At 40.9% G+C, this 113,083-nt stretch overlaps 4 protein-coding genes across 7 annotated transcripts; all 4 read left to right on the top strand.

The window, feature by feature from the left end:
* The first annotated feature begins 6,757 nt into the window (after window positions 1-6,757).
* On the top strand, window positions 6,758-8,135 carry LOC118111354 (transcription factor HES-2). The gene is made up of 3 exons (XM_035159866.2): window positions 6,758-6,924; window positions 7,028-7,211; window positions 7,322-8,135. The coding sequence occupies exons 1-3, from the start codon at window positions 6,835-6,837 to the stop codon at window positions 7,660-7,662; spliced, it is 615 nt and encodes a 204-aa protein (XP_035015757.1). The 5' UTR covers window positions 6,758-6,834; the 3' UTR covers window positions 7,663-8,135.
* An 8,898-nt stretch (window positions 8,136-17,033) lies between these two features.
* LOC118111339 (transcription factor HES-2-like) lies at window positions 17,034-18,135 on the top strand. Its single transcript, XM_035159830.2, has 4 exons — window positions 17,034-17,166; window positions 17,270-17,365; window positions 17,480-17,567; window positions 17,668-18,135. Exons 1-4 carry the CDS (start codon window positions 17,077-17,079, stop codon window positions 17,997-17,999), a joined length of 606 nt encoding a protein of 201 aa, XP_035015721.2. The 5' UTR covers window positions 17,034-17,076; the 3' UTR covers window positions 18,000-18,135.
* Window positions 18,136-19,006: 871 nt separating this feature from the next.
* On the top strand, window positions 19,007-70,321 carry acot7 (acyl-CoA thioesterase 7). Of its 4 annotated transcripts, none has more exons than XM_035158021.2 (10): window positions 19,007-19,390; window positions 25,795-25,912; window positions 26,793-26,949; window positions 36,658-36,749; window positions 37,006-37,120; window positions 37,504-37,518; window positions 37,673-37,759; window positions 51,669-51,785; window positions 58,291-58,475; window positions 69,797-70,321. In XM_035158021.2, exons 1-10 carry the CDS (start codon window positions 19,341-19,343, stop codon window positions 69,893-69,895), a joined length of 1,035 nt encoding a protein of 344 aa, XP_035013912.1. In that variant the 5' UTR covers window positions 19,007-19,340; the 3' UTR covers window positions 69,896-70,321. The 4 variants fall into 4 exon arrangements, with proteins under 4 accessions (XP_035013912.1, XP_035013913.1, XP_035013909.1 ...); XM_035158018.2 differs by lacking the exon at window positions 19,007-19,390 and adding an exon at window positions 23,582-23,811; XM_035158022.2 differs by lacking the exon at window positions 37,504-37,518 and having other exon boundaries at window positions 19,008-19,390.
* Window positions 70,322-75,138: 4,817 nt separating this feature from the next.
* On the top strand, window positions 75,139-110,077 carry LOC118111493 (probable G-protein coupled receptor 153). The gene is made up of 6 exons (XM_035160147.2): window positions 75,139-75,651; window positions 90,825-91,447; window positions 94,605-95,034; window positions 102,046-102,235; window positions 104,813-104,997; window positions 107,179-110,077. The coding sequence occupies exons 2-6, from the start codon at window positions 91,074-91,076 to the stop codon at window positions 108,016-108,018; spliced, it is 2,019 nt and encodes a 672-aa protein (XP_035016038.1). The 5' UTR covers window positions 75,139-75,651; window positions 90,825-91,073; the 3' UTR covers window positions 108,019-110,077.
* Window positions 110,078-113,083: the final 3,006 nt, after the last annotated feature.

The following is a 113,083-nucleotide window of genomic DNA, read 5'->3' as shown; positions in this document are numbered from 1 at the left end:
AGTAATAGAAACACTTTGAATAAAAACACTCTAAATATTATTAGTTAATTTATTATGTTATAACTGTTTCAGGACTGTATCAGATTGTATTAGCTGTACCAAATAAGTATATGATGTAAAATGGCAACAAAATTGGTTATTGAATGAGGGGAGAAAAAAGCATCTGTACACTCAAATCCGGGCAAATATCATTTGAATTTTGTGAGCTTTTGGTCCGAGACCTATTTTAACCCGTAAACAGGTTTAAAATGCCTTGACGAAGGTCTCTGCCCTAAAGCTCTCCAATTAAAAAGATATCAGCTATGACCAAAGTCAGATTCGGAAAGTGAGAATGTGTCTTTTTATTGAAACATGGACCAGTCTCCTCATCTGTCATGGTGGTGGTGGATTCAGTCATTCTAGCTGGGTGTTAGTTTGTTCCTCTTAAAGTGAAATCCAATTGAAATTCATATGAGCTTAGGTTAAGTAAAATGTCACATCGGGCATCTGAACAAACAAAAAACAAAGTCAGGCATCCCTTCCTCACATCTTTTTTTTATTTTGAGCCTTGGCCAGTGTTAGAGAAACACAGACCAACATAACCTGTAGTCTTCAGTCAGAATATAGCACCACAGCTTTCTCCTTTCACCTCTCACACTTCTCTCTCATTCTTCAGCACTAAATGAACAGAGGTCTCCTCCCAAAGCAAATGCACATGGAGCTGAGGTGTCGACCCACTCATGACTCCTCTTGATGTGAGAGGAAAATGACGCAAGAGAAAGGAGTGCATGCACCTACAGTATAATATCTGAAATTCCATCCTTTTTTTTCCTTTGGTTTTTGACAGAAGCTGCTCTTGAACATTCCTTTGCTCATGGTCCGACCAGGAAGTTTTACAGCTTTGGGACCTGCTCTTCACCTCAAAGATGACGTCACTGAAAAAACAACAGCGTGTGTTATTTTCAGACCTGTCGTTTTATTCGTCAGTCTGAGTAGAGCCCAAAATTGTGAGAACAATAACTGACTTGAAAAAACAATCTTAACTCAATGTCCACCTACTTACTTTTTTGGAGCTTTCAACAAAATCTAACGGCCTTAGTCATGCTGACCAAACTAGAACTCACTCATTCATCAGGAAGGTCAATCCACTAAGTGATAAAACATCAGAGTTGGATATAGAAATCAAAGGGAAATGAAGATAATAGATTTTCTCCATTTTCTCTGTTGTTGCTTGTGTCAAAAACCAACACAACTGCTACACAACCACGGTGCAACTGGTTTTAAAGTAGCATTACTCTGTACTCTGTACTTGAAATGAGCCATAGAAAAGGCTGTTGTCAAAATCACACAGCCTGTGCGATAGCCTTTCAGAAAACCATCAGTCCTGCAAACAGACAGACATCAGTGCAGAATTCACATCAACAATGAGAGTAATCAGGTGAAAAGGGTGCTGCTGAACCTTTCCATGATAATACATTGAGCTGAATCAGGTACTTCACAGTGGACAAAGCTTTGAACAAAGCTCAATCTTCAGAGTGGAATGTGTTATAAGATTAAACTGGTGTCAACATGGAAACAATAGTCCATCAATCAATCAATCAAATTTGAATTGTATAGCCCATAGTCACAAATCACAATTTGTCTAATAGGGCTTAACAAGGTGCGACATTCTCTGTCCTTAACCCTCAACAAGAGTCAGGAAAAACTTCAGGGGGGAAACAGTCTCAGAGAGAGCCACATGTGAGGGATCCCTCTCCCAGGACGGACAGATGTGCATAGATGCTGTGTCTAACTGAGAACATCAACGAAATAACAGTATTTATACCATTGATTAAAAGAAACAGTTGTCTGATAGAGATGAAGGGTTATCGTCAGTAATGGTAGAATATTTGAGTAGGCATATTGTATATCAAGCAGTCTTGTTGTTATCATAGTCCATGATCAGCTGCAACCACAATCAGGATTCGTGTGTTTGAAAGGCTACAAAACTCTGTGTTCCAGTCTTTTTACTTTTATAAACTTACTACAGTCAGTTACCTCATACACACAGAGATTATTTGGATCAATACAATATGTCAGTGCATGTAGGAGTCAGGAACTGCTGAATAAAGCCTCTCTCACTTTGGTTGATAAACTCTAATAAGGACCATGACCCCGAACATGTTGGTATAACTGTGTTTCTGTCTTCTCAGTGTTGTGTTGCTGGCTATAGCTTAATTTCCATTGGCTGCTTGTTCTACCTATGACTCTTACGTGTGTATGTAATCCCATGTTCACCATGAGTTTCTCCTCTGGCTCCGGAGGTATAGTGAGTTGTCCACTAACCAGGGGGTCAGCGGTTTCTCGATATACGGGTACAGCCCACTTCAGGCAATGATGCTTCACTTAAATGGATATGAACCTAGTGGCCAACTTTATCATAGCAAATATGGCCCACATATCCCAAAACAAATGTGTGCCTTTTTTTGGCAAAACACGTGGTGCTCTAGACAAGGTGTAATCTGGATGTAAACCTGAGTGGCCCATGTGGTAAATGGTGAATATGGCCCAAATATCACAGAACCAATTTGCCCCACCTTTAGCACCTTTGGTGAATGTGCGGTATTGCTATGGTTTACTTGTGTTAACAGGAGCTGACCACCTAGGTGCTATCATTCCACATGGCATGTGGGCCCAATGACATTGTGGCAGTGAAGGCCAAGTGGGTTCGATCCCAATTTCACCTATTCCACGTGCTTGGTCTTTGGACAATATACTGACCCCAGATTTGCCCCTGATGGCTGTGCTGCTAGTGTGTGATCGATGTGCGATAAAGAAAGTGCTGCAGAGAGATGCACTGTATGAAAGTGTTTGTGGCAAAACCTGTATTGTAAAGAAAAGCACTGTGAGTGGTCATCAAGACTAGAGAAGCACAATATAAATACAGACCATCTATAGATGCATTTAGTTTATCTGCAGACTTGAGACTTGTGTTGGTTCTTCTCCTTGATTCATTCAGTAGCTCTGCATTCCTACGAAATACCTCAGTGTATTAAAGGGATAGTTCACAGAAAAAATTTAATTCACTCACTATCTACTCACCACTATGCCGATGGAGGGGTGGGTGAGGGGTTTGAGTCCACAAAACACTTTTGGAGTTTCAGGGTTAAACAGCATTGCAGCCAAACCCAATACAATTGCAGTAACTGGTGACTACTTTTTCAAACATAAAAAAACAACAGAGATTTTTCAAAATGCCTCTATAAAGCTCTTGTGGTGTCCTCTGAGTGTCCGTAAGCCCTGACATTCAAATTCGACTCAAAACTGTTTAATCTACTCCATGTTTTAAGCCTAAATGTCCACTGCCAGAAGTAGCAATGCTACCGGAAGTAGCAATACTACCGCCAACCCCATGCGTACCACTGGGCGAGAGCTTTTGTGCAGTGTGTGTGTGAGAACGTGGCTCCAGAGGAGAATATCAGAGGACACTTTGATTTGGCTGCAACAGTGTTTACCTCTGAAACTCCAAAAGTGTTTTGTGGACTTAAACAGTTCACCCATTTTTTGGTGAACCATCCCTTTGTCTTGCACATGCGTTTCTACTGTGCAAATTGTTTTTTGTTTGCATTTTCAAGTGAAACTGGCTTTCAAACAGCAATTTCAATATGAATATTTCTAGAAAATAAAATGTTGTACTCTTTTCTGAAATCAATCATCAGTACCAATCACTGAGGACTCTGACTATTAGTTAGAATCAAGTATTTGACTGTGTTGCAGTTTTTTCCACTAGAAAAAAGCATTCACATCAAGCTTCTCTAAGAATTCTCACCATTTGAAATTGAAAAATCTCAATTGCAAAAGTAATAACACATTGAGCTTCATCCAGAATTTACTATGCATATACTGTACTGTTATAGATTTATAACACATTTCCAATGTTTATAGGGTCTTCCCACTCATAGACCCAAATGAGAAATATGAAGGATATTTTTATATGTAAAACTTGGTTCAAGGGGAACAGAAGGATGCTACCCTTTACAAGATTTGTGATTAAAAACATGGCAGTTTAATGCTTATTAATGTTACAACACTATGATAATAATAATAAAAAGGTTAAACCAGTTACATTTAAGATGAATTTGATCACAAAGTGGGAAGATAAAGAGTTGCAATCATGTTCAGTCTGAACCACGTGCAGCATCGGGACAAACACCAGCCTGCAGTGCATTGTACAGATGCTTCAGAGTCATTCTTATAATGTTGGCGTAGATTTTGGCTTGGGATGCCAGACATCCTTTGAGCTGCAGTCGCGATTTGGAGTCTGGAAAAACACAGAGGTCTGACATCCTCCGTGTAGCTGTGGTGGCGACGATCATCTTCAGCGAGGAAGACTCCGGTGACGCTTTTGGTTTCACGGCTCAATAAACCCGCGCAGCCCCCATCTGCCTGGTCATGTTGGCTCGTGTCAGTCTCATGCCGGTTATACGCACAAATTATCTCTCCCCCATTGTAATTTCACTCCAAACTCATTCAAATGTAAAACGTTTTTTGGGAATATACTAAAGATGTTCTTCACCTTTTCACAGTTTGATCCAGATTATAAAATGCCCTTGCACAAAATAGATTGTGTTTGTTTATTGTTCTTAATAATCAGCAACATTAATGATATACAAATATCCTTACGAGTTTTCTTTCTCAGACTTGAATCTTATTGTCAGATTCCGAGTTCAACAACCTGTGGTTTAACCATAAGAAACAAAGAAACTCATCATATCTCTTTCCCCGTTCAGTCGCTGTAAAATTCTTGGTGATTCCACTTTTTCTGTACGTCCTTCAACAAAGGATCCCTGTGCTCTCAGCTTGCACAGATGGATACCCACGCTGAAACCAGGACAAAAAGGCTCCTAACCGAAGCCTCTCTTCAACTTTTTTTTTTTTTGGTCTCATATCACAGGGTCCTTTCCCAGACTGGACTTGATGGCAGTTATGTGGAGGGGCCCCATGGGGCAGGACGCGTGCGAAACCGCGCATCTATAATGCCTGGAAAAAAATAAGGGTGGAAAACCCCTCAAATTACCGCGGGGCAGCTTGCAGCCGAAGAGCAGCGTCTTTTCTTTTAAACCAAAATGATACGAGCTTGTTGAGCCGCACATCTGTTTATGAATGTAAATAAAAGTGGCATTCAAAAAGAAGTTAAATTTAAGCACTTCAACGAACAGTTCCTTGCGTAAAATTGCTGCGTAAAGCCAGTATTTCGCATAGATGTATTGTTCATGATATTGAGCACAAAAGATCTATCAATGGATGTGATTGAAATATATTAAAGTATCTATAACATTTAGCTGCAACATCAGTTTACATATAAACGATATTTAAATAGATTTGGTTCTAATAGTCTGCTTTTTTCCTTGTGAACCTCATAGGGTTTCCTTATATTGTTGTAGGCCTAGTGCTGTGTTTTTTTCTTTTACAACAGTGCCATTGTGTTAATGCACCGTGACCCAAGCCAAACTCCCTCCAAAAAAAAAAAGCATTGTAAAACAGTGATGGTGAGGAGCAGGAGCCGGGATGCTGATGGGACCAGCAGCGGAGTGGTGCAGCGCTGACAGACAGGGGCTGGGAGTGGGGGAGGGTAGTGTTTGTGGTGTGTCGACATGGAAGAGGAAAAAGGGGAGGGGGTGTTCACCCATCTGTTGCGCTGCTGTGGCGCGTGCCGAACGCGTGAATCCCACTGGCAGCCCACAGCGCTGTTTGGTGTCATGGCCAACAGCAGAGATTCACTGAAACTCCTCAACGGGTTTGAAATAAAAAAAAAAACTACAACATTGAAATTAAGTTTGAAATATATGCGATGTTATAAGTTGGTTTATACAAACAAGGGATAGCTTTATTCCATAAAGGCCCAGTCTTCTCCTATGTCATTGGCCTGTCCCTCATCGTGTTATCCATGCAGTGTGGGTGCAGACTTGTGTGTTGCGTGGCTCTTTGTGCACACATATGTTCATACTTCAGATATACGCGGTCCTGTGCCTGTGTTGCAGGTTGTCACTCAGTCTCCTCCCCCACATGCACGCCAGGTAAACACCGTGTTGTTGGTATTGGAAACAAGCTGCTGGGGGTTCCATAAGCAGATGTTAATCCATACATAGCGTGGCTTGGGTGGCTGATTTATTAATTTGAGGAATAGATTATTCCTGTCCCCACAGTAACGCTCGTCTGGTTCTGTGTTTTGGGGCAAGTTGAGCCCATGAGCATTAATACACGGACTGATGTGGTTTGTATTTTCATATTATAAGTATATATAAAACGTTTTCAGTGCTCGTTTATAGCAATATAACCGTCTGACTTGTCATCACACAACAGCACATCTTTGACCAATTAACCCAATCATTTGTGGAGAATTGAAACATAAACCGATTTATATATCGTACAAAAAGATAATAAACTTAACAAAGGCAGACGAAACATTAAGCAGTGCTTGGAAAATCGGAACAGCAAGTTAGACGTATATGCTGTTGTACATGTGCTGTATCAGAAGACAACAACATTGGCTCGTGTGCGTAATCGGATCTTGGATGAAAATTAAAGTTAAATCTTCAAATTTTAAACGCAATAAATCGCATCACCATCATGAAATTCCGCATACCAGCGGTAGACGGATGCAGGGTCCCACCAGAGGCCAGATGGTCCAGATAGAAGCACCGCTCCTCTCCCAGGGGCATCGCCCCCACCCCTTCCTCCCCTTGTGTCCCCCCCGCCCTGACGCGCCGGGCCCACATAAATAGGAGGCTCGCCAGCTCTGCCTCACACTTCAGCTCAGCCGCTCACAGAGCAAGTATCTCTCATCCAAAAGCACAACACCAAGAAGCGAACAAAATGAGTCCCAGCATCACCACTGAGGCCAACCAGCCTCTCCCCGCCAGGTCCACCGTGGCCCAGAGAAAACAAGCCAACGAACTGAGAAAGGTAAGGAAGGCTTAGAGACTAGACAACTGTTTATTTCATCTGGAAATGTTTCATGGTCCTGATTCTTTAAAAGAGCAACATAATAACTGTTCATTTCTTCCAGACTCTGAAACCCTTGCTAGAGAAGAAAAGACGTGCTCGTATCAACGACAGTCTCACTCATCTGAAGGGCCTCATTCTGCCTCTTGTTGGAAAAGACAACGCACGCTACTCCAAACTGGAGAAAGCTGATATTCTGGAAATGACAGTTCGGTTCCTCAGAGATCTTCCTGCCTCTCCTGTCAAAGGTGAGCGTCTCCGCTTGAACTATGATATTCTTATTTTAAAATGCTTTACCTCACACATCCTTCTCTTGGATTTCCAGTTTCTAATCAAACCTTTTCTTCGCTTCCTCCAGATTCCGCAGACAGTTACAGAGAAGGCTACAAAGCCTGCCTCCAGCGCGTCTCCGCTCTGCTTCCCAAAACGAGCCTGGATCAAGACGCGTGCCAGCGGGTGAACGACTTCGTTCAGCAGTCCATGTCCGCCACCGTCACCCCAACCTGCCTGAACTGTTGCGCCCAGAGCTCCAGGAGCCTCCCTCAGATCCAACAGAGACTCCTGAGCCTCAAATCCAGCTTCAGCTCCAGACTGGAGACTCAGTCCCGCAGCAGCAGCAGCAGCAGCAGCGCAGTGGCTCCCAGCCGCGCACAGCCAGTTCCGCTGCCTGTCAGCGCTGCCATGTGGAGACCTTGGTAGACTAGATGGACATTTCATTTCTCATGTGTGTTATTTATTTTGTGATGTACTAGATGTATTACAATAGCCTCACTCTAGTCTTGGTGATATAAGAAGAAGAATTATTGGAGTTGCTGTATAATGATTGAATTCAGCATTTGGCTCATTTTGCGTTTAATGCCAGCGGGCACACGAGCACAGATCTTAAAGAAACGGTAAAGTTTATGAACTTTTTAAGACGCAATCCTCTTTGGGGTGTCAAAGATACGGGTTGTAGACAACACTTTTGTAAAACCCCAAGGGTTATTTTATTTGAGGTTTGCACGATGGACTTAAAAGTATTTTGGTCTGTGCAACATAATAGTCTGTAAACACTATGTGTTAAATAGGTTTATTTGTTATACATTGATGGCATAGAAGAGAAAACAAACTGTTTTGTGAAACAAATGTTCTGTCATTGACACATGATTTTCAATAAACGTTCACTCATTGAATATGTTTGTGTGGTTTGATCTTTATACCTCGTGGTGTTATAAGTGTCTCAAGTTTATTATGAATCCCAGTTGCCCTGAAGAGACTCTCAGGGTTATGAAAGGAATAAAATGGCGGGTAAACGCATAAAGCCACAGGTCAGCCGGAGCCCATTGATGCTGCAGAGCAGCTGCTCTATTGTTGCTGATGTGTGGCGCCTCTCTAGTTGCCGCCAAATTGGTGGGAAGAGGTTGGTGACTGGTTGGTGACTGGTTGTGTGACGGGACACACACAGAGATGATCACTGCTGTGAATTACAATGACAGATCTGACACAACGCGCAACACACGCGGGTTTTCCAGAACCACAATCAGATTGATTATGAAGTTGGTTTAAGTTTGCTTTGGTGTTTGGTCCATAACGAACATAGAGCAAAGTAAGAAGCAGGAACAAAACTATGGTCTACAATAAAACTAGATTCATACAAATAAAAGAAAAATGAACAAATATAAAATATGTGTTACAGATTCTGCTGAAGTTGTGCAAGTTAAATGCAAGTGGTCCATGTTTTAACATTTATAAAACACAGGATGTCCTTGTGAGGATCAGTATTAGTTTCTCAGTGGTTTTACATTATGGTGCAATATCTAATTAATTATGAGTTCACATCTCATCACAAAAAATGAGAAAGCAAAAGACCAACTGCTTTTCACACTACATGTATGTGAGATTTCACAGTATAATAACCCAATAATGTTACAGGGCTTTGGAGTTTTGCTGTCATGCCTGTAGTTGTCTATAATGTTTTTTTTCCTTCCTGTGTTTGTTCTTTTTCCCAACACATTGTACAGTCTCTTTTTGTAGATGTTTCTTGTTACAGCTTCTTTCACAGAAGTCATATTTCAAAGAAGAATCCACCTTATCTCCCTCAATATTTGTCTTTGACTTCTATAGACTAAGTCATATTCAGCAGTTCCACAGTTTGTAGCCTATGTGCATTTATGTTAGTAGGAACTTGTGGATATATTGTCAATTTAACAACAAAATAATTTACAATTAAGCAGAAAATAAGCTGTCCACTCTTCAAACAAACAAAGCTATCCCCAGCAATTATACATATAACATTAATATATAATATTATGTACTGTATATTAGTAATATTTTCCTTAAATTCTGGTTGGTGTTATTATTACTGTATAGATAATACTATGTTTTATGTTTAATTGAATAAAGACTCATAATGCCACAGTCCAATACTCCATTTTATTATTTACTTAAAAAATATTATGACTTTGATATATGAAACCACAATGCATTATGAAGGCTTATATTGTGCAGGTATCTATAATATATCAAGATATGAGCATTTGTTAATATTGTTTTTGGCTGACAACTCTTCTGGTGAACTGCCAAGCTGCATTGGGATGATCTGAAACATCGGTTCTGTAGGATAAAAAATTGATCGAGAATACCATACAAAGGTAATGCAAACCTAACTGCAAAATTGCACTAATGGTATCTTAAAAGGCAGGTTCACATTTTTATCTTAAAACAATTATCAAATCCTATGTGGATTGAAATGGTAACTGGCTGCTTGTAAAAGTTGGAGGATCTGATATGAGGCTTCAGCGTCTGAGTTATGAAGCTGCACGGTTTACAGACTTTTTGTATAAAATGGAACCTGCACACAAGTAGAGTTTTTTGATTAATTATTTATATTTCATTCAGGCACAAATGCCAAGTATTCACTAATTCCAGTTTTTCAGTTAGGAGAGCTTGCTTTGTTTATTATTTATGGCAGAAAACTGAACATGTCTGGGTCTGGGGGCAGTTGGTTGGACCAGTAACGTTGCACAAGGCTCTTCCACAGATGTTCTGAGACATGTACTCGAAACATCACCATGAAAATGTTTTTTTATTTTTCAGTTGATTGGATAAGTTAACTTGTTTTTAAATTGTTACAATTCTTGGCTGGCTCTTACTGGACTTTGCATATTCCTTGTTTGTAGACTGAATGTCTAGAAATGAACAAATGATTATAATGTGACGTGGCATTGTTCATCACTAACAGACAAAAGACCATTTACATTTTACAGCGGTAAAGAGGAAGTGATTTCTGGTAGTGTAGCATTAGCCAGTGCTAGCTAATGTCAGCAATTTCACCATATTCGATGCTAGAAAGTCCCACAAGTATAACGGATATGTGTGCAGTATGAAAGACTGCAGTTTCAAATATTGGCATCAATGTTGCCCATAACAACACTACCAATTTCATAAAGCATTTAAAAAACCAGCATACTGAAGAGTTACCCGAGTTCACCAAGGTGAAGGGAAAAAACAACAAACTGCAGCTGCAAACTTTGGAAACCGCATTCAAACGACATGATCAATTCAACATAGACATCCCCAAAGCAAGGAATTAGGAGGTCATTGTTGTGTATTCCAAGATTTATTTATTTGTTTTCTTTTTCAGTTGTGACTGTCAAACTAGATAATATAAAATGTTCTATGGCATCATTCTCTGTATGTATTAGTTTTTCAAAGGGTTTATCTGCGCCAGACCACTCCACACCACAATGATAGAAAGCATCACTTCCATACAGGGTTAGTAGCTTTTCATGGCATCAGATAACTGACTTGTCTCTGTACTTGTCCTGCTGGATCTTAATGCCGCATTTGACACCATAGATAATAAGATTCTGTTACAGAGACTGGAATTTAGAGATTAAAAGAACGGATAGATTTCAATTTGTTAACATTAACAATGACTCTTCCATGCACACACAAGTTAGTCATGGATTACTTACTAAATTCAGACAAAGTGAGGTCATTGTAATTGGCCCAAAACATCTCAGAGAAACACTGTCAGACCAGATACTCACCTTGGATGGTATTAACCCCGCCTCTACTGTGAGGAACTTGGAGTTATGTTTGACCAGGACATGTCGTTTGACCCACATATAAAACAAGTCTCTAGGATAGATTTCTTCCACCTGAGCAATATTATGAAAATTAGGAACATCCTGTCTCAGAAGGATGCTGAGAAACTAGTTAATGCATTTGTTACCTCTAGACTGGATTACTGTGATTCTTTATCATCAGGATGTCCCAGTAAGTCTGTGAAAAGCCTCCAGCTTGTCCAAAATTCTGCAGCATGAGTGCTGACAGGAACTAGAAAGAGAGATCATATTAGTCCTGTCTAAGCTTCTCTGCAGTGGCTCCCTGTATAATTCAGAATAGTATTCAAGATCCTGCTCCTCACATATAAAGCCCTTAAAGGGATAGTTCAAAGAAAAATGAAAACTCACCCAATATCTACTCACCACTATGCCGATGGAGGAGTGGATGAAGTGTTTGAGTCCACTTTACACTTGAGGAGTCTCAGGGGTAAACAGTGTTTCAGCCAAAGGGACCCCTTCTTCAGAGGTTATAAAACAGAAAAAAATCCCAACATGCCTCCATACTGCTCGTGTGGTGTCATGCAAGTGTCCGCAAGCCCAGACATTCATATTTGACACCAAACTGCGTCATTTACACGAAGTTCAAAGCCTAAAAGTCCACTACCGGAAGTGGCAATGCTAGCGGACATAGCCACATTCACGCACCCCTTGGGCGAAAGTGTGTGCGGTGTTCCGTGTGCCCAAGGGTACGTGAACGTGCCTCTGAGGAGGCTATCAGAGGACTTTTAGGCTGTAAACATGGTGTAAATGACACTGTTTTGAGTCCAATATGAATGTCGGGGCTTGTGGAAACATGGATGACACGACACAAGCAGTATGGAGGCATGTTATATTTTTTCTGTTGTTTTATTACGTCTGAAGAAGAGGACACAATTGACTCCAATATTGGAATCAGCTGCAACACTGTTTACCCCTGAGACTCCAGAAGGGTTTTGTGTACTCAAACACTTCCCCCACCCCTCCATCGGCTTAGTGGTGAGTAGATAATCTGTAAACTATCCCTTTAACAATCAAGCCCCTTCATATATCAAGGAGCTCATAACACTGTATTGTCCCAATCGATCACTTCGCTCCAAAATACAGGCTCTGTTGTGGTTCCTAGAGTCTGTAAGAGTAGAATGGGAAGTAGAGCCTTCAGCTACCAGGCTCCTCTCCTGTGGAACCAGCTCCCACTCTGGGTTCAGGAGGCAGACACCATCCCTACATTTAAGGTTGGACTTAAAATGTTCCTTTTTGATAAAGCCTATAGTTAGGGCTGGATCAAGTGAGTCCTGAACCATCCCTTATGCTGCTACAGCTCTAGACTGCTGGGGGAACTCCCATCAAGCACTGAGCACTTCTCCCCTTCAGTCTCTGCCTTTGTGTTTTTTCCCTCCAATACCTCCTATCTCCCTTTCTCTCTGTCTCTCTGTCTCTCTGTCTCTCTGTCTCTCTGTCTCTGCAGGTATCTCTGACTCCAGAGCTGCAGGATTCAGACAACAGCTAATATTACTACAATTATTACATGAATTGTTGCTGCTGTCATTAATAACATCTTTACATCCATAATTATTACTCGTATTGTTTTCATTATAACAACTAGTCTGTCAGAGCTGAAACCTGATGGTGCACAACTGTTCCTGCATGGTCTCTCTCTCCTCTTTCCCCCCCTCTCCTCCACCTACCCTCCCCCTCTCTCTGCTCTCCCCTCGTTTCCATCATCTACCCTCTCCTCCCCATTTTTCTCTGCTCACCCCAACCAGTCGAGGCAGATGGCCGCCCACACTGAGTCTGACTTTTTTCTCTCCGCAGTTGCCAAATTGCTGCTCATTGTGGGAACTGTTGGGTTTCTCTCTCTCATTTTTAATGTCTTGACCTTCTATGTAAAGTGCCTTGAGATAATGTATATTATGAAGACGCTACTAAAATTGAATTGAATTGAATTGAATCTGGACTTTGACTGTGTGGCTTCATGCTCAGGCTCACTATCATGTTGGACAACACATCTCCAAATCTCCAGGTCGCAGGTCTCTTGCAGACGTCACCATCTTTGCTCTATAGCTGCATCCATCCCCTACTCTCAAGCCTTCAGGGTCCTGCTGCATAGAAGCATTCTCCACAGCACCATGGTTTATTTTAGACCTTTGTAACAAACACTTACACCACTTAACATGGAGGGAAGGTGTGCCTCCTGACATACTGTAGCTGAGATGGCATACGCTTTTTCAAAGTGGTCTCTCCCACTCTTCCATAAAGCTGCTGATGTGTTATCATGAGCTAGGCACTGACTTTCCAGTCTGAAGCTCGAAACAGTGTCACGGTTTTCAGAGTCCTCTTGGTGTCTTGTGCGGTCACTCACTCGTGGTTGTCAGTCATTTTTGGCTGAGTTGTTGAGTTTGTCTTCACAGGTTTCATGACACTGACTCTCCAGCTCTTTGACCTTGAGATACTGATGCATTTATGCTCTAAAAGTCTTTGACTTCACACTCTCTAACCAGCTTTGATTTCTACAACCAAGTGACTGCACCATGATTTATCTGTGGGTCAATACTTACAAAGACATGTATTTTATATCTTAGCCCATATCATCTACTAGAAACTCTTCTCAAGCAAGGGGTTTCTATGATTTGCTTAAGATAAGATAAGATAATATGTATATAATATACAACTTTCACTACAGACTTTCATATTTGTAGAGAAACATACTTGAGTGAAGTGTAGTGGCACAGGATGATTACAATCGGATGTTTACTGTATTTATGTGAGGCGATATTAATATATATTTATATATACATATGCATATATAGACTGTTGCAAGACTGAGTGTAGGAAGGCATGGTATACAATATGAATATGACTTTAAAATGGTATGTACTATATGTGTATAAATCCACAGTGTTATACAATATGATCTGAATATAGAAAGGGTATGTAAATACAGGTGAATTTTTACAATAAAAGGCATACATACGGAATTATATTCTGAAATTGGTATACGTTTTACAAATTCAAGTAATGTGCAAAGGACACTAATGTACAAAAGATTTCAAATTGATATTATTAACAAGTTTTTACTGATTTTGTTGAATTACAAGAAAGGGATTAAATCTCACAAAAGCAACGAAAATGACCAAATTAGCCACTGGCTAAATATATGAATATAAATGAAGACTGTCCACAAATGTAAAGTCAAAATGTTACGACTTGCACTTGGTGTTCTGAGAAACTGACATTAAATGATGATAAAGTCTCATTTCACTATGTTTTATTGCAGAGAGACGTGTTGTGTTCAAGTTTGCTTTCACTGCTGAACAGAATAATGGATAAACACTGCGGTCAACACATTTCAGCAACATTTTATATTTCTTTTAACTGCTCCTGTGCATGTGTAGGGATCAGACATTGTCCGTAGCTGGCAACGATGCTTGGCGTTGTGTGTGACACCGGAGCCACATCACAGCAGCGGCAGGAGTCAGGTGGAGTCCCGCTTGTTGCGTCTCCACCATGTGACTCTTAATTCCCATGAAGTGTCGGAACATTGTCAGACAAAGGCTCCCTGTTATCCGGCCTGCACAGATGGGTCACCGACGCCGAATTTGCCTGTAGAGACAAAGGAGGACTCTAACCGTAAGAGCAAAAACTCAGGAGAAGTGGTTGCCCCCACCCAGCGACCTCCGCCCAACCCCCATCGTCATCATCACCATCATCCCATCCATCCCAGCGGGGCGGAGAGGGGCGCGTGCAGCAAGTGTGCCTCTCAATTTCAGGCCAGCAACGCTTGTCTCTTTTCATATTTATTTTTAAAGCAGAACATGATGGCGACTCCACATTTGGATTCTGCACTTTATTTTGTCCATTTCAAGTTGTAGAAGTAAAAATAAAATATATCCTGCATGTGCATATAGCGGAACCACATACAAGTCAATGTAAACTGCAGTAAACATTAATATTGCGTCATAAAAAGGAAAGAAATCCAACAACATAAGTAAGTCATAGTTAGGTAGAAAACAATATAAAGGTTATAAACTACAAAAATGTGAGTACAACGTTGGCTGCAGACTTTAGAGTAATGTCAGTGAAATTCAAATCCCTTGGATAGCAGTTTTCCTTTGTTTCCTATACCTGACACATTTATATTTTAAATGCTATATGGGTTGTATACTTTTATTTTTGTCAAGTTGTCACCATGCATGTCAGAATAAAACGTTCTTTTATAGATGTTAACATTCTCACTGTGCGATTTGCAGTGTGATGTTATAATCGACGGGGCTGTATGAGGCAGCGTGCTCCTCCAGACAAGCATCTTTCATCTCCATGCGTCATGCGGACTGAGCTTTGTGTTTCGTCATCACCATCTATAGCATTGGTAAACAAGTACTTTGTGATGGCGTGGACGCTGAAATATCCACGCATTCAAGCTATAGAAAACAATTGCAGCACGGAGTTAGTGAACGGGAAGGGGGGGGTTGGTTTGTTTCAGTTGGACACTAACATGGACCCCTAACAACTCGCATGCAGATGGGATACCCACGCTAAAACTGCGTGGAGATCATGTGTCTTGGCTTGTAAAGTGTACAATGTATGTGTGTGTGTGTGTGTGTGTGTGTGTGTGTGTGTGTGTGTGTGTGTGTGTGTGTGTGTGTGTGTGTGAGAGAGAGGGTCTGTGTCTGTTTGTGGGTCGGTGCGTGTGTATGTGTGTGTGCATGTGCTTATGGATGAGGATGGATCTACGATTGGACATGGGGATTGGCTCCTCGGGATGCTGGTGTGGTGAGCAGGAGGAGTGCATGTGTGTTGGGGGGCTCCTAGATGGAGGTGGGTGGGGTGGAAGGGTCGGTAACAGACAGCCATCTGGTCCCCGTGGCGCGTGCTGCACGCGTGGTTCCCCTGAGTGCAGTGGCATTTGATGGGTCGTCATGTCTCTCTGCAGTTTTTATTTAAAAACCTCAAAGATTGTAAGTTTGATTCATACCTCACAGGGCACGAGGCTTTTGATTATTAACTACATTGAGTATTGTACCAAAGTATTGTGTGTACTAAATGTCCCATGAGTTTAAAACCAGGGTAATTTTACTGTATATGTGCGATGGCTATTGGGATTGAAGAACATGCAGCCTCTGGTTTTCAGCCCCCACCGCCCTGCATGCATGCGTGAGTGGCTGGCAGCAGGGGGATACTCCCTACAGGTAGAGACTCCCCCGGGCTGAAACTGCACAAAACGTCATATGCAAAACTATTGTTGTCAAAATCTAGGAGCAGATGTTATATGAAAGTAGCGTGGCTTGGGTATGTGATTTAAGAGTCTGTATCTCCATAGACACTTTACACGCACGCAAGCGTGACCCCTATGCCAGCAATGTATGTACTGCACCCTGTTCTCAGTGTGCTGGATTATTCTTTAAATATTTCAAATATTCAACATTAAATGACATAATATTTGGTTTATTCTGTTATGTTTCATCAGTAGCTCAGCGAATATTTACATGCTATTAACCCTACGCCTTTTCCCAACCATATACAGCCCACGTATTGGTGCGTAATTACGCGCCAGTTATTTGTATTCAATAAATAAACATTATTTTCCATCTATATATGATAATTAATTACTAATATTGACCTAAATTGTTTACTTTTTAACAGTATGTTAATTTGGAGGGAGCAGATTTGTATTTGGTGAATGGGTATTTGGTGCGTCCAAGCTTCAGGCTTCTTTACGCACAGCTTTTGGAGGCACATTTTGTTTGATTAGATCGATGGATCTTACCGCAGACACGCACTGCAGTTGTCACGCTTGGATTAGAGTAGAAGACAGATGGTTATCATTCCCAAATGTGAGGCGCTGGCGTTGTTTTCATCGTATACGTAGTCATTTCAAATCGTTTTGTGTCGGCTTGGGGGCGTACCCGTGACGCACGAAGACCGAAGCCACGGACCTGGATAAATACCGCAGCTCTCGGCCGTTAGAGTCACTCTTCCCCCAGATTTGTACTCCGGACACTTCTCTGGCACAAAGACGACGCTGAAAATGTCTCCAAACATGACTTGTGAAGCTCTCCAAGCTTTTTCTCCACGAGTAACTGTGGCCAAAAGAAAACAGGCCCTTGAGCTCAGAAAGGTATGTGAAGTCACTGAATTTTGTTTCGTTATTTAAAATGTTTTCCCCCATTTATTCCTCTTGATGCAACGAATGAATACTAAACATCATTTGTACTTTTCAGACTATGAAACCTCTGATGGAAAAAAGAAGGCGCGCTCGTATCAACGACAGCCTGAACCACCTGAAAAGCCTCATCCTTCCCCTCACAGGCAGAGATGTAAGTTATAATGTCAATTCAGTATATGCAATATATATGCTTTTCACATATACTAACATCAAGGTTACGTTAAAAATGATGTATTAAACATGTTCTTCTGATAATTTTCTCCAGAAGACTCGCTATTCCAAGCTTGAGAAAGCCGACATCCTTGAAATGACCGCGAGGTTCCTCAGCGACATCCCCCCTGTTAACACCAAAGGTGGGTTATAGTTCTGCTTGTTTGCAGATAAACAGTTGATTCGTAATTGATTTGAACATTGTTTTTGAACAACGAAACTAACATTTCATTGTCTTTTCAGATTCCGCAGACAGTTACAGAGAAGGCTACAAAGCCTGCCTCCAGCGCGTCTCAACTCTGCTTCCCAAAACGAGCCTGGATCAAGACGCGTGCCAGCGGGTGAACTGCTTCGTTCAGCAGTCCATGTCCGCCACCGTCTCCCCAACCTGCCTGAACTGTTGCGCCCAGAGCTCCAGGAGCCTCCCTCAGATCCAACAGAGACTCCTGAGCCTCAAATCCAGCTTCAGCTCCAGACTGGAGACTCAGTCCCGCAGCAGCAGCAGCGCAGTGGCTCCGAGCCGCGCACAGCCAGTTCCGCTGCCTGTCAGCGCTGCCATGTGGAGACCTTGGTAGATCTCTCGACTTCAAGAAGCCGAGTCTCACCAAAGCCTGCAGAAAGACTAAAATGATTCATATGAAGGCAACGTGTACAGAAGGTATCACTTGTAAATATACACAGTGAATTAATGCGTCGTTTCCGATGATGAAAAGCCAGAATTCATCGTTAAATCGTAATGATTGAGTATTATATACTTACGTTTTGCGCACAAGTCTTTTGTCCTGTATAAGTTGACAAGTTTAGACAGTCGTATTTTTTAAATCTGCATGTATGTATACGTTAAATATTTAGTCCTGTTCGTGGACTAAATGATTAAGGGCTGTTGAAACAGCCCTGTAAGACCCAAAGGGTCAAAGTATGTATGAATTTGCACCATATTCAGTGTCCTGAGTCTGTGCAGATGAACATTGTAGACACATTATGTGTCTCTGTTGTATCTCTGTTGGGATGTGTTCTATTTTTGCTATTGTCAGCAAATGTTGTATATATGCTATATTAACAAAAATAAACTGCGATGTCGTGGTTAGATGCTGTGTTGTCTATTTGTTTTCACTTTATTGTGAGAATACTGGTCTTTACGCGTGCGTAATTACGCATTGTTGACTCACTAAAGGCTACAAGAGGGCCATAAAAAAGAGGAAAACACTAATATAGCTGGATAGACTCAATGTAATTTGTATGGAAAAATAGGTGACACACAAAAAAACAAGTCCAAAAAAATATCACACAAACTAAAAACACGTTTTATGCAGCCTCCACCTAACAATAGGTGAACGGAGACTCACGTCAGGTCCACTAGACTCTAAATTAAACTTTGGTGCAACAACAATGACGCGTAATGTCTCCCTATATGATGGGCAGAAGCAGGGGCCCACACATATGTCAAGCACATCTCAACACAATAAAAACCGTTGGACTCCCTGGTGGATGTTGAGGTCAGAGGCGCCCACAGCAGGCAGCTTGAAACACTGCCCCGGCTTTGATTACAGTATTATATTGTTAAATGTGGTCTCTGCTGCCCCCATTTGGCAGATGTAGACACTGACACCGGCAGTGGTTCCTACTTCTCTTGCTTCTCTTCCCCGTTTACTTCCTCGAAAGGTTCCGCTCACTGTGGAACATCTCATTTGTTTTGGCCTATTCTAAGATATTTTAGCTCCTGGGCGCAAACCATTATTCTAGCGCTTCTGTGAAGTGTGTACTTTTCTCCGGGATGAGTCATTTCTCAGAGAGACCGTGAACAGGGCGGCTGCTGAACACCGGATGAGTCCGATTCCCCCCTCACATCGCATAGGAACAAAGAGACCCGAGAGCTCATCATCACCACCACCACCATCATCAGCAGCAGCAGCAGCATGACGGCACCGGAGCCGCGCGAGGCAGCATCCTCCCTCCAGTTGTGCAGGTAGGACGTTTAACACGACTCGATCCCGGACGTGTGAGCAGCCTTCACATGCTTATAACTTGCGACCGACGAGAACACCGGCGTCATCGCGTGAGCGCTCCTCCTCACAGCACGAGGCAATCCGCTCCATGTCCTGTGGTAACGCACAGACACCTTCATGTCCACACCGTGGTCCCCACAGACACTGCGGCTCTGTCCCACCCGGCTCCACAGAGTCTGATCATGTGAATCAGTGACAGGGGGGGGAGTTCAGCCCGAGCCGCGGTGCACACGGTCCGACTCATGTCGCCCGCATGATGACCTCAAGCACCGGTATGACGCGCTACAAATACCAAGGACACGTCGAGGTCGCCATTAAAAGTTTTATTTCATGGCTTTTAAGCTTGAATAATATGGTTCCGGTTAATGGTTTGTCTGGGACGTGTGGTTAATGACACCACTTGTAGCTGATCTATTGTTATTATTCTGAAAAGACAATAAAAAGGAAGAACATTGTAGTTAAAGATGTCAGCTCTGAGCGACACAGTGGAAGTGACTGGTACCTATTAAAATACCTCTGCAATGAATGGGCTTCATTTCCCAGCAGCACTCAGGGGTGTTGTCCTTGTGCTCGCCTGTAGGTGGAGGTATACACCTCTGTCACACTACAACATCTCTATCTACACCATTGACTGTATGTCTGTCTACACATCATATTGTTAATCATTGTGATAAGGTATTAGGATTTTAGATAGCTTTCACTTCTCCTGAAAAAGTAACATATGTTCTATCACTCAATAATTGGCTGTTGGATTTACAGTAAATAGCCTTTTTAAAAATTTCAATAGCTTGTTTATTACCGTAAAATATATTAATATTATATTACAGTATTCAGTTTTACAGCCTTTTTTGTGTCTACATTATTTTACATAAAACAACAAGAATCTATAATCTAGTTTAGAACATTATCTTGTATTCTCATATTCGAATTACAGAGTTGTTTGTGATTAGCTGTAAGAATTTAGAATATAATTCTTTGCCGTACAATATCTTCACAGTCAGTTTTAGTTTTCAGGTTAGAAAGTCTTTGTGAAGTGTTGTGAATGAGACCAGGTTGGCTGTTAACCAATGCTGCTCATCCAAAATTCATCAACATTTAAAGTTGCTCAAAGCAAGTTCATTAATCACCTGAGGAGAGAAGAGACGTGTTTTTTTTCTTCTCGTGCACCGTCCCTCGTCTTTGGGCCGATCGCCTTGTGCAGTCTTGGTGCCACTGGTTGTATCGCTGCCCACAAAACATCATGAAATAATCTTCATGATAAAAACTGTACCCATAGCTGCTCTGCATGAGAGAGCAGAATCCACAAGGAGGTTCATGAAAAACTACAAAACATGAAAACAAAAAGATTGTTATCAATCTTTGATTATCAGTTGGACTGTATGAACAAGCTGAACCAGGAGGTGGCTCTGCAGTGCAATGACTAATACAAAGATAATGTAGATGTGATAACAGTTGAAGGGATAGTTTGGATTTCATTTCACAAGACCGTGTCATATTGTCAACTACTAGTATTGACTTAGTTGCATCATCATAACCTCAGGCAGGAGGACCACTGGTTGTGTATTTTGATGTATATGATTACCAATAAATATTTTGATTGATTAACACCATCAGTTAAACAGTTGATTTTTCTTTCAAATCAGTTGTGGTTCTTAAGGCTGGACTTTCAAGTGAGGCCCTATCACTGCCTTCCTACTACAGATCTCAGCAGACTGAACACAAGACTAATCCTCCAGCAGGTGGACATGCTGCTGTTACTCAATGAAAACCAGTAGATAAAGCTGTCGTCTCAGCTGAGGACTGACCTGGCCTCTTTATGAATCTTGATTATTGTGATGGCCGGTGTCCTAATATGTCCAGTTTGGTCTCGTCCATTGCATTCATTGAAGGTTTGGTGTATTCAGCTGCTGTGGAGCCATATTTTGTCACACATCGCTGGCCCCACTTTCTGTCTTTGTGTGTATATGTTAACACAACACAGTTCCTATAAACACGTCAGGGTCTTTTGTGGTTTTAAAGCTGCATTATAGTAAACAATGTCATTTCTACTTTTCAACTCTGGTAAAACAACCAGTCAAAGCAACACTTTGTAACTTGAGCAACAGCGCCCTCTGCAGCCAAATGTGGTGGTTGATTCTGTTGGGCTCCAGCCCTGTCAGAGCTATTAAGTGGTTTTCGTGTGGAGAAAAAACAAAGCATATCAGTCTGTTGACCAGAAGAGCTGCAGCTGTAAGACACGTGTCCATCTCTGTTTAGAATTCTTCAAATCTTAAAAGTTTCCACACTGAATATTGAGATAAAAACTGCTTTTTAACTGCCAGCCTATACAGTTCGGTATTAATCTTGAGCTCACTGGGCCTAATCCTGGTCATTTAAGCTGCGACTGTCAGTCACACACTTCTCAAAGGAGATCTTACTCGCTCACCAAGTTACATAGAGCAAGAACAAACACAATTACATTTCAACTTGTTCTCCTATTGATCGCAGGATGTCTAAAGTGTCTAAAATGCAAATAAAATAGCAAATAGACACTGTTGTTGATAATGTTTTTTAATAATTAAACTAAGGGTAATCAGCTAAGTGTGTGTCCGTCTGTTCAAACACACAGTAATGCATTTGTGGGACTGATGTGTGTGTTTGACATTGGTGTATACACAGTTGTGTTTGTTTGTTAAAATACCTTTCTTACCTGGTATTGTAAGATTGTGTGGTTAAAATACAGTTCAAGCCCAGTGTTTGATATAAAATCCCTCCCAGCACCATTAGATCTTTGTTCTTTGCTGTGTTCTCATTGCTGGAGCCCGGGACAGAAATGTCACCAAGATGTGTTTTTCTGAAGCTGCTTCACAGTTTTCACCACTGCTCTTCTCTACACAGGTAAAACACGGGGGAGGAACAGGGGTTTCTGTGGGTCTTAAAAAGTTTAAAATAGTCTAAAATTGAATAATCTGAATTGTAGGCCTGAAAAAGACTTAAATATGTTGAAATATTACATCCTGGGTCTTAAATACATTTAGGTATATAGGTCTTAATTGTGTTAGTGTTCACTTAAGGCTACTTCTGCATACTTTACAATTTGGTGTCAAATCTGTCGTACTTAACAAAGGTCTTTAAAAGTCTTAAATTTAACATGTTGAAACCAGCAGAAACCATAGAGGGAATTTTGATGATGGATTTAAGTGTTTGTTCATGGTAGAACTCGGCCTTTTCAGCCAGTTGTGATCTTTATTTTACTGGTTTCGTTGCTGCAGATCTCACTAACTATAACTAATGACAACTTTGAGGTGTAATGTGTGGGTGCTTCGACAGCCAATCATTGGAAACTGAAAGTCATGACCTGTACAGAAAATCAGTTTTTATTTTATATTTTACTAATTTGACATATGACTCAACTAATTTTAAGCAGTCTACATGTTACTGGGTTGTTTACACCTGTCGGACATGACCTCATAACTCAGTGATGAATTCCTTTCGGTTGTATTTCATTTAATTGGAAACCAACTCATACAGTATGAGGAAGTTTAGACTTTCATTGGCACTGAAAGGGGATTATTATGCTGCACTGTAACATTGTTTTGAAAGATTATATGTTTGAAGGGCCGATGGACTTTCAGACTATTGGGTATTTAACCCTGGCATAGACTTTCACCTCTAAATCAATTCTTTACCCAGATTTAGGTGTGGGTGACTTTGCTTTTGTCCACACTAGCTTTATTTGTCTGTGGCAATCTTTGTGGAATATGGTCAACAGACAGGTCCTGGGATTTGTAATAGCAGTTTATTTTGTGATCTTGGTCTGGCATTCCCACTGCTGATCTGGGTTTCTTGGCTGCTGTTGAAGAACAATCCCATGTGTGGAGATATGTTTTCATGACGTGTGATTGTGTGACATATCTCTCTCTGTGTGTGTGCGTGTGTGTGTGTGTGTGTGTGTGTGTGTGTGTGTGTGTGTGTGTGTGTGTGTGTGTGTGTGTGTGTGTGTGTGTGTGTGTGTGTGTGTGTGTGTGTGTTTGTGAGGTGATGACGGGTTTGCTCGGTCCCCTGCTGCATCAGTGGGTGTGTTGTAGTTGTGATCCAGATTGACGAGTCATCATTGAGTCAGTAAGGCGGGGTCAACAATCAGCCATGCATGACACCCTGCCAGGTATTAGCCGCTGTCGGGACCTGAATCCCCGTAGAGTCCGTGGATGTAGAGGCAGGAGAGGAGCTGGAGGTCAGAGGTGAGAGTCAGTCAGTCAGGTGCAGAGATGCGGTGTTTCAGACCTGCTCAGAGGCTGGCGGGTGAAGTGGATAAGACAGCGGCGATGGTGAAACGTCTAAGTCAGCCAGTCAGCGGAGGTGTCAGGGAAGGATGGGAGAGCTCCACATGTCAACTCAGCAGGTAGATCATCACACTGGGCTGGAATCACAACCACAGGCAACGTAGACAACACCACACGTGTGTAGTCAACATGACACTAGCTGCAACTGATATGTGTAAAACTAAACGGTGGCAAAAGTGTCTGTGTTTCACGAGGAGGGATTCAGACACCGGGACGATTCCACCTTTCACGACAAAATGAGGCACACGACAAACTTCATGATCACCATGGTGACACACAGGGCACATATTAACACAGAGGGAGGCTCTGTTTTTAAATTTGATTCGTTTTTTATTATTTGTCTCACAACAGTGACATTTGCTGCATTACAGCAGCGAAGAGGACAGTTAAATAATAGACATCAGTAATAATAATAAGTAAACATCCAATATAAATGCAAGGAAATATATATTAATAGAAATAATATATATAGTGTATAGAATATATATACAGTAAAAGCAGCATATATAGAGTGAAAGGGAATTATATAATTATATACTAATATATTATACTTAACCCCAACCTTTCATCATGAACAATTCATACCTAACCTAACCTCAATTTACATCTTACCACTAACCTTAACCATGACCTCAGAAATGATGTTTTGCCTCATTAGGACCGACTATTTTGTTTTTATATAATTGTACCTCTCCATTGGAATCTATTGTGAATTGTAAGCAATTCTTTGGAACTGCCACTATGACTCAGACGGGAGTGTCTCGTAGGACACAACTTTGACATTCATCTACACAAGGAACATTCATCACATTCCTGCAACTCTCTGATTAGTCAGATGTTAGTGCAATGGTGCATACTTGTGTGTTTGTAACCTCTGAGTATGTGAGCAGATCAGATTGTAGTGGTAAGACTAGTTTGTGGCACGCACAGGAGAACAGGAACCAGCTGATGTAACAGCGCACTACACTCTGTCCTAGATGATGATACTGTATGTTGACTGTATCTACAAGCACATCACTGGTCCCTTTGTCTGCCTTTTGTTAACAAACGTGGTTTCATCAAACAGCATTTCTTATATTAAAGCTTAAATATTAAATATTGGCCTCATGATTCAATTAAATCAACTAAACTAACTAGAATGGCCCTCACATACCTCCACCAAGTCAAGAACCACCTAACTAACTGACTGACTGACTGACTGACTGACTGATTGACTGACTGACTAACAAAGGCCCATGAAAGAAGTAATTAACCCATCTGCAGCCCTCCGTCTCAAGGTTCTGACTCAATCCTGTTTTTTTTTAACTTACGCCCTGTCAGATGTTGTAAGAAGAGCTTCATATCTGTGAAGGCTCAGTCCTTCAGGTCATGTTATCTGCAGGGTTTGTACATCTGTACACAAAGAAGTGGACCTGCTTGTGTTCTTTTGAAGACATTTCACCTCATCCAAGAGGCTTCTTCACTTCTAATGGACGTTGATCTCTGTGAGTCGTGGACCCTTCAAGCTTAGCGTCACAGGAGTTGCGGTGGGCTACCGAGCTGTCTGCGGAGAATCCTCAACAACATTGTAGGCGGTTGATAGTTGGTGCCATAAACCAACTCCTCCTCTGTTGAGTGATGGTTTTCCCAGGTTGTCAAAGATGGCTTCTTTCACCCCTCTTTAAAACCATCTGCCTTCTCTGGCTAAAATTCGATCCATTAGCATCCTCAAAAGAGTGTCCCTTGTCCTTGTTTTTTAAAAATAAACTGCTGAGCCCAGGCCTGATGAACTGGCACACCTATGCTGAGCCATCTGTTTATGTACTGGTTGTTTTATTCCCCAAGTCTAAGCAGTCCTCGTTGCATTACCCTGCACAATCCACATTGCATGTTTGGGTCTGAGGATCTTGTCCTCCATAAGAAGAGCTTCCACCTGAACTGTTTAAATGTGTGAAACAGGATGCCAAGAACAATTTTAACACAAGATGCTAATAGCACATGTTTTAAACCTACCATTCATCAGATCCCACAGTTAATGGTAATCCATCTCCTCTTTACTGCAGGATCATGCGGCCAGATGACGCCAACATCATGGGCAACGTCCACGGCGGCACTATCCTCAAGATGATCGAGGAAGCTGGTTGCATCATCGGCACGCGACACTGCAACACACTGAACGGGGTGAGAGACCAAAATCAGCCCCAAAAAAATCTTGACGTTCTTTTGTTTCTTCCACATTGTCATTAGAGCTGAAAAGCTTTTAGAACTGCTCCTCACTTAACATCATATGTTTATTAACACAGACTTCCCAGCATTAAAAAACGGATTAATTGTCTTTGTTGTCTTACAAAATAAAAAAAAAGAATACAACAAAGTTCCACAGTACATCTATTAAATCTTACCTGTCAAAATGCGGAACTTTACGGATATGCCTTTCATAAAAAACTGTATCATGTTTCATCACAATGTGTTTACTAAGCTACTGCAGTCTCTGGTATGTCATACCAAGAACTGAGTTTCCTCAGTCTTCACATAGTTTGTGCACAAGGGATTTATCTTTTACAGACATCGTGGTTCCTTTATCTTATCTGACAGTATGTTCACATGTTGATGAATAAGATTAAGAGGGTTTTACCTGGCTTTGCCCCAACAACCCCAACAACCTGATTGTTGACAAATTAAAATTGCAGGAACTAAAGAAGAAGAGGAGACGTGCTTCAGTTCACAACTTATTCAAATGAGATGGCTGCTATGGAGCACCTGGGAAAGAAAAAAAACAAAACAACTGAGTTCACTAGGAAGTAATACAAACATTGAAGTATATAGCGAGGACAAATAAGCAGGCAGGGTACTTACTCCAGGGAGATTCTATCATATGCCCCAATAGAAACCCCCACGTGTGCACGCTGTGATCATTGGCAACACTGCAACCGCAGGTCGTAGAGTAGAGGGTGATGAAAGTCACTGTTTACCAAAGGCATCTTTCAAAAAATACATTTTTGCCGTGGATTTGTGCATGACACTTGTTGAAGCTTTGAGGTTTGCTGTTTCTCTTCTCCAGGACCGCTGTATGGCAGCCCTGGCTCGGGTGGAGAAGACAGAGTTCCTGTGCCCTGTGTTCATCGGCGAGGTCGCCCACGTCACGGCTGAGATCACGCACACCTCCCAGCACTCACTGGAGGTGCAGGTCAATGTCATGGCGGAGAACATCCTCACAGGTGACTTATTTGGAAATGTAAAAACAGGCACTTACTGTGTACAACATAGTAAAGTTCAGGCTTTAACTATCTGATAATAAATGAATAATTTCATTCAAAGTAAATTAAAATTGAGTTTCTATACTTATAATAATGTTACACATGTGATGAGTCAATGATTTTGCTGTGTGGAAATCGCATTGAAGGCGCCAAAGGTTTTCGTATCTGAGGATCAGCATCAGGGGAGATTCCTACTAATAAAATATTTAGCTAAATGCAAGATGGAGTGAATATTTAATGTAAGCAAATATATTTATTTCATTCATTTATTACTGCATTATATTCTAATGAAACATAGTTATTATTGTGATAAAGTAAAGATAGTCTAAAATGTTCTACATTTGTATTCAAGTTAAAAGTGTGCATTAGATAACAGTTTGGCTATTAAAACAGTTGACCATAAATCATGTTTTACATATTGTTCTAGTAGTATTTCTATCTCACACAGCAGAAGTAATGTTGCTGAATAACCTTTTTCTGAAAGGAATTTAAAGCAGACACTAAACCACAGATGCTCTAAAAAAACAATAACCATCTGTCTCTGTAAGACCTGACAGTGTGACAAACAGTCTGCACCTACAGAAATTCAACCACTATTATTTTATTATTTATGAAATGACGTGAAAAAATGCCCGTGGCCCTCGCAGGACTGTAATAATTTCATCTGATCATTTCATTCACCGGGGAGACGTACACTCTTGAAGCAGAGACAAAAGCCAGAAGTTAGGGAGCGAGTCACTTTGGAAAATATAATTCAACTACATAACTCCCTCACTTCCTCATTGTGATATTCTGCCATGTGATCAGTGGAGGGCAGCATACGATAAGTAATGCAGCTCGTAGAAGCCTGAACGATTAGAAACACTTTACAGGAGGAGCTGCATTTAGAGCTGAGACAGGGGGAAAGAAACTCAGAGTCATGTTGGTGTCTGGTTTGAGTGATGCTGTCTGTATGTCTTGTTAATCATTAAGATTTGTGCACCTTTAATGTGCACCATGTACATAGAAAAGCATGCACGCACACACAACACACACACACACACACACACACACACACACACACACACACACACACACACACACACACACACACACGCTACCCAGAGTCCCTACAGTAAAGACACAGGGAGGATCAGATTGTGCTGACCTAGCGTTGTCTCTGAACCTTTAAATGCCAGTAGCAACAGAGATTCACAGACTGCCTGAAACAACCAAATGCCACGTGCTGTACTGCAACTTCTTTAGTTCATATCCAGGTTGGATTGATGCTGCATATACCTATTACAGTAATACATGCAAAGATAGACACACACAACATATCATTGAAGTTCTGCAACACCGGTGCAGTTTCTTGAGATGAACAACAGCAAAGCTCACTGGATTGTTTGTTGTTTTAATTTTTTTAAAGGAATTTGAAATGAAGAGGTAGTTTGGCATTAAAGCAACATGTCCCTCTTCCATTTCAGTACATTCAGGAGAGTGACGAATAGAGAAAAAACGAGGGGGATGGGAGTGAGACAGGAAGACAAATGGGAGGAGATAACTAGTCAGACATATCAATGGGCAGAAAGACAGCTGAGAGAATGAAAGAGGAAGCAAGATTGAGAGTACGGAAGAGACGGAAAAAAGGATGAAGGAAAGGAGGTGTGAGAAACAAAAGAAGTATCCCCTAGACAGCCGTTGCCCTAGCAACAGGCTTATACTGGTTGGTTGGCTGGTTGCTGGGCTGGAAGCAGGTTGACGGAGGCGGAGGCAGTGATATGAGATGACAGGTGGAGAGAAGCGGATGTACATACAGGCATCTTCACAGGCAGCCCACTATAGTGCATGGGCCCACCAGGAAGGACCTCAGTCAGGAAGACAGCTGATGGACAGAATACACTCGAGGCTCAAGACTCTCAGAGTGTTGCAAACCGTATTTTGCCAAGGATTTTTGTAAATTACATACATTTTTGGCACATTACAATTAACGTTGGTGGCCGTGGCTCAGGAGGTAGAGTGGTTTGTCCACTAATCTAGTTCTGCATGCCAAAGTGTCCTTGGGAAAGATACTGAACCCCAAAGTTCCCCCGATGGCTGTGCAGACAGTGTTCTATTGATAGAGAAATTGAAATTGCTGCACATAGATGACACTGTATGATTGTGTGTGGATGGTTGAATGGCAAAACTATACTGTAAAGCACATTAAGTGGTCATAATACCAATTCTCAGCTCCATTATTTGATCAGAAAATGACATGTGTGTAGTTTTAGTAATTATTAGATTGAGCAAACTTTTCCAGTTCCATAATTGCACAGCTTTGCATGTGAGAGCTCAAAGAGGAGTAAACAGCTCTGAAGTCTCGGTGCAGGTTCACTGTCGGGGCAGTGTGGGTGTAATGAAGATGAGGAGCTCATGCTCGTGTCGAGAGCAGGCGCAGAGGTGAGTTCCTCCGGGAGGACAAAACTTCCCTTCGAGCTCTCCGGAGGCTGCGTGGGCCAAGCACATCTGGGATGGGATTTGCTCACGTAATAGCCCAAATGATACGTATGAACTCTGCCGTCACCCTGATTCAGATTAAATGGCATAATTTTTTACTCCAACAAAACCAATACATTGCAACACACGTTAACCCCTGTGTCCCACTTTGAGGAAATAGAAATAGAATAGAATTTTAAAAGGATTATTCTCCTGTACTGTGTGGAGCGAGCGGATGACTGTGTGTCCTCAAGTCAGGCACACACAGGCAGCGTTGACATTAAAGGAGAGCCAGAGGAGGCGGCAGCTGGGTGGTCTATTAGTTCATGGCTATGGGATGTAGGTCATATGTGTGAAAATGTATGTTTGTGTGCATTTGAGTTGACACAGCTGTTAATCATTACATACGTATGGAGGTCTCTGTTTCTACGGATGTTTTTTTTATTTATCTAAACCTCAGTTGCATCGTCCATTCTTACGCACAGAATGTAGGTCTGTGTAAATGTTGCAGAGCGCATGTTTTGATTTGTTTTGCGTATTTAGGTTTTAGATCTGTGAATTTGTGCAGGAGCTAATGTCCATAATTGAGAAAAAAGCAGAGGTTAGATGTGTTTTCCACTCTGCACCTAGATGCATGTTTGTGTGTCTGCGTGTGTAACACAGTATGTATATGCACTGTATTGTATACATGAATGTGTGTGCATGGATATATGTGTGTGTTTTTTCGTCAGTGTTTGGCCCTTTAAAAGGTTCCTGCAGGGCCGAGGGGGAAGAGAAGATAACGGGAGCAGACATTATTTGCTTCTGTCATGTCGTCTTAGCGTCAGGCCTCACACACTGTGGCCCAGTCAGATACAAACACCAAGTGGATGTACCTGCACACATGCTCCGACACGACGTACGCACGTACCCGACTCCCTGGCATATGCGGTTGTGTAGGGACGACCTGTGTGCCGACCTGATCTGCGCATACTGACACATTCTGCACAGAAAAAGTCACACACACACGCACACACGCACACACACACACACACACACACACACACACACACACACACACACACACACACACACACACACACACACACACACACACACACACACACACACACACACACACACACACACACACACACATTTCCTTCTAAAGAACAGAAACAGGACTGACTAGTGTCACATGTTCCTTGCTGCACTTTTGCTCAGGAAAGATTGTTATTCTTTGGCTCTACAATATGATATCTAGTGTTTATTTTTAATTTGTATGCATATTTATGTACATTAGCGGTTGAGTGTATGTGCAGCCATGCATGCTTTTACAGCTTTATTCATACGTAAGTGTGCATGCGTCTGTGACAGTATATTACACTCTGAGCATGCGTGTTTGTTTTTATGTATTCATGTTTATTTCACGTGTGTGTGCGTGTGTGTGCGTGTGTTGGGGGAGGAGGCAAGCATCCAGGTTCCACAGTCAGTCAGGCAGCATCTCGTCAGGCAGTCCTCAGTCACGGCCCCCCAGGGGAAGGCTGCCTACTGTGGGCACGAGCCGTGATGATTGTCCCCGCTGGAGGGGATGGACATGCGCACAAATGTCCTACACATGCGCACTCACAAAGAGACCAACACCCAACAGCACACACAGATTTGCATATACAGATATATGTTCAAACATGCATGTAAGTACAGTACACTTACACTCAGTATCTAGAAAACTGCACACAGCCACATAAACGCACACAGATCCAACAGGATACACACAAGATACACTTTACACTTACGCACACACATGCACACACACATTCATCAAGATCTGCAGATATGAAGAGAAAAAAGCCCTGACTACATTAATGTATGAATAGCGCAGTTACACTTCGAACAAACACGCAGAAGCAGAATTCTCACAGAGGTAATAATGCTTGTATCGCATGCACACTCAGGCGCACATTTGCATAAAGACAGCATAGACAGATCGTGCCCCCTCAACACACACAGACACACACACACACACACACACACACACACACACACACACACACACACACACACACACACACACACACACACACACACGCATGCATGCATGCATAGACAGAGCTGAGAGCAATGCATTGTGGGTTAAGGCTTAAAATAAGCATGACAGTTCCTGCCATGATCCTGGTGGGTCACACAACTGCAACGTTGTGGGAATACACGCACACACACACACAAACACACACACACACACATACAACCTTTTAAGATAATAAATAACATATATAATAATTGTTAGGATTTTATTTGAGCTCTAAAGCCTTTTGCACTTAAACAAGATTATTTATGCTTTTTTAAAGATGTAATCATTCATTGTATCAGGAACACCCACACAAACATTTGAGGCTAGGTTGACTTTTGTAGCAGAGCAAATGGCCTGAGGGCAGATCTGAGGTCTATAACTGGACAGACAACACTACTCTCATACTAAGCACAACAGACTACGGTTTGTTTAGAGTCACTGTGCAACATGTCAACTGTGGACTTTTTGTTCTCCCATTTTAAAATCTAGTTTAAAAAGTGAGGAGCTCACTATATCAATATTCAGTGCTGAGTCTCATAAACTTAAATATACAATAATGTTAATATGCTCTGTCAGAAAGCTCTGTCACAAAACTCTACTCCTGGCCTGATTTCATTTCTCCCTATCAGGATGTAGCATCCCACAGAGCAACTGTAATGTAGTTAAAACTAATGGAGCCTTGGCTCAGCACAGTGGAAAATGTGGTTTTGAACACGGGGATCCAGCACTGAGGATGAATCTCTCTGCACTGTCGCTGAGCCTGGAACACGCTGTTCAGGAAGGAGAAAAGGAAACAGGGGGGGGTTCTGTTTGGGAGGAAGAATGAAGGGTATAGTGGGTTGGAGACAAAGGGGAGAGCAGAGGGGTGAACGGGTAAAAGGCAGCAATAAATCAAGTGAAACTGCTTGAGGTGAAAGAAATGGATGAGGGTGGAGTGCACAGAAAGGTTGGAGCAAAAAGAGAGGGGGAGGAAGATTATATATTAAAGATCTTAGAGCAGTTTAGGCCGAGGTTTGGTATTGTTTTGAGCAAGAACAAAAATTGTGCATTTTGGAAATTTCAAGAACAGTATGAAGTCATGATTGATGCCTTAAGCTTAGATTTAAGGGGACAGGATGATGAATAAACAAAGACTCTTTCCTCTTGAGCACCCATAGTCAAATCACCCCCCACAAAATGCTTTAACTTATAATGAAAGCTGCAGCCTGTTTGGAATGGACTGTTCTCTGGGACTGTGTTAATGCTCCAGAACTCCTTCAGAATGATTCCTTGTCATGAGTGAGGCCTCCTTAAACAGTTCTACAATATACTGTCACTTTTTATTGTCTCCACACTGAATGTTGTGTGCAGAGCTTTTCATTTAAAGTGTATGGTGCAGAGTAAAGTTAGTAAACTTTGTTCATCCTGCCTTGGTTTATCTGCCATGACAGTCAATGCTTTTCATAAAATGAAGCTGAAATGGCTTTATTACTGTTCACGTGTTTGGCTTTTATATAAGTTTGAATGATTGACTTAACTGGTGTTATATTTTCATATGTTGAAAGTCGGCTATTTAAGAGGTTTGTCGAAGCAATCAACACAATTTTCATACCCAAGTTCACAACGTTTCAAAATAAAACACCTGTAATTCAGCTCGATATATAAATCATTGCATCAACAAAACAAACAATGTGCTTTAACTTTGAAGACAAGTCACCAAACAGGAAGTGATTCTATAAATGTTGTTGCCATGACGGAGATCAGCACCTGTGACTCAGAGTGTGCTTTGAAAACAATCTGCTGGTTTGGCTCCTGCTTCTGTTTGTGTTGATACCTGATTTACTGTAATCAGCGTTTTTATGTGCCTGTGCTTTCCATTGTTGCTATGTTTAAATCGTTATTTTTCATTACTGCCTATCGTAAAATGTTTTCTGTTTGCTGACAACATATTCCTGTAAAATTAGCGGAGAGACGTCAGCTGGACTGTCTGATGTGTTAAATCCTGCTCACATGCAGGTTTCTTCTCGCAGGTTCATGCCCTCATTGCACTGCTGCAAATCTGTCACACAGTCATGTTCCACAAATACAACATCAATTTTAGGATGGAAAAGTGCCTTCCACTGCCAAGTACCCGTCATCGGAAAGAGCCACAGTTCCCTCTTGCATTCATGGAGCTCCTGGTTTCAAAGCTAGGAGAGACTTGACAAACCATGATGCACAAAGCCACTATGTTTGTGGTGTGTTTCTTCAGCATTCTGCCAGGGTGTGGAAATCTGACTGAGCAGATTTGTGGAGCTTGTGTTCAGTGTGGTTGCAGCCAAATTCTTATTCTTATCCCATTCACACAATTCATTAATGCTAACTAAGTAAGCCAGCTGTCCTTCCTGGTAGTAGAGCCTCCTCCATTGTGGCTTATTTTAGTTCTCCACAATCGCTTGTCACGTAGAAACCAACACACACAATAAACCAGTTTCTCAGTATAGAAAAATTAACAGAACTGAGGCAAATATTCTACATGTTACCGTTTTAAGGTGAATGTAGACACTGTTTGTTTCCCCTTAACAACTTGCATGATACTGTGAAGTCTAAGCACTGTGAAGGTAATAAGGGTGCAGGCGATAACATGATCAAACACTGACATTGTCCTCATTTGCTACAGAGGGATTTCAAATTCAAAGCCAGTGCCCTCGTTACTTTCTGGTCAAAAAAGGTTATCAGCCAGACTGGGAATGGTTCTTAGCTGGCCGGTTGATTCCAGTGCTTCACCCTCCAGTCTTTGTCTCTCTTTCTTTCTCTCTTTCTCACTCCTCCTCTTCCTCCTTCCATCCTAAACACAGTTCCCTTAAAGGGTCCAGCAGGAGCTAATAATAGACCGGAGTCACTCTGTCTTGGTAGAGTCAAGGATATGTAAATATGCCTCCCTTTCTCCTCTGGGCAACTTCCTGGTTGCTGGCAAGGGCGGGAGCCAATGAGAGGAGGAGGAGGAGAGAAGTGCGGTCGGCATGGTAACGCGACTCGGCTGTCTGCATGGTTTTAACTTGGGTGTAAAACGCAGATGTTATTCCCCATAACTAGCCTGCTACTCCCTCGGTCTTCCTTTAACTTCACATTTCCCTTGGCAAAGTCTCTGTCACAGTGACGCCACAATTCTCCTTTTTCATTTCATTATTTTTAATTTATGAGGTGTCCTACCTTTATTTTCTGTCCGTGTTGATGCGCTGCACATGTATATGCAGCTTTAGGTTTGTAAACCATCCATCCCAGTGACACTACCCTCTCAGTTAGTCAGATGGTGCAGCCTCAAGTAAAACGCCTCTAACACATACAGACAGTGAGTTAATTTCAACCTGATGGCCCTGTGCTGTCTTTAATCTGTGCGTCTCCCTTGCATGCCATAACAACACAACCTCGAAATAGCACCCCCCCTCTCTCTCTCTGTTAGGGAATTAAGTGAAAAAGTGTAGGCAGAACAGAGCAGATATCACTATGACAACCTCTGCGCCTGATTGCTATGAGATGTGATTTCCACGAGTTTTGTACTTTGATCTTATGGTTCTTAACTTTCTGTAGGAAGGAAGAGCTCCTGCTGCAGCCTCCAATGTTTTATGATCTATAAGGAGAACGATCTATTTCCAGATGCAGTTTACTTCCCTCATTGATTGTGACGGTTTAGGAGAATCTAATGGATAACATGTTAGTGTCAATATTTTTCCATTAAATTCAATTAAGCTGCATCAAATTACACACTCATGGATGTCAGTCCCCTAACTATGTCTGATTTCTTTCATCGAGATCCGTGAACTATTCTCTGAGAAATAAGGGAGAATGTAAAAAAAAACATCATCTCAATTTTGAAGAAAGTCAAAAATCTGGATCCGCCTCTTTTTCTTACTAAATGTAAGCAGTTCTTATTTGGTCCTTGTCTCATCCTTCCACCAAATTTAGTGTAAATATGTTAAGTCGTTTTTGCGTAATCCTGCTGACAAATAAACAAACCATCTAATAAAAAAACTAGAACTTAGAGAGCTGTAGGTCTGCCAAGGTTAACGCCCTGGCTTGCCATGTTGAAGAAAGTGGGAAAAAAATCACCTGATCTGTATCCAGAATTTTTATTGGTTCTTTCTTGGGTCATGCCCAACCCCTCCTCAAAATTGATTGGAAAAACATTTTTTACATAATCTTGCATCCTGCAATAATAATGATGAAAACATAAGATCCTTGGTTGAGGTAATAATATTACTTAATATCCACAAATGCACAAGAAAATTTAACTTTAAATACCTAATATCTAACCCCTTGAGGTAATTGATATATAAAAAAAGAACTAAGCTCCTAAAACTAAGCTCCTAAAATAAGCTTTGTTAACTGACCTTAGAAATTTCTATCAAATATAACAAGTCACTTTTCCTTAGTTTACATCTGATCTATAATAATATCTCAAACTATCAACAGGTTTATTCAATAATTCTCTCTATCCTTTCTCATTTGGGTTTGAGAAAAGAACAGAACAAGGAAGAAAAATAAAGTTGACACAGCTATCAACCACAATATAAACACATTTATATTTTGCTGGACTGAATGAAAGATGTCTTATTGTGTATTCCCCTCAATTGACAGACTCTTGTGTATTGTTTGTTTTTAAAAGTGCTCATGAAAACCATTTTAATCTTCACAGAAGACAACACCTCTAATAATAATGTGTCAACTGGCAAAACAGTGAATGTCACAACTTCTTTGTTTGTACAGAGAATTTTAATGAGTGAATTCTTATTCTACCCATTTTATATTCAGAGTATACAAATGCAGATAGTTTGGGATTAACAGAGATCAGGCTAAACCTTCTGCAAACCTCCTTATAATGGGTTAAGCGAATGTGAGCTTTGAACAAGAATATAATTATTGCCTTTGAATATTTTCCTCGTTTGTATTCTTTCCCTTTGTTTGCAAGAGAAAGTAAATGTTTGGACAGCACCAGCGGCTTTGTAAAATTTGGATTGTCTTGTGGTGTTGTGTTAATAAGTGTCTGCCTTGAAAACAGCAGTTTCTAAACGGTTTGCTCCATTGTTGTTTTATTCAAAAGAAACATCAAACGCATCAAACGCATGTCAGTTTATTTGGTAGCAGATTCCACGCTGACATTTTCCCGGGGAAAAGAATTCAACCTTTCTTCTCTGTGACCGCAGGTACAAAGAAGCTGGCCAACAAGGCGGCACTGTGGTACGTTCCCTGCTCTCTGAAGAATGTCGACAAGATTATGGAGGTCCCGCCCATCAAGGTACATCCATTCTGACCTTAGCAGACAGATGTTTGGCATTTTACCTGTCAGCAGCACTCTCTCTATCAGACTCTCCCTCCTCCATATGTATAAGAAATTACACGGGAAGTCGAGGAGAGCGGATCCACTGGGTCAAAACAAAAATGACATTTAACATAGCTGTTCTTGTTCATCTTGAAACTCAGTGTATTAAAAGGGTTTTATATATAGCCATGCAGGGACAGGTGTTTGATGGAAGTGCAAATGTGTTCTGTAGTATGCCAGTGCAGAGCAAGCGGAGGAGGGCAGGAAGCGCTACGAGATTCAGAAGACGGAGAGACTGGAGACTAAAACCAGGATTAAAGAGGTGGTGTCACCTCCATCCCACCCAGGTAATATCCTGTACCCTAAAGGCCCCAAATCAAACTCAAACATACAACAGAAATCTGAAGTTATGGATAATGTTTTAACCCCCTCATGGATTGAAAGATGTTGTAGTTGTTATACTGTTAAACCACTGTAATTACAGTGACATATCAATGCAAAATACAATTTTTATATAAGTAACTTCTTAAACAATCCCTCATGCTTTCAGTATTTAATGCACAATGGTCCAGTGTTGCAACGTTGCAACTTCAACATATATTGGAAAAACAAGAAAACACTATCAATTTTATTATTGTCAAATGTGCTTGATTGCTGTGTAAATGTTTTCAGTCATCATGTTAATCAAGTTATTAACTTAAAGTTATTTGTCATGTATGCTCAACCGCAGAGGATCGAACAAAAGGTATGATAAGCCGTAGAGCATGCTGCATGTCAGTCCATCACAGTGGGGCTGTGCACAACATGTGGAAGCATGAAGTGTTTGTCTGTGTTGGCTTGTTTGGGCAAAATACACACTAGCTAAGTTTTTTTTGTGTGTTTGTGTGTTTGCACTGCAGAACGGCACACTGTGGGTTTCAGCCAGTCCAGTCTGATCCATCTGGTGGGCCCCTCTGACTGCACACTGCACGACTGTGTTCATGGAGGTGAGTCCAACTGTTACTTTTTTATTTCCTGACTCAGGTCCAGAGTCCATCCGTTATATGCTGCTGTGAAGAAAGAGTAGTCTCTCTAAGATTGCCCCTGATCGCTGTGCCTGCAGAGCGTGAGTGATGAGTTATAGAGAAAAGGCTGCACCGATGCACTGTGTGAACGGGTGAATGGAAAAGCTGTACTGTAAAGTTCTGTACTACTCTAAAGAGTGGCAATCAAGCCTAGAAACGGGCCATTTTGATGTCCTTTTCGTGATATATTTTCTAAGAATCCAGTGAGGAGTGCAGTACAAGATGCAGTTCCTCTTAACTAATCTGACCAATGTGTTTTTAGTGACCTTTTCATAGTTTTCTATTATTCAGACGGACTTTTTCTCTCTTAGCCTTAAGAATATAACTACATTATTTTCTCTAGAAGCAAGTAGCATTGCTGTAAGCGTGCAGCAAATGAACACACATCTCTCGCTGTAATTATCTCCTGGTATTTAAATAAATGCAAAGTATCATTTTACAACTTGCTTTGATTTTTATTCGAATTTCAAATGTAGAACCACACTGTGTGATTGCTCCAGTGTGTACATCTGCTGTTTCAGTGCTGTCCCCAAGTCGCCCTCTGCCACTTAGTCTCCGGTGTATCTGAGATTACTCCGTTTTATATGAACATCATCAGAATGTTTGGTATTCAAGGCAGGGAGAGGCTTCGGTGCTGTTTGGAAATCCTGCAGAGGGAGAGTATTAAACATAGACACTTACGGCAGAGAACATAAAGTAAAGGGTTAAAAGGTCGAGAGAATGGAGGAAGGCAGAGATTCAAAGAAGAAAAAGAGAGGGATACATAGACGTTGAGTCAAAGTAAAACAGAAGGAGAAGAGTAAAGTAACATTTATGACAAGTGATTACACATTTCAACATCTCACACTGACATATACACACAGAACCTCCTACATACAGGATGTAAAGTGCATATTCTCATATGTTTTCAGTATCTAAATTGTTTTGTTAAGTCCGTCCTCAGCAGTTTTCTCATGAATCACCCATGAATTCCCCCAAGTTTTATATCCTTTGGCATCAACCCCCAGTCTGTACACTGGCACAGTGTGTCCTGTGGTGACACAGTAGAGTCACAGAGGAAGAAATGCTGCTGAATTTAATAGAAAGTGAAGCATCCTTGAGAAAGAATTTTATGGCCATTAGTGCTTATGCTCTCCTAAGTGAGTGGACGAGAGATGAAAGTAAATTGTGTTTTTAGGTTCTGTAATGGGAGTTTCTGGATGTGAGGGTGATCACTGTGTGATGTTCTGGAGTTCTGTGTGTGTGCACTGTTGTCTCGCTGAAATAAGTGCTGGAGTTGTTCTTTGTTAGTTCCTCTGACAGGTTTCTGCTCCTGTTAAGAGCACGGCTGTAATGGGGAAGAAACAGAGTGACAGGGACAAAACAGGAAATGCAGAACTAGAACAATTAAAGGAAACAAGAAGGCTGCTTCACTCACGGCAGCTGAATACACATCAAAATCCGTTTTGCAAGCAAGAAGCTTCCAGTTGTGCTTTTTTTTCTCCTTTAACCAGATATTTTGAATAAAAGTTTTCTGTCAACTTTAAAATCAAAAGCAAGACAAACAATTAATAAAAAAAAAGATTTGATGGTTTAGCCACCCGTAAACAAGAATCACGATTGTCTGATGTCTCATGCGACATAAATAATGCAAATCCTCAGAGGAAACCTTTCTGGCTACATCTGTAACAAATCCTACATTTTTATCAGCACCGAACAGAAGACAGGACGGGGGGGGGTGGAGGAGGAGGGAGCTGGGCGGAACATATAAGCGTCACATGTGTCATGGTTGCTTTTTTAATTTGGAGAGCTCGCTGAAAAATATGTCCAATTAAAAATCAAATGTGAAACAAGCATGCGGGTCACTGCGAAAACAAACACACACACACACACACACACACACACACACACACACACACACACACACACACACACACACACACACACACACACACACACACACACACACACACACACACACACACACACACACACACACACACACACACACACTCTACTGCTCTCTCTATATATGCCATCGCTCATTAGGCAATGTTCCCTGTTGTTCGCTGCTGCTGCTTTCGCTACACTTATTTTGTTTACATAACCGAGTCAGGTCAGGCACCCAGGGCTCTCTCTCTCTCTTTCTCTTTCTCTTTCTCTTTCTCTTTCTCTTTCTCTTTCTCTTTCTCTCTTCCTCTCTTCCTCTCTCTCACCCCGTCCTCTGTCCTCTTGCTATTATCTTTTTGGACAAAAGCAAACTTACTTCTCCATGACAATGACAGGTTATTTACGCACTTGTTTCCCCTTTGAGATGTAGAGAAGCAGCCTACTTAGAGCGTTAAGGAGACACAAAGCTTGTGCACACGAACATGAACATCTGAGGACACAAAGACACACACACATACACACATAAACATTTAGCAAACACACAGTTGGTGAATTTGCACCTTTTTTTCACTCAGGGAATCCTGACTGACAGCAGATGGTGTTAGCAGAGCCACATCTAGACACCATTTGACAATTATGTCGCTAATGCTAATGCAATTACGTTTTTGACATTTTAATACCATCAATTTGGTCAGGATTGATTTGACAGTCACACGGGATCCCATTCTGACCTGTGTGGGTGTCTCAGTCTCTCATTTAGCGATGATGGTTCAAATTATTGAAATTAAATGACAGACACATGCTGTTCATTAAAATAAAACATAGTATTGATATTTTTTTCAATCAGATATTTATGAAATCTTTTCATTGGAACTGCCTTCTACTGATTCTCATATGTAATTTTTCAAAGAGTTTATATTTGTGATTTGAACTGTAGTTGGACCATAGATTGTAAATAAGGATTGAAGACATGGCCGCTCCCAAAAGTGAAGCCAAAGTGTCTCGTGCCACCTGGTGGCTGGCTGCAGTATAGGTCATTAACCCTGCCTTCTCCATGTTAGCGGATGGGACCTGGACCAAACTAAAAAGTCAAAGTACACATCAAAAATTATTTCTCAAAGATGGTTCCTGTCATTTTAGGTACTTCATACCACACTGATGTATATTCAGGTGCTCATTTTTCTGGGAAGTTTAGTAACGAGTTATTTGATGCTATAAAAACTGTGAAACATCATGATTGACAGCTGAGACTGACTCACGATTTGTCGAGCAACTTTTGTCGGCAGGACCTCGCTAGATCAGCTCCACCTGTCAGCTGCTTCTGTGAAGACTCTGGCTCTATATTAACAATATAGCTGCGTTCATGTCTGGGATTTTTTGGCTTCATCTCTGGATAGTGGGAGGATAGACAGTCAATGAGGTGGATCACATTTGTGGAGTCAAGAATTATCTATCTATCTATTATCTTATTATTCAATGAAACATGAATGTGCTGCTTAGCACTAAGGAAAGGAGAATAACCTGTGCATTTTGTCAAAACCCTTACTCATTATTACCCAGAACGTTTACAGCACCAGATGTTGTCAGTCGAGGCCTGCGACTGTACAGCTGCCACTCAAACGGCCGACGCCTGAGCGTGTAATGAAAGTCTCCAGCATGCCTGTTAGAAAAGATCAAAGTATCAGAAACTTTGACTAGAGCCCACCACGAGTCCCTTCAACTCAATGTTCTTTCTTTTCTCTCTCTCTCCTTTTCTTTGTTGCAGCTTCTTTAAAGTCTGTCCACCTCTCCTCATTATCTCATGCTCTCTCTTCCTCTTCTCTCCTTGCTCGCTCTCCTCCCTCCTTCATGTTCTGAACGAAGCGTACCACCTGTTTCCATAGAAACAGCAGTTGATTGCCACAGGTGGACAGAACCACAGTCCCGATTAAATCAAACGGAGTGACGAAAAGACTAAAGCAACAGAACCGTTGTTACAGGTTGGGATTTGTCGGTTATTCCTCTAAATTTGAGGATGAATTATTATTATTTTAGCAAGTTGTTTTTTTTATCTGTGCACAAAAAAGTGCGTGTGTGTGTGTGTGTGTGTGTGTGTGTGTGTGTGTGTGTGTGTGTGTGTGTGTGTGTGTGTGTGTGTGTGTGTGTGTGTGTGTGTGTGTGTGTGACAGAGCAGAGCCAGCTTGCTCGAGCACAGGAACACATCCATCACTGTGGCTCTATATATTATCTGTCCTCTGCTCTGATCTATGCTCAGTGAGTATATAAACATGTCACTGCCTGAGACACAGGAATTCATGGAGACAGGGATATGTCCACTGGAGCTTGTGTGATCGACCTTTATGAGGAGTTTATGTGTGTGTGTATGTGTGTGTGTGCGTGTGTATGTGTGTGTGGATTGCTCCCTCTACTTTGTCAGCCTTTTCCAAACCAACATTTATACAGAAATCAAATACTGAATCAGGTTGGGGCCTAGACTCAGGAGGACAGTCTTTTGAGATCGGGAAATCCAGGTGAAAACAAGCACCTGTTATAAATAAGACACTGATTCCTTCCCTGGTAGACTGAAATACATGGAGCACCTCATTAACCCTAAAGTTTTCTTTAAAGGTTTTCATCTGTTCGATAAAACTAAAGAAATCTCTGTTTCCCTGCCAGTTTATGGAACTCATATCTTGATTTTATTGGCTTCACACTTGGCATGTGTATTGATAAGGGCCCAAGGAAGTGCAGTATCGATATTAGATATGGATATGGACACGTGATACGTTCAACTTTGAATAAACAGGGGACCAGCACTCTGTAGCAGGAATGGCTGGGACTATGCAGTTTATTTATTCTCAAACTTTGCGGTTGTTAAAACCTCTTATGTGCGAGCGCAGAACCATACTAGCGAACAAACATTTCTGCTCCACGTACACAACTGTCGGTCCGCGGGCGCTGGCTGAGACAAGCGCAGATTAGCCCTTCGCTATGCGCTCGCAACTGCTAAACACCGCCCTTGCCGTTTGGTTGTCAAGTTGAATTTTCAGACTTTGGCGGTGAGGGATAGTGGCTGATGCTCGCCTCCTTTGATTGGTCACTTTGAACATTAAAGTCCCAGCCCATCTCTGACCTTCTTACCCCAGCAGTGCTATATATGATCCACAAAGTTTAATATTGCTACAGAAGAGTGATGGGGGAGAGGTTATAAATGCTCTCTTGCCTGTGTACTTCACGCTCACAAATTTTGAGACAAATTAAACATCATAAGGGACTCATTAGCAGTGGTGGCTGGGGCCCATCAACTAAAGTGACGTTGTCGATCACAACAGCGTTTTAATGACAACGGCAACGACAACTGATTCGCCATTTCCAGGTTCTGCGTACTGAGTTGAGCTGCACTGAACTTTGAACAAACATATGAACAGCTGTTTGTGCAGCAGTGGTGGCTTCAGAGCTCTGGCCAGCAGTGGGTCTTTATTTGCCCCGGCTCAATTACTGCAGGTCACTTTTCAGAAAAAAGTGTTTCAGAAAAAAGGCTGCTACCAGCATCACCATAGGCCAAGCCCATTCCAAACAGGCAGGTTTAGAACGAGCACTGCACTAGTATATTACAAATAAATATATATCAAACAAAAGTTGTATAGTCGTAGTTTTCTGTGGCTGCTGAGATGAAAAGTCTATAATTCGGGGCTGGTACAAGTGTGAAATCAGTGAGGAAACTTGAACGTGGTTATTACTGAGTAAAAGGACCTTCACTGAGCTGAACCAAAAACACAACAGAACAGCCTCAGCTTGTTCAAATCAGCCATTAAATGAAAGGAGAGTTTCTTTACTTGTGCTAAATGCCGACATTAAATCAATATGGAATAGAAAAGGCATCAACTATTACCCTGCATCAAATTGATTCAACACAAGAAACACAACAATACATACAATTATGGCCTGTGTTTTTCTCTGTGTGTATAGAAGAAGAGGGAAAGGAAATGGTCATATACTTTTTACAAAAGCACACACTTCAGACCACAACAACCTTGATCAGTGATGCTCAGCCAAAGAAGACAGGAAAACACTGCTTTTCAGCCTGGTGTCAAGTCACTCTTTACCTTTTATTCTCTTCTGAAAGGAGCAGAGGAAGGTGGCAGTCATTTTTGCATTCCTGAATAGTATTTGCAGCTCCTCCCCTCAGGTCACATGCATCTGCAACAACCTCCACCACCAGTCAGAGTGTAGTAGTCGTTCTGGACAAAAAAGAAAAGAAAACACATGCAAACACATAACACGACCAAATACTCACAACATATTGTGGTACACTTGTGAGTACTTGGTTGTGTTGTGAGTATTTGAACGTGTTGTATCTGGTTGTGTTGCAGTTTTTTTGTAGTGTTATGAGTATTTGAATATGTTGTATTTGGTTGTGTTGTGGTAGTGTTGTGAGTATTTGGTTGTGAGTACTCGATATTGTTGTGAGTATTTTGTTTGTTGTTAGTATTTAGTTGTGAGTATGCTACTTGGTAGCGTTGCGAGTATTTGGTTGTGATTCTTTGGTACTGTTGTGAGTATTTGGTTGTGAGTACTTAATAGTGTTGTGTGTATTTGGTTGTGTTGTGAGTATTATTAGAGTTGTGAGTATTTGGTTTTGTTGTGAGTATTCGTTTGTGTGCTATTTGGTTGTGTTGTGAGTATTTTCAGCGTGTTTTCTATTTGCCAGGCATATGTTGACAAATTGATGAAGATGTTTTGTCCATTAAGATGTGCTTTGTACAGTATGGTCATAACTGAAGTTTCCAAAGATGAGGATTATTTTTATCAAGCTTTTCTCCTCTAGATCATTGTGGCTCAAGGGCAAGTCCACAAATTGTAGCGACAGCGTGGTGAGTAAATCAAACTGTGTAAAGATACTGAGCGGCCTAAATCTGAATAAAAATGCAATGGAAACATATTCTCATCCCCAGTGAAAATACACCCATGCTACATGCTGATATCGACCAAAGAGGAGAAATGACCATTACCAGGTTCAAAACAGCACACAAAAGAACTGAAGGCCAAGTTGTACACTTAGAGAACACATCTGCAGAAGCCGAGGACGTTTACCATCACAGCCAGAGGTCTGTTTAATCTGAAAGCCCTTTATCTGACAGAATTTCCATCACAGGAATCGTATCTCATTGATTTTCCCAGGCCTGCGGTGTGCATGGAGCTTACAGTGTAACAGTAATCATCGCTGCACTCACCTCCGTTTTGCAGGACTCAAAGCCGCACATGAATCTGTTGATGCTTCCTGGCGTTTAGTAAAGCGTGCCACAGCTGGAATGGTTATAATATAAAGAAAATATGCAGCTTATGGGACTTTATAAGAGGATGTCAGTGGGTTGCTGCGTGGCAGTAATGTTAACAGGAGCTGTTTCTATAGTAACAGCTCATTAGGAGGCAGTTTGAGCCGTTTGATACTGTCCATGATTAAAGCACATATTGGGGAGGGGATGAGAATGACAAGAAGAGAGAGGGGGATTGTCAGCGGGGAATAGAAGTATAGGCTGAGGGCAAGAACAGGGAGGCGAGGGAAGGAATAGAGATTAAGATGGAGGAAGAAGGTTTCGGATGCGATACGAGGATATGTGAGAGAGGCAGAGGTCACAGATTCTTCGCTGTCGATCTCTTGGTGTCACACTCTCTTCACCCTTACATCACTGGGTGCTTTGCTTAGTGTGCCGTGTCTGAGCCGTTTCTAATTAAACAGGCTTGAAGTTGGGTGACAGAGCTGACGAGTGACACGAGCTGCCCGGAAGACTCTCCCCTTTGTTCTCATGCCTGCTGCCAATGGACGGCACTGTGCAGGCAGATTTTTGGTAAATCGTCACATGGAATCTAATCACAGAGGTATTCTGCCCCGTGGCAAACTGGGCTGCACTAGGGACTTGGTTACTAATTGCCCTTTTTTCCCCATTTGGACTGAGCTGTCTTTCCCCCTTCACACACACCATCTCCAAACCACCCCTCACCCCCACCCCCACCGCACCCCATCCCCACGCTCTGCCTTTCGTGTTCCCACCCTACGGGTAAGGGAGAGTCATAGTGTGCCATGTCACCCTGTGAATGTGTAACGCCAGGCCCAAGGCTGTCTTGGCCTCGCTTGTCCTCATTTCCAGTCTCACATTGAGCGTCGCTTCAACCTTTTACATCCACTGTACAAGGAGAGGGTTGAGTTGCATTAACAGTTCCACTGATGGTTTGTCACTAATAAAGACAAGCAGCTTTGCTTTACTCAAGGGCAGTTCAGCCCTCCCCTCTTTGTCTGGTCAATTCAGTTACAGCAACGGATAAATTCTCGGCTGCCTGCTGCATGAAACGGGGTTAACAAGAGCCACATGAAAATATTATGCTGAAGCTGCTTTCAGACATGCACTGAACTCCGGATAATCTCCTGACATTCTCTGGAGGGGCTGTATGCAAGAACGCAAATGTCCTAGTCACAGGCGACAGACTTTCTCTGGACTTTGCGGCCGCCCCCCGAGTAAAAACTTCAGAGAATGTCAGAATAAGCTCATCTTCTGAGAACACTGCAGAAGATCCTCAGAGATTCACTGCGAGCTAGTGAGTGTGATGATGATGGCGTTTCTAACGCGTGGCACACACCAGAATGAAAAACAAAATAAATCAAAACAAAAAGATGTGGAAGACGTCGACAAAGATGTCAAAACACATGATCTCCACAGCAGAATTAATACGTTAAGTCCTGCCTCTGCCTGCTGCTCCGCCCCTCAGCTGAATGCTGCCGAGATTTGTGTCGTTGTGAACGGTTCTGAGCAGAGAATCTCCTGCTGTGTTGTTCAAGTGTGAAAGGAAAACTCTGCAGAAAGGGCGGCCATTCTCCAGACTTCATGTCTGAAAACGGCTCGTGAGAGGCTAAAAAACTCAAAGAATCACAGACACATGGTGATAATCCTCTTTTAATAGTTTGTTAATGTATTATAGATAATAAGAAATATATAGATTTAAACATTTTAAGTTACGACAGCAAAAAAAACTGTAAAACTGTAGAAAGGTGTGCACTTCATTTACAACTGAAATTTTCTTGCTGTGATCTTGGACTTGAGCCACAGGAAGGTCTGTACACCAATCAAATCAGACCACAATGCACCACATCCACATTTGTCCTTCGTTTCCCCTGAACCGCTCAATGAAGGGTTGATATTTCCGTCCAAATTAAATATGTGCATTTACATCGTCAATGCTGCTGCTGATGACAAGTGTGTGCTGTGCTGTCAAGCCGAATGACAGTAATTTTCAAACATCCAAACTTGTAGGTTTTTAATACTCGTAGCCACTCTTCGGACGTGGCAAGTCTCTCCAATGTGGCAAACTGGTGTAATTATTCCCCCAACACCCGCCGCCTTCTTTCTCGAGTCATCTGGGGAGCTGTTGAACAAGACCATGGCAGCCAACTGTCACCGCTCCACTCAGTCTCACAATCCCTCAGAAATGTTCAATCCAAACCAAAAATAGAAAGTCCTCATTCTATTTCTATTAAAATTCATTTTCCAGAGTCACAGGGGTCATGCGATCGAGTGATGTTCTTAACTGGTCCAGTCTAGTCACTTGCCCATTAGCATTCATTTCATACCACAGCATGCTGAGAGGAGGCTTTTTTCTGTCCCATGTGATTCCTTTATTTACCACGCATGACCTTCCAAAGATAGTTTTATTCTGATAAGAGCCCTCATACCATTACACCACAATCTCATTCTCGCCAGTTAATATTCGTAAATTGAAGATCAAACGACACGAAACCTCAGCAATGCCGTGTCACTTTGTTTCAAGGATTAATATCATCAGAGTTTATCAGCTGATTTGTGCGACCAGAGCTGCTGGTTTATTCCACTGCTATGTGAGACCAAAACAAAAAACACATATAAAGGCAACAGCAAGATATTGTTTATTGTAGTTTAATTCTCTTTTTGAATACTTCTTGACTATTATAGTGTAATAGTATTCCTTTATAACAAATAATACCACAGTTAGGGACCTATTAGGTTCAGTAGATTATCTTATTTTCAAAGCTAGCAGCATAATCACCAGTATATGCCACTGATGCACCATTATGCACCAAGCAAATTGTGTTTTTAGCTCCCAGAAGCTTTGAATGAAACATACACATAAATGAAAGGTTATCTGTAGGATATTGATTGAATGCATATTGCAGCAAACCTTCCTGAAGGGGATTAAAAAGCAGTGACTTCATCTGATGTTCATGGTTTGTTGCTTTCGAGTGGAGCCTCCCTCAGTTTTGGGCCGAAGAAACTTTCAAAGTCTGTACAGCTTCAAGGTTTCAGGGAAGTAAGTGGACCATGTAAGTCTCATAAGAGGGAGACAGTGCAGTAGCAGCGACAGAGAACTACTTCAGTTTGAGTTCATGCCTCAGTCAACATGTACTTTCTGGCTTTAATAAAGGAATGGATAAGATATATATATATATATTCATGTAGGTGTTCATATTCTCGACGTAACCTTTTTCTCAACACAACACTGCCACCCTAAGTCGACATGGAAAACTCGTTGCTTATTCACACATACAGCCAATTCAGAACAACAATATTATTCATTTGGAATCATGTCTCTTTAATTTGGTCTCCACCAACTCCTGAGGGAAATATCTGCGTCATCAGCTGCTAAATGCTCCACTATGTTCACTACTTTGTTACAGAACTTTGTATTTCTGTCATGTGGTGCTGAACAGGTAGTGTACAGTGTTTTTTAATGCTTGTTTGCTGCAATTAAAAACAAAAGTGATGAGATTGGGGAAAGACAAAAGCAGTTTGTTTAATTAGTGGAAAACCAAAATAATCTGCTTCAGAACTGGGGAACTGCAGAGCTGGGGGATGAGTCTCTGAGTTAATCTCTTCTCATACAGTCAAGTGATCCATTATTAATGTGAGAATATTGATTATAGTTATAATAACTTTGCTATGGTCCCATTAGCCCCCATTACATAGTCATAGACAAGTTTTAAATATCAGAAGTGAGGAAAGATGGAGACCACTGTGATAAAACTCAGGCATGGCAACGTGTCTTAGATTTGAAAGGAAACGTTTAGATTCAGTTTATTGTAATACAGCGTTCAATTTCATCATCTCGTCAGGTCATGATCCATCAAGTGTTACAGGCTCAGACACAACCACTCACTCCCAGCCTGGAATAGAGGCAGCCTGCTGTGCTTTGTACTCAGGGAGGAAATTCCAATCTTAGAGTTGAGATCCCATCAATTTTCAGTACATAGCTGAGATGGGAAGAAAAAAAATGTAAAGATTGGTTTTGAAAAATGCTTTGGAACTGGCTTAAGGATGAGAGATTTCTGCTTGTCCTCGGGGCCACTCACACTTAAGGCACAGCATCAGCCTCAGTCAGAGTGTGTTCATAATAACTATAATAATTATAACAATGATAATAAGAATAATCTTTTTTATATATATCACTTTTCGAATCACAAAATGAAAATAAAAATGACAAACTAATGATAAACGACAGAAATAACTTTAAATGGATTTGGGTATGATTATATTAAGTGCAAAGGTGCTATATTAAAATTCAATAACAAAAATAAAATGAGTAAAATAATCAACAAGTTAAGAGCCAGGAGAGCTTGAGAGCTTTATATAAATGTATGTTTTAAGAAGTGACGTATACAATTCAGTATTCAGATTCCAAGCCCTGAGGAAGCTCACTTGACAAAATGTGTCTTTAAAATGTATTTAAAAGAGGATAGTGAGCTCGCTTCTAACAGAAAATGCCCAGTCACCCTTAGTTCACAGCAGAGACTGTGGACTGTAAATATTATCGATCAGAGTTGAAGATGATGGATCAAACAATCTGTCACACTGTCTATCCTTTTAACCACACACTTCAGAGTCACAGCTTGATCCAATTTCTCCTGCATCCAGACTTTTCCTGTATTTGAAATATCCAGTTAGAATTGTAAGTGTGCCAGAAAAAGCAGTCCACGTTTCCAGCTACTTTTGTGCATATCAACACAATTAGCAAAAAAATAAAATGAGAGTGATGTCGCATCCATTTAAGAGGATAACAGGATGTCAAAGTAAAAGCATGTTTCAGTTTTAATCAGCTCAGTCCTTCTTCTTTTACAAGGAGCGTTGCATTTGGGTGCAAGCGGCACAGTCTGTTTGTACTCCCACACTTTTGGCCGACATAAATAGAAATGGTGGTGGGAGCCGTTTTGGGCCAAACTAACTATCGGCGTGCAGACTTATTGATTTTCTGTAGCACGAGAGACACAAAAAAAGCAGCTCAGAGGGAACGACTGGGGCAACTGGAACGTCTAGCAAGGGCCTGAACATCTTTAAATGAGCATACGTTCCCAAAGACGCGCACATTACACATGCACTCACACGTTCTCCGAGATGAGGAACAGATGCCACCCTCTTCCTCGCTTCTCTCATCTACAACCCTCCCACTCCATACAAGATGTCCCACTTTCTGCGAGAAACCCACAAACAACTGTTTTCCTTCACACATGATACAAGCTGCCGAGGGTGGTGCGTGCGTGTGTTTATGTGTGTGTGTGTGTGTGTGTGTGTGTGTATGTGTGGTGCAGTCTGATAAACACAGGTGTTGATTTGCGAATTCCTGTGCCCACACTGTGAGGTCTGCTTTATTGTGATCGTCGGACTTTGATTTCCTGCTCAAAGTGTTTTCTCGTGCTTCAAATCATCTGCAAGCATTCAGTGCTCTGTGTAAACGTTTTGATGACGGATTGTTTGATGGATACGTCCTCAGATCTTAACAGTGATACTTGACCCAACATCTGTATAGTTTTAGCATCAAATAGTTTACATGTCAGCTTGAAAGGTGGCCATGGAATATTGGGTTGTTTCTCACGCAGAGAACTAGATTCATTTTACCCATGTGAGTTTTCATGGGGAGTATAAACTCTCAAACAACCGTGAGATCTAGAGCACAGGGTCACAAATAAAGCCTTTAAAAGATACAGAACATTTCAATTAACAGTATGTCCCACAGATCAAGGCCATGATGCACCAGTTCTAAGCTACAATTTGTCTGATGCTCAAAGATCCCCATCTACTGCACCATAATCCACTTCTCTGTTCTCCATTTGTAGCTCACGGTGTTCTAAAACACATAATACCTCACTATTTCATCAAATTAGTCTAAAAATACTTGTCACAAGTAATAACTAAGCAGCTAACACTGTGTGCTAACTGTATGTTTTGAGCATAGAAGACAGTGAAACAACAAATTAGTTTATTTATCAGTGCCTCCCAAAGATACGTGATGTGATGTGGGATGTGACTGGTCATTATACTTACTTTAAGTTAATGACAGATCGCTTTATTTTGGAAATATCCTGGAGAGCTAAAGGTAGATTGGGGCTTAGCATTTCCCCATTTAGTTAAACATTTATATTACCAGGAATGTGAAATATATTAGGCAACATTTATTTGATGTTCATCAGCTGCAAAAAAAACAATAACTATCAACATACTTCATATTAGGGCACGGTCACACATACTGTACACGAATGCAAACTGAATATTGGGGGTCAAAGTTAAGCCCCGCTGCAGATTTACCACGTCACAGGAAGAAAATGTTTTATTCCCCCCCTCCATCACACAGATTGGAAGCGAATGGGAGGTGAAACTTGCCACTGCTCCATTCGCGAATTTATACACAGGGGACTCATAATACTGAATGAGAAGCTAATGTTGAGGAAATATCAATGAGACCCATTCAACGTTTAGCTTCAGGTGGATATTGGATGAAGAAACCCAATAGAATCTCATCTTTGTGAAACAGTGTCTCAAATAAACCATAAAGATCGATCGAGTCTCAGTTAAAAATAAAAGATCAAATCAAAACAAAGGAGGCACAGTAAGAAGACAATTTAATCCCCCTTCTTGTATTTGCCGTGCCTCTTACTAAAGTCAAACTTTGCTTGTGTCTGGCACAGGCGTGACCATGAAGCTGATGGATGAGGTCGCCGGCATCGTGGCTGCTCGGCACTGCAACACCAACATCGTCACCGCCTCTGTGGACGCCATCAACTTCCACCGCAAGATCAAGAAAGGTGAGGACGACACAGATAATCTATTCAGAGCTTTGGGCCACTGATACATAAAGATTGTCCACAGTTTTGAAGAATACAACCCTCTGCATTACGAGTAGTGTTGATAAAGGAAGCTCTGTCCATTTTCCATGAAGCTGCTTTTTTACACACAAGTGAAGTGTACTCTGTAAAACCACAATTAGAGGATAATGTGGAAAAACCCAGCAGTCCATAAATTCAGCCTTAACACCGGTCACACTGTTTCTAATTGAGACCAGTTGTGTTCTGTAGTTCTGTTGCTACATCTGGAAAGACACAACTTTGTTATGATTGGGGTATTTTCCATTACCAAGCTTTATCGCTGAGGTGTTACTTCGCTTTGAGAGAGTGAACGTTTCAGTAAACAAAAGTTATGATGTGTTATAAATGCCAAACGTTAAATGTCATACTAGGGCCAATATGGTGTCTCAGTATATTTCTCAATATATTTTGTCATTCATTTGTTTTAGGCACTTTACCTTACTCCTGTAATGGAAGGGAAAACTATTATTTTTCTATCCTTAAAGTGAAGCACTGAGATAAAGGTTTTTATTTGCAGCACAGTTTGGTTGTTGCCCAAACAAGGAACAAACAGAACAGCTGCACACCTATAGACAGAAAACACTGTTACTACAAAGTCTTCTTTGGTCCTTTTATGGAACCTAAATATGCTAAAAATGACTGAAAGCAGTTTCTTCAAAGTGGCGGAGAACAGCGGTGTGTTACAGTTACATTACATCAGTGTTTGTGCTATCTGTTCAAGTGCTGGACATGATGTGATCCAGACATCCAGATGTTATGATTATCTCAGGATATGATGTTAACAGGGGACTAGCTTCATCTCTCTCCATTGTTGAATTATGAAGTGGCAAGACCTTTTTTTGTACTGGCTGTCAGCTCAGCTCCGACTGCACTGCATGCACATGCAATTTCAAATACTGCTGACTTTGTTCAAGCTTAACAGGTCACCCAGTCAGAAAGGGTTTTTCCAAAGTAGGTCTGAGTACGTATGGAGCGAGCGGTGTGGGATTGTCTGACTTTTAAAACATTTAAAACACACCTCTCTGTCCCTGCGTTCAGACGTGCACTGAATTCAGGATAATCTCATGACATTCTCCAGAGGGGCTTTATGTGAGAACGCAAATGTCCAAGTCACAGAGTTTCTCCTTTTATTAAATTACACGTTACTACCTGCCTCTGAGATTTTCTGTGTTGTAATGTAATTGTTCATGTGTGAAAGTCCAAACCCACCCGTTCATGTCAGAAAATGGCTTGAGAGTTTCAGTACCAGAAAACTGAAAATGAAAGACTTCAGTTTAGATCTATGTCCACATCTCTCAGACGCTCCCTATCGCTCCAGCTGTTGCCTCCTCCTTTCCTCTGAGTTTAGAAAGTGGTGACAGGATTTTATCTGGCTTCCACTTTGACATAGGTGTCGTGTCACTAGTAGATTTTCCAATTTGGTGAAGGAGTTCAGACAAAAAAACTAAAAGAGGTGTTCATAGGAAAACAATGATCAAGGATTAAAACACAAAGCCAGATGAAAACAGCTACTGCAGCTACTCTGCATGTATTCAGTCACTTTGTTGTGTTTATTTCCTCTGGATACTTTCTCTCGCTCGCTAAGTGCAGATAATATACATCATTTGAGATGTTTCCTCCACAGATCCAACAGAGGTTGAAGTCAAACTGGTAAAAGGATCCAAACTATCAGCGGTTGCTTTCCACAGAGAGTATTCTTATTGCAGGTAGATGAATAATTAAATAAATAGGCGATAAACAAACCATTAGAAGGCAGCAGACAATAGTAGGTTTTTAAGTCTACTCTTGGTCGTTGAGTCACACCATAGATCTTAGGTCATTTGTTGTAGATGTGGCTCACAGTCACTAAATGAAGCCTCGGCAGACTCTTTTCCTCTCAGTCTTAGAAAAACAAGCAAGTTATTTCCAGAGGTTCCAAGAGGTGTTATGGTCTGGTGCAGGCAGGACAGCAGTATGTACTGGTGCTAAGCTATTTAATGATTTATATACAGGCAGTAACATTTAGAATTCTGTCCCGTAAGACACTGGAGGCCAATATAAGGTCTGTAGAACTGCTGTGGTGTGTTCTCTTTCTAAACAAGGCAGGTTGATGGACAGGAAAGTTTTACTTTAAAAATTAAAATGATCAGATCACAACATGGCCGAAGAATCCTGCACATGATTGTCTAGTTCTTATAGTAGAAATATTAGAGAAATTAATCCCTGAAAATTGATGGAAAACTGACCTTTGCAGTGAACAAGAAGCTGAGCCAGCTTTTGATTTACCGGTCGATCTACTTTCCAACCCTCACCTATATGCTCAGGATCTTTGGGTAGTGACCAAAAGAACAAGGTCACTAATACAAGTTGTTAAAATGAGTTATCTCCATCGGGTGGTTATGGCTCTGCCTTTGAGATAAGGTGAAGAGTTCAGAACCGCTGCTCCAGTCGCAGGTTGGCTGGAGCCAATCCCAGCTGACATTGGGTGAGAGGCGGGGTACACCCTGGACTGGTTGCCATCATATCACAGGGTTGACATATACTGTAGAGACAAACCGTTCACACTCACATTCACACTTTTATCATCTCTAATTAAAGCTAAACTCTTAACTTAACTAAACCAAATCTCCATGTCTTTAGACTGAGGGAGGAAGACTAAGAAAACCTATGCAGACACGGGAAGAACATGCAAACTCCAAACATTCACACCAAAAAACTATTGTGCTGTGAGGCGACAGTGCTAACCACTGCCCCACCAATACTCTTTTAAGAATTTGTATTTGTAATTCTATATAGTTTTACTCTTTTATTCCCTAATTTGTCCTCCCATTCAATTCCTCCTCACATGTCATTTGTCATTTTCTGTTTAGAGAATCAGTTTTGTCAACGCTGAAAGCTGTCAGGAGACCTGTTACACAAACATGTACGTATACAGCGTGCCATGCAAATCATTTGGTGAGGACCAAAATGGCAATTATCATTAAGCGGCTGAAGGCAGTTAATGTCTTTTGTGTTTGCAGTTGACAATCGTCTTGTCTGCAGCACATTTCGCGGGAACGTTTCAAAACATTTGCTCTCTGTAAATGCTGTAAAACTTGACAAGCGGAGGCGTTAAGTTGAGTCTGAAACATGCCACGCTGCCCTCACCTTTACAGCTTGTAAATCACTTGTTTATTAGACTCTTTCGTGTTCTTCTCCGACACAGTGAAGTGATGCAAACTTTGTGAAAGGTAAAGAAACTGTGTTTGAACAGCAATGTGCATGATTCTGAGCTGAGAATATGTCAGTGAGGTGCCGGCCATTGATGTGCCACAGTGCTCAGTCAGAACTCTTCTCCCTTATTCATTACAGTAAAATGCCCACAGGTACAAAGAGTGAGAAGAAAGGTAGAAAACTTCAAAGGGTGAAAGTCCGATGAAAAGAGATTTGAGGGAGAGAGAAGAAAGTGTGGGAGAAAGAAATAAGTTGCAGAACTTGTGATGCATAGTGAAAAACTCGCAACGATATTCTTGTTTATTTATTTTAAATCTAATTTTATTGATCCAATCTGAATCCAGGTTCAGCCGGGGTCTCTCTTTTTAGAGTTTTCATGTTCACCCAATGTCTGCGAGGGGTTTTCTCTGGGTAGTCAAGCTTCTTTGACCACTTGAAAAACGCAAATTCCAATTAGGAAGCTCTGGGAATACAGGAAAACAGCAAATAAAATATTAATCTTAGTAGATTTGTTGGGTCTTGTTTTCACACCCTGACCCAAACTCAGACTGTAGCTAAAATAGGAAATCTATAGCTCAAAGGTGTTACAGTCCCAGTTTAGATGAGATCAAGGCTAATTCTTTTGGTGTAACGTCAGTGAGCAGAGCATGCTTCAATAATCCTAATACATCTGCAACGGAGCTAGTTTACCTGAATAAGTCAGGCAGCTTAAGGTAACACAAAAACAGTTGAAGGGCCAGACAACAAGAGAAAGAATAGATATTTCCAGTGGATGTGCTATTTTCACAAACTGCATCCAAATAAATGCATTGTTACTTTGCTATCCCTTATCCTGTTTTCTTATACAACCATGCACTTCATCACCTTCTTAGAGTTGATGTGATTTCAGAACACCAATCTGATATAGTGTGTGGATACCCGACCTAAGAGTCAGGCCAGGCTTAGACAAACATTTTAAAATGATATTTGGATTTGGGCCAGGTTCAGTGATGTTGGCTGGGCTTTCCTACTTCCTTTTTCATGCTTCACATGCCTGTAATTGGAGAAAACGCTGGGCTCGGGCCTGGTTCAGACACAAAAACAGAATGGCTCTGCTAATTTTCTCTTGGGTTTGGTCTGATTCGGACAGAAAATTGTAGCCTGAGCCTCTATTCTGATAGAGGTTACCAACCAGGGTACAAAAAAAATATACTCCCTTTAAATTGTTCCCGGTGCACATAAAACTGCCTGAAGTCCTAGAGTTGAGGAGCTCATGTCCAGGGCTTATTGGTTAGGTCTCTCACACACATCTTGTGGACTGGACCCACTGGCATTCTTGAAAATAGGGTTTGTTAGAAAACATTGTTTGTTAGAGCCATGGCTGTATGACAATAACTGTATACATGAATCCAAATGCTGCCGGTGGAGTCCGGGGAAAATCGGTCACTCAACATCGCACTCCAAAATGTCCTCTCCTTCTCGTCCTTGTTTGCTTCTGTGTTTTTGTGGCCAAGGACAAACATCAGCATCTCTTTCTCAGACCTCTCTCTCTCGACCCTTAGACTTTACATCAAAAGCTTTTCAGCGCTCTGGGAAGGTTTTACAAATATGAAACCTCCACATAATAATTCTCCTTGTTTGACGTTTTCTGTCAACTCTTTTTTAAATTAAAGTCTATGGGGGGAAATATGGTTGGTTGAGCACAGCCAGAGAAAAAGAGCAGAACTCTTCTTTCCTGTTGAAGTAAAAGTTCACAGGATGTATGCTCACACTCTGGTTTTTGAAGGGGTGCCAAAGGAAGTCTGTTGAAAGAGATGTAACCAAGGGCGGTAACACACCAGATTTAGTAACAGTGGTGACATTTTCCACACGTGTATTTTAATAAGACTAAGGATTTTCCAAATCTTTCAATTATTGTTGTGATGCAATTATATGTTGAGATCATTCTTAAAAACAAGTTCCTTCAAAACCAACCATATCATTTTAAAAAATCAACTCCGATCTGTGACATCTGGTTAAGGCCAAGTTAAGATTACACAATATAAAACTACTTGGTGTGATTATTTAATACATATTTTTGATATACAGCACAGGTGTCATGGTTAAAACAAACAAGCTTACAGGCAGTTCAGTGAAAACAAACACTTCATCATCCTCTCTTTTGTGGTAGTACATTACAAAGAGAGTACAGCCATTGACAGCAATAACTTTCATATCAGGAAAACGTTTGAATCATTTGATGGTCAGTGCTGTCATTCATCAGCCAGTGAGAACAGTCTTCAAACTGCCATGCATTTTCTGCATAAGTACAAGAGCTCCGAACAACAACCATGTGTAGTTCCTGTAGCATTGTTCTCATAACGTCAGAGTAGTTAGCGACAACATATTCCGATAAAAGCCCTTTATTCACTTATGCATCTTTTATTATTTAAGACAAAGACTGTTTTATAAAATCTCTGTCTTATTCTGGAGGTCTGTCTCAGATGGCAGGGATAACACCTTCTCTCACTGTCTCTATGGCAACAGCAGTAATAATACAGTACAGACTCATGAAAGGGAATAAAGAAACAGATCAGTGGGGCCCAGTACTATTACTGGACTTTTTCTCTTTCTCCATATCCCTGCAGTGACTAAAGGAGAGAACCAGTCAGTTTTCATGATTGAAACATTGGATGAATTTCAATGAATCTCAGGTTGAAATCCGCAGCAGTGGAAATGGCATGTCCTCTGAATTTATGGTAACAAACATTGATCTCTTTGAAAAGGTTTTAATCAAATACAGCTTCACTTTTCTCTTCTATTTGAGCACAAAAAAGAAGATCCTGCTTTGTATTAATCTAAAAAGTGAAGGACAGATCAACTGGCTTTAGGTTGAGTCTGAGTGGAAAAGACTTCAACAAGTTCATGATGCAACAATGTGAAGTCAGTTGCAGGAGCACATGTTAAAGTTTCCTCAGTTGACAACCTACCAGCTAACTTCATGTTCAGTTTGTGCTCAAAACAAAGACACATCAAGGTTCTTCATTTGATTTCAATATTTTCGAGTGTGAGGTAATTACAACAAAATATTAATATTTTTGTAAAACCTGATAACTCTTGTACAACTTTTCCTTTTTCTATCCTGTAAAAGCTTTAAATAACACAACTAAATTGAATTCCTGTGGGTGGCTCAAGGACAGAGTTGCTTGAATCAAACAAAGATTTTTGAGCATAGAGTCACACATTGGAAATGTTAAAATATCAAATTGATGATATTCTTCCTCTTCTCTCCAAGGCTGCGTGGTGACGGTGACTGGGCGTCTCACATTTGTCAGTAACAAGTCAATGGAAATTGAAGTGATCGTAGATGCTTCCCCGCTGATGGAGGAAGACAAAGGGAAATATCAAGCGGTGTCCGCCTTCTTCACCTTCATCTCCCTGGACAAGTACAACAGGGCTGTCCCTGTTCCTCCTCTAAAGGTCGGTACCATCCAGGCTGTGCACTCTGGAGCTTTATTAAAACCTGAATGTTGAATTAATTTGATCCTTCATATCATTTCATGTCCAAATTCAGACTACATACATTAACGCAGGCCATTTATACAGATCGAGAGTGAAATATGGATTTTTTTATCCCAGACGAGTGTGGTGTACCCTAAAACCCTTCTTTCTTACATCCCCACCGTTTTATGATGAAAAGATTCGGCCATGGATTTGTATCATGCTTTTCTCTTCTGTTTTCCTGACAGTAACATTCCTTTAGTCAGTTACACTTTTGTGAGAGCTCACAGCATGAGAGACACCGTCCTTTATTTTGTAATCCTGCCTATTAGCGTATTTTCAGTACACTGAATTCTTTGCTGCGTCTACGCACGGCCCGTAAGCACAAGGGGCTTAATGCTAATATCCCCCCCAACATCCCGAGATGGCAAGGTCTGGATGACTCAGCACTTGTTGTGCAGATGTAAAGTGTGTATGTTTACCTGCAGGAGAGGGGACGCCTGCTGTTTGATCTGCCCCCTCAGCACACGATGATTCCAAACCCTGTTTATATGCAAACACTGTATGCACTGGCCATCTGTTTAAATCAGCACATTAAATTAAATTATTTCCTGGCACCGCTCACGCACCCTAAATGTCCCTGTGATGGTCCCTTTTGAAACTCATCCAGCTTATGCATGAGATGATGTCAGCTTGTCAGTGAGTGGGGGTGTGACAGGAGAAGAGCGCTTTAAATTTTATTCCAATCGCTAAATAAAGGATTTAGTAGATTGCAATTCATTTTAACATCAGGTTTTATTCTATTTCACTGATAATAACAATCCCTTCATATTTTGAATTGACAACTAATATAATCTGTTTAATTTCGCTCTTTCTTGCTCGGTTGAATGTTTTGTTTGCTTCCCCGCACAACATATGAATCTGTGTGTGGATATAACGATTGATATGATTAGCTTTGCATTTGAGTCAAGCAAAATCCATAAAAAGGGCTTCAGCCGAGTTGGCATCTTCAGTGAAATGTGACAGACCAATAGCAGGTTATTATTCTCTGTAGTGCACACTTGTACAAAATGCACCCTGGCTAATCATTAAACTTGAAGTATGGGGCAGCGTGTACGCCAGGGAAGTGCATTGAAAGTGAATACGATAAGGTAAGAACAAAGCTGTTTTGTGGGGGGAACCTGCATATTTTCTCCTGCCTTACCTAAATAATTTCCCACCAAGTTTTAAGGAAAACGAGCGTGTAATAAGAAACTTGGATGAAGAAATCCAAGCTTGGCTGAGAGTGCAACGTGGAAAAATGGTCGTTATAAGCTACCCTGACCCTGCTCACCTTAATTATTCATGTTCTCATACATGTAAAGGTGCAACATCAGCGTTTAAAACCATGACACGTCTATTTCGGAATAAAAATGACTATCGAATCCATGTCCTGCTGGTCAGCCTTTTCTAAAGTGCCTGTGCATTTCCTCATTACCATACCACAAAAAAAACACGTTCAGTTAGTCTATTGTCCGCCTCCCTCTTCGAATTCATTACCTGCGTATCCATCTTGCACAAGCTGCTTCTCTTTTAATGACAGAGAGTTGCAGCGATGATTAGAGTCATTGTAATTTCTCTGTTCACCTCAATTTTATGAAAAGAAAAAAAAGAATCTCTTGGTGATGTTAATAATTCATCCTCAAAGCTATAAATGGAAATCTAAATGGAGCCCCGGGCTGCCAAGGGTTCTGATGTAGCATGTCAGATAAACAAGGGCAGGAATCGAGATGTGTGTGTGTGTGTGTGTGTGTGTGTGTGTGTGTGTGTGTGTGTGTGTGTGTGTGTGTGTGTGTGTGTGTGTGTGTGTGTGTGTGTGTGTGTGTGTGTGTGTGTGTGTGTGTATGTGTGTGAGAGAGAGAAAATATTGGACAGGGATACAATATAGACAGACTTGTGTGTCAGAGGAAGACAAATAGAGCTCCTCCTTGTGCAGGTCTGTATGTGTGAGAGAGGGCTTTGTGTGTGGATGTGCACGTGCTTGAACAGATCACTGGGCACAAATGCGTGTGTTTATTTATATGAGTGAGAGAAGGATGGCGAGGCTCAATCAAGGCTATTTCTGGCTTCGTAACTATTTACCGAGAGCTTAAACATGGGATGAGGTTGACTCAAAATGGGGGCAGCAGAAGCGGCAGCGGCAAAATCTATTGATAGCAATAAACGTATTCATGGATGTCAGTCCCTCTGTGTGTGTAGAGGAGATGTGTCGCATGCAGGAGAAAGGGTTTAACACGTCAATCTAATCAACACCTGGATTTCCCTGAGCAGTGGAGATGGGACTGTGACGGAGGGAAACACAAAGATGACACTAATTTGCCTCGTAAAGCCAGATGATAGCGAGTTGAGTAAAGCTGAGAAACGTTTTGCCTCCCTTTACTTATAATTTTACCCCGGGCCAATACTATATTCTGTTATATTGAATAGTACTATCAAATAACATTTGTACAAGTTTTGTTACAATTTGGGAAATGCATGAACGGCCAACAGCAATACGGTGTATTTTCCAAAAAACACCTAGTGAAAACAGTCACCGCTGTCATTTTTTCTGCCTTCGAAGTACAATAGTTGCTGTTTCTATGACAACAAAAAGTTTCCTCAAAGATCATCCTCCAGAGAACAAGACTTTCCTCCTCTGTGTTATCATGACAACATGGCTGATTACTCACAGCCCATAGCTTCGCATTAACACTGGAAAAGGTAGATAATATCTAAACTGGCTCCCACCACAAATTCTGTCGAACCAGCACTCAGCAGTGTACAAATGACAAACTGCAGTGTTACAAAGGTCAAGTGCCCATTTCAAGACTAGAGAAAGTCACTGTGCCTTGAGTACGTCCTCGCATAACCACAAGATGGCATTTTCACATTTTGCTTTTTTATAGTGTTTATATTAAACTAAGGTTTAACATGTTAAAAGTAGGGAAACCATCAGCAGACAAGGAAAATATAAATCTTTATTCTTTTCATTGGCCTTTAATCACCTGAAACTAAGAATTGTTGTTTTTTGTTATAGAATGATCCCTTTCATTCTAAGTCAGCCATGTTTTACTTGGCCTGATAACCATCAGGTTCTCGGAAAGGCTTGGAAGAAGAATTATTAACTTGGTTGCAATGTGCATCTTTACCACTAGATGCCACTAAATCCTTCACACCGAACCTGTAGTTCGTGAGCTGCTATACTAAGCTTACTACTGCCAATACTGATGTAGCTAAATGTTAAGCATACAGACATGTGAGCAGTATTTATTTTCTCATCTGACAAAGAACTCCGAAATGCAGTACAAAACTTTCTTGAAAGATCGTGGTATTTTATCTTGAACGATTTTATAAAACTGCATTTTCCTTTTTCCTCCTCCTCCTTCTTCATCTTCCATCAAGCTGACCCTAACCCCGTCCTCCTTTGCCAAAAATACATCATCTGTCTACGTCAGACCAACTTCATCTGCTTGTGCTTAAAATCCCTGTCATAAATCAAACAAAGCACATCTTAAAACAAACATCTCTTACTATTTAAACCAGTATTTGAATTCTGAATTTGAATATTGTTTACCTGTAACCTGAATAGCAAAGACTGACAAAATCCCATGAAACATGAGCAGGTTAAATTGAACTGCCACCATGTCTCTTTGATCCTGCATTCTCCACATATCCATTCACATTGAAAAAAGATGATGTTTTACACAGGAAACATATGTTTGCACATGTTATTCTAAAACCATTTTAGAGGACCAGCCCAAGTCGTCTCCTCCTCTTCTTAATTCAGAATTTAATATCTTATCTTTGTTTAACTTGCACCCTTGGACTTGAACACAAAAACATCCCCGAAAGCTAAAAATAAATGTCGGACCTTCGCTGAAGATAAATATTCTCAGTTGCATTCTATAAATATCTTGAAGGAAAATAGCTGAAGCTATTTTTGACTGCAGGTGCTTTTCCCCGATTCTCTCATTCTGGCTTTCTCTCAAGTGAGCCTGCTGCGTTTACTATCTTTAGATTTCCCTGTTTTTGCTCAGCAGGGTGGTTAGGGACACTCTCTCTCTCTCTCTCTCTCTCTCTCTCTCTCTCTCTCTCTCTCTCTCTCTCTCTGTGTGTGTGTGTGTATGTGGGGGGTTGTAGATGAGCTGTCACTAATGTTAGCATACTGTGGGTACTGCTGAAGTGGGGAAAGAGGACAGCATGAGCAGAGGGGAGGATATCTGGGGGATGCTTCGCCTCTCGGCAGCAGTACCCTTGAAAAGTACTGAAATAATATATGTGCAGGCTGGGCCCAGGGTAGATGTAATCGAAAAAGCCTGAAGGCACCTTAGGCCGTCTTGTTTTTTGGATTATCTGTAAGGGTTAGCCGTTGCCTCAAGGTTAGAAAAAAGAGGCTCGTTACCAGGAGCTCTGCACTTTGAATCCTTATCCAGGACAAAGTGAAGGCCAGCTGGTGGTGGGAGAATGTGTCCACTGGGCAGAAAACAAGTGTGGATGTGTGTTATGTGATGAATGAAAAGCTCAAAATCCATATAAAGGCTGAAACAACAATAATAAGTGAAAAAAAATCCTTGCGAACATTCAATATAGGTTTGGTCCTCCTCGCATCTTGCTTTTCCTGACCATCCTTCATTCTTGTTTCGTAATATCTCTTCCCCCTGTCGTCTTTTACTCATCCCTTCATCTCCCCCTTCTTCCTCCATCTCCCCCCCTCTTTGCTGACAGAGGCTCAGCTGGCCTCCCTTGACACAAAAACAAGCCCGGTTGTCATGGCAACCCCACCGTAGTCCACACGAAGTGATGTACATTTATTTTTAGACGAATCCCATTCAAGACAATCAGCAACGGGTTAACAGGTACACACTCGTGCCAGAGTAGCAGATATTTCTTCCACTGTGGAAATCCGAGGCATGACACGGGGAACAAACTGACATTTGTCCTAGACATAGTGCTTCAGTGCCTGAATCTGTCAAGGATGGTTAATTTTTCATTATGCCTTATTCATGAATATGCATAAAAAGCCTTCCGTGTTCCATTTTCATAGCCAAAACTAAATTGCTTCCATTTTTCACGCTGTTTTGTGAGGAAATGCAACCTGGCGTGATCGATTTGTGAAGGTGTTAATAATTCACATCCATACAGCAAACTACTTTTCACCCTAACAAAAATAATACATGTACAAGTTTTGTTAATCACTCTTTTTTAGTTTGTTTAATCTCATCCAGTCCTGGTTCGTTTTTTATTTCTTACATATCCCTTTACCCATTACTCAGTAGTAAGAGAAAAAAAGATGTTTTGCGTATGGAGACTTCATCCAACTTTCATTTATCTATTTCTTTTCATATACTAAGTAAAAATAAAATATGGAAAAAAATAATCTACGCAGGTGACACCAGTACACACTTTATATAAAGATGGATGATGTGACTGTTCCCCAAAAGTGAAGCCAAAGCATCTCAATGGTGGCTGGCTGCAGTATAGATCATAAATCCTACCACATCCATGTTAGCAGATGGGACATGGATCTGTAATTTTAGGTAGTTCTTATCAGAATGAGATGTTTGTTCCAGTGTTCATTTTCTGGTCAAGTTTGGTTTTAATTGGTTAGTTGATGCTATAAAAACTGGGTGAGACGTCGTGATTGACAGCTGAGACTGAGTCCTGATTTGTCTACCGTGTGTATCTGCGAGACCTCGCTGCCGCCGCTCCATCCTCCGGTCACTACTGTGCAGCTTCACTTCTGGATAGTGTGAGGAAGAGGTATTTCCCACTATGTACATAGTTTATCCAGTACACAAATAACAGTGATAAAACACAAAACAACTTGTTGGTCATGGCAATGCAAAGTATATATATATATAGTTTATTTTAAGTGTTCACTCATTTTAGGGTGAAATACAGAAGAGATGAAGACCTGTTTACTGAAGTATTTGAGATGATTACTTTACTGACTAAACATTATAAAATATGAATCATGATTGATCTGCGGGATGCAAGGAAAGAGGTTCTTTCAGCAGTCAACAGCATTTGACAGCATTTGTTTAATGTCTACAAATAAAATACCTTTCAGCTTTGTCTAAAATGTTGTCCCTTGTGCCTGAGTGTATCTCAGTATTTCTGTGTTTCACACAAACATACACTGTAGGCTATTCCAGATGGGTGTTCTTCTTCCTCTTCTTTTCCTTCCTCCTCTTCTCATTTCTTTCGAGCTACTTGCTTACAGCTCAGTGGGACTTTCCAGACCCTGGCATTTGGCAGTGCCACTGATGCCCTGTGTGCCCACTCTAATAACAGCTTGTGCCAGCACTGAGGAACCCCTCTGGCATTTTGCTGGCATTGTCTGAGCGAGTCACTTTTACAAACCTTGTCCATGTTCCAAGTTTACACCGTTCGGTTTGTCACACTCCATCTGACTGTTCACCTAATGAGTGACCAGCATGCCAGGTGAAGCGGCTGTTTGTCTTGGCTCTTTGACCCGATTAGCCAAAGTGCTGAGGTCCGTCTTTGTCTCAGTTCCTAGTGGACGACATTTAGAATTGAATTGAATATTTTCCAGTGCAATCAGGACAGATGACATTGGATTTTGATTATTTGTTCTTTTATTTATTTGTTTAGGTAGTCTAATGGTGTGTTTTCTGGGAGGGTAACATCAGTCTCTAGGTTTGCACACTTTGGTCCAGATTGAAATATCTGAACAACAATGGATTGACGTTAAATATTGTGCTTCAAAATGTTTCCTACATGATGTTTCCTAATGGCTTTGATCATCCCCATGACGTCTCACATTTCGGTTTTCATGAAATTGGGTACAGACCTTTATGTGATTCATGATCCATACATGACTGTAGACTCATATTTGTCTTTAATTATTATAAGATTTGTATTTTTTGTTGCCAGGTTTGCCTTCATTTGACAGTAGCAAAAGAGCTTTTAAATCTAATGTATTATCTCTTCACTCCTTCTTATGCCTGGTTCAACTGATTCTGAATGAGTGCAAATGACTACACAACAGCCATAAAATAAAGTATGCCCAATTAAATATTTCATTTAAAATCATGAGATAATTCCCAAATAAGTGTAGTCTGCCTTCAGTCTTAGACAGATGCAATGGAGCCATGGAGCAGTGTGTCTGAAGTATGATTTATTAATCAAATCATGGTACCTGTGGTATTGTAATTGCAACAAAATTATCAAGTTTTTAAAACGTTTGGTAGCCTGAAATGTGAAACACAAAGGGAATAGAAATAAACACATAAAACAAGCATGAGTGCTTTTTGGGATGTTGACAGGTTCTGCATCAGAGAGTCACCAGTAGTAGCTGATGATCCTGCATAATCACAGTTATTAGACCGGGGCCACTGTGGGAATACCAATTACATGGGGACACCAAAAGGACATTTGGAGCATGGCATTGAATTGTCTCATTGAGTTATGCAAATGTGATCTACATTAGCATAAACATATGCATGTGCAGTCTAGCAGTAATGCGCTCATAATACAAGCAAGGCAAATAATGTGTCCACATAGAGATACACATGTACAAAAGAGTATAGGAACGTCAGTATTAAGTGTAGATGTTATATCACAAATGTTATGGTTCACTTATCTCCAACCATTATAGACTTAAGCAATATTACAAATTGAAATATTGTCTCTGTAGTACAGGTTGAATCACATTATAATGTAGGTGAGAATTTCTTCTCTTCAGATTAGAGAAACATTTTCTTCTTATAACCTAAAGGAGATTGTCAGAATTAAAAAATTAACATTTAGGTCTGTTGTCAGGTTTGACTCCAGAGAGATAAAGGGCTGAAGAACAGCATATGGAAATATTTTCTGAGGAAATTTTAAAGGAGACATATTATGTTCATATTCACATTCATAATTAGGATTACATGCTCTTATGTTCAGAAAACTCATTGCTGCAGACCCTTTTTTTCTCCATCCTCTTGGTTGTAGCTCCTGTCTCTTTAAGGCCCCTCTCCAGATTAGGCCCATCTGCTCTGATTGGCCGCTAGCCCACAGAAATTACGGCCTCCACTCGCTTGCTTTACCTAGCTTTGTTTTGGGGTGTGCCAGACTAGCCGCTGTAAGCGTACATGGTGCTAATGTGCGGCATAGTGGTGTCACATGACATCATGGTGGTAATGATATGAGGCATGTGCGGAATGGTACAGAAGTATCAGGAGCTTCAGTAGCAGTGTTTTCTGTCAGAGAGACGAGCTGACTTCGCGCTTTTGAACTTCGCAAACATATTAAAACCTATAAAACCTACTATAGAGGAAACATTAGAACTGAAAAATCATCCTTTACTAAAAAAATGTATATTGAGCCAGTCACAAGAAATCTCATAAAAGCCCAGGAGTGTAGAAGAGTTTTCACGTGAATAAAGTTTAAATTATGTAATATTATTAATACCAGGTTATCTATACTCTATAGAAACAATCAGCTTCTCATTTAGTCCTGCCTGAATCCTCTGCTTCCATTGTGTAGAGCACCATATCTCCTACAGTTATGGATTGTCCTTCTTAATTAGCAGTAGTCAGGTGTACAGTTTATATTAATTGTCTTGTTCATTAAAACCATCTCAAGTTGTATATCAGTATAGTTCAATTAAATAATAGGTCCTCATGGGCCTGAGTGACAGAAGGAAGGGGATACAAGGTTCAAAGAACCCAAAGAAACTGTTTATAATTAAATTCTACCACTTCCATCTGCGCATCAGTGGGCTTTCATTTAGACAATACATTATGTCTTTGTATGTTGATTTTCATTTACATCTTGTTGCATCGATTTGCAGTCCAGTCTTGTTGCACCTATTTATTGACCCATACCTTATCTTTCCACCAAGATTAGTGGTAATCCGCCCAAACAAACAGATGATATAATATCATCCTTGGTGAAGGTAATCGATAGATCAATAGCCTTCACCAAGGATGATATAATATCATCCTTGGTGATGGTAATCGATAGATCAATAATAATTTTACCATCATGACTTTGAACTGATCCAAAAGTAATCCCATTATGATGTGGTTATATGGCTGCAGTCTCTTGTCAGTCTCTATTTCACTTTTTATTTTTCTCCTTCATGTATTTGCTGTACGACTGAACACAGTCAGTTTGTATCTTTCACTAGAACAAGATTCCACAGTTCTTGTCACGTATTTATTGATTTTTGAATGAGCAAATTAATTTCAGATTTTTTTGTGTTTATGTAAATGTTAATTATGTAAATACTGGAGCTTTGGTGAAACTTTCTCTCTCTCCCTCTCTTTTTTTTTTGCTTTTGAAGTCAGTGAACTGGAATCATCCATTACTTTCAGATGAATGGCAAAAGCAAAATTGACTGAGCAGTATGTTGACTGTTATATAACCAGCACACAACAAACACACCAATACCACAGCTGTAAACTCCTGAACCTGCTTCAGTCTCATTGGTGTGTTTATAGCTCAGCGTCACTATTTTAAGATTCTCATCACATTTGTGTTGTGACCCCCGGGCTCGTCTCTGGGAGGACTTTTATTTTGTCATATCTGTTCCCACCCTGCTCTCTCCATCAAGTCAAGGTGCCATCTGTCAGCTTGCTGCTGAGTGGCAGGTGCTCTGGAGTCTGCCAACCACCTGATGTATCACAGCACAGAGCTTCTATCTCAACACATCATTAACACTACATCCTCGCCTAATGTATACTTTAAATACAAAAACAAACACAAACATATATATGGCTACAGCATCCTCCCGTGCTCCTGAAGAACACTGCCCAGGTGATGTGTAGTGGGAAGTGGGTAGCACCATCAAACTTAGTGTTGACACTGTCACTGGTGGTGGTATTTGTTGTTTAAGTTGCACAGTTGCCAGGCAATCTAATTAAACTGTGCAGGCTAGCAAGTGCCTCCTCCCATGAATCAGAGCTATGTCAAGCTAAGTGAAGGAAAAAGAGGGAATTTGTTCTTCACAGGCTTGAAAGTGTTTCTCAGGATTACTACAGGAGAGTAAAAGTGATTCATCACATCTGTAAATCCAGCGGGGTTTCCCAGATTCCCCATTTCTGAAGGTGCATCTAGTATAATGCAAACAATGTGGAAGTTGATGATGATGATGATGATGATGCTACAGTACAAATCAATAGTACAGCTGAAAACACCAGGATCCTTCCAGAAGGGAGCTGTGAAAATCCACAGCTGGTTTTATGGAAGATTTGACCATAAAAAGTGATAAATTACTGAAAAGAATAGGAATTATTTTTGGGGAATATTTGCAAATTTCATGCAATCATGGACAGATTAACAGACCAACCGACTGACTGACTGGAGATTTGGATCCCGGTTTTGTCTAATATGTTGATGAAGACATTTAAAATGTGTCCAGCAAATTTCTTGCCAATCACCACATGTGGTTTGTTCATCCAATCCGTCGATCATCTGTACCGCTTATCCTTGAGGGTCGAGGGAGGAGCTGGGGCCAATCCCAGGTGGCAAGAGGCAGGGTACACCCTGAACAGGTCATCAGCGTATTGCAGGGCTGACGTACAAAGGCTAAGTTTCGTTTCAAACAGCATTTGGTTGTAGTTGCACAAAGAGCAAGGCTACAAACAGGAAGCGTCAATGACGAAAGGTTTTAGCAAGGATTTGTAGAATTGAACTGCACAACACTTGTTAGCAAAGACAACAGTGTCAGCAACACTTGTAATTTTTTATCCATGTTGTATTCGACACAAGAAAATACCAAATCAGAAAGCTTTTGTGAGTTTCTACGTCATTGTTTCAAACATCTGCGTTTCTGCCCACCCAGACCAAAACTCAACTGGGGGAAGCAGCGTTTCCAAACTTTTCAGCTTTAGCACCTCAAAAACTGTGTGGATGCCAGGCGTATTTGTAGCTGATTTTTCAAATAAAAATGTTGTAGTGTGGATGTAGCCTCACTTTAAACTGTGATAGGTAGCCGGTGCACTTAGATAAATCCCACACAGACACACAGAAAGATCCCAGCCAAGCTTGGATACGAACCGGGATGGTTTTGTCAAACTATACTAAAATACAATACATAATGCTGAGCCTCTCCAAGACTCAATCAATCATTGTGCACATCACCAAGAAAATTAATGAGTAATACAGTACACTGGGAAATTAGATGACGGATCAATGCTCAATGGTTAATATATAACATCATTACTATGTCTTTATTTTGACTTTTCCAGTTCCAATCATTCCAGTGTGTAATGTGTGTAAATGTAGAATGTGTATGAAAACGTGTTTTTGTCTTTTTGCTTGTTTCTCAGATCGAAGGAGAGGAGGAGCAGAGAAGTTTTGAAGAGGGCAACGCACGTTACCTCCACAATAAAGCAAAGAGACTTGCAGCGAAGGAGAGCCTGCAGTGACGCTGCTGTGTCGCACACAATTTAACGCCTGCTACAATAGTTTATTAACCCCACACAACACAACGTAGCGTATGAAGGAATTAAAATAACCCTCTCCACTGTTCTGTAACTCCAGCCTCCTGTTAAACCTGAACCTGTGATCATTTTCAGCTGTGCTACAGACCAAAGTTTCCACAGATAGTTGTATACGTATATATAAAAGAGAGAGGGGAGAATTTTAATGATGTATGAAGACTATTTATGAACACTTTCTATGCAAAGTGACAGTCTGACTGTAAATGTAGAAGTAAGAGCTCTATTTTGTGTTAAGCAGATTTTTTTTAAATGACGACTTCATGATTTGTGTCACTGCAAAGAGATGGTCTGAGAGGAAGGAAAATGATGAATAAGTGAGTGAATAATAATGAATAAAAGATCCAAGCGTGAGTCTGGGCCTCTCGCCTTGTGTCCTTGATGGTTTGATGATGAGGATGATGATGATGTCATTGTCTTGGGCATGCCTCGGCTGAGAGGGCCCACGCTATTCATCTTTTCACCACTGTGTCTTTCACATAGAAATCAGGGGAGCTCAGGGGCTTTGACTCAACTCGCATCTCTCCCACGCCTGCCCGCCCTCCCTCCCCCTGCTTCCTCTCCGCTCCCCTCTTCCTCTCCGCCTGTCTGTCACACTCTCGCTCCAACATTCGCTCTGCCTCACCTCGCTCCCCTTTCCTTCTCCTGGTTACTGTCACGTCCTCGTCCGTCTCCATTCTCTCCCAATGTCACTTTCTTGCTCCTCTCGTTTACTCTGTTTGTCCCTCTGTCTCCTCTGTTCTTCTCCCTGCCTGACTCTCTTTGTCTCCAGTTTAGATGTGAGGACTCCTCGCAGCCTGATAGGAGCCAGAGAGGGGGGAGTGGGAAACTATCAGTATGTGAATCTTTCTCTACGGAAAGATCAGAACAGTGAATTGAGGTCGGCAGCAGCAGCCGGTGAAAAATCAATATCCATATGGACTGAAATGGCTGTGATTAATGACCTGACATAAAAACTCCTGTTTAAATATTTATCAGGATTGGTTTATCATTTGTGTACCCAGAACACTGTTTAGACTTCAATCTGATTCATCAGGGGATGGAGTTAGGGTTCAACAGATTAAAAAGGACGAATGTGAAATCAAAGTGAAATTAAAAGAATATGAAGAACAGAGCCGCACACAGGTTTCAACCTCAGCAGAATGTCTTTCTGTTTGGACCCTTTTGTTGTCTGTGCGCTGTTTGTCTGACAAAGACAGAATCTGATTTGTCATTGGATCTTGAAGGTTATTGTTTTTTCCGTGAGTCCCTCAAACACAATATGTGTGCTTCTCATTTCCCGTATGAAAATAAAGTTAGGCTGAAGCTGCACTGGGAGAATATATCTATTTTTAACCCCATTGAAGTCGAGGCATCTTGTGGGTGAAGGAGAAAACGGGGAGACAGAATCCAGCTTAGATGGTAAGATAGGACTTCTGGGAAACCTTTTTTTTTTTAAATGAGCATCATCTTGATGTGCAACATCAGCACAGACACATAAGATTCCTCCTGGTTTTAAAACATTCAGAAATTAGTCTAATTTCTCATCATTCCGCACAGGGTTCATTACTGTCTGTGGCCATTTCGGCTGGCAGCAGCTGGCTTTTATACGTAGAGACACAATATGGTAACCATGGTTACATATGTGGAAGAACAGACTTGGAATAGAAGAGATGACATTATCAGAAATAGATGTTTCTCTAACTAAAAAGATGGAATCGCTTTAAATCACATCACTGAAGTCGGATGTAAATAATCTTGCAGTATATACTCTCAGAGAAAGTAGACAATTTCAGTGAATGAAGCTACACATCAATCTGCTTTTAATCAACACAAAAATTATGGAATCAAGGCAAAAGCTGAACTATTCGTGTCTTTGCATCTAAATTCAGGGATAGCGGTCTTCTCACTGTTGTATCCCTGCAGACTGTCAAGGCTACTCAGAAGATGAATGAAGCTCTGATGCAGGAGAAAAAAACCATTAACAACTCAGAACGAAGGATAAAATGATAAAGTGAGGTGGTAGAGAAAATCCCCGGCTTTCATTTTCTCCTCGCTGTACAAAAAGGGCGAGAACGTCTGCATTGTCAGTCATTCCCCTCTCAGCAAGGGCTCTGCTGCATGAACACAGAGGCCCTAACCATATGTGCACATTATACTTCAAGGTCACGTGAAAATAAGTTCGTCGATAACTGCGCGAGTCAAGTTTCAGATGCTCAAAATCGGAGTCTCTAATGTTTCCATTTTGTCTGTAGAAGTTGTTTTGTTTTGCTCTTCCTGGAACACCTTCACAGAGCGGAGATATGAGTCCTACATTCAGACCTCTCCTGTTATCTGGGCTCGCAGCCAGCAGGGCTTTCCTTGCAGAGGAGTAGGTGAGGGGCCGTACTTTGTCTGGCCCGGCACCTCCCTTTCTCACAGCCACAGGGGACCTCGCTGGGAGGATCCTACTAAATCAGGCTGCCTCTGACTGTAAGGTGCAAGAACCCCTTCACACAGAGAGGTGGCGATCCGGGCAGGCCGCGGAAAAGTAGATTGTAAAGGAGCAAATCAGCAGGACATTCAAAACAGTGTTAAGTATTAAACAGCTGCTGTGTCTGTGCTTATGTGTGTGTGGGTGAGGAAGAGATGTGATGTGATGTGTGATCATGGAGCTGACGGTGAGAGTGGAGGGCAGCCCAGTGCCAGTGGAGCCAGTGGGCGGGAATGCCTTCTGTTACTTTTTACTTCCAGGTCACCTAGCATCACACAGGAGAAGCTGGAGATGGACAGTCTGCTTCTTTTACCAAATTCTGTTGCCCTGTCCGATTCTTATGAAGGACTTATTTACGTCTGAATGACAAGTATCCTAGAGAGGCTGCATGTCCTGCACTTATCCATGCGCCAATAAATCTCAGAATTTACACGTTTCTAACACAAGCTTTTTCCAAATGTATTTAATTTATCGCTAGAAATCGGTTTGATTTATGCAACCATGTGCTGTGCTGCAACAAAAATGTATTTTCAAACCTTACATTTGAGTTATCTACATATTTTACATCAGAGAAAGCCTGTTCGAGTGCAGTGAGACACCATGTTACCATCATGACATGGTTGTTGGGGGGGGGGGGGAAGGTCTGGAATGGACTGTTCCTATTTCCAGTTTCATTGCTGGAGATGCAGTCTCGTCAATAGAGATTTATGGTGGAGTCCAACATGACGAGGGCTCAGACAACGTATCAGGTCTCAAACAGATCTGTTCACCCCAGTCACCTGAACCTCCTTCTGGAAATTAGAAACCAAGTAATTTCACACAAACCTGCACAAATTTATAGCAATGCTAAGTGTAAGGTAAAAGTGTTATGGGAGATCTGATGGGTTTTGTTAATACAGTGAACATGATTATTAGCAACAATTCTAAATGTAAAACAGCTCTTTGATTGAGGTTTTCTCATCCAAACTGTAGTGAAGACGACAGGACTCAACTTGTGTAAAAACTGTCTAAAGGTTTGTATGGTGTTGGAATAGTTTTCTGTATCTCAGCCATTAGGTTGGCAAGAAAAATGTCATGTATCTGGAGTAACAATGTCAATTTAAAACCAGTAACTGCAGATTTAAACCTCTCCAGGTTTGCATTTTGCAATCATGTACTTGATAGATTTAAAATTATCAAATAAAATTTTCCCATACAGTAAGTTATCTCTTTTTCCTCTGACATTTTCCTCAGAGGAAACAAGAACTCTCACTGTTAAATCGTGCTCTTAAACAGATGCAATAAATTTGTCCACCTTTAACTATTGACTGGATCGACTGGGAAGCTCAGGGGGAAAGTTTCTCCTCTGCCTCTATAGACTGAGAACCTTCTCTTTTAAAAGCCCATCAGTACTGAAACTCCTGCCTGTATATAGGCATATATATATATATATATATATATATATAAATATATATGTATATACACTGCACTGTCGGCTCCAGGTGTGAGAGTGTGTGTAGGCAATCCATTCTAATAAATAGGAAGCAGGGAGAGCGTGAGGCACTCATCGCACACATCCACCAAATAAATGAAAATGAAAATAATCCTTATAATGGTGACACAAACCGAGGCACCAGGGACCTCTCTGTGTCTCGCCTCTCATGCAGGGACTATTAGTTTTCTCGCTGGGTACAATCTAAGCCCCGAGGGGAGGAAGCTGTCCATACAGAAATCATCCAGTCTTACATAACAGTCGTATAAGGTCAATGAAAAGGGGCCATTTACAGGAGCATGAATTACAGGAGAAAATAATGTGCATTAATTCCAGCTCAAGATTTACCTCTATATTATAAGCACCTCTTATTTTCTCTGGTGTCCTTGGATCAAAGCTTAATGAAGCCCCCTCTTTTGTGTTGAAAATTCCACACATTAGAAGACAAAAATTCAGAATGAGGTAGATAAGAGAATAAAAAAGGCAGAGTATATATGTACACAATATACACCTTTCACTACTGACGGAAAATATTTTTTGTGGAGAAACGTACTCGAGTAAAATGAAGTAGCACAGGATGATCTCATGACGATGTATACACTTTATTATATGAATACAAAGTTGTATGTATTTTACATTTGGAATGGTGCTGCAGAGTCAGACAGTAGTGAGAATATTTTTGGATTATTATTTTGAGGAGCTTTCAGTGAAGGTAGCTGTGCTCCTTCATTCACAGGTTAGAGGACCTGTTTTGTTTTCAGATCCATGGTGCAGCTTCGTCAAAACGACCTCTTTTTTTCTTTTTTCATGAATTATTTCTCATTGCATCTCTCTCTCTCTCTCTCTCTCTCTCTCTCTCACTCCCTCTCTCTCTCTGTCTTTCTCGCTTTCTCTCTCTTTCTCTCTCTCACTCCCTCTCTCTCACTCTCTCTTTCTCTCTGTCTTTCTTGCTCTCACTCGCTTTCTCTCTCTCTCTCTCTCTCTTTCTCTCATTCTTTAGCTCTCACTCACTCACTCACTCTCTTTCTCACTCCCCCTCTCACTCCCCCTCTCTGTCTTTCACTCTCTACTCTCTCTCTCTCTCTCTCTCTCTCTCTCTCTCTCTCTCTCTCTCTCCCTCTCACACATTCTCTCTCTCATTCTCTCTCTCTCTCACTCCCTCTCTCTCTGTCTTTCTCTCTCTCTCTCTCTCTCTCTCTCATTCTCTCTCTCTCTCTCTCTCTCTCTCTCTCTCTCTCTCTCTCTCTCTCTCCCACGGCCACGCAGAGTCGGGTCTGAGCCGCGCGCACGAGCCCTGAGCTGTCGGGAGCGCGCGCAGCGAGTCATGCCTCGTCCGTCGCTCGCGTCGCCGCCAGTGTCAGAGGGAATAAGAGAGAGAGGAGAAGAAGAGGAGGAAGAAGAAGAAGAAGAAGAAGAAAATCCGCCTTTTTAGCCACAGTCACACGCTTTTCTCAGGCAGGGTGCGTGGAGGAGAAGCAGAGACTTCCGGTCAACACGTGTATGATTTGTCTTCCTTCGGTTTGTTTTCCCGTCAGTGAGACAAAAGAGGGCAGGAAGACACGAGAGGAGTACAGCTGATGATGAAGAGGAGGAGTGTGCTGTTCCACATCCTTCATCTCCTGCAGCCCACTGCTCTAACTTGGTGCCTCGGTGTGGGGATGTAAAGCCTTTGGGAAACACTTGGAAAGAACGGACCTGGGCTGGTGTGAGTGTGTCCATTCGCCACCGGGAGCCTGGAGGTCTGTGTGGAGACTAACGCAGGTAAGATCAGAGCCATTATCAGCCTCACTGCTGATCCCCCCCATTCTGATGCTGCCGTAAATACAACAGGGCTTCGTCCAAACAGGGGGTTTCCTGCAGCACGAGCAGGGGGAAGTAGCGTGCACGTGAACGTGTGCACTTAAAATGAAACATGCCTGTGCCAAATCTGACCCATTTTTGATTGGTCCATTGATAACCAAGTGGCCTGTAAGTGAGAGGTGCCATTCCAGCTGCTCGAGGCTGCACATGCACCAACTTCACTGAGAGTGAGGTCTTTAGGATGAAATGTGCAGGAGGAAGAATAAACCTGGTTTCTACACTCAGAGCTGCCTGGTATGAGATTAATGCACATGACCAAGATTAGACACAGTAAACACACACAGCACAAACAGGAACAAATAATCTAGTGTTCTTTATTGCTTTTTAAATGAATAAAACAATAACACAAAACATGGCACACAACACTAGAGAGGGATTTTCTTATCTTCTTTTTCTCTTAAACAATAGGTGTTTCCTGTACAATCTATTTTTAACCATTGTAGTTGTAGTAGTGATCTAGTATTGTACTTAGGCTGATTTTGACTTTAGTAAAAACGTGGAGTATCCATGTTATCACAAATCTTATCACACATCCTATACAAACAATCTGAGAAATGTGTTGTGCACATTTAGCCTTACAACTCCACCACTGTTTTTATTAATGCTTTACTTCATGGATTCTTTATAGCTGTTTTGTTAAGATATGAAAGATGATCTCATCTTTTGATTTGAAACATAATCTCATGTGATTTGCTGATTTTCAACTTAAATATCAAACTAAAAAGAGTAACACTACTTGAAAAATGAGCAAATCCCATGTGCATCCTAGTATTCTAAACCCAAAGAAAAGATGATCTATCATGTCTTTATAAAACACACTACAAAGAATATACGCGAATTAGCATTTATTTAATTATTTGGAATATAAAAATGCACACATGATTTGTTGATTTCATACTTCAATATGAAGCTGAATGAAAATATTTAAAAAATCTGCATCATCAGTCATGTTATAAAGTAGTTAAGTTGAGTATTAGTATCTTCATATTGACACAGTACAGCTGAATGCACTGTAGTGATGGACTTAAGATATTGGGTGTACATTTTAACTAGGTCAAATAAATTCAACATTCTGTTATGTGCCATTTTTACAGCGTGCATGGTGCACTTAATGGTTTTTATGATCAAGAAGTTACAGTGTCACTCAATCCCCAACAGCTTTCCTGACACTGAAGTCTTTACTTTAGGAAGTTAGATACCAGTTATAAAAGTGAAGATATACTTTAAATGTCTGTTGTGTATAACACACGCGCAACAGCATCTTTTCACAGAAATCTCATGCACGTGACAAAAGATGGGGAATGAAGAGGCAGTTTGATCTTTATTTTCTTTCAGATGTTATTTTTCAATATGATTTTCCTGATAGAGAAATAGCCACAAGTCAGAAAAAGTGGCCATGTACAATCATCATCACATCCACAGCTCAGAGACAGTGCTGCAGCCTACATGTGCCAGTTGCAGCTACACCACAAAGCCTCACTACAGATCTCAGTGTTTCACGGGGCATATGTGACATTTTGTTTGTCACACGTTGGGGCTCTGTCATTTTGTGACCATGTTAGGCCGAGTTCACACTGTTCTGTTTTTCACACAGCACAAAGAGTATGCCTTCCCTCATACACCAATATATAGTAAGTAAAATAAAATTATAATAATATCTGGATGCTTTAAGTCCTTATGCATCGGTTTGAATTTAATAATCGATATAATTTCTAATTTTAAATTCATGCTGTTTTCCCACCACATTAAAAATCCCGGCGGTATCTGAGATGAAGACTAAACCCTCTGCCATATGGCGCCCAGTGATCCAGCTACAGTCATAGTTGGAGGTAGCTTAACATAAACAGGAAGAGAGCCTCTAGGGTTACACTTGTGATGGAAAAAAATCAACTACTTGCTCTGGGACAATCTGGCCACTCAGTTAAGAAAAGTGATTAAAATGGGCTGCAGCTACAGTACATCAAACAGACCCTTAAATACCTTTTATCTTATTAGTTCAATTGTGCAGAGGCATCCTCCTCACACTGACTGCACCGGCACTGCTGGTAATCATTCATATAACGATCTATGAATTCGACAAAGACAGCCACAAAGCAAGAGAGATAATCAGCAAACTTGTCAAGTTCATTGTTCTGGACAACGAAACCCTGTCAGTTGTGGAAAATATGGGATTTTGCCGCTAAATGGAACATTTAAAGCCACTGTAGAGTTTGCGGAGCCTTGAAGTTAATGTTTTTTTAACTGGTTGCATCTTAGCAGCTATTTAAAGGAGGCAATTGTTGTGTATTCATAGATTTTATTTATTTGTGTTCATTATTTAGTTACGACTGTAAAATAAAAGAAGTTCTGTGGCACCATTCTCTGTATGTATTTGTTTTTCAAAAGGTTTAACCTGAGCCAGGACACACAACAATTACACCAATCACCACCAGGGTTAGTAGCAAACAGCTGTTAAACTATGTTTGATAGGTTGTTATTGTTTTGAAGGCACTGGTATCAGATGGGTACTCTCTATCACCCGACAAGTGATGTCCAGGTATTGGAATCAGTATCAGGATGGTCAAAATGGTATCAGAACATCTCTTGTAAACATGGCACATCATTGCTGGAACCTAGCTGCTCTCTTATGACTGCCGCACTCTATTTAAGAAAATAGTGTCAAGCTTGGCTGCAATATTAGTTTGTGTAATGCATCCTCACAGGACCTATGGAAATAAAGGACACTTTCTAAACATTTTACATTTTCAGTTGGACCAGCAAATTACAGCTGGTTTGGAAGCTGCTCTCATCAGCCACGATGTGGGTTTAAAACAGCTTCACTCTGGAACCAGTTACCCGTTGAAGGTGTCTTTATGTTATTCATTCCTTGTTTACTGTGGAGAGAAGAGCCCGGCAGACTCCATTAAACTGCACTGCAAAAGCCAATTAGAGCTGAAGTTTGAGATATCCTCAGAGTACCTCTGCACAATACCAGAGATAGCAACTGATGAGCATCAATCAGTGATATTTAATCAGATGTTTTTGATCTTTAGGATCAGAGAGCATCAGTGTGACACATATCCTTGTCATCCTGGATTGATTCATGATTGATTGATGCTTTCCTCACGTTCCCATTGACAAATGATAGTCTGATTGAAGCAGAGATGATCTGAGGCCATTTTTCACCTCCCTGACACCGTTTCCGATACCTGGACTTTACCGTGTCGATCGTGTGACAGTGAGTACCGATCTGATACCAGTGCACTCAAAACAATAACAACTTATCAAACATAGTTCATCTCGTTTGAAGGTTTTTAATAATGTTGAAAAGATGCATTTCAGAATTAATACTTAAACTACACCTTCCTTAATACCTTACTTTAGAGGATACAAAAAAAAATTTTTGTGAAGAATATCCTATTCATGAATATGTAAAATATACGTAGCTCTATATTTGGCGCTATTGGGCGAAGGTATTGAGTTGAAGTAGTGGACCTATCGGTACATTGATCAAGGAGGTTGTATTGCATTCAATTTGTCGGTTTGATGGAGAACCGACAGCAGCAGGATATCGATTCAGTGGAGAGGCCGTCTCTGCTTACCTCTCCTGACCGGAAGATCAGAGGTCAAGGTCACAGACCACCTCTAGAGCTTTCTATTTTCTGACGACCGGAGCTGATAGAGTTTCACTGGTTCCGTTTAGAGACCTCAGTGGAGCAGAGATGGCACCGGGGCTTGAATCTAGATCTGGGCCCCTGGTTGCAGAGCACAGCCTCCAGCTCACCGTGCCTCCCTGCTGTGCATTAGTGAAACGCTGTGATTAAACAGAGGGGGCATTTGCTCACAACCTGTTATTGTTGTTGTTTCGGTCCTTGAGTAGGAGTGCTTGCGTTGTCCGGTTTCATATGCAGTAAGTGGATACTTCTCAATGAAAGCAACTAAGGAGAGTTACTCACTATGGGAAAGTCTTTATACCCTACATGAAATGGAAGCTGTCATCTGGTCTCAGGTTCAATGCCGTCCTGCTCCAAAAACACCATACTGTGTCCGAGATATGTTTTATTCATGGCTTCTATGGATGGATGGATCCAAATGGTGACTGTTGGTGAAAAAACTATGATTTTATTGGTTAAGTGTAGATAACTACACATAATGGTGAGAGTGAAGTGATGAAGATGATATAAATAAACTTCAAAAACCATTTTACTTATTATTATTATTATTTATACTCTCAGTCTAAATTTTTTTGATAAATTGTAAGGAGCTTAATACAAGTCCCCAATACAAAGCAGAGCCTTTGATTCTCATGGAAATCCCCCTTGTGTGAAACTACACAACCTGACGCAGAATGGTGATGATTCATAACCACTGGAAACCAGAGTGTTAAATGGGGAATAGGTATCGAATAATTAATAAGTGAACAAGGGAGTAATATCAGACACCTTTTACCTCTGACTCAGATTTCCATCGATTATATCATTACTGTAAAACTGCTGACTGGGGAATGTTGACACAGGAAATGCAATGTGCCCTCACACTGTTATCACCATCTTCTGGTACTGCAGTAGCTGCTCAACTAGACTTAAAGGTCCTATAATGTATGAAGTGAGCTTTTCACAGCTTTTGGGATTATAAAGCAGGTCTTGGTGTAATATAAATACTGTAAGAGTATTAAAGTGCTCAATTGATGGAGAAACGCACACAGCCCATATTCACAAACTGGCATAAAATGAGACGTCAGGACGTCCATAACTTTGTGATGTCACAACGAAACAGCCACGCTCCCAGCACAGCCCACCAGGACCCCCAGTCCCAGATCGCAGTGTTGACCATAGTGGAGGGCTTTTATCATGACCTGTGGTTGGCCTGGCTATGTGTCACTCAGCTTGAGCCTCTCTTCTGATTGGCTAGCTGACCTGTTGTTGATGTTTTGTAGTTCTTAAAACCAGACTTATAGATATTAACACTTAAATAAAAACACCAGAAAAGTGTAATATAGTAGTCCTCTAAATTGACTTTATCCAGGAAATCGCTTAAATAATTCACCAACTTTAAAAGAAATAAATGTACTTTTATTGGAGACAAGCCACTGGAGCACAGAGGATGTGAATTTTTCATTTCAACCACACAATGAAATTTAACAGACCGCATAAGAAGACTTGACACAGATTATGGAGTTCATTATACTGAGTAAATATTAAACTGTCGGAGGCACACCGGGCTCTGCTCTACATAACCTGTCGCTGAAGCTGTGGGGTGCACGGTGGTGTCTTCCTCTGTAATGTATTCTGTCTTTACAATCAGGTAAACTAGGCCGGATTTATCCTTGTCGACCTGCTGTGGCCTTCTGAGTCTTCCTGGCTTCCTGGCTCGGTGTGGGATACAGTTATGTTTAAATGCCATATTTATTTTTATTACAGCCTGCATTTTCACTCATGGAATAGGCTTTTTTGCATTTATGAATATTATGTGGTAGCCCATTTTTCTGTCTGTCTGTAGTGATACATTTAACTAGACCATTTTGTACAAATACATATTCCTGTAGGTAAAGTCAAAACCTTATGAAGTCAAAAATATATATTTAGCTATAACTCTGTCTCTGATAAACAGCTCGGCATACACACACTAACTAACTTCATAAGGCGAACTTTCATGTTTTTTTCCACTGAATGCTTTCTTCTAGACTGAGGCAGTTGCTATGCAACATAGAAATAAGAGATGCAGTCTGGTTCCAGTGCAGTGAAGCAGACTATCTAATGTGATGGTGGTTTGCCAATGGGCTGATCTTGGTAACACAGTAAGCTATCTGGCTGTCATGTAAATAAAAACTGCTTAGTGGCCTTTAGTGATTTTCTATGTAAAGATGAAAAACAACATAGTTTACAGGTTCTGTAAAGGACTGTATTTATGAATATGCTAATATTTTTTTCTTCTTCTTCAACTGATTGTTAAAAGATGGATGTTTTACTCAATGATCTTAGTGTATTTGCAATGGAGGCTTTAAGTTTTCACGCTACACTGGTGTAAAGGCTGATTTATATGTCTGCGTATGATTGACCCAGACCTACGCTGTCACCTATATTCAAGTGGCCTACGCTGATGTGAGTATTTATACTCGTGCTCTTGTGTGTCTGCGTCGCTCTGCAATCACACAGTAGATGGCCATGAAGTTGTATGTCGCTGTGTTGAGTGTCTTTGTGTATTTCAAACAATGATGACTGAAACTGAGCAGATCATGGTGGACTTTCAGTTCAATAAATATTAAACAACAGTTAATTTTACTGAAACTTTCTTCGATTCCACTCAACTCAATTGTGCCTAGGAGAAAATGCGATGCTACCAATCACAGTTGTCATCAATACATGTTTAGTGAGGTGCACTTTAGGCTATGGCACACCTCAAAGGCAATAGGTTTTGCGACCTTACTATACCTGTACTGTGATTCTACACAAATGTAAACTTCTTTTTCCTAACATAGGCCGTCCACGCACACCCTCCATCCTCTCCGGTCTTGTGCCCTTCGGTCAAGTTGTTGCCATGACAGCCCATCTGTCTTCATCTCCTGTTCTCTGCATCTTCTCCAGGTGTTTCTAGGTTTTCCTCTACTCCTCTTGTCGTGTAGCTGCGATTCAAGCCGCGGACCTTCACCTTCATTGAAGACTAAAATATTGAAGACTAAGAGTCTTGTGATCATCATAACAATCATCTGACAAACATTTTGGAGTGAGATTACATAGATAAGTGAGGCCAGAAAGTGGTTGTTCATTTAAAGTTTTGCTGCTGAATACATACAGTATGTCCAAGATTAAAGAACATAAACAAACAGTAATATTAGAGATCGGTCAACATAGTTAAAAAAAAAAAAAGACAGACAAGAAATAGAATTTAAATATCTATAAATCTGAAAGCAGTGCAGTAACCTTAGTGTTTTCATAATTGCTTTAAAGTGAGATGGAGAAATGAATAACCGCCCTGACATTTCCCATATAAAAGCATTAGAGGGCTGTGTAAGTACTGGGCAGCCCCTAGCCTGAGTGTTTATAACTGTGTAAAAGTGGTGCTGGGTGCTGCTGCAAAAAGCATACCTGCTGAGTAGACCTTCATAGTACAGAAACTGTCATGGGTAAGCATCAGAGATGTAATATTAAACACTAGTACTGTGCTCTGCCTCCTAGGGTGCAGTATTTACCCCTCTGACAGCTCCGGGGATGAGTGGCTGGTCTGGCTATAAAAGACCCCATGCATCACACCTGTCGGCAGGGAGCTTATAAAACAGGTCCACTCCCCTTCTTCTACTCCAGCTCCTGCCAATTTGAAGCTGAGGGATGTGGATCAGCACCACTCATGTACATCAGCGTTCACTGTGCACCACACCCAACACACTGAGCAACATGGCACTGATGGTTAAAATATGGCATGACAAATTCTTGGAACAGGTTTCTGTGTAATTACTGCTTTGATCTCATCCATCTCTGCCTTTGATTTGATGGGTAAATCCATCTTTACGCCTGCCAAAATCTGTCCAGACACACTCGCCTCCTCTCTTTATCTCAGCTGATTATCGTTGGAGATGAACAATGAAAAACCATTTGTCCTTTTTCTCAGTAGTTCAATATGTGACTAATGTGCAAAGTGATAAATTATTCATCAGGAGAAGACTTACTCTGTGCCTAGAAAAAAAAGTGAATGCTGACTATGTGAATTGAAAAACAAAACACTGGTTAGAACGCACTGTCATACATACAGGTGAGCGACCAGGAGTAATTTCGGTTCTATGTAATGTGCTCTGCAGCTTTGCTCATGGAACATATCTGATCTATAATACTGGATCATCTTAAGCAAGTGTCTTTATTTAACTTCTTATTGCTTTATTATTTGCCATTTTTTGTACCACAGCTGATACCAAATCTAATCAGGTCAAAATATGATTTATTTACGGTACCTTTGCTCTGAAGCAGTTCTTTGTGTTGGGATATAAACAGTTCATGTGAGCTCAGGGAAGTGGAAAATGAGTAATCATTAAAAGACAGGGCACTTTTCCACTTTCCAATCTCCCTTGTATCAACACCTCCATGAATTTGTGCAACTCTATTAAAATTCAATATCCTGATGTTTGAGCACAAGTGTTTACAGCGTGTGTGTAATTGTTGGTGCTGATTTCCCCTGTGTAGAGGACAGATTTGGCTTAGAGGCCCATGGGATTGTGGGCCTCAAGCTGTTAGATTCACTAGGGTTACAAAGACCATCAGTCAAGGGTTTAAATATAACCAGTCCTACAACTACTACTAATGCTATTCTTATTACTACCACTAATACTTCTACTTCTACTAATGCCACTTCTACCAGTACTCAAACGTTACTACTACAACTGCTATGAATTACTCCTTAGTGCTCTGACAATGTGTAGCATCGTATTTGTCATTACCTTCATTGTTTCTGGATTAGTTGTTGAATATCCTGGCAGTTTACGTTAAACAAAGGTTTCCTCTGGTAAAGACAGCTGACATGTTGCTTCTACTGAGAGAAAGTAAAGAGAAAAACAGGGAGAAGAAGGAATATAATGAGATATGATCTTGGGAAGTTCAGTCAAAAAACAAAAACCAAGAGAGTTGAACAACAGAGCATATTCTCTGACGGGTTGCTAATGAGGGTTTGAAAAGAGGCAGAAATGTTACCGTGTGTGCTCTGTAGCATCACTAGGAGTCTGAAGAAAATCTTCTCAGTTATGACTGCCAGTATTTACAGTGTGTGTTCTTTTTCACACTAAAAGCTACTGCGACCGTTGTATCAATATACAAAATGAGCTGCTTGGCTTTAAGCCGGGAGACTTAAGAGGATGATATGTCATCATGGTTATTATGATCCTGGACATCTCAAGTGTTACTATAGATAAGGTGCAGATCTTTAGAATATCAGTGTCTCTGTGAGAACATTAAACCTACAAACTCAAACAGTCCTGCCCACATTTGGGTCGGAGGTACTACAAGAAGGCAGGCTCTTACGTAAATGTCAGATATTTACAGCCAACAGTCAATCATATTCTGTGGCACAGCAGTTGCTGCAAATAGTGACAATTCTCTTTGTGATGCAAAGCCAAACCCTAATTTATAGTAATCCAATCCACTAATCATATTTAATTCAATCCATTATCCCAGGAATTACAATGATTGGATGATTCTGCAGCAAGGGCCAATGACATCACGCAGTGCACATGTAGGATGTGGTGTATTCTTAATTTAGCTTGGCAGATTGTGGCAGATTGGCCAAATAATGATTCAATTTTCCAACTTCCGATATGTACGTGCTTGGTGGAAGAGTTGGAAAATTGGAGTGGGGACGGTGCCAATGGCATCTTTTGTCCATCAATTGCCTTTGCTGGCTACTGAATTATGTCAAGCACTGACCAATGTTTCACCATAAATCGAAGGTGCATTAAGGCTAATTTATGCTGCTTTTACATAGGAAAATTCTTCTATGTGTCCTTTATGGTGGTATGTTGTTAGGCATTACATCCACTAGAAGGCAGCCAGAGGTGAAATTTTCTGATAACAACCAACATGTTGGTGAAGGTTTGTCCCTGTCTCAAGTTTGATCTGGTCTGAGCTGTGTGCTGCGCCCTCTAGAGGAATCCTGCAGTAACCGGTTGTCTATTTAACCAAATCTCTGGCCCGTCTGTAGCAACACATTATTAGCTGTTTGATAATGTAGTCCAGCTACATTGTAGAGAGTTTAAAATACATTATCATTCTGATACTTTGACTGTGAAGTTCAGTCCAACTTTCAGCTTTCCAACTTTACATTTGCTATGTTCTTTTACATGTATTCTTGAACATGTATGCCTGAATTGCATGTTACCACTTACCACTGTGTTGTAGTTAACAAAACAGAAAACAAGCAGATGTTTGTCTGTCTGAGGGTTGAGATGGAGACAAGGCTAATTTATATATTCATTGATTAGCAAACACTTAATGAGTCGAGGGTGACGACTCATACCCAAGCCATTTTTAAGGCCATGAAGGGAATCTTTTTTCATGGGAAAAAAAACGGAATTTATAATATTAAGGAATAAAGATCCCTTTTCAGGGTTTAATCAATGCCAGGAGAGGAATCTCCCCACAGTAAATCCAGCTGTTCCCAGAGGCAGAACAACTTCAGTTGCTTATAAACATCCTGGAATAACCTTGTTAGACCTTATTGAAATGTCTTGTATTTAATTGAAAGCTGACATTGTCCCTCTAGAGCCTCAGGTCAGCCCAAGCAGGAAGGCTTAGTGTTATTTTCCACTGCACTCTGCCTATGTTGGAACATGACTTATCTTGATTATGGAGCACACTGTTGGATAAATGGTCTTCTATTTTCTGCTGCAGGAAATATTATGTGACAATCCAAACCAGAAAAACAAAACAGCCAAAGGGCCGGTTCCTTTACTGAGACTGAAATGTTTTTTTTCTTGGTTCTAGTTAAACCGTCCAACACACAACAAAACCAAGATAACAGTTTATTGTTATGTAACAGGACAGAAAAAAATAGACCGCATAGGTGTTGATAAAGTCATTTACGAAATACAATGTAAATATATGAATTTCTTTGTCAAGCCAAGGTGGTTACGTTTCCCCCCTGGCCGTTAGTTAGTTAGTTAGTTAGTTAGTTAGTTAGTTAGTTAGTTAGTTGGTTAGTTAGTTAGTTGGTTGGTTGGTTGGTTGGTTGGTTGGTTGGTTAGTTAGTTAGTTAGTGGCCCTACACATCCTAAACATTTGGTCACTTAAATATTTGTACTTAGATTCCACTATTTAAAGTTGTATATAAATGTATCTCAAACCACAACTATGCACAGCGGTTTAAGTTAAAGAGGGTAAATTACATCGGGTAAATTCCTCTCTGCAGCACTTTGGTTTCGATTTCAGCTTCCTGACTTCGCTGGGAGTGTTCCCCTCTAAACCAAGCCACAAGGGAGAGGGCTAGAAAATGTTCCCCTAGGAATTGGGACACCACTCGCTATGTCATCAGCAGCAAGTGACAAACGTTATAAACCAACATTATAATAGTGACACATCTGATGACAACTGCAGGACAGACAGGACAAATTGATCTATTGATCAATACACAGTCAGTCAGTGTGTTTACATTGGTTATTTCAATGTAACATTGGTCCTGTCCATCCTTCTACTGAAAACATTACAACATGAGCCGGAAAGTTTTTTCTGAACTTCATATACGGGAAATGGGAATAACAAAAGTTACTCATTCCTCTCACTAAGACTGTTTGTTTTGATGGTGTAAATAGCGATTTTCCTGAAAGCTTGTCACAGCGATTCAATTACATTTTCATTTGCTGCTGGATTAAAATAAGGTATTATAAAAGTAAATAAAAATGTATGGTTACTTTGCAAGATTTCATACTTAAGTTTATGACCATTTTGATTTGCTTCGTCCGTTCGTAAAGCATTCAGGAATTGCCGTCTACCCATTTGTCCTGAAGGGACCTGAATACAGTACGGTTGAAGGGGTGTTTGAAGTGCTAGATGGCCACTACCCCTACATCACATAGAGAAAGGGGACAACGCAAACAAAGGGGTAGGGTCAAGTGGTAGGGCTGAGGGGGGAATTGGGACAGGGCCATAGACTTGTTAAAGCACAAAGAGCACACGTGCAAGTAATAACATTGACAGTGGCTCCACTCCATTAAGTGTGCCACCATGTTATTGAGTGCAGCATGCACACGTAAATGGAATGCAGCCATCATTATTATTACCGATACTAAAACTAAAGTGCTAGATGAATAATACAGCGGGTTTTTAGAGCTTTTTTTCACAACTGTCTGCTGTGGCTGTGAGTGAAATTATGCGAGTGATGATCGTGAACTAAAACAGTAACGTTCAGGACAAGATGAGCTAAACAGTGAACTGAGAGTTGCTGTAAAACCTGTGTAGTACCAGGGGCTGTCAGAGCTGTGTTGTACTTCTCTGTAGGTTCTTCACTGAGCAACCGTATCTCACTGAACGGAGGATCTTTTGGGTTGATTCTGAATCCGATACTGATTAATACCGATATATCGACTGAAAATTGACAATGATTCCTAAGATGATGTTGTCAAAGCCCTATTTAAGGTGGCAGAGACATCTCACACAAGCGCATTAACAGAGAACACAAATGAAAAAACGGAGATACAATCCCAACGGAAGTGAGCGATAATGGATGTTGACAATGAAACGTGCAGAGTTGCTTTCTGTAGAAGCCAGTCGCAATTGAAAATGTGATGCTTGTCTATTAGTACATGTAGTGCACTTTTACTCTCAGTCCAAGAGCTGGAAAGTTGTTGATCTGGAACTCTGACTCCCCGACAATAACACAAATACTTAATAACTGGGAAAAAACGTCACTCCATCTTCACTGCTTAACCCGTGTACTCTAATCTGGTGTTTTTCCTACATCAATCTTTGTTGCTTCTAAAACTATTTGGAGCCAGTTCAGATGAACTTTGGGGGGATTTGGACTCAAGCTGTGGTGGATTGTGCGACACTGTTGCAATGTTTAGTGTTAGACTCAGCTGAGGTTTGAGTCCACAGTCAACACACAAACTGTGTCTATCCCAACCACCTGGGGATTCCTGGATCAAAGCTATCTGTCATTCTTTTTATATCCCAGCCTGCTTTCATGTGTTTTCTTTTTTTCAGGGTGTGATAACACTTTTCAACACAGTATGTTTTCTTTGATCATCTCTATGGTGAAATGTCAGCGGAAAAGTTTCTTTGTTATCATCTTTTTTTAGGATCTTCTTGTGTTTGTTATCATGCTATAACTACTGAACAATTTAAGTCTCGACTAGAAATGTCTCCAATACCGATACCAGAATTGGAAATGTCTCAGATACCGATACCAGGATCAGTGCCAAGTATTGAAAGTATATAAGACACTAGTGTTGCCAATTGTTATTTATTTCTAGCTTTATTTAAATGTGAAGTTGCTGTTTTATACTGTTCCTGTGCTGTTTAAGACTTTAAAAGGTCTTTTGTATTTATAAATTGTGGCTGCATTTAGCAGCTAATTAAAGGAAGTAATTGTTGTGTATTTGTAGATTTATTTATTTGTGTAACGTTTCAGTTATGACTGAAAACGCAACACAAAACGCAACACAACAATGATAGCAATCATCACCTCTGTACAGGGTTGGTAACATACAGCTGTTAAAATATGTTATATATGTTTTTTGATTCACTGGTATCGGATCTGTTATCATTATCAGCTGATGCAAAAAGTCAAGGTATCTGTGTCAGGAAAATAAAAATGGCAGGTCCTCTCTAAGGAGGCAGCCATGTTTTTTACAGTAGCCCAAAACTGGACAAACTGAAGACCTTTTGAAGGCTACCACAGGTTCTCTTTCATGTTTGGAAGGGGAGGGTGAGGTGAGGGGTTATTCAGCTGCAACATGCAACTTCACCACTAGATGTCACTCAGTTCTACACGCTGAACCTTTAACTTGAGCTAAGTGGGATAGATTTGTAATTCAGAGTTCAGATTGAGGTTTGCCCTCACATCACTCTGTTTTACCACTGGCTGTCAGATGTCGTTTTAGCATCCTTTCAGTCGTACAGTGTTAATGTGGTGCCATTATTTGATTGCTAACCCACGGTGCCACACTCCTGATTCATGTGGTTACACGGTTCCTGCAGGGGGAGCTCACACAATGCTGCTGTATAACCTTGTGCTTCAGCAGGACTGAATCTGATTGGCTCATAGTTGAGAGAGAGAGAGAGAGAGAGAGAGCTGTAGATGAGTGGAAGTGAGAGCAGGGTGATGATGACGTTGCTCTTGTTATTTCCAGTGTCCCCTCTCAAGGGTCTTGCCCACAGCACATCAGTGTTTGGACAAGCCAAAAGACAGGAAATAGATGTGACACCATGCTCCAGCTGTGCCAAGCATTTTTCACACCACAGTGGATGAACCAAAGTCATCCTCCTCTGAAGAGTGTCTCTGCCTGGAACTGTGTTATACTGGAAATGACCCTCACAAAACTCAACAAAATTGGAGCAACCTACTCAGTTTTTGTAGAGAGCTACTTCTACGTTTTTTTGAGTAGTCGACTGTCTATTGAGGACAAAATCAAGTTGAAAAACAGAAACACCTAATACAATAAAGAGAAACCCAGTAAATCAACATGATGGATGACATGACAGCTCCCCCAAAGTGCAGTTAAAGCCTCCCAATCGCCACCCGATGCCTCCTCCATGTTACTGGATGAGACATGGACCAAACTAAAACTTCAACATTCACATCAAATAATTTTTTTTCAAAGATGCTTTCTGTCATTTTAGTTTTTATCACTTCGTTTAAGTGTTAATTATTTATGGTAATTTTGGTTCTAACTCATTATTTGATGCTATTAAAATGGAGAGAAACTTCTTGATTGACAGCTGAGACTGACTCGCGATTGGTCAAGCGAGCAGCTCCATCCCCCAATCACTACTGCGCAGACTGTGGCTTTAGTGACTTGTCGTTCATCTTTACATCCAGATTATGATCAACACCATAAAATGCTGTGCTAACACTTCAGATATTGATTATTATTTATCATCAGAGATATTTAGTCTATAAATTGTTAATTTTCAGTCAGCCCCAAACTCCCGCTTGATGAATGACTTAAACTATTAATTCATTATTAAAATTCTAAACATAGCTAATTCTAAACATTTAAAAATGTCATTTACTTCAGGATGATTTTAATTTGATTTATTCATTGCATCATGTGCAATGTATTCCCCTCATACCTTTTGTCAATATTTATATCTCCCTGTGCACCACTGGAGCAGTTTGGACTCAGTGTTATTGAAACAGCAGTTGCACACGACTGTAACTTAAGTCTTGCTCTGCAGACAGATTCCTGTTCTGTTTTAACTACATGAAATGGATGGCTTCAAGTATTAACAGTGATAATTAAACTGTTGTGATTAATGTAACACTATTAGTCCACTGGGATGAGGAATTATGTATGATTAAGGATTATTGTCCTTAATCATAATATAATTTTCTTTTTATTCTGCTGACTCCCTCTGTCTCTGATCACTGTGTGTCCCTCTCTTGTCTCTCCCTCTCTCCAGCCTCAGGCTTATAAAGGAACTGGCCCGGCTCTGCCATCCTCCCCCTCCAACGTCCCACTGTGTCACTCCACTGCCATGTTCCTTTCCCGCTGTGTCCAACCCATGGAGAATGCACGCCCACCCAGATAGGATGCCTGCCTTGCCCGAAGCCCTGCATCCCCTCCTACCCATCACCACCTCCTCCTTCTCCTCGTGTGTACCTGCTTTTGCCAACAGTTCCTCGAGGCGCCCGCCCTGCCCCGCTCCAACATGGTGGATGAGGTAACCACCATGAAGGATGACGTCATCAACGCCAACACGCTGGCTTGGCTGGTCTGCTCCGGCGTGTCCATCCTGGCCAACACTTGGAGCATCCTCAGCGTCAGTGCCAAGCAGAAGAAGTGGAAGCCACTGGAGTTCCTCATCTGCACACTGGCGGGCACGCACATCCTCAACATGGCCATCCCCATCACCATGTACTGCGTCATAACGCTGCGCCGCCATCACTCCAATTACGAGTGGAACGAGGGTCTATGCAAGGTGTTCGTCTCCACCTTCTACACTCTCACTTTGGTCACCTGCTTCTCCGTCACCTCACTGTCATATCACCGCATGTGGATGGTACGCTGGCCTGTGAACTACAGGTAAGATGGTTTCTGAAGATGGTTTTAGATACTGTATCTGTCTCTGAGTGTTGTTGTGGTCCTCACACCACTAAAATGACATTAAATATTATGGCATCAACATTTCTTTCCACAAACAATGTTGTGGTTCCAACAAAACAGAAGATATAATCACCATGAAAAACTGTTGACAGTGTGATCTTTAGATGATCTCCATAGCAGTGTGACGAAACATGTTTTTTGTTGTTATGCAAAAGGGAACTAACATTTTCGGACACATCTGCACATTCTACACACACATTTTAACCAGATATATTCTGTAATTACAAATATTCCAAGAAGAACAATTTGTGAAAAGACATTTTATGAGCTAATATCCTCCAAGGCTAAACACAATATCTGCCAAAGACACCTAGAGAGTTTATATTCTGACATTTATTTTAATTTTAGTCCTCTCCCTGCATTTCTGAGCAGGTTCCTCAGGGGGGAGGGACCACTGTTTAGATCAATGTCACTTGTTGGCCTGTTTACATGTGTTTTTGAGGGGGATGCTCTGCATCAGGTGAAATCTCTCATACCAACACCTCTGCTGGTTGCAGTTATTTGGGGTAACACAGACTGAGGCTCTGCCAGCTCTGGCTTCGTTCTTCATTTGGCTCTACACAACAAGTGATATTACAAAGTAACTCTGAATAATCAGGATGAGGTTCACCTCACATTAACATTCAGCACTCTGCTGCAGTAACACCATGCTGGTCTTGTTAGACCTCCAAGACATCTGCTGTTGACACGTAATCAGATGTTCTGAGCATCAACTCTGCTTCCTCCACAACAAGCTTTTCACTGTATTTCTGTCTGTATTCAGGGATTCATGAGAGCTGCTTTAAGATAACTCAATACACAATGTTTGGTCTTGTTGTATTAACAAATACTTCTGATTACACAGTAATACTATTATGCTGCAATTTTTCTTTCATCATTATTTTTTTTACCTGGTATTTTATCTGCAATGATACATCATAATGATAATCAAACAATTAAAACATTGGTCACATGAAATGATCAGTATACACATTTTAATTTGTGTATCTTTAGATCATCTCTAGTCATCAGACACAGAACAATCATTTGCGGATGCATTTATACTGTGGAAAATACAGGTTGAGCACATATGAAATCATATTCATATCTACTGTGCTTGCTGGTGTAGAAGCTGGTCCTGTGGCACATGTGGTGAGAATGACTTTTCTATTGCCTGTCTCTTCCTTCTCAACAAGGCCTGATTGTACTTCCTGTGGCATCAGGCCTGCAGATGCTCAGCCTACAGTCAGATTGGCCAATTTCATAGCTCTATGCAGATAAGCTCATATGAAACAAGATATGCAAACTTCCTTTTAAATCTATGCTCAATCTTGTTATCTATATTGCTTGTGCAGCTGTCGCTGTTGGTTAATGCCCACACAGAGATATCAGGCTTTACGCAAATGCTTTTATCTCCCTCGTCTGTTGTCTCACTCATCTGACTATATTGTCTCATCTCCTGTCTGGAAACACTGTCTTTTCCTCTCAGCAGCTCGTCTGCTTGTCTTCAAGTCACTCTTCACACTGGTATGATACAGTGATGGCTCAGGTGATGCCCTGCGTAATTGCTCTTCATCTTTCATTTAAATTGCCCCACGTTTGCCTTGCTGAGCTTGCACCGCTGCCTTTTCTCTGACATTAACTCACACTGAAGGCCTGATTATGAATTCCTACCTTGTAGTTCGGCAGCTGTTCTCATCGCCCCGCGCTCGCTATCTCTTAGGAGCATTTTCCCTCGCAACGCTCGTTCTCTGGTAATAGATTCAAGCAGCTTGGTGACGTAACCTTCCCATCATATGTACCCCAGGCACATTCAGGAAAGGCTAGCATTATTACTCACGGTGACAACAAGACCCACTTGTCTTTGCACAGAGCCACAGTGCAAAGATAGAGGCCACCGCTGCCCCCTCTGTGCCACTCACACTGTGTCAGTGCGTATAAGCTAATGAATTACTAGCTCCATATATTTTGAACTATATTTTTGATTTATCTCGTATCAGGCCAGTGCTCCTCGGGAGGATTGTAATGAGAGGAATACCAGGATAGATGACATGCTCTGGTTCTCTACAGGGAGACAGATTGGGTTTCCTGCCAAAACTGCTCCCAGACAACTGATACTGAACGGAGACTTTACTGTATTCCTTCAAAAACACAAATGAAACAGGAGAGGTACATTTATGGTGGCTGTAGTATTCTGCCCCTTGTTATTATTATATACACTTTTAATGCAGGTCCATTTATAGATGCTGGACTGATGTGACGAAAAAGGATTAAAGAAGTCATGCAATAGATTGTATCTCTGAATTCTACAAGACACAATTTTCTTCTGTATGTAATTTCTTGCTGATGCCTTGAACCAGCTCATGAAAACGTTAGGTCTAAAGGTTTTGACAAGATGGCACAATCTTTCTTCATGTTTTGGAAATGAGAACACCAGTCGCTGCCTGCCACGTTTATAGATGTACGTGTGCTGCCAGTGCAAACCTTGAACAGTGCCCCACCCAGAGGACACAGACACATTCGGCAAATTGCTCGACTGTAACAATTACTTGGAGGTGAGAGGAAATAGAAATCCCTTCGAACTGAAATAGACCCAGATGACAAATAGACCGAGGAATGTGAAAAGCAATCTTTTGCCATCAGCAAAGCATTGATCGCTTTGCATTCAACTTCAGTTCATCTAAGTGATGACCATGAAGTTTTGTGGCCCGGTCAGAACATGGTGTAGCTTTATGATTGTACTCTCTGCTGAAATATTTATTTACAGTCTGTCTTCTGCTTATGAAATAAAAGCATTAAATAGTTTTAAGCAACACACATCTTCCCACCTTTTACTATTATCTAATTTCATATAATTTCTCAACAAAAGTTTCTATATATTGTTTATGTACTTTCATACTGTCTATTTTAAATCATTCCAGCATATACATTTAGTATTTGTGGCCCAAGCACTAGCACAGTTTGTATTAAGATGCATCAGAGTCATGGTCAAGAAGAAGACTTACAGGAGGTGCAAACAAGTCTAAAGCTAATTTCACCTGAAAGCCTGAAAACAGTTCAAATGACTTCATGCTAAAATCTATGGTTCTTCCTGCAGGTTGAGTAACACCAAGAAGCAGGCGGTGCACACGGTGATGGGCATCTGGATGGTCTCCTTCATCCTGTCCACTCTTCCAGCAGTGGGCTGGCACGACACCATCAACCGCTTCTACACCTCCGACTGCAGATTCATCGTGACGGAGATCGGCCTGGGCTTCGGCGTGTGCTTCCTGCTGCTGATCGGCGGCAGCGTGGCCATGGGCGTGATCTGCATCGGCATTGCTCTCTTTCAGACCTTTACCATTCAGGCGGGCCACAACGCAGACAAAAACAAATTTAACGTCCCGACCATAGTGGTGGAGGATGCCCAGGGGAAGCGTAGATCATCCATCGATGGATCCGAGCCTCTCAAGACGTCTCTGCAGATCACCTACCTGATCAGTGGCATCGTCTTCATCTACGACTTCCTGACTGGCTTCCCCATCCTGGTGAGTTCACTGCCCTTATCTGCAGTTACTAATAGAGCTGGTCCCAACACTTATAGTTCAATAGTTTGTGTATTTCCTGGTTAAACATTTATGCAGATGTTAGACTTTTGGATCAGTAATGACTGAGAGTGCTAATATCTGTTCTTCCACAAGATCAATTAGATTTAACAAACACAGGTGGTGCAGCATTTCCTGTTGGTTTAGAGGCATATCCTGACTGTTTCCCCATTTGTATCAAAATGTTTTACCCTGTTTCTACACTAGCAGCTGTATTTCCTGATGTTGAAGGAACCATCCATCCATCAGCTTTTGAGGGTGCTACAAGAACACATTTCATTTTTTCCATTTTCTAAGACAATGTACACGTGTTGTTATATATGATATATATATAAAATGTATAGATTTCCATATGAGTCAGATGGTGACTGGCTCTTAGAAAACAGCCACACACACACACACACACACACACACACTCACACACACACACGCACACACACACACACACACACACACACACACACTAGCATACAGTGAGGTCAGGCTGATGGCAGCCATTTTTGTGACCTCTTTGTCACTCAGACCGTTTGCTGAGAGAGAGAGAGAGAGAGAGAGAGAGAGAGAGAGAGAGAGAGAGAGAGAGACAGAGATGGTTGTGATAAAAATAAGAGATTAAAGGGATAGTTCACCGAAAAAAACTCATTGTCTACTATTACATTTGACTTCAATTGTATTGTATTCTGCTGCAACACTGTTTACCCCTGAGACTCCAGAAGTGTTTTGTGGACTCAAACACTTCACCCACCCCTCCATCGGCATAGTGGTGAGTAGATAATGATAAATAAAGATGAATTTTCATTTTTCTGTGAACTATCCCTTTATGGTGAAAAGAAAAGTCGGTGGAGCTTCTCCACTGTAGCTCCAAAATCTATATCATACTGTTTTATTATTTACATGGACTTCAATGTTTCTGCTCATGTGAAGCTGTAAGTAGGTCAGACTGAATGAGTATGGATGGTACAATGTGTCTTTATATACACTCTGTAGTGTGTGTGTGTGTGTGTGTGTGTGTGTTGGAGGAGGAGGGGTAAGGTGCTGTTTGAATTCTGTCAAGAAAATGACTAACATTATAATAGCAAGGACAATAATGATAATAAAATAATGAACTTGGCGACCTTTACAATTACAAACCCCCGTCAGTCTGGTTTATCCTGTTCTGTGATATAATGTGTCGCCCACTGTCCCAGTTACATGTTACGGTCCATCACTGGAATCATCGTCGTCGTGTTGTCGTGCAGGGACGTCCGTACAATACTTAATACAGAGTCTAACTTCCTGGGGACACTAATCACCAGTGGATTTTCAAATTCCACCCTCAGGTTGTCATTCATTTTTTAACAAGTCAGTTCATTGGTTTTCGGTGCAGACTTGACAGCCGGTAGAAAGCCTCGGGCTCATTGTTTGTGATGCAGCTTAAATCAGCCATCCTCTCATCGTACAAGCGGATCTGTTTGGGTTTTTTCGTTATAGCCTCTGCTCATGTTTAAGCCACAGGGATTACAGTCTGAATCTTCAAATTTGAACACGCTAGTTAAATGAGACCGACTTGTATAAGGTGTGACTTCTAAGTGGGAGAACATGATATTTATCAAAGTGCTTCAGTTTATATATATATAATACACCGCCTCGGTTCTGTTATGATTTGTACAAGCCATCTGTTAGTACCATTTTGTTTTTACATTAAACAAACCTTTTTAATTAAGTGTTGTACACCTGAGGCTCGCCAAACAGAAACTCCTGCACAAAGCACAGGCTTCGTCTGCACAGGCCTTTATTTTGAAATCTGAAGTTTCTTTGGCATATTCACATGAGAGATACTCTTTAGGGTTCTGAGTTACAAATTTGTTAGTATTTACTGAATTTCCAGGCAACCTTGATCAATGACTAACCTAGAAGCAATGATTTTCTTAGACATGAACGGTTACTGTAGTGATAATAACTTGCACATTAGCATTATACTGCTTCACAGAAACCCAGAGGAACTTTTTGAAGTGTTTTTTGCTCATGAGTCATAACCAAATAGCTTACTGTTCTGTTGTGAGGGTGAATACAGCCGTGTATGTTTAAGATTCTATGTTGCCTCTCCTCCCAAAGTGCCAGCAACATCCAGATCATAAACAATATAATCCTGATTCTCATTATTTCTCAGTATACAATGTAACACTTGGTTTTAAAAGCCCCAAGCTCGACTTATCATTTTTATGCCTCTTACAATGTGTTTGAATTCTCTCCAGGAGGACACAACATAACAATTTATTGTTTTTAAAGTGGTCTGAAATTCAGTGAGCTGAATTTAGGCCGTAAAGTTATGCTGCTTGGATCATCTATATATGCTGCCTTAAAAAATGTTTCCTTTTCTCACTCAAACAAAAATGTTTTCGCTTTTATTAAACTGTCAGATTCATTTCTTTTTGTATGTTTTCACTTCTAGTAGCCACTCACACTGCCGGGGATGAGATTTTCGGGAGATGTTAGCAGGCAATAGTTTATTATTATATTTAGGTAAAGAGAATGAATGAACTTGATTATTATTCTTCTTAAGTTCTTACTGGAAAGAGTAATAACTCAGCACTTGAGGCACCACAGCCGCTGTTTGTGTATCAAAAACTGGAAAATTTGTTTTATCATTTTGTGATTTTGAAAATAATATATAAAAAAATAAACATTAGAATACTACAATCACATAATTTCATAATTTATATAATAACAAATAATTCCCCAGTTATTTTTCCATGTTGATTAATTTGTGTGTGTCTCTATACCTCCATGTTTGAGTTCAGGACCAGAGGGGAAACTGCTGCTTCATAAGCTGTAAGAGTTTGTTTGCATAGACAGGGCTATATTACCTTTACAACAACGTCCTATTGTGTTTCTGTATGAGTGTGCACAAAAGAGAGGGTAGTATAGTAATAAAGAAAGATCAGATTTCCTCTGCATAGACAGAAACAATAAAGAGTCTGGTAGCCATCTTTATGACCTGATGTAATGAGCTATTTAAATGCATGGAAATCTGTAACACACATAAATGAAGGTGGATATTTCTTTCTCATTGGTGTGGCGCTATTGAGAAATACTGGATTTGGATAGAGATGTACATACAAGAACAGAGCAATTATAGATTCTACAAAAAAGCAAAGCAAACTATAGTTATTTGTATGAGCAAGCAGTCAAAACCTGGCCAGTAAGTTGAGTCTACAAGAAAAAAGAGTATGCTTATTCTGCCAACATTTTTATATGAGAGTGAAAGCTGGTATGGAATGAAATCTTTAAGATCCTTGGCTGTAGTTGGCCTATATTGGATTTTTGGATGATGGGGTGTGATTTCTTATAGAAAAACAAACCAAATATGATTTCTTGAAAGCTGAAATCCAAAATCAGTTCAAGGATTTGTGTAGAAATCTTTACTTTACTGTGCAGCACCAACAACACTCGATATATAACCGCCACGCTGCCAAAGATGCTGTCATAAATTCTTAGGCCTCAAGAGAGAAGTTTAAAAACACAGTGGCCCACTTAGAGGAATATGGTGTTTATTTACTCTCACATTCACACACACACAAGAGGGACACACACCACACAATCTTTGACGTTTGTGTCGACAGCAGTGGTATAAATGATGCATGAAGTTTACAATTGCTCCAGAAAAATAAGGGAAAAGGGGTTCAAAGATCAGGGATAGGCTGGGACTGGAGTGATCAAAGTGACCAATGGTAGGGGGGAAACATCAGCCACTGTCCCCGCCTCCAAAGTCTCAAAATTCAACTTGACGAGTGATTGTCATTGAAAAAAGATCATAATGCATTGTCAGATTTTTGAATTTATTTTCTGATTCATTGTGTTGTATTGTGTCTGCACTCTGGCTGATAATCATGAGGTTCTGTGTTTTGATGGACAGCAAATCTCTGTTTATCTAGTGTCTTCATTGTCTCCACTGTCTTTGGTTGACCTGCCAGTTTTTTTTATAATCAGCTCAGTAAACAAACAAGATCAGTATCAGGGGACGTTAAAACTCAATCAAGTCACAAAGTGTGTGCTCCAGTTCAAGGTGTGAACCTGACATTAAGAGTTTAATTTAGTCAACGTGCCCGATGCATTAGAGATGAGGATTAGACACAGAAGCAGTCACCTTTAATGAGCTGACAGGGCACTCTGCTGCCTCACTGAGGGACCTGTTAGCGCTAATGCTTTTATAAAGGGCTCCTGCTCCAACTCAGGTCACTTCTCCCTAAACTAAGAAGCAGTTAAGTGGCTGTAATTATTTGTTGAGTCATTCCTACAATAATATATTATTACATTGACTAAATTTAACTAATTTATTGATTCACTGAAATTAAATTAGTTACAGCAGTCGCTCAAGTGATGACAAACTAGAATGGCATTCAAATATTTGAGGGCAAACAGTCCCCTTAAATTTTGCACCAAGTCGTGATCACTTGGACATAGATCTATTACTATTGCAGATACATATAAACTGTTGATTCCCCACTGAATCCACGTTATCTCAGCTACACATGCAGTTACAGGCCTCTAGCCCTATTTACAGTGGCTGACAAAAGCATACCCCTCTATGAAACCATTTTTTTTTTTTTCATCAAGACCATTCATTATTGACTTGGAAATCTGCGAAAATGTTAAACACCCTATCTTGCAATGTTAAAGAAAGTATTTTTTTAAATCCCTGGATTAATCTCTGGGTTCAGATCCATTAGTTAAATTAACTTGGATCCAATATTCATATCTGGTGGTGTGGCTCTGTTCTGGGACCTCGCTGTCCTTCCATAAAGAAAGCCTGAGGTGGGGAGAGCACACATTCCTACCATTCCTTCATGAAAAGTGAGGCAGGGACAACAGCAGCTAAAACAGTAGCAGGCATCAGTGACACCACATGACATTAGGTCAGAGTCAGTATGAAAAGGAGGCGCTGAGATGGAGGTGGGCGGCGAAGTGGCAGCAGGAAGAGCAGGCAGCCAAAACAGCGTGAATACAGCACACAATATGAGCTTGGCCGATTAAATACATAGGTGGGGATCAGTTGAGCCGTCAGCTGATGTGGGCTGAGATCTGCTGCTGTCAGCTGGTTTGTTGCTGAGCTTGACTTTGAGATCTGTTTGAGCTAACATTATGCTCAGTTTATTGGATTCTTTCTTGGTCCATGCCCCATCATTACACTAAGTTTCAAGGAAATCTGTTATGTCGTTTTCGAGCAAGCCTGCTGACAAACAAACAAATTCAACCATCCAACAAACGAGCGGACAGGGGTGAAAACATCACATGAATGAGGCAGCGGTATGTATGCTGCTTGCAGAATTGGTTCACGTCACGTTTGCCAATATATATCAATCAAGTTCAATACAATTTTATGTGTATAGCCCATATTCACGAATCACAATTTGTCTCCCAGGGCTTAACAAGGTGCGACATCCTCTGTCCTTCACATGTGATGGATCCCTCTCCCAGGACAGACAGAAGTCCAATAGATGCCGCATGTAACTGCAAACGTCAACAAAATAACAGTATTTCCAACATTGATTAGAAGAAACAGTTTGTAACATAATGTAGGACACAATATGTAGGACTGAACCTGAGACGTGATGCTCAGTATTTTTACTCCATCTTTTACCTTGTGCTTAGCGTCCACTGGGAGCACTATAGCTTGAATATAAAAAAAAAAACAGAAGGTGTGTAGTCAGAGCAAGTGTCTCCTAAAGGTTTTAACAGAGACATCTCCCTGGATTTAGGCCAAATACAACACTTAATAACAGGTTCTGTTATACAGGTTCTGTCATCAGGCTGGTGCTGAATTGAAATCATTTCTACAGCAGCTGATTTACCTTGAACCTCAGTACCACAGACATACCTGGTGACACTGACACATTTTTCATTAGTTGAAGCCTCGGTCATCATGAAAAGTGTTTGATAATTTTAAAATTGTTGTATTTTCAAAATGTAATTATGAAGTCATCATGTAATCCTCGTGTAGCTACAATGACAATTCTTTTTCTGTAATGTAATTTGAGCTGAGTTTAGTCATTTATTTTGGTGATCTGATAATGTAATCCGGATTACATGTAATCTCTTAATCCCCAACCCAGATTGCATACAACAGGAGTCATTATTAAACAAATACGATCTGTTTCATACATTATCACTATCTTAAAGAGAGCCTGAAAAGCTGCAGGTAGTGTGTAAACTGGGTTTTCACATTCGATGAAAAGCAGCTTTGTGGATCTGGTCTCTTTTGTTGACTGACTTGTCAGAACAATCCATTCAATTAATGCTAATATTTTCTTTTATCCCACTTCAGTTTCTTCAGTGGATTTCTGGTATTTGGAATTGAACATAAGTTGTTTTCAGAAATGAAGTCAGGAGCTTGTCCACATAAGTCGGTTCGGACTTTCTCTGGAGTTTTTTAACAACGCAGCAGGAGATTCAGACACGTTTACAACAACACAGAAATCTCCAGAGCGTTCAGTTGAGGGGTGATGAAGGAGGCACACGTTTGTTTAAATTCTGCTGCAGAGATCACATTTTAGTTTACTGCACATCGACACCGGCATCAGCTCTAATCACCAAAAACTCTCAAATCTCGTCGTCTTTGCAAGTTGACGTCTTTGTCTGCATTTTCTTCATGTATGTATTTTTTTTTTACAGTTTTGCTTCTGTCATGTTTTAAAAACGTCATCAACACCCCCACCCCCCGGAGAATCTCCTGCTGTGTTCTGACATGGGCTCACTCAGATATTATCCAGAGGTTTTTTCCAGGGGGTAGGCAGGAGAAACTCCGGAGAATGTCCGCAGCAACTGACATTTCTGTTCTCACATACAGCCTTTCAGGATAATTTGAGGAGAATATCCGGAGTTCAGTGCATGTCTGAAAGCTGCTTTAGTAAGCAGTCTTAAGTCCTCACCACAGACTATAACAGCTGATTATGGTTTGTTCCCGACACTGTGCAGGTGGTGAGCTTTGCCAGTCTGAAGTTCGACCGCTCTTACAACTGGATGGTGTTGTGTGTGCTGTGGTGCTCCATCGCTCAGTCCATCCTGCTGCCCATGTTCATCTGGGCTTGTGACCGCTATCGCGCCGACATCCGCATGGTGTGGGAGAAGTGTGTCGCCATCATGTCCAACGATGACGTGGATGAGGGTAAGTCACTGTCAGGTGTCAGCCTCCCGCCCTGCCCCTCCCTTTCCCCCTCCTCCTCCTCAACTGATGATGTGAATGATTCCTATTTCCTAAGACAGCTCAGTGTGGAGTATTGACAGTAGTAACGGCAGTTTGTCCGGTCGAATGCTCCATGAGGACACACACAAAGTGGGCTGACTAAAAGGCGTTCCTAAGATGATTTGGTTTATTTTTGTAGTATTCCTATATAATAGACACTTTGGTTTGAAATAGCAGCTGTACAAGCTGTTAGTTAAAGACTGTAGGCGTGACTCTCGAATTGAATGTCTGGAAACAGAAAATGGTGTCGTGAACTCATCTGGACTGTCTTTGGCCACAGGAATAACGGTGACAAATGTGATTTATTGACCCCAACAGTTTTGTCTCTTAGCCTAGGGAGCAGTTGTATAGGTGAAATTGAGAGGAGCAAAATATTATATATCATAGGTTTATCCCAAGTTTCTCCATATGAGATATAAAAATAACTCCTGATTTCTAGCTCATGGTGCAGGTTTAAATTACTCCTTGACTCTGGAGCACCCATGATCTCTGCTGCTCCACGCACTCATCCTCTGTGATTGCACTGCTTGCTGTTCTAAACATTAAACTGTGCAATTACAATCTGCCATCTATTTTCAGTCAAATCAATCAAACTCCCAAGTTAAACAAGAAAGAAAAATGGATTCTGCATCTTTGTTTTTATGGAAATATGAAACACTATTTGCTAGTCTCACTGATTTTGGCTTGACTGAACAAAGGAGTTACCACGATATGTTGTATGCATTAAAATGCTACAAATCTGCAAACTATTTGAGTTAAAATTATCTTTTATTTGAAGTAATTGACATTTATTCTAATTCTGGGGTTTTATCGACACCTCTCTGCACTGAACTATCTAATCTAAACGAATCTAATATCAAACGTATTTACACACTTTCTGCCTATTTAGAGGGATGTTTTTAACATTTGATAATAACAGCTTTTTTACAATAGCAACTGTGATTTTGTTTGTTTGTACAAGTTACATAAATATATAATTGTACATATGTATTTTCTTTTAAACTGTCATTATGACATTGTATTTTTAAGGTTAAGGTCTGAAATCAGTGGTCAAATGTTATCATGTGACCTATCACGTGACCCTCGGTTGTCAGGAGATGAAACTGAAGTGTCAAATATGTTTCTATGTGTTTTTATATGTGGTGTGTACTTGTGGTGAAAGAAAGAAATATTGTTGGACAAAGGACATGTGTGGTACTTTTTTTCTTTTTCACTCCAATGCATTTAAACTGGACAATCTTCCTCTAGAATGCCCTGTCATGAGATGATGATAAAAAGAGGCATTTCCCATGTATTAGATAAGTTACAGAGTGAAAATGGAACAAATATACTAAAGCTGAAAAGCATTTTCATGTCATTATGATGGTCATATTTCCCTCAAGTCACAAAGGGATGCAGCCAAGCTGTTCCACGAAACAATACAGAAATAGATTTAAATCAATTATTGATATACATGCTGTATATATGATAATTATTTTATCATTTTCTTTTGTTTGTTTTAATTTACTTTTATTTTTGTAATGTGGGTTCACACCTAGTCGTCAGAATACTGTGTATTTTAGAGGCAGAGGCAGAAAGACTTCATGACAGAAGTATGAGTGTGTGTCCAAAGGGACTGAAAATGAAAGGTTTCACATGGAATCACAGACACACAAACAGAATTCGTCCCAAAATGAGGTCACATGATAATCATGAGAACGTTGGTGGACGCGGTCCATGACCAGATCGCCACAGTTCATGCAAACTAATGACAGTATCAACCATCTGTCTTTTTCTCCTATTGGCTCTGTTTAAACTCAACCTGATCTGAACCCCTTCTCCCCTGTTTCTAACCTTCCGAACCTTCTGACCCTCTCCCCCCCCCGACACCCTCCCCAATAACTGCTCGATGTCCAGCAGGAGCCATAAAACAACACAGGGAATATATCCATATATTCTGTGTGAAAATTAACACTTGCCAGTTCTCTGTTTTTTTCCAGAGGGCTTGCCATGTATAACGCATCACAGTTGTATGTATAAGGATTGTTTCCTGTTTCTCCAAAGCTACTGACTTTGCATGCAAGCTGCCTGTGCAAATAGCCACTCTCATCCTCCATCTTTTGGCCCAACATTTTCCTCCAGATCAGCATTTTACACCCATCTCCAATTGATCTTTAATGAACATGAATGCATTACTGGGAAACAAACTCTATGAGTATTCATTTATGCACAAAGACCACTGAACATTATTTGGTGACTATTTGGCATTGCTTCTAAATTCAGACCCAACCTGTGGCTTTTCCATCCCCTTATTAAACATTTCAATTTAATTATTGGGCATTTTTGTGGCATTTTTTTAATCTAAATTTCATTTTCCTGAGGAGGCTCGTAAGAAAACACAACAAATTAGAGAACAATTGAACTTGTCTCTCTTATCTACTCGTCTGTCTGTCTGTCTGTCTTGTGTATTGAGTCCGTTGCTCTCTAATCCTGACGCCCGTGCTTTTCTGCACTTTGCAGAAAACAGCCAAGATGGAGGAATTCATGCCGACTTAATATTTGACAGACCATATGACTATAGCTCGGCGCCTGAAATCGTGACGGTAGACCGTAATGCCAAGTATGAGTTCTCAACCTTAGAAAGGGGGGTTCTGCAAGGGTATCCATTGAGGGAACAACAGGAAGATAAAATGCAGTATTTGCAGGTATATTTTCATTGATTTTCTTCATTTCTTTTACCTGATCAATTGAACTATTATTAAATGATACTTCATTGCTAATGTGCATGGTGAAATGGCCTTGTGGGCCTTTACAGTATCTTGCATCTTGCATCTTGCATATTGTGATGCTATCTCTACCAGATATACTATTGATTTTTTCTTTTGTCTCATGAATCAAAAATACACTCTTACTGACTACTGTTAGGTAAATATGACCATCGGGCAGCTCCATCAACATGTTATTAGATCATGTGCTTCATCTATCAACTAGTTAAGATGTACAGCCATGGAGCTACATGCAACTAAGTGCATTTTTATCTTGTAAGAGGGTAAGAGTTTAGTAACTGACTTACCTTCTACATTTCAGGAATCCCTTAAGGTTTCAGGAAAGCACCACAAACATCTGCTCATGTTCTACCCATAAGCATTATGTCCATTGGATCCAGCATCCATCCCAGTCAAATGCAGAGCTGTGAAATTCTCCTTTTCAGCCTGCATTCACACCAAAGCTCGTGCTAACACACAGCCTTCTGAGACAATACAACAAGGAACTTTAATTTCAATACTGATTAAACTCAATAAGCTATCAAATCTGGCCCAAAATCAGATATCGGATCAAACTGAATGAAAATGTCTGATTAAAAAAGTTAAGATGATTTTTTTAAATATCTTGCTGGTATTGGTCTGGAAGACTGTGGTGATAATATGTACCGAAACTCTAGAAACTACTGATGCAACCCACACAGTATTAACTTCAACAGAGCATCTTAACACTGTGTCATCTTTGTCATAAACAACTTAGCGATGGGCTTTCGTTGCCTAAGGAATTACATCCACTCCAATAAATTGTCTATTGACTATAACAAAAGTGAAATTGGTGAACAACCCAGATTTCTACCATTCTGATGAACCTTTCAAAGACCAAAGTGGAAACAGAGATGTATACAGTAGCTGCCATCACGTCAAACCATCACTCCATACATTGTTTTGTGTCCGATTCGCCTCTATTCATGACATTAGATCCCTCTGATTGCAAAGTATCACCCGAGTCTGTTATCCACCGCTGTGTGTGTGTGATTGGGAAACAAATGAGGTGCATTTTTTTCACTTACAGGAGGACAACAGTGATACAGTCACGTTATTATTGTGGCTGCTGGGGGTGGGGGTTAAAGGCTCAGTTAGACCATGAGTCAACAAAAATCAAATCACTATCAAATAGCACCTCCATTTGTGATTTGCTACTGCACCTCTGAAGTGGTTTGATTGCAGAATAAAGCTTCTTTGGCTTTATTTGCTTGTTAGTTGTTAGTCTCTCTCTCTCTCTCTCTCTCTCTCTCTCTCTCTCTCTCTCTCTCTCTCTCTCTCTCTCTCTCTCTCTCTCTCTCTCTCTCTCTCCATCCTGCCAAGTCCGTCCTGCATCTTCCTCCATTTTAATGCCTGTGCTGCCCTCTGCTGTTCATCTCCTCTCCCCCCCCCCAAACACACTCACATGCTACTGTATCGTCTGTTGTCTCATTTTGTTTATCTGCATCTACCAAAAGCCGCCACTGGGGGGCAGGCTGATATCAATCTTGTGGCTCTTGACGTCACCTTGACAAACCCTTTCTCTCTTGCATAGTTGTCAGAACAGAATGGAATGTGAGTATAACATGTAGGGAACTATCAATTACTAATGCAGTTTCATTTCCAAATAATGGAGATGTTATAAGCCTGCTAATGAAAAACAGTCAATCTGAGGGATTTGCTAAAAAACTGATTAATACAATTCCTCTTATAATCTTTGATAATAGCTCATATGCATGTAGGATTTTCCACAAACACAGTAACTGAATGATGGTACTAACCATACATTCTGAAATAACCTGAACATGGTGAGAGAGAGATTTTCATTGATCTACATAAATGTCATCAACTCAAAAGCAGGTATCTGGGGTTCCTGCTTCACTCAAATTACAGCCCAGTATCAAAGTGGCACTTACAGGCCACATAACCTTGAAGAATCCTACATGTAATATCTTGTATATAGCTTATAATGTAGGTGAATCTACAATAATGTAACATAGCATTACTTACTGTGCAGTGCCAATGCTGGCTTGTGTGTTGTGGATTGAGTGAATGTCAAATACATCTACTGACTGACAGGATTGGTCTGTGTCTTGCGTCCAGGTGCCCCCTACAAGAAGATACTCCCACGACGAAACCGACATGTGGACCAGCGACCGGATCCCCTCATACCTGCACCGCTGGGGCTCCACCGAGGACATGATAGTGAGTGCCCACTACAGCTCCACCTTGCCGCGCCACGAGAGGCGCAGGAGCAGCCTGGTCTCCTACCACGAGGAGAGCCACCATCACCATCACCCGCATCGCAAGCGGCGGCGATCTGAGGACAGCATGCACTCCCTCAAGCACCTGCCGCGCGTGGTCTGCGGCGGCGAGCGCTACGAGGACGAGCTGCTGTGTTTCAGTCGCGACGAGGTGATCAACTTTATAGACGAGACGCCGCTGCCGAGCCCCAGGAAGAGCCCGCGGCGCAAGTCCACCATCTCGCTCATCCCCAATGTGTACGAACAGCACACAGTCATCCTGCCTCACTTCCCGCTCACAGACTTTGAGCGTGAGCCTCAGGCACTCAGGAGGCTCTCAGAACACAAAAGGAGCAGCAGTTGGAGCAACTCGCCCGAGGGTACCCCCAAACAGGAGAGACCCGGTGGAAAGAAGAGCCCGGTGGCTTGTGGCTCCAGTAGAGGTCACCGGGAGCGCCTGCGGGACGGGAAAGGGCATGGTGAGGTGGGCTCACCTGGGCGCAGCCAGCACACTCCGGGACACTCCACCTGTCGGCCCAGGACAGGTGGTGGAGGAGGGGCTGGAGCTGACTGGAGGCATCAGAAGCACCTGAGCAAGGCGGAGAGTAAAGGAAGCACAAACAGTTTTGTAAGCACACCCTCGGCATCGTCCTCGGGATACATCACCTTTCAGTCTGACTCTGTCGGCTCCACCACCTAAAAGCAACGTTTTCCCTTTTGGTCTTTTAAAGGTGTCCTCTTGAAAACCACTTGAACATTTGTGGTTATTGAAAAGTGAAACATTTTGGCCTTTTTACTCGTGCCACTCTGTTTTACAGGCTACCACCGATAAATAGGCTTCAGTTATGCTAAATGGCCTTTGGAGATTTTTCTGAATGGACCTGATGTAGATTTAGTTTGTAGCCTGGTGACAAGGTTGAATAATCCTGTTATTCAGCTTTTACGTCACAGAATATCAACAGAGGACACTTTTTGTTTCCAGCACTAACACACAGAAACTGTTTTTAAATGGCGTGAACATTCCCACATCTTGTTTTTGCTGTTTGATATTGTTTCTAATGAAATACTCAAATAATCTGGGGAGGGAATTGTTAGGGTGGTGTTTTTCTTCTTCCTTTTTTTTTGTTTTTGCACTTGGAATTGAAGACTCACTTTGTGTTTTATTTGGCCCTGTAATGGTTTTGTGTTTTGCTGTATGGACACATTTGCTTTTAAACCAAACTTTCCCTGAACACCGCTCACCTACGTTGAGACTTCAGGTTACGCTTCAACACACATATTTACTTTATTTTGATCTATTCACATTATTATTTGCTACACATGAAAAGTTTTGTAATGCACCCTATGTTGAAAAAGAAACTGAGAGTGGTTATCCCAAACTCTTCAGTTTTACATCTTACTGTGTGACCCCAGAATTTCTTAATGAAAATGTGAAGTCAGTTTTAATAGAAGATTGACATGTCATGTATATATGGAGGAGGTTGGATTTATGATTTCGGTGTTCTTTATTGTTTGATGAGACTTTTTACTAAAAGCATTTCCCCACAGTTCGTATTATTCACATGTTCATGTCAACTTTGGTTTGATCATCAGGCACAACAGTTGTTCGCCACATTGCGTATTCACACACAGAACATCAGAACATCAGAACTGGAAATGGTGCTTTATCCTCTGCAACTGAGCTCGTCAGCCATTTGTTTCAGTAACATGTTAGAAAAGCACCAGTGATGGTCTTTAGCCGTAGCCTTCAGGCCAACTAGATGTAGCATAACGTGATGCTGGTGTCCAAACCCACAAACGTGTTACTGTAAGGAACCCTGTGAATCCAATGGAAATGGAGTGTAACGACTTGGAGTTGTTAGCATTGTATTTGGTCATTTACCTCAGGACATTACATTATGACTATTAATGCTCCTGTTCTGGAAGTTTTTGTGTGATTTTTTTGCCCCACCAAATAATGTCAATTAAATGTAAGCATCAGTCAGGCATACTGCCGAACAATTACAGTTTAGACTTTTGTACAACGACAAATTTGGAGAGAAATTTGTGCTTATTTCACATCACAGGAAGGTATAAAACGCCAAGGACCAAAACATCATCACTGTGAGAAATTCTCACGTTGCACTCTGGACACTGGAGTGAACTTTACAATGGAGCTGACTTCACAAAGCCCACTTATAAAATAATTTTAAAACACTTTCAAAATCTAACAAATGTGACAATTTATAGACTAAAAGGAGTGAAAACTCTTCTGTTGACATAAAATTGCAGAAGCAACATTGATCTTTGACTTTAACTGCGATCACGAATGTACCTGCACAAATTAGATGTACAGTCTCAAAGAGTATAAAGATAATATGAAATGAAAATATCCCCTTTGACAGCTTTATTATTTGTGAAACTTTTTGCTGTTACCATCCAGATAATAACGTTTGTCACATATGATTTCAGTCATCTGGTGTCATTTAGATGTTTAGTTTGAATTCTCATGTAATATTGTGCCACTCAGTCATTGCAGCCTTTTTGATTGGACAAGTTAGTAGAAGTGTATATTTCTTTGGCAGCATAACACCACATTCCCCTGTCAAACTTTGCTCTGTCATAGATTCTTTGCATTTTGTTGTGTTTACAATTTTATCAAAGTATCATTTTGTAACATATTCAAAGATTTATGATTCAAATATGAATGATGTTAAATGTTATGATTTCCTCGTGCAAATGATGACTTGGTTATAAAAAGATATGACTGATTAAATTCACAAGACGATGCTTCAGAGTGTGTGTTGTATACCAGGTGCATGGAATGTGTTGGGGAGTTTCCATTCATGAGTTTCTTTCCTTTTCTTTTTTGCTCTGTGCTGATTTATTTCCCTCCAGGAGTTTCACAGCAACATGATGGACATCATAAAGCAACGTTCCTCAGCTTGCTGTCAACAAGGCAAAGTTAGGTGAAGACCAAGGTTAAGTGTCTTCGACAAGGATTTGAGATTTAATCTAGTTCAGTCTCACTCATTTTGGCAATATCCTGCTCCCAGTGAGATATGGCCACTCACTTTTTATAAAAAACATATTTGAATGTAGTTCCATACCAACTTCTATTTTTGCATCAATCTGTAAACACTTAGACTGACATCTATGAGTGATGGTAGGTGGGCAGGTAAGCAGGAGGGTGGCTAGGTAGATAGATAGCATGTTTTGTATCTATTATATCTATAATTTTGGCAATTTGTGTAGTTCCAGTGAGAGCAACTTATTCTTCTTTTCACCATTTTCCTCGACAAAGGGAGGGAATGATGATGATGATACAGGTAGGTTTTGGGCCATGGGGTTTAGTTACTAACTAGCTAAGCAAACCTACTGAGATGTGTTTCATGTCGACATGGACACAATAAGGCAAATAATGTAACACTGCACAAAGTGTAAGGTGTGGGGCCCATAACCCTAACATCTCTGGTTGGCAACACTTTTAAGACGGGTCGTTGAGTCGTGTTAAAGGTTCAGTGTGTAGAATTTAGTGGTGAAGTTGCATGTTGCAGCTGAGTACCCCTCACCTCACCCTCCCCTTCCAAACATGACACCCTGTGGTAGCCTTCAGTTGTCATAAAAACTCAAAAGGTGTTTGGTTTGTCCAGTCTGGGCTACTGTAGCATGGGAAAAAGTTATTGAAAAAACACCAAAAGCCCCCCCAATTTCCAGGAAATTTTCATTAAAACTTCCAGAAAATTCCCAAAAGATATTGAAAAATCACTGACAATTAACAGAGTATGTTGAAAAATATGAAGAAATACCAATACAATGTATCCAAATTTCTTGGAAATTAAACGGAAGAACTGTAAAAAAAAAAGAAGAAGAATTGAACTCCCAGAAAATATCCCCAGACATTACTGAATAAATAAAAATCTAAAGAAGTTAATGTAGTTTGACGAGGGGACTGCTGGGTCTTGGTGGAGGTCTGTTCTCTACAGAGGCCATAGTTTCCCATCGAGGCCTCAGTGTCAGATGTGACAGGACTCTCTGAGCACGGTGGTGTGGTGCAGTGCGGCGAGCATGTTCAAGCTCTTTCTTTGAGCCAATCGAGATTTCTATGGTGTGTTGTGGGTCCAGCTGGAACCTGCCCGGACCACTTGGCCAGCCCCATTGTATGAGAGAGAGTCACGGTATAATCAGGAGTCTTTGGGAGAGTCACATATGGTTTGTGTTAATAAGTCATCAGGAGATATATGTGACATAGAAAACCATATTCTGAGGCTGCGCTGAACCTCAAGGAGCAGAGGACAGAGGAGCGCACTTCATCCACGTCCGCTCTCTTAGGAGCGCTTGACTGGTCCCAATCTAATGCAAATAACTTACTCTCTCCATCCCCTCGCTTCTCTGCAATTAAATGCGTTGCTATTCTTGTGGCTAACCAAACTAGGCAACTTAAACAATGCTGAGGAGAGTTCATAGAAACACTCAGACCGAGTTTAAGTTCATTCAGTGTGGAAGTCACGTGGCTTTTAATTTTCCTGGATAAAACAAACTGTTCTTGTGCCGCGCGCCCCCGCAGGTCTCACCAGACGTGTGGACATGTCTGAGATGGTCAGACCGAAGAAAAAGCTGGAATTAAAAAAACAGGTCAACTTATCATGAGGGGTTTGGAGCGGTGAGTTTAGTTGCTTATAGGGTAAAATAAAAGTAGAGGCCCTGGCTGTTTCCTGCACTGCCCACGAAGCGCCCCATGCACTTCCACGGTGTCTTTGGAGCGTCTGAAAGAGTTGTGGGCGTTTCGAGCGATTCTCCTCGCTGTCAGGTGCCATCCTCTGCAGAGCTGCTCCACTTTATGACATCCCTGCCAAACAGCGCAGGAAAACTGTTCACTTTAAAAACATTTGGGTGGTGGACTGGTTTTGTGTTTTGCGCATAAAACCCAAAAGGTGCAATAGGTTGTAATAAAGTAAGAGGAAGGTGAGATGAAGATGAATTTTATGAAACTGGTTTGGCGCTCCAGGACGCAAAGATGAGGTTAATTCGGTGTATTTCTTTGGTTTCTGATGGGCCACTTGATATCTGCGTGTCCACGGGAGACGGAGAAGGGAGCTCGGCGTGTAATTTGCAGCCTGTAGCAGAAAATTGTTGCATTTGTTCTACACGTATTTGATTTGAGCGCCACTGTTTCGGTACTTATGCGTGAAAGCAGAGAAGAAAAGAAGAAGTGACGGCTGAACCCACTCCCCTGGATCGTTTCTCTTTTGTTGTCTCATGTGTCAGCGTCACAAAGTTATTTCTTGATTCTATATAAAATGGATGTGTTGATTATTGGGACAAATTATTGAGAATATGGTTTGTCTCGAATGGTCACATCATGAATTTCTATCCATCAATTTCTGGATGTATAGGTTTTTTATTTACACAGTTGATTTGAAAACCGTATTTTAGATTTCGTCTTTATTTTCTGTATCAGTGCCACACAGTTATTTCTTGACTGTGAATAAATTCGACGAGCTGAGGATACATTTTTTAAAACATAGCACAGTGTCAGAAACTTATGATAATATGATTATGAATAATTATGAATGAATGTCTCCAAGGTTTAACATCATTTTACCAATTCAGAGTATTTTAAGTCCATGTATTCATGAACTTTGGCCAAACCACAGAAGAGAAAATAGACCTACTTCTCTAAAGTTAAAAATATCACTTATCATGTCATCTTCTTTCAGTTTAATATGCATTTTAAGATCCTCTCCAGCACAGCACCAACCCATTTCTTCAGGCTGGCACAGGTA

This window comes from Hippoglossus stenolepis, chromosome 6, assembly GCF_022539355.2.
Source record: "Hippoglossus stenolepis isolate QCI-W04-F060 chromosome 6, HSTE1.2, whole genome shotgun sequence".
Lineage (NCBI taxonomy): Eukaryota > Metazoa > Chordata > Actinopteri > Pleuronectiformes > Pleuronectidae > Hippoglossus > Hippoglossus stenolepis.
This window is presented reverse-complemented; position numbering and strand designations above follow the sequence as displayed.

What these genes read in the sequence shown, in the direction of transcription:
- LOC118111354 (XM_035159866.2), top strand. Translation starts at nt 6,835, where the DNA reads ATGAGTCCCAGCATCACCACTGAGGCCAACCAGCCTCTCCCCGCCAGG. An exon ending in AAGCCAACGAACTGAGAAAG is followed by an intron (nt 6,925 to 7,027) that starts GTAAGGAAGGCT and finishes CATTTCTTCCAG; the next exon opens with ACTCTGAAACCCTTGCTAGA. An exon ending in TCCTGCCTCTCCTGTCAAAG is followed by an intron (nt 7,212 to 7,321) that starts GTGAGCGTCTCC and finishes CGCTTCCTCCAG; the next exon opens with ATTCCGCAGACAGTTACAGA.
- LOC118111339 (XM_035159830.2), top strand. Translation starts at nt 17,077, where the DNA reads ATGTCTCCAAACATGACTTGTGAAGCTCTCCAAGCTTTTTCTCCACGA. An exon ending in AGGCCCTTGAGCTCAGAAAG is followed by an intron (nt 17,167 to 17,269) that starts GTATGTGAAGTC and finishes TGTACTTTTCAG; the next exon opens with ACTATGAAACCTCTGATGGA. An exon ending in CCCCCCTGTTAACACCAAAG is followed by an intron (nt 17,568 to 17,667) that starts GTGGGTTATAGT and finishes TTGTCTTTTCAG; the next exon opens with ATTCCGCAGACAGTTACAGA.
- acot7 (XM_035158018.2), top strand. Translation starts at nt 23,678, where the DNA reads ATGCGGTGTTTCAGACCTGCTCAGAGGCTGGCGGGTGAAGTGGATAAG. An exon ending in GGCGGAGAACATCCTCACAG is followed by an intron (nt 26,950 to 36,657) that starts GTGACTTATTTG and finishes CTGTGACCGCAG; the next exon opens with GTACAAAGAAGCTGGCCAAC. An exon ending in TCCCTGTTCCTCCTCTAAAG is followed by an intron (nt 58,476 to 69,796) that starts GTCGGTACCATC and finishes CTTGTTTCTCAG; the next exon opens with ATCGAAGGAGAGGAGGAGCA.
- LOC118111493 (XM_035160147.2), top strand. Translation starts at nt 91,074, where the DNA reads ATGGTGGATGAGGTAACCACCATGAAGGATGACGTCATCAACGCCAAC. An exon ending in TGACTGGCTTCCCCATCCTG is followed by an intron (nt 95,035 to 102,045) that starts GTGAGTTCACTG and finishes GACACTGTGCAG; the next exon opens with GTGGTGAGCTTTGCCAGTCT. An exon ending in ATAAAATGCAGTATTTGCAG is followed by an intron (nt 104,998 to 107,178) that starts GTATATTTTCAT and finishes TCTTGCGTCCAG; the next exon opens with GTGCCCCCTACAAGAAGATA.